Source organism: Budorcas taxicolor, chromosome 3, assembly GCF_023091745.1.
Source record: "Budorcas taxicolor isolate Tak-1 chromosome 3, Takin1.1, whole genome shotgun sequence".
Taxonomy (NCBI): domain Eukaryota; kingdom Metazoa; phylum Chordata; class Mammalia; order Artiodactyla; family Bovidae; genus Budorcas; species Budorcas taxicolor.
The window spans coordinates 47,008,469-47,152,647 of record NC_068912.1 but is presented as its reverse complement, the minus strand read 5'-3'; the positions used below and the strand labels follow the sequence as shown (position 1 = coordinate 47,152,647).

At 36.5% G+C, this 144,179-nt stretch overlaps 1 protein-coding gene and 1 non-coding gene across 2 annotated transcripts; one reads left to right on the top strand and one right to left on the bottom strand.

The window, feature by feature from the left end:
- Window positions 1–27,633: 27,633 nt before the first annotated feature.
- PTBP2 (polypyrimidine tract binding protein 2) lies at window positions 27,634–112,243 on the top strand. Its single transcript, XM_052636691.1, has 14 exons — window positions 27,634–27,692; window positions 29,368–29,398; window positions 52,819–52,894; window positions 70,641–70,813; window positions 71,764–71,907; window positions 77,582–77,746; window positions 77,837–77,947; window positions 86,133–86,328; window positions 103,097–103,251; window positions 104,707–104,740; window positions 105,159–105,251; window positions 110,034–110,250; window positions 110,359–110,436; window positions 110,599–112,243. The coding sequence occupies exons 1-14, from the start codon at window positions 27,685–27,687 to the stop codon at window positions 110,729–110,731; spliced, it is 1,614 nt and encodes a 537-aa protein (XP_052492651.1). The 5' UTR covers window positions 27,634–27,684; the 3' UTR covers window positions 110,732–112,243.
- Window positions 76,400–76,502, bottom strand: LOC128045856 (U6 spliceosomal RNA). Its single transcript, XR_008199190.1, has one exon. It is a non-coding gene; the product is annotated as a U6 spliceosomal RNA (small nuclear RNA).
- Window positions 112,244–144,179: the final 31,936 nt, after the last annotated feature.

Below are 144,179 nucleotides of genomic sequence, written 5' to 3'. Positions count from 1 at the left end.
CTTGCCACAATGTTGGGTTTTATGGTGATGGGATTAGTTTCCGGGTGGTCTTTGGCCAATCATTCTAATTCAGTCTTTCCTGGTAGCACATGCATCTCTCAGCCAAGATAGATGCTAGCGAGAGGGATTCTGGGAAGTGGATGGACATGCGGTGTCTTCTTTAGACCTTTCCCGAACTCTTCCGGTTGGTGGTGGCTTATTGGTTCCGTATTCCTTATCAGGATCTCCTGTCATAAAACAATTCATGCAAATGGTTGCTATGGTGCCTGGCCAGGGAGGGCGGTTTCAATCAGTGTGCTTCCCCTAACACTTCTGCTAAAACCCATCATCCCTATAATTTCAAGGTATATTTCTATTAATTGACATCTTTCTTGCATGAGTCTCTTTTTCTGCTGGCATACATGTCATGTAAACTTGTATTGAGTTATGGACATAGCAAAGTTTACTTTGTTCTGTGTTATGTTTCACTGTCTTTTAAAAAGAGTTGAATTATTTTGGTAGACATTTAAGTTAGTTTTGGGCTTCCCTGACAACTCAGATGGTGATAAAGAATCTGACCGCAATGCAGGAGACCCTGGCTTGAGCCCTGGATCAGGAAAATCCCCTGGAGAAAGAAATGACAACCCACTTCAGTATTCTTGCCTGGAGAACTCCATGGACAGAGGAGTCCAGTGGGGTACAATCCATGAGATTGCAATGAGTTGGACAAGACTGAGTGACTAATACTAACTAATACTGACTTTCAGATCAATTTAGCTAATTTCAGATCAATTTAACTCATTTTTTGGCCAGGCGGGGGGCGGGGGTGGGTAGGTGCTTGGTCAAGGAATACCTTCTAAGGGTTGTTTAGCTCCACTATTAAAGCATGACATTTCTGGGGTCTCCATTGAACACACGGGACTTTCAGTGAAGACTCTCTTCCATGGTTTGTATGTGTGCTTAGTCGCTCAATTGTGTCTGATTCTGTGTGACTCCATGGACTGTAGCTCTCTGTCCATGGGATTCTCCAGGCAAAAATACTGGAGTGGCATGCCGTTTCCTTCTCCAGGGAATCTTCCCGACCCAGGGATCGAACCCGGTTCTCTTGCATTGCAGGCAGATTCTTTACCATCTGAGCCACCAAGGCTGTACCCAGACAAAGATACTGGAGCTCAAATATCTCCTGGCCCTGTGAGAGCAATGATCATTACTCAGCTTACAGATCATCAGTCATTCTTTGACCAGCTTTACCAAGGTTTATTCTATGCATGTGTAGCTCAGTATTCGCCAGTAGACTCTAGGGTAACTCTTACAGATTTCTGGAGCAATTCCTCTGCTTTCCTTCTGTTTCAGTTTCTCATCAGTTCAAACTTCAAGTGATTTAGCCTCTTCTAAATCTGATATCTGTCACCTCAACTTAGTGAGACTGTCATATTGTGCTTTGTTTAATTCTCTTCTCACCGTATTTCAGAAAGTGCCTTCAGGGACAAGTTGGAGAGATCATAGGGCTCACTTCATTTTTTACCTTTTCTCAGTCTTGCACTATTTGTTGTCCAGTGTATGAAAACATTTGTTTACATTTTTCAAGTTTTATAGTGTTTCTTATCATTTTAATGGTAGGAGGGTATGTCAGGTCCCAATTACTTTTTATGGCCAAGGATACTAATGAGCCTAGCCCAGATTCTTATCTGTGATTGACTTGTCTTGGCTATTTACAAGCAAAGTTTCCATTTTTCCCTGCTGTATTAGCCAAGAACTCTGATCTCACTATATAGAAATATGTTCAGGTTGATTACTCCTGAAAGCTGGAGATAGAACATAGCAATCTTAGAAGAAAAAGTATATAGAGTGGCCTACTCCCTGTGGACATAATTTCTGCTTTAGGGCAAGGACCTTTTCCACATTGCAGCTGGGCTAGATGCCCAGATTGGTGAACTTTATTGCTACCAGGGATTCACTCAGGTCTTGGCTACTTATTTCTTAACCCAGGTGGTATTAATTCCATTAATATTCTTTGTTTATGAGCACTTGTGTCTGATATGGATAAAATATTTCACAGTAAAAATTCAGAGTTTCACATTGCAATACAATAAAGGATTTGGTAGATCAAGGTTGAAAAAGAATGTAGTTTCTACCCTCAAGGACCTATAAGGTATGTGGAGCTCAGACTTAGAGAAGGAATTAGAAAATAACAGATAAAAATAAGTGATGGAGAGCCACGGGATATTACTACAGCAAAAAAAGAAAAAGTTTTAGTGTGACATATTAAATGACTCCAGTAAAGTAAGCAGAAATTAATTAGGCAAAGGAAATGTGTTATTCAGTGTAGCGTACTGCAGGAAAGATGGCAAGGTCATAAACAGGTGCAAACAAGGACATTGAGACAAGAATGACATGCTAGGTGCAGGAACTATTGGTGTCCTATTTGTCTGGGGCATAAAGTGGGAGACTGGGAGTGTCCAAAAGTGAGATTCAACACCATGAAGAGTTTGCATACCATGTAAATAAGCTTGGACTTTATTTACAGTGAAAGGGAGTCATTAAAAATTTTTGAGAAGGATGATTCTATATTCAGATTTGGTTTTACAGAGATCCTGTGGAGTGTAGAGTTAATATGAATAAGAATAGTGGTTAGAAGAGTCAAAAGTTATTATAGTAATTGAGTTAAGAGAAGATGCTTGTCCCTGAACAAAATTAAGTGATAGTGGGAGTCATTGAAAGATTAAAGACCTGGATGATATAATATCCAAGAACTACAAGAGGTACCCTTCATCCTCAAAATTAGAGAAAAAGACTAAGTGTGAATGGTTTATCTAAATTATCTCGTAGGTGAGAGATGTCCAGTTAAGAAAATTATATATCATCCTCAGTTTTCTCAGTGGAAGTGGCCTGAAACTGAATGGAGGGTTTGATAAGATTTGTGCCAATTTGGATTCGTAGTTGAGGGAGAGGAGGCTGAGTACAACTCAAGGGATTAATAGGAGAAGCTGAGGATCCAACTGAGTTTTGAAAATGTGATTTTATGGAGACAACATCTGTAAGATTGGGAGATGTTTCACAAGTGGCACTTAACTGTTCAGGTGGAGGAAAGAGAAGGTGATAAATTAGAGCCTTGATGGGAATGCTACTAGGAGGAGTTGGGAGTATAGTACTTGGGAGTTTTGTTTTTGTTTTTCGAGCAGTAGTTAAAAGCTTTCTCTAAATAATCAAATCCAAATTTTAAATCTTTTTAAAATTTCTAAATTTTAAATTCTTTTAAAATTTCTCTCTCATACTCCTATAATGAAGGGGAGAGAAATGTAGTCATCAGAATTCCTCTAGGGAAGAACAGTATTACAAGGAAGAATTATTTCTTGATGTTTTGAATGAGACTCTCTAAGACAAGTTGAAGCAATAGATGATAGTCACTAAAACTATACCCATGAGAGAGGAAGGACATTTTGTTTTGCTTCAAAGGAGAGGAGAGTACAAAATCAGGAAGAGAGAAAAAGAAAGTTGTTGTAGAAGTCTAACCTTAGCACAATATAACTTCATTTTCACCTCCAAATATACAGGATCAATCTCCTGGACACTTGGTGGAAGCTGATTTATTGTGTAAACTAAACAAGGGATTGCATTTCACATACATGTTAGTGTAAGGTGTTAGGATGTAGAAAATATAGACACAGGAGCTAGAGGCAAAGTAGATCATGAGAATCTAAGCTCCCAGGAGTGGACATTGGTGATTCACACCAATTTTATCTTTCGTGGCAGGAAAGCCTCCACAATAGCTTCTCAGGGGCAGAATTCAAACCAGTCCCTCCATATCTCCTGTCTGCCTGGCATATGCCTTACACATGGGGAGCATTCAATTGATAAACGCCATTCTGAGTCATCTGTCTCAAGGATTCATGCTACCTTTTATAAGAGGAACAGGAAAGAAAAGAGTGACTGCATCTGTAACCTTTCACTGCCTTCAAATAAACAACTCAAAGCACAGTTCAGCATTGTCGTTTTCATATAACAAGGGCACAACATTTTCAAACACTGGAGTACTAGGAAAGCACAGGTAAATTTTCTAAGAGAGACTGGACTAACAGAAACACACTTGCTTGCATTCAGTATCCACTGTAAATTTATGTGGCTGGGCTGCAGGTAAAGCCACCCTTACAGCAACCTGTACCCAAAGCCATAGGTATCTATTTCTAAAGGTTAAATGCTAGCTCTCTAATCTCCTCTGTCTGGTTCAGGACATTATCTGCCAAAAACTTATCATGTTGGCCACTAAAGTGCCTAATACCAGTTTAACCGATAATCAAACTAAATTCATGCTTAGGATTCTAGCAAGATAGGAGCGCCACATTTTTTTTCAATGAAGGCTTCCAATAGTCACTAGAGGAAAATGTGGGCAAGGTTTAGGAAATTTTCCCCGCCCTAAAGTTTGGATTAAATTGTGAGCTGCAGAGATTTAGGGGGAGGGGGAGTTTTCTTAGGCCTCTTTAGAGTCCCTGGATGGGTCTGATAATCAAATTGACAAAGATTAACATGAGAAAAGCATACAAATTTTATTGAACTTTTACATGTACGGGGAGTCTTCACAAGAGAAAAAAGACCTGAAGAAGTGACTAGAACAGGGAGCTGTTATTTTATTCCTCTTAGAAAAAGAAGTAGTGAGTTTGTGAAGAACTGACCAAAGCAGTGTGGGGTATGGGTGGTGAAGAAATAACTAGGAAGGTAAGGGTGAGTTTAACAAGGTTCGTTTGTGCAGATTTCCCCGCCTCTGGTAATAAGAATGTTGTCTTTCGTTCTGGTACAGGGGGTGAATCTTTCACATATTTTTCTTCTTCTTCAGATAAGAAGGGTGTGTGTGTGTGTGGGTTGTGGGGGGGGGACGGTGATGGGAGGTCAGAGTGACCTTCCTGCTTCTGCCCTTTTCGAAAAATAAGATATTAACTGTACTAAGGTTACCTATTTTAGTGAGTCCAGACCCCATATGATGGAAACTTTAATTTTGAACCTAATTATGTCTTCAAAAAACCACTCTGGCTTATAAAATATCTGGTGGATATTTTCAGTTGGTGGCTCGGAGGGTAAAGAATCCACCTGCAATACAGGAGACCCAGTTTCAATCCCTAAGTCAGGAAGATCCCCTGTAGAAGGGAGTGGATACCCACTCCAGTATTCTTGCCTGGAGAATTCTATGGACAGAGAAGCCTGGCAGGCTACAGTCCTTGGGGTTGCAAGAGTCAGTCACGACTCAGTGACAAACACTTTCACATTTCAACAGACATAATGGTGATCGGTCCTAACCAAAAAAATACCAAACAAGATGAGATAGTCACTGAAGAAAGGGGAAATAAATGTCCAAGTTCACTTGACAAAGAAGAAAGGCAGCAACTATTTCACTATTTCCTCTTATTCATTTGCTGTCAAGTCTGAAGAAACTCAAACTCTTCCAGTTAATAATATGCTGACTAATAAAAATCCTTAGGGGACTGATTGAACAAATAGATAAGAATTATTCATAAATTAACCATAGTTATCATATCAATTGTATGTAAATTAATTACTTCTGAAGTACTTGAGGGTGTTGAAGGTGCTTAGAAATAGTTTATAGTTAATGTATTTTAAATATTCTGTTTACACTTAGACAATTAAGTCGTGTTGTTTGTAAGTAAGGAATTCTTTTGGGAAAGATGAACTTTATATAAGTCTGACTCAATCTCTGAAGTTCTAAAAGCCACAAACATCTGAATATTGTGGAGTTTTTCTTTTAAAGGTTTTATTGTAGCTTCTATATCTTCTTTTTTTTTCTTTATTTTTAAGAGATTTTGGGAAGGAGATCCAGAAGATATCCCTACACTTGACAAGTATTAAAAAAGGTCCAAAGATATATTTTATAAATTATTAAAACCTTGGCTTAAAATATACCCTAATTGGTCACTTTGCATTCCAAAGCACATATAACATCAGAGTAGCCAGTCTGCCATCTTCTATTTAACTATATTCATGTGTCCAATGGAATGAAGGGAGGGAATAATCTCTTCCTCTGCCTATTTTAGGTTCTCCAATTTGGGCCTGTAAATTAGACTGACAAAAGACAGATTAACAAGAGAAAAGCAAACAGAAGTTTATTAACATGTATATCCCATGTGTGAAAGGAGAGACTCAGGGATTAGTAACTCAAAGGGATGCCTAGACCTTCTGTTTATACAGTATTTAAACAAAGGAATAAAAAATTTTTAAAGAAGTAACAAGACAAAGGAAGAGGAGCCTCTAGGTCTCAAATTGTTAGAAGATAAATATCTGTATATCCAACGGCTAGTAAAGGCTAGTTAGTAAACTTTGTTATGCTGATTCCTCTGGTGCTGTCTCCAAGCTGATAAGGGTCTACATTTCTAAATTTGTCTCCAATGGGGGACATCTTTGTAAATGTTTGTCCTCCTTTTAAACAAATTAGGAAGAGAACAGAGGACTTTCTTTCATCTGCTTCTTCTCAACCGCCTTCAGCTCAAAATCATTCTTATGCCAAAGTGGCATATTTGGGGTGGTAAATTCTTCTACTCTCAGGTACAAGATTCATTTGATGCTGTTAAAACTCAGCAAACCCCTGTATTGGTAGACAATATGAAAAAGAGATAGCTTTTGATGAGACATAAATAAACTACGCTGCATGTTACTAACAAAAGAAAATATTTGTCCATTGCATTCAGTTCAGTTTAGTTCAGCTGCTCAGTCGTGTCCAACTCTTCGCGACCCCATGAATCGCAGCACGCCAGGGCTGCATGTCCATCACCAACTCCCAGAGTTCACTCAAATTCATGTCCATCGAGTCGGTGATGCCTTCCAGCCCTCTCATTCTCTGTCATCCCCGTCTCTTCGTGCCCCCAATCCCTCCCAGCAACAGGGTATTTACCAAGGAGTCAGCTCTTCACATGAGGTGGCCAAAGTAATGGAGTTTCAGCTTTAGCATCAGGCCTTCCAATGAACACCCAGGACTGATCTCCTTTAGAATGGACTGGTTGGACCTCTTTGCAGTCCAAGGGACTCTCAAGAGTCTTCTCCAACACATCAAAAGCATCAGTTCTTCAGCGCTCAGCTTTCTTCACAGTCCAACTCTCACATCCATATATGACCACTGGAAAAACCATAGCCTTCACGAGATGGACCTTTGTTGGCAAAGTAATGTCTATGTTTTTTAATATGCTGTCTAGGTTGGTCATAACTTTCCTTCCAAGGAGTAAGTGTCTTTTAATTTCATGGCTGCAATCACCATCTGCAGTGATTTTGGAGCCCCCCCAAAAATAAAATCTGACACTGTTTCCACTGTTTTCCCATCTATTTCCCATGAAGTGATGGGACCAGATGCCATGATCTTCATTTTCTGAATGTTGAGCTCTAAGCCAACTTTTTCACTCTCCTCTTTCACTTTCATCAAGAGGCCTTTCAGTTCCTCTTCACTTTCTGCCCTAAGGGTGGTGTCATCTGCATATCTGAGGTTATTGATATTTCTCCCGGCAATCTTGATTCCAGCTTGTGCTTCCTCCAGCCCAGCATTTCTCATGATGTACTCTGCATATAACTTAAATAAGCAGGGTGACAATATACAGCCTTGACGTACTCCTTTTCCTATTTGGAACCAGTCTGTTTTTCCATGTCCAGTTCTAACTGTTGCTTCCTGATCTGCATTTAGGTTACTCAAGAGGCAGGTCAGGTGGTCTGGTATTCCCATCTTTATCAGAATTTTCCACAGTTTATTGTGATCCACACAGTCAAAGGCTATGGCATAGTTAATTAAGCAGAAATAAATGTTTTCCTGGAACTCTCTTGCTTTTTCAATGGTCCAGCGGATGTTGGCAATTTGATCTCTCATTCCTCTGCCTTTTCTAAAACCAGCTTGACATCATTCATGTATTGCTGAAGCCTGGCTTGGAGAATTTTGAGCATTAATTTACTAGCGTGTGAGATGAGTGCAATTGTGCGGTAGATTAAGCATTCTTTGGCATTGCCTTTCTTAGGGATTGGAATGAAAACTGACATTTTCCAATCCTGTGGCTACTGCTGAGTTTTCTAAATTTGCTGGCAATATTGAGTGCAGCACTTCAACAGCATCATCTTTCAGGATTTGAAACAGCTCAACTGGAATTCCATCACCTCCACTAGCTTTGTTCACAGTGATGCTTTCTAAGGCCCACTTGACTTCACATTCCAAGATGTCTGGCTCTAGGTGAGTGATCACACCATCGTGATTATCTGGGTCATGAAGCTCTTTTTTGTACAGTTCTTCTGTGTATTCTTGCCACCTCTTCTTAATATCTTCTGCTTCTGTTAGGTCCATCCCATTTCTGTCCTTTATTGTGCCCATCTTTGCATGAAGTGATCACTTGGATCTCTAATTTTCTTGAAGAGATCTCTAGTATTTCCCATTCTGTTGTTTTCCTCTATTTCTTTGCATTGATCGCCGAAGAAGGCTTTCTTATCTCTCCTTTCTATTCTTTGGAACTCTGCATTCAAATGGGAATATCTTTCCTTTTCTCCTTTGCTTTTCACTTCTCTTCTTTTGACAGCTATTTGTAAGGCCTCCTCAGATAGCCATTTTGTTTTTTGCATTTCTTTTCCATGGGGATGATCTTGATCCCTGCCTCCTGTACAATGTCATGAACCTCCATCCATATTTCATCACGTACTCTGTCAGATCTAGTCCCTTAAATCTTTCTCACTTCCACTGTATAATCTTAAGGGATTTGATTTAGGTCATACCTGAATGGTCTAGTAGTTTTCCCTACTGTCTTCAATTTAAGTCTGAATTTGGCAATACGGAGTTCATGATCTGAGCCACAGGCAGCTCCCGGTCTTGTTTTTGCTGACTGTATATAGCTTCTCCATCTTTGGCTGCAAAGAATATAATCAATCTGATTTCAGTGTTGACCATCTGGTGATGTCCATGTGTAGCGTCTTCTCTTGTGTTGTTGGAAGAGGGTGTTTGCTATGACCAGTGTGTTCTCTCAGCAAAACTCTATTAGACTTTGCCCTGCTGCATTCCATACTCCAAGGCCAAATTTGCCTGTTACTCCAGGTGTTTCTTGACTTCCTACTTTTACATTCCAGTCCCCTATAATGAATAGGACATCTTTTTGGGGTGTTAGTTCTAAAAGGTCTTGTACGTCTTCATAGAACCATTCAACTTCAGCTTCTTCAGCATTACTGGTTGGGGCATAGACTTGGATTACTGTGATGTTGAATGGTTTGCCTTGGAAATGAACAGAGATCATTCTGTCATTTTTGAGATTGCATCCAAGTACTGCATTTCAGACTCTTTTGTTGACCATGATGGCTACTCCATTTCTTCTAAGGGATTCCTGCCCACAGTAGTAGATATAAGGGTCATCTGATTTAAGTTCACCCATTCCAGTCCATTTTAGTTCACTGATTCCTAGAAGGTCGACATTCACTCTTGCCATCTCTTGTTTGACCACTTCCAATTTGCCTTGATTCATGGACATAACATTCCAGGTTCCTATGCAATATTGCTCTTGACAGCATCAGACGTTGCTTCTATCACCAGTCACATCCACAGCTGGGTATTGGTTTTGCTTTGTCTCCATTCCTTCATTCTTTCTGGAGTTATTTCTCCACTGATCTCCAGGAGCATTTTGGGCACCTACCGATCTGGGGAGTTCCTCTTTCAGTATCCTATCATTTTGCCTTTTCCTACTGTTCATGGGGTTCTCAAGGCAAGAATACTGAAGTGGGTTGCCATTCTGTTCTCCAGTGGACCACATTCTGTCAGACCCGCCCATCCTGGGTGGCTCCACAGGACATGGCTTAGTTTCATTGAGTTAGACAAGGCTGTGGTCCATGTGATCAGATTGGCTAATTTTCTGTGATTATGGTTTCAGTGTGTCTGCCGTCTGATGCCCTCTCGTAACACCTGCCGTCTTACTTGGGTTTCTCTTACCTTGGACATGAGGTATCTCTTCATGGCTGCTCCAGCAAAGCACAGCCACTGCTCCTTACCTTGGACGAGGGGTATCTCCCCATGGCTACCCCTCCTGACCTTAATCAAGGTAAAATCAAAATAATATCATCAGATTACTAGCATTAACATTGTTACTGATATCAGGTTCAGCTTTCACTGCTCAAAAGCCAATAATTTGAGACAGGTGTCAGTAGAAAGGAAATGTGCTCTATTCAGAAAGGCAGGCAATCTGGGAAGATGGTGGATATGTGCCCAGAGACCAACTCCAAAGATTCTGTTGTGTCATGACAGTTTTTAAAGTTTTAAAAGGGGGAAGAATCTCAGTAAGTCATGAGGTCAGGAGGATGGGTTCTAGTCACTTTCCATTGAGAGTGCCTACTGGCTGACTCTCTCTTCAGATGTATTTTCAGAGTGATCTGCCTGGAGGAATCCTCTGGGAACTGTTAGGAGTAGAGAGCAAATTATTCTTTACTTAAGTCTTCATTCTTCTTTATAGATAGGAAAAAAATCAACAAGTTAGACAAGGCTGCTGTGCATTCAGGAGGGCATAAGTCAGGTGTTAGTTTTGACAGCTTAGTGATCTCTTTCCTATAATTAGATTCTTTTAAGGTTAGAGGAGAATAGAAATTGGCAAACAGGAAAGGGGCAAAAAAGCTGCTTTCAATATCAGTGGGGAAATATCCAATTCTCCTTTTATAGAAGCTTCAAATCAAAGACAATCTCCAGGCTATACTAAGTGTCATGAAAAAGTTAGTGACATAAATATCTTGGTGCTTTATGTATTTCAGTATTATAGGGAAACTATGAACTCTCTTCTGGCCTTTCCCCCTCTTCTGAGATATCAAGAGTCTCCAATGGGTAACAGTTTTACGAAACAGTCTTGTAACTCCAAAAATTTTAAAGTGGAAATATCTACTCTGAGTTCCTACCAAACCTACCAAAACCTCATATATTCTGCTGCTTAAAATCTTCCAACAGCTTCTTGTTGCATTGCCTTTAGGATAATGTTCAAAATCCTTTATTTTTGTTGTTCAGTTGCTAAGTTATGCCTGGCTCTTTGTGACTCCATGAACTGCAGCACACCAGGATTCCCTGTTCTTCACTATTTTCCAGAGTTAGCTCAAACTTATGTCCATTGAGTCAATGATGCCATCCAACCGTATCATCCCGTCGCCCCGCTTCTCCTCCAGCCCTCAATCGTTCCCAGCATCAGGGTGTTTCCCAAAGAGTCAGCAATTTGCATCAGGTGACCAAAATTTTGAAGGTTCAGCTTCAGCATCAGTCCTTCCAGTGAAAATTCCGGGTAGATTTCCCTTAGGATTGACTGGTTTGATCTCCTTGCTGTACAAGGGACTCTCAAGAGTCAAACTCCATAGGTAGGCATATACAGACATTTCATTACCAGGTTCTCTCTTCACACTCCATTCCTTACAACAAAATCTTCAACACCATTATTACCTCTCTGTACAGGTTCCATGGGAAAGGAAATGGCAACCCACTCCAGTATTCTTGCCAGGAGAATCCCATGGACAGAGGAGCCTGGTGGGCTATAGTCCATGTGATCTCAAGAGTCAGACATGACTTAGTGACTAAACCACCACCACCACAGGTTCTAAGCACTTCATTCTTTCTCCTGATGCCCTTTTTTGCACATGCTGTTTCCTCTTATCTGAAATGCTCTTGCCTGTCTCATTTATTGGCAACCTGAGGCCTGAAGCTTCAATCACCCAGAGAGCTCTCTCCAGCTCACATATTCCCCAATACAGTGGGCCCTCCTTTATGCTTCTGGTTTTACTAGAGCTGTACTGAATTTTTTTTTTTGAACTGAATTTCAATAATTGATTTTCCTAGCTCCTCCGTAACAGTTCAGTTCAGTTCAGTCACTCAGTCATGTCCGACTCTTTGTGATCCCATGGACTGCAGCATGCCAAGCCTCCCTTTCCAACACCAACTCCAGGAGTTTACTCAAACTCATGTCCATTGAGTTGGTGATCCACCCACCATCTCATCCTCTGTTGTACCCTTCTTCTCCAGCCTTCAATTGTTTCTAGCATCAGGGTCTTTTCCAAAGAGGCAGCTCTTTGCATCAGGGGCCCAAAGTACTGGAGTTTCAGCTTCAGCATCAGTCCTTCCAATGAATACTCAGGACTGATTTCCTTTAGGATGGACTGGTTGGATCTCCTTGCATCCAAGTGATTCTCAAGAGTCTTCTTCAACATCACAGTTTAAAATCATTAATTCTTCAGCACTCACCTTTCTTTATAGTCCAACTCTCACATCCATACATGACTACTGGAAAACCATAGCTTTTACTAGAAAGACCTTTGTTGGCAAAGTAATGTCTCTCTCTGCTTTTCAATATGCTGTCTAGGTTGGTCATAATGTTTCTTCAAAGGAGCAAGTGTCTTTTAATTTCATGGTTGCAGTAACTATCTGCAGTGATTTTGGAGTCCCCCCAAAATAAAGTCTGACACTGTTTCCATTGTTTCCCCATCTATTTAACATGAAGTGGTGGGACCAGATGCCATAATTCTCATTCTCTAAATGTTGAGTTTTAAGCCAACTTTTTCACTCTCCTCTTTCATTTTCATAAAGAGGCTCTCTAGTTGTTCTTCACTTTCTGCCCTAACGGTGGTGTCATCTGTGTATCTGAGGTTATTGATATTTCTCCTGACAAACTTAATTCCACCTTGTGCTTCATCCAGCCCAATGAAATACATTTCGCCTGATGTACTCTGCATATAAGTTAAATAAGCAGGGTGACAATATACAGCTTTGATGTACTCCTTTCCCAATTTGGAACCAATCTGTTGTTCCTTGTCTGGTTCTAACTGTTGCTTCCTGACCTGCATACAGATTTCTCAGGAGGCAGATCAGGTAGTCTGGTATTATCATCTCTTTAAGAATTTCCCAGTTTGTTGTGATCCACCACACTCATAGGCTTTGGCATAGTCAATAAAGCAGATGTAGATGTTTTTCTGGAACTTTCTTGCTTTTTTGATGATCCAGTGGATATTGGCAATTGAATCTCTGGTTCCTCTGCCTTTTCTGAATCCAGCTTGAACATCTGGAAATTCTTGGTTCATATACTATTGAAGCCTGACTTGGAGAATTTTGAGCATTACTTTGCTAGCATGTGAGATGAGTGCAATTGTGTGGTAGTTTGAGCATTCTTTGGCATTGCCTTTCTTGGGATTGGAATGAAAACTGACATTTTCCAGTCCTGTGGCCACTGCTGAGCTTTCCAAATTTGCTGGCATATTGAGTGCAGCACTTTCACAGCATCATCTTTTAGGATTTGAAATAACTCAACTGGAATTCTATCACCTCCATTAGCTTTGTTCATAGTGTTGCTTCCTAAGGTCCACTTGACTTTGCATTCCAGGATGTATGGCTCTAGATGAGTGATCACACCATCATGATTATCTGAGTCATGAAGATCTTTTTTGTATAGTTCTTCTGTATATGCTTGCTACCTCTTCTAAATATCTTCTGCTTCTGTTAGGTCCATACCATTTCTGTCCTTTATTGTGCCCATTTTCCCATGAAATGTTCCCTTGGTATCTCTAATTTTCTTGAAGAGATCTCTAGTCTTTCCCATTCTATTGTTTTCCTCTATTTCTTTGCATTAATCACTGAGGAAGGCTGTCTTATCTCTCCTTGCTGTTCTTTGGAACTCTGCATTCAAATGAGTATAACTTTCCTTTTCTCGTTTGTTTCATTTCTCTTTTCACAGCTATTTGTAAGGCTTCCTCAGACAAACATTTTGCCTTTTTTGCATTTCTTTTTCTTGGGGATGATCTTGATCCCTGCCTCCTGTACAATGTCACAAACTCTGTCCATAGTTCCTCAGGCTCTCTATCGGATCTAATCACTTCAATCTATTTGTCACTTCCACTCTATAATCATAAGGGATTTCATTTTCCCTACTTTCTTCAATTTAAGTCTGAATTTGGTAATAAAGTGTTCATGATCTGAGCCACAGTCATCTCTCGGTCTTGTTTTTGCTGACTGTGTAGAACTTCTCCATCTTTGGCTACGAAGAATATAATCAATCTGATTTCAGTGTTGACTATCTTGTGATGTCCATGTGTAGAGTCTTCTCTTGTGTTGTTGGACGAGGGTGTTTGCTATGACCAGTATGTTCTCTTGGTAAACTCTATTAGCCCTTTCCCTACTTCATTCTGTACTCCAAGGCCAAATTTGCCTGTTACTCCAGGTGTTTCTTGACTTCCTACTTTTGCATTCTAGTCCCCTATAATGCAAAGGACATCTTTTTTTGGTGTTAGTTCTAGAAGGTCTTGTAGGTCTTCATAGAATCATTCAACTTCAGCTTCTTCAGCATTGCTGGTCAAGGCATAGTCTTGGATTATCATGATATTGAATGGTTTGCCTTGGAAACGAACAGAGATCATTCTGTCGTTGTTGAGAATGTATTGAAGTACTGCATTTTGGACCCTTTTGTTGATTATGATGGCTACTCCATTTCTTCTAAGGGATTCCTGCCCACAGTAGTAGATATAATGGTCATCTGAGTTAAATTCACCCATCGCTATCCATTTTAGTCCACTGATTCCTAAAATTTTGATGTTCACTCTTGCCATCTCCTGTTTGACCACTTCCAATTTGCCTTGATTCATGAACATACCATTCCAAGTTCCTATGCAATACTGCTTTTTAATAGCATTGCACTTTACTTCTATTACCCATCACTTCCACAGCTGGTTGTTGTTTTTTCTTCTGACTCCATCCCTTCATTCTTTCTGGAGTTATTTCTCAACTGATCTCCAGTAGCATATTGGGCATCTACTGAGCTGGGGAGTTCACCTTTCAGTGTCCTATCTCTTTGTCTGTTTATAGGGTTCTCAAGGCAAGATTACTGAAGTGGTTTGCCATTCCCTTCTCCAGTGGACCATGTTTGTGCCTCTTGGAGGGCACAGACAGAAACTTTCGTTCACCAGGACCGAGGAGAAAGGGGCAGCGTCCCCACAAGAGACTGACCCAGACTTGTCCATGAGTGTCCAGGAGTCTCCAGTGGAGGGGTGTTTGGACGGTGGCCTGCTGCAGGGTTGGAGGCACTGAGTGTGGCAGTGCATGGGACCTTTTGAAGGAGGTCATCATTATCTTTATCACCTCCACCATAGTTTGGCCCCAGGTAAATAACAGGGAGGGCACACAGCCCTACCCATCAACAGAAAATTGGATTAAAGTTTTACTGAGCAAAGCCCTGCCCATCAGAACAAAACCCAGTTTCCCCCTCAGTCAGTCTGTCTGTCAAGAAGCTTCCATAAGCCTTTTATCCTTTTCTGTCAGAGGCCAGATAGACTGAAAACCACAATCACAGAAAACTAACTAATCTTGTCACATGGACCACAGCCTTGTCTAACTCAATGAACCTATGAGCCATGCTGTGTAGGGCCACCCAAGACGGATGGGTTATGGTGGAGAGTTCTGACAAAACATGGTCCACTGGAGAAGGGAATGGCTCCTCCTTCTACCAGAAGTCAAATTACATGAGGCTGAGGACTGTTGGACTGTTTTGTTTCTTTGCTTGTTTTCATCCTTGTGGCTGCAGTACCTCACACAGAGATTTAAAATACGGTACATTTCCAATAAATTATATGTTAAATAACTTAATTTTAAAAAATTTTGAACAGCCACAGTCAATATATTTCCATACTCACACAGAGAGTGTTAAAAGTGCAGTCTCATACTGTTTTATCTTCTTTTAAGTTTCTGCTTAAATATTGCTTTATCAGAATTGGCTTTGCTAATCTCCCTATTAAAACACATCACTCAATTCTCATTTATTGCCTTTTTTTCTACCCTGCCTTGCTATTTTTCTATCTAGCAGTTATCATCTCCTGACATATATATGGATATATGTGTGTGTATACATACATGAATATATATATACACACACATATAGTGTGATTATATTCCTAGTCCCTAAAATAGAGTCTGAACATAGAAAGTGTAAATTCTTTCATTTAACAAATATTTATTGTTAATAAGATTAATATTTTATAGATCCATGCTCATAGATATAGGCTATAGATAAAGGCTTGGGGTACATTGATGAGCAAAGAGCTTTCCCTTGTGAGTGTCCATGGTGAGAGACTGTTGAAGGAAAGAAAGAAAACAAAAATTAAATTTAATACAAAAGGAAATTGCTTACTATATTGAAAGATGTTATGAAGAAGTGAGAGTAGGGTGAAGAGGATCAGATTTGCTACAGGGACAATTTACACTATTAAATAGGATGGTCAAATAAATATCTATGAATAAATAAACATTTATTGATTATATAAATATGTATTGTGCAAATACATACTTGTCTAATGAATGAATGAATATCTCTTATTGCAAGTGGTCAACTATTTTATACATATTTAAACTTGCATTAGTTAAATAACTTTGGCTCACCAACAACATGAATGGTAACTTATAAAACAGAAACTTATTTTTGTTTGAACTGGATATTTTGCCTCACATAAAAAGGAATCGAAAAATTTATGTTTTCAAGTAAAATAACCTGATCATAGACTCTTTGAGTTGGAAGGAAACCTCTAATCATGCCATTTCACAAAATTTCTTTTAGCAAAAAATCATTTAGTGCCACCCAGTTTAGGCAAGTGACACAAGAGCCAACTCTCCTGAACTACTTATCCTTTGCTCTTTCCATTTCTAATTCAGATAGTCTTTTCTGAATCAAATTACTAGCCTTATATAAATGCAACACACTTTATATCAATAGGTAAAGTCATTTGTTTTTCTATATTTCAGTCTTCCAAACGATGAAGCAGGATAAGGAGGAAAAGATATGCCATCTACTGTCCAGGCAGATCACTAGAAATAATTTCTAAGTAAACTTTCTTCTAACTTTCCACTTTAGCTCATTTGTCTTATATATCTAATCACTTATTCATATATTCAAACATTTTTATTGAGTGTCAATTCTGGTCCAGGCACTGTGCTAAGCACGTACAATAGAGAGATGATTACCACTTGATTTAGCGAAGTCTATTCATTAATTCATTTCATAATGATTTATTGACTGTTTGCTTTGTGCCAGGCATTGTTCTAAGTGTTTGAAGAGTAGAAAAGGACAAAAAATGCAAATTTATTACTCTCCTGTAGTTTGCATTTTGGGCGATGAGACAAATAATAATCAATTAAACATTTAGACATACAGTATACTCTTAGGCTATTAATTCTTAAGGAGAAAAAAAGAAGTAAGGCAGAGAATAATGGAAGAGAGTTGTTATTTTAAGCAGAACTGTTTGGGAAGGCCTCTCTGAGGTGGGGTCACTTCTGAACAAGACTAGAAGGAAGGCAGAAAAACATGCAAAGGGAGAAAAGCATTCAAGACAGAAGAGCCCAGCCTGAGGCTGACGTGCTTGGAAGTAGATTCTGGATTCAGTAAGGTGGCCTGTATCAGTGGTATGCTGGAACTGGCTTGTACACAGGCTTGAGAACCAACTAGGCTCACATCTTCCCAAATTCATGTTTGTGGCTTGAAATCAACCATGGAGGAAGTATTTGAAAGTGAAAGTGAAAGAAAGTGAAGTTGCTCCGTCGTGTCCGACTCTTTGCGACCCCATGGGCTATAACCCACCAGGCTCCTCTGTCCATGGGATTTTCCCGGCATGAACACTGGAGTGGGTTGGCATTTCCCTCTCCAGGAGATCTTCTCGACGCAGGGATTGAACCTGGGTCTCCTGTATTGTAGGCAGATGCTTTACCATCTGAACCACATGCAAATCAGCACACATAACCAATCAGAGCTTTTCTCCCAGTTGTGAAACATTTTCCCGTGTTCTGCCTATGTTCCCATGCACTGAGGGAGAGGACAGTAGTGGTGGTGAGATTATTTCAGGGGGCATATCTGACTTCCATGAGACCGGTTCACATGGTCGAGATCTGGCCAAAAGCTTATGCTTGTTTTCGTACGTATCCCTACAATTTCCCCACACTACATTTACTTTTTTCAATTGGCAGAGTATGCATCCCAATTAATGTGCAGACAGAATATTACCTTTACCCTTTATATATAAATGGTAGATTTTATTTATTAATCCAGAACCTAAAAATGCAGATAAACAGGGGTTAAAAGTGAAATAAAATATTTATTAAATGCAAGTAATACAAAGAAGTAAGTCAACTAGCTTACTAGAGTGAGAGTGAAAATGAGAAAGAGAGAGACTCAAGAACAGGAAAACCATTGGGCCTTAGGAAGGACTGAAATAGGAACTGAAAAGCCTGATAGTCAAGCAGCATAAACACTCATTCAGTTTTATTTCTTTGCATCAGCTACATTCTTTTAATCCTTCTACAGACCAGTTATCTTTACTCATTAGCTCATATGGTAGAATTCATATGCTAGAATATGATTGTTCATTACCTCTGGATTCAGATGTTACCTTTCTAATCACATAAGAAGGCCAGTTGAAAGATTTTTCTCCTATCTCTAAATTTCTAGGTGGAAGAATCTGACTGATTCAGTTTCCTAAGCTGCCCATCCCTAGTCTAATTACCTATGTCCAAAGGAGCTGGGCTCTCACAATACAAATCTGACTGCTGGAAGCCCATCCAAGTAAAAAGAGTCAAGGAATGAAGAAGGAGGTAGACGTTTTATGGGTAAAGCAAATATCCTAAAAGTGCTCACATCAAAATACTTCAGATCTGATTCTAGAGTAGCAATGACTCCTCTAAAAATCAGAGTTCAATCTACTGCCAAATGCAGTGACCTTTGCTATCCTCTCTCTGACCCATGGATGTATTCAGTATCTGCTTGGATAGCAGAAAGCTGGCTAAAGCCTGAGGCAGCTCATTCCAGAGTGAGGCAGTTTCATTGTTAGAAGGTCCATTTGTACACAGAGCTGAGATCTCTATAACTTCAATCCATTCTGCTTTGTGGAACAATATATGCCTAAATTCTTCCTGGCAGCCCTTTATTTATTAGAAGATAACTAACACGTTCTTCACTGATGTTCCCCAGGGTAAAAACATCTCCAACTCCTTCATTCTTTTTCTCTGGTATGAATCTCTTATCCTTCAGTACTTTAATAATTAGTTTGCTTTCAGTTGCCTAAAAAGGATATTTTTGTTTCAAGTGTATAAAGCCCTGAAGGAATCACCTTGGCTCACATCATTGGCAAGTCCACAGTCAGTTTTCTGCAAGTGGGTGATCCAGCAGCTAGGTTGCTCATTCATCCTTTAACAAAGGATTGCGGAGCACCTACTATGTGCCAGGCATTTGTAATAGGCACTCGAGGTATGTCAGGCCACAAATAAACCACCATTTTAGAGCTTATATTCTAGTGGAGAAAGACTGATGGTAAACAATAAATATAAAAATATAAACAATTGAACAGTAAGTTAGAATGTGGTAGGTGCTTTTAGTAAAATGAAAAAGTAGAACAAGGAAAAGGGGGCTGAGATTGTTGAGAGTGAAGTACAAAGGCTATCTTAGGGTAATTTTCTTTGAGATTTGAGTGAAGACTTGAAGACTTTATTGCAGGTGTACATAGGAGGTGGTCAGGGGATATTTGAAGGAAGAGCAGAGAAACAGATTTAGAGAAGATACTAAGGTGAGACAGTACCTGGAATATTCTAACAGCAAAGGCCAGTACATCAGTAAGGAATGAGTATAAAAAAGGAGAGTCACTACAGATGCGGAGAAGGCAACGGCACCCCACTCCAGTACTCTTGCCTGGGAAATCCCATGGATGGAGGAGCCTTGTAGGCTGCAGTTCATGGGGTCACTAAGAGTCGGACACGACTGAGCGACGTCACTTTCACTTTTCACTTTCTTGCATTGGAGAAGGAAACGGCAACCCACTCCAGTATTCCTGCCTGGAGAATCCCAGGGATAGAGCCTGGTGGGCTGCCATCTATGGGGTCACACAGAGTTGGACACAACTGAAGTGACTTAGCAGTAGCAGCACTACAGATGAGGACAGAGAGAGGACAGGGGACCAGATCATGTCAGATTTATAAACCTTTGTAAGGACTTTGCCTTTTACTCAAAGTGAAATCAAGCTGCATTTCCAGCTTCTGGGCAGAGTAGTGACAAGATTTTGCTTACAAAAGAAACTCCCTGGCTCCTATTAAAAATAGATTTTTGGAAGGCAAGAGTTCCTTTCTGTCTTTCTGTAAGATTTATGTTTAGGCAGTCTTCAGTTGTGATTCTAGTGTGGTTACCAGCACTGGTCAGAACTACATGCTTCCATGTTTGTGTCTATGGGATTTCATGCTGACTGACCCATCCTTGACCCAACCTCTGTTTTCAATGGAATGCCATGCTCTGATTAGCCTTAGGTCTGGATGACCTGAAATTATCACTCTGGAAGGAGAGGGATGATTACTTTGATTGGCTTACCCCTCACCAAATTGCATGGCTATCCATAAAGAGAATGGGGCTGCCAACAATATTGTTCTCTACAATTATCCTGGTACAACTTTTTTTTTTTTTAAACACATTCCAACTAAACAAAGTCCATGGGAAAAATTTGAGTTGAATATAATGGAACTATTACCTTCTTAATTGAATACTTTTATTTTATTAAGAATCCTAATTGCTTTGGGTCAATGCTTCATATTGTCTGTATAGAATGTATCATCAAGCCACATACCCCTGAATATGCAGAACCTTTTACAGTTGATTGTTTAAAACCTAAATAGGAGAATTTACATTTATATTCCTATTGAATTCCTTCCAATATCATTTTGAATACTGATTTTATCTTCCTAATATAAAGTACCTGTCACTTGCAAATTTGGAAAAAATACGTCACCATAAATATTAAATACATTAAATAAGGACAAAATCATATTCGTTTCTTCTTCCTTAAAAACATACGCTATTTTCTCTAATAGAAAATGGGTGTAGAGGGTAAGAGATCAGACTTGAAGTAACAATGCTCCAACAGAAATATCCGTTGCAAGATAATTAAGAGATTTAACCAAATCTGAACAATTTTCAGCTCTCATTTCTCAGCTTTTCATTGCCAGTGTTAAGGAGCAAATGTATTCAAATTACTTTGAACACTCTAGATTATTAAAATAGATTTTGAAAAGGCCGAAGGTTTCATTTGTTATTTGGTCCCTTTCTGTGTGAAGTTAACAAAGAAAGTTGGTTTGGAAGAGTTACTCATTCCAGGAATGAGCTTCAAAGCTGTAGTTTTATTTGCAGACCACTTGTCAGTCATCATTTGTGTGGTTATTTGCATAAAGATAAGTAAATTATAATGTGGATTTTATAATACATTTATACTATTTCATAGTTTATGATATTATAAAGCAAAATGATATTGTTTCTTTTGTATTTAGCATATTTTTCATCTTTTACTTTTCTGTGCATTTTTCTTTATTTTTCACATTCGCTCCCCTAGTTTAGTTCTTTATGCATGATCATTCTAAAAACTGCTGATCCGCTTAAACTATTGTGTTCTCTTCCAAGAATAATCTTTATTATACGCACAATATAGGAAGGACAGCCAGCTATGCTGAGCTTTTTTCAGTGAACATGTAGATAAGCAGTCATTTTTGCAGAATACAAAAGAGGCAATGTTTGTGCTAAGACAGTCCTTTCCTAGCTGCCATCTAATCCTTTCTTTTTTTAATGTAAAATTTATTTTTACCGAAGTAACACATGCACAAAACTTAAAAAGTAAATAGTTTTAGAAGATTTATCATGAAATAAACAAAATCCAAACTATACTCTTTTGTCTCACCCTTTTCTTATCCCCAAGTATTATACCCCAGAAACAACTGCATTCAACTCTTCTTCCTGATTTTCCTGGTATTTATCTCCATGCTTCTGAACAGTATGTTCATCTGCCATTTTCTCATCTATCAATGCTAGACATTATCTATTGGCTTCCTACTTTGGAATATGAGAATTTGCATTCCCATCACATATATATATGCATACATCTATGCTTCTCTTCCATCCTCCCATGAAATTGCTTCACACTCTTAATTTTATTAATATTCAATGCTTACATTTTTATGGAGATGTAACTATTTTTACAACTGATCCACAGTGTACCTGATCATATCTCCTTACAACTTTTTGTTTATCTTGAAGCTAACTTTTAAAAAATTTCCATGTATCTTTTATTAATTTTTCCCTTAAGCTTGCCAACAGTGCTATAAAACTCTGCTCAATATATTCAGACATTTTCAGTCTGTAAGTTCCATGTTTTTCCTTGGAGAAATGTTTCCTGGAGCTCTCTGGTCTCTGGAACCCTATGACTGCTATATGGCTGTATAGCTGTTCTCCTAGGCCCTCTTTCATTGATACCTAATTTTCTTCTCTTACTCGTTGGCTCTCTGGTTTCCTGGGTACCAAGTCTTCTTTACTGATACATTGCTTCATTGGGAAATATATCTTCCAGAAGACTGACAAATAAAAAATGCATAGGGAATAGGCTTTTTGACATTCAGTATATCCAGAGGTGGGTTTCCCTGGTGGCTCAGCTGGTAAAGAATCCACCTGCAATTTTGGAGACCTGGGTTTGATCCCTGGGTTGGGAAGATGCCCTGGAGAAGGGAAAGGCTGCAGGTCAAGAAGAAAGGGTTAGAACCGGACATGGAACACCAGACTTGTTCCAAATTGGGAAAGGAGTACGTCAAGGCTGTATATTGTCATCCTGCTTTTTAACTTACATGCAGAGTACATCATGAGAAATGCCAGGCTGGATGAAGCATAAGCTGGAATCAAAATTGCCAGAAGAAATATCAATAACCTCAGATATGCAGATGACACCACCCTTATGGCAGAAAATGAAGAAGAACTAAAAAGCCTCTTGATGAAAGTGAAAGAGGAGAGTGAAAAGCTGACTTAAAACTCAACATTCAAAAAATGAAGATCATGGCATCCAGTCTCATCATTTCATGGCAAACAGTAGGGGAAACAATGGAAACCGTGTCAGACTTTATTTTCTTGAGCTCCAAAATCACTGCAGATGGTGACTGCAACCATGAAATTAAAAGAAGCTTGCTCCTTGAAAGAGAAGCTATGACCAACCTAGACAACATATTAAAAAGCACAGACATTACTTTGCCAACAGAGGTCCATCTAGTCAAAGCTATGGTTTTTCCAGTAGTCATGTATGGATGTGAGAGTTGGACTATAAAGAAAGCTGAGCACTGAAGAATGGATGCTTTTGAACTGTGGTGTTGGAGAAGACTCTTGAGAGTCCCTGGACTGAAAGGAGATCCAACCAGTCAATCCTAAAGGAAATCAGTCCTGAGTATTCATTGGAAGAACTGATGCTGAAGCTGAAACTCCAATACTTTGGCCACCTGATGCAAAGAAATGACTCATTGGAAAGACCCTGATGCTGGGAAAGATTGAAGACAGGAAGAAAAGGGGACAACAGAGGATGAGATGGTTGGATGGCATCATTGAATTGATGGACATGAGTTTGAGCAAGCTCTGGGAGTTGGTGATGAACAGGGAAGCCTGGCATGCTGTAGTTTATGGGTTGCAGAGTCGGACTGAGCGACTGAACTGAACTGAACTGATATCTAGAGGTATCTTTATTCTACTTTCACAATTGATACTTTGGAAAGGAATCCTTTCAGTACTGAGCTTTGTGTGATATTTGCCTGAGGTGGAGGAGGGAGGTGGGCATTGAACAGGTGAAATTAGTACATTAATACTTTTTTACTTTGGATGTTTCTTATTATAAGTGAGGCTGAGGATTTATAATTTTTGCTTTTACTTTCCTATGATGTTTGTTAATATTTCATTCACATGCTTTCCCATTTTTAAAATTTGGTTGTTGGACTTTGATTTTTTTATTTTTAGGAACTCCTTGTATATTAGAGATAGCAGCCCTTTTTAATGATAAGAATTGGTAATATTTTCCTGCAAGGACTCAAGCACCTGTGGGGTAATTTGGTAGCATCCTTTAAAATAAAAAGTGAATTTTATCCAGAAATTTATAGTATCTGTCCAGAAGATATATTCATACATGTGAAAAAGGACCTAGAAATAGGAATATTCATCACAAAATTGTTTGTAAATAGCAAGATTGGAGGCAACATAAGTATTATCTATGAGTTCTAGTTAAAGAAATCATGATTCTTATTTGATGGAATATTATGCAGCTATATATAAAGAATGGGGGCTTCCCTAGTGGCTCAGTGGTAAAGAAAAACTGCCTGCCAAGGCAGGAGACATGTGTTTGATCCCTGGGTTGCAAAGTTCCCCTGGAGAAGGAAATGGCAACTTACCTCAGTACTCTTGCCTGGGAAATCCCATGGCCAGAAGAACCTGGTGGGCTATAGTCTATAGGGTTGCAAAGAGTCAGACATGACTGAGTGACTGAGCCTGCACATTGACATATATAAAGAATAACATAGTTCTTAATGTGGTTACTGATAAGTACAGATCTCTAAGATATATTTTTAAGTTAAAAAATAAGTTACAGGACAATGTGTACTGTGGTTACTACTTTGTAATAAAACCTATGTAACTCTGTATGTAATCAATTTATACATTAAATATATATATATGGAAGAATATACCAGTAAACTGGTAGGATGGGTTTCCTCAGTAGCTAGAGTTAAAGATATGTGCTTTTTCCAGTTGACAGATTTATTGACGTACAATTTACATATTATGAAAATCATCAGTATTAAGTGTGTAATTCAATGAATTTTTTAATATTTAGTATATTGTATAACTATCACCACAATTTACTTTTAGAATATTTCCATTAGCCTAAAAATACATACTCCCCTGGAATTATCTAATTGATCCTATGATCATTTCCTCTTTTCATAGGAAGAAAAGTAGCATAAAAAAGTTAAAAGAAGTCTTTAGTAATATAGGCAGGAAAGATGTAAAGCTAGGAATAAAATCAGAATATTATGAAAAGAGCCTATCTTCTATTTTTATTGCATCAATATTAGACCTCATTTTGACTTAACATACACTGAAATTTAGATTTAATCATTGTTCACATAAGTGTAAATCTCTGTAAAAGGTCAAAACATTTACCACTCAGAGGAGAAATCATTATACTGAAAATCATTATACTGAAAAAAGATATTGAAATGAAAATAATACTGTACAAGCACTTTAATTTTTATTGCCTTATTTTGTTAGGAAGTCATAAACACTAATATAGTCCTGTCATATATTACAAAGGTTGATCATCTGCTAATGTTGAGATTAATAATCTCCACCATGGTTAACTCATAAAATCACATAAATCTCGATTTGGATGAGGTTTTAGAAATTTATCTATGACATTTCCCCAGATTTATTCCACTAGATATCAGCCAATCTAATTATGTTAGTGATGTGTTTAACCTTTGTGAAAGTCTCTATATAGTTTTATTTATATGAATATTATTGGTGCTAAAAAAATCCAAGGGCCAAAAAATTGCGACCTGTTCCTTCTCAAGTGAATAATAATACTTAGTAACAACAACAACAAAATAGGATGATGATAGCATCCTATTCCTTTATTGAGCATTTACTCTATCCCATCAGTGAGCTAGAGTTCTGCTTTACATACATTAGGACTTTTAAGGTCAGTCATCTGGGATGAAGGCCTTATTTTTAATCCCATTTTTATTTATAGTAGAGGAAATCCCATTAACATCAGTTAATGAAACTTTTTCCTGGAGAGGCTAATGAACATGTCTAGTGTTACACATCTACTAAATGAAAAGAGCTCTGATTTGAATCCAGTATTTAATCAGAATGCTTTTGTGATATAGTTGTTGCATTAGTCTCGCTTCTGGTTCTACGTTGCATCATCCTTTTGTTTTATTTCTTTATTTCACTTTATATATTTTACCTACTACTTTTTGTGTCTTGACTTGTAAAGAAACTTTAATTTTTTCTAGAAAGTGATGGGTCTAAATAAGCAAGCACACCGACTATTGTCTGTCCGTAGCCTTGTATTTTATTGGGAGAAAAAAAAGAAAAACACGTTTGTGAATATTATAGTTTGGTCTTGGTTAACAGGATAAATTTTTTTTTGTTTGTTTTGCCACTTAAGGACAGAAGTTTCCTTTGGTGGAGTAGTTTGTCTTTGCCAGGATAAAACAAGAGCTAATGAATCAACATTGATTGAGTCACTGTTGGGGAATACAGAGAATTATGATAGAGTTCCTGGCCTTTGGGAGCTTACATATTTAATTGCTGAGTGAAAATACACGTTCAAAACCACAAACGTTTGAAAAGTGATTATTAATGGCACTGATAATGGGTGCTTTATGTATCACAAGTTAATGTTAAAGGCAAAGGGAAGACACTGTAGGAAATAATGGTTATTATTATTATTTTTTAAAGAAATTCTAATCCCTGAAGCAAATCAAGAATTCTTAACATGTGAGTGCTCTGAAGAGTTCTGTTTGGACCAGATGTTCTATAAGTTTTGTTCAAGTTAAAAACAATGTAATTTTTATGAATCATAAAGTATATTTAGTACAGTGAAATTCCAAATAGTAAATGGATAAGAGGTTTGCATGAAGGAGATACCAGAAAACCCAGAGTCGTCATTGAGAGTAATTGGAGAGACAGAATATTTTTCATTTCCAGGATTAGAAGTGTGCGTATGTGTGTGCTGTGGTTGTGGGTTATGGATGGAGGATAGAGAAAAGTCGCCCACTGAGCAATTTTTTCAAAAACGGATGCCTTTTCAAACGTTGAGCTTCTGATAAAAACACTGTAAAGGAATTGTTCAATATGCTTTTAAAATTTAAAAGGAGACCGGTGAGAGATATGGAAAAGCGAGTCAATTTGAGTAGCCCATCGTAGTGTTTCCTCCATCTTTAACCAATGGTAAAGATGGAGCTAGTACTTCCATCCCCACTTGCTCTTTCAAGCCTCCAAATGGTAGATCTTACTGTTGGTAGCAGATTTCTTACCAACTTTTTAATATATCTCTCAACCTGTGTTCTTTCCCATCCAGGTATTGTGAATATTTCCTACAGGTGCACACTAATCATCAGCTGAGTGACGTGAGAATCATATCTTCCTCCACTGGGAACTTCAAGTGTCGGGAAGCAAAAGCCTATGTTTCAATCTGATGTCTACTTGCTTCAGAAGCACTGTTTTCACTAAGCAGTGGTCTTGGTTAATGGGATAAAGTTTCTTTTGGTTTTTGGTTTTGAGAGGATGGAGGGGTCTGTTAATAAAAGATGGCATAGTAAAAAAAAAAAAGAAAAGAAAAGAAAGAGCTATGAAATAGTTTTTTATTGGCCCATCTAAGTCGACCGTAGCCAAGTTGGGACATGCTTTGGAGGGAAAAGTGGAGGAGGTCTTTGGGCAGTCCTGCGGTCCAGGAAACACCCTCCCGAGGTCCAGCGCAGTGGGTGTGGAGGGCTGGGTGCTAGTCCACCCACACCGCCCTGAGAGGGCAACAGGGACTTCGAGGAGGAACGTACAATAGAAACCAAGCAAGCCACTCTGCTCAGCGACAGGCCGAGGCCCAGAGCGCAAAGGGCGGAGGGCCCCAGGCGCGCGGCGGCGCGTAGGAGGCCACTGCGGCGGCGCCCCCTCCCCGTCGTCCTCGCGCCCCGCCGCTCGCCGCCCGCAGCCGGGCGCCGGCGCGCTCGGCTCTTTCCGCCGCCGCCGCCGCCACGCGCTGCCCCGTGCGCTCCGGCACCTTCGGCAATTTCCGTCGGGCTCTAGCCGCCATTTTCTCTCCGCTTGTGTGTCTCGCCAGCTGCGTGGCTCGGTTCTTGTGAGCGAAGCTTTGTTCGGTTCGGCAATGGACGGGTAGGTAACGGGGTTGGCGAGGTGGTGTGTGAGAGGGGAGTGGGGCCCGCCTGTGGCCCCGTCCGGGGTCGGGCAGAAACCCTCTGGCGGCCCCTCCCAGGGCTGGGCTGCCGTTACCCAACCCCCGCCCCATCGCACACACCCCTCCCTGGGCTTCCCCCGGCGGCCTCTGGTCGAGAAAACGGGAAGAAAGCGGACTCGTAGGCTTGGCCGGCACTGGGGCGACGACCCCGAGAAGCAGCGGGTCTTGGGGGGGGCGGCGAGGAATGGGGTGGGGGCCCCAGAACGTCTCGCCCGGCCCTTCCCCCCCTCTAGGAGCCATTTCTATCCGTAACCGGGGACCCGGACCCCGGACGAGCGGTTCTGGTGGGAGCGAGTGTAGCGGCCGGAGAGCGAGGCCTACGTTGGGGGGAGGGGGGCGGCTCCCCGCCGAGAGAACTGAGGGCCCTCTCCCCGGACCCCCTCCCTAGAAGTCCCAGGCCTTCTCGGCCCCGCCTGGCCCGCCCTGGCTGGGGGAGATGCCGGTGGCGGGAGCTCCGGGGAAAGCTAAGTGGGAGCCGCGGGGGACGGGGGGCGGGGAGGCGTGCGGCGGCGGGAGGAAGGGGGAGGGCAGATGTCACACTCCTTTGTTTTCACTGGAGTCTGCTAGTGGGGGCGGGAGGCTGAAAAATGCCTTTCTGTGCGGCCTAAGAACGTTGAAGGCTTGGCAGAAGGGCCCAGAAATTAAATCATCTCAAATACGAAGTGTTTGTGGTGGACATCAGTCACATGGGCAAAGGCTAAGAGCTGTGGCAGGAAGAAGAGCAGATAGTCAACACAGGGCCATCTTTTCAGCTACTTTGACCAGTTTCTGGAAAAAACAAAAACAACTCTTAAAAAGCCAGAACCGTCTGCATCTTTGAGGCTGGCGATAGAATGCTAAGTAAGTGAGGTGAGGCAAAGGCTTCGGGAAATTATACGAGACCAGGGTTTCCCTTGTACTTAACGCTCCACACCTGAAAAGACTCTAATAATTTAACTCATTGTTAAAGGAGGCACCCTTCAGGGAGAAATATAGCCGTATTCAGCCCGTTTGGGAGCATAGGAAAACAGTATCTTTTATTGGAATCAGTGACTGTATTTTGAAGGGTCAGAAGTAAAATACGAGGTTTTTTTAAGCATCTGGAGTTTGATGTTTTTTAAAGATACCAAGTGCAGATCTAATAAAAGTTAACAGACTAACGAAATTTGAGTCATCCTAGAGGTTCTCTAAAGATTATTTTCTAGATGAAACAAATCCAGATTTCACCGTTTTCCCCAGATCAACATGGAAATAGATGGCAAAATTTGTACTGAATTTCATGTTTCCTCATCCTATTAAGATTACTAAAGAGTTGAATTAAGTTTTAAGTTACTAACCTAAGTGTAGTGGGACATTATGTAGGCTTTGGGATTTTGTTCTTTTTGCTATTTGAAATTAAAAAAAAACAAAAACACCTGAAACTGTGTTTCCTCACACGTTTGAAAGTCATTTCTAGAAAGCCAAGTTGATAATGTTCCACTGACCATCTTTGTGTGTGTTTTCCATCTGTATTTTGAGTGGAAGATTTATGAATGATGAAATACCCTAAAAAGTTTCAGTCAAACAATGACCATTTGAATAACTAGAGGTTGAATCTTTTTGTTTGTTTTACAGAATTGTCACTGAGGTTGCAGTTGGCGTAAAGGTAGGAAAACAGTGTTTAAAACTGATGAAAACTGGGTTCCTCGGTCTACTGAGTGTATTATCGTCATTAATGGAAACTTTCTGTTGACTTTTGAAAACTATAATATAGCTTACAAAAATTCCAGTGGAAGGTACTTGTTGAATTTTTAGAATTGGTTTATATAAATAGTTTTAACCTAAATAGACAACCATAACTTTTTCTAGAAAAGCAGTCTCTGAGAATAACATTTCAAAGTATGAATGGTGTTCAAAGAATTGAAAAAGCTTTCAGACATGGCTTCTTGTAAATATAAAATGATAACCCAATTTTCTGAGAGGAACTTATCGTTTTAAATGGACAGATAAGTGATTTGACCTAAATGATATAATTATAGTAATGTAAAATTTTTTTCACTCTGCTTTTCTGTTATGAAGTCTGAGAGATTTTCACCAGTAATAAGCTTCATTAGAAATCAGTTTACCCTGATTTTTAAAGAGAATAAAGAAACTTGTTCAGGCAGTTAGCTTCAAATTTGAGTCAGAAGTTATAGAGTTGGTTTGTGTGTCTATTAAAGAAAGTTAGTCCTTACAGTAGAGATTGTTTAGAATCTTTCCTCACTTTGGCCAGAAAAATTATTCATACTTTAAACCTTAGATCTACTGCTTCGGCCTTTCATTTCCTTGAATCTTTGTACATTTTAACATTGGGATGTATTACAAATTTTTGTTTGTAAACCTTTCTGCCCTGTTAGGGCACGATTCTTAAATCTTTAATTTTCCAAACCTGGCAAAATGTCTTTCAAGCCTAGATCTCAAATACTTGTTGGATGCAAGACATTTACCTCCTTCAAGTGTGAGTCGTCATGAGCGGCAGTTTGCTCTTGAAAGTCCAGTTATTTCTGACCATTCTAAATAATTTTTGGCATTCTTAAAATTTCATCAAAAATGATGTGATATTCTTTAGAACACTTGGAGATATTTTGTGTTTTCTTGCTTATTTTCTGTCCTCTCTATCTAGTAAATTAATTAAACGCTCGTCCACTCTGTACTATTTTGCCTTATCTCTTAAGTTCATATTGTGTAGATTGAGGGAGAAGTAATGAGCTTTTTGTGGGGAGGTGTATTTATTTTTATTCAGCAATGCTATTTTCTAAGTTAAGAGGGTCAGATGTAGTTACCATCCAAGCATATCTTCTGGTAGTGAATTTTTTAAAAATGATGCAAGTCTGACTTGTCAATTACTGGATAAGGAGAAAAGGAATTCACAAAACCTAGAACAAGCAGAAAGAAATGAAGATGCTTAGAAGAGGGTGTTCAGATGTGGTTTATTGACAGTTTTATACATTAGTAGTTTAAAGAGGGAATGTTAGAAAATGATGTTAAAGTGGTTGCTAACCTTTTTTTGGTCTGTTGTTTAATGTAAAAGTTTTGATAACTGAAGTTGTAGTTTTATAATCTGCTAGGATAATGGTTAAGAATTTTTCCTTTGGCGTCAGATTTATGTGCCAAGTAATTAAGCTTTCATGAAATTTAAAAAAGTAATACATGTGTGTAGTTAAAAAAAATTCAAGTGAAAAATATTTCTCCCTGATTTCCAGTCCTTTATCTTAGGTGTAGGTAATTATGTTAAAATTTTTTTGGTGCTTTTTTTTTTCCCTGAACTTAATAGTTTCCATATTACCACACATATAAACATCCTTGTCTAGTTACACAAATGGATTCATGCCGTGTGTACTGGCCTATATTGTGCCTTAAAAAAAAAAAAAGCTTTATTGAGCTATAATTTGAGATAAACCACCTATATTTAAGGTATACAGTGTTTTGACATATATTCACCTATGAACCACTACTGTTATCCTGGGGATAATGAACCCCAGGAGTATCATTTTGCCCCTTTGTAATTCCTCCCTTCTGCCTTTCTTTCCCCAACCAACCACTGATCTGCTTTCTGTCACTGTAGATTAGTTTGCAGTTTTTAGAATTTTCAACAAAGAGTCATACAGTATGTATCCTCTTTTTCCCTGGATCATTTCACTCAGCATTATTTTATTGGAATTTCAGCCATGTTGTATATCAATAGTTCATTCCTTTTTATTGCTTAGTAGTACTACATTGTACAGACATACAGCAGTTTGTTTATCCACACAGCTCTTGATGGACATTTGGATTGTTTCCAGTTTCAGTCTATTATAAATAAAGTTTCTGTGAACATTCCTGTGCAGGTCTTTGTAAACAAGTGCTTTCATTTCTCTTGGGGAAATACTTAGAATGGCTAGATGATATAGTTAGGCAAATGTTTAACTTTTTAACAAATTGCAGTTTTCCAAAGTGGTTAAATTTTTACATTGCTACCGGTTTACTGCTGGTGGCGTCTTCCATCTGCATCCTCTCTAGTGCTTGTTACTGTTTTTTAATTATAGACAGTCTCATGGATGTGAACTGGTAATCTCTTTGTGGTTTTAATTTTCATTTTTCTAGTGTCTTTGGTGTTGAACAACTTTTCATGGACTTTTTTGCAAGCTGTATGTCATTGGTTAAGTCTATTTAAATGTCCACTTTTCGAATTGATTTATTAAGTTTTGAGAAGTTACATTCTGGTTACAGGTTCTTTATCAGATATATGGTTTACAGTATTTTCTGCCTTTTTTGTTTTGATTTTCTCAGTGGTGTTTTGAAAAATAGCATTTTTAAATTCTGATGAATTTAAGTTTAACAGGTGTTTGTTAGTGTGGCTCATGCTTTTGGTTATATCTGAGTCATCTTTAGGGTTTCCCTGGTGGCCCAGTGAGTGCTTCCCAGTGGATCAGGGGTAGAGAAACCACCTGCAATGCAGAAGATACAGGTTTGATCCCTGGGTTAGGAAGACTCCCTGGAGAAGGAAATGGCAACCCACTCTAGTATTTTTCCCTGGTAAATACCATGGACAGAGGAGCCTGGTGGGTTGCAGTCCATGGAGTCACAAAAGAGTCTGAAGTGACTTAGCAACTAAGTACAAAAACAGGTCATTTTTGTGAAACCCAGGGTCACAAAGATTTCTCCTTTGTTTTCTGATAGATTTTATAGTTTCTAGTTTTACATTTAAGTTCTTTTTAACTTTTTTTAATATGATGCAATGTATGAATCAAGATTTTTTGGATTTGGATATGGACATTCACTTTTTTTAGCATGATTTGTTGAAATTACTTTTTTTCTATTGAATTGGCTGTGCGTCTTGGTCAAAAACAATTATGTATCTACATATGATTCTTTGTCTGTACTGTATTCTTTTCCATTGACCCATTTTTGTCTATTTAGTAGCCAAAAATGTACTGTCTTAATTACTGTAGTTTTATATCAGATCTTGAAATAAAGTAGAACTTCGTTCGTTTACAAAGTTGTTTTGGCTCTTCGGGGTCCTTTACGTTTTCCTGTGAGTCAGTCTCTACAGAAAGGCCTGCTGGAATTTAATTGATATTAACTTGAATCAATAGAGCAATTTTGGAAAAAATAACATCTTAATGTTGAGTTTTTTCACCCATGAACACAAATTATCTTAACATTTAATTTAGTCTTTTACTTTCTGGAGCAGTTTTTAGTTTTCACTATACAGATTTTTTTTTTTTTTTTTTTTAAACTCAGATTTATCCTTATTTTGCGGCTTTTTTGGTGCTATTCTAAGTAATATTTAAAACAAATGTCCATTTGTTATTAATATATAGAAATAAAGATTATTTTTGCCGATTGCTTTTGTATTTAGCACATTTGCCAGACATTTTTATTACAGTGTACAGCTTTTTGGTAGATGCCATCAGATTTTCTGTGTACACTGTTTGTCATATTTTCTATCTGAATGTCTTTTCTTTTTCTTACCTGTGACATTTAGTTGTTCAGTCACTAAGTATGAAAAGGCATCTAGTGGAATGTTTAAGTAAGGAGAGCAAGCATTCTTACTTTGTTGCTGAAATTAATTACCTTAAACGACATTATTTTTTTCCTAAATGTTTTGGTACAGTTCACCAGTGAAGCTATATGGGTTTGCTGTTTTTGTGGGAAGGTTTTAAACTACACATTGAATTTATTGAATAGATATAGGACTATTCAGATTACCCTTTTGAGTGAACTTTGGCAATTTTGTTTTCATAGAATTAGTCTGTTTCATCACAGTTGCTAAACTTTTGCATCAAAGTTGCTAAACTTACTTGTAGGGTTGTTTGTTGTATTACATTTTTGTATTTTTAATAACTAGTATCTATAGTGATGTCATCTCTCTCATTCCTGATATTGATAATTAGTGTCTTCTCTTTTTTCCCTTATCAGTCTGGCTAGAAATACATTGATTTTATTAATTCAAATAATCAGTTTTTGGCTTCATGTGTTTTCCATTTCTCATTTTATTGATTTCTGCTGTTTTAATGTTCTGCTTTGTATTTAGTTTGCTTTTTTCGTATGTAATATTAAAGTTGATGTAGTTGACATGGTATCTTTTCTAATACAGAGGATTAATGTTATGTATTTTCATACAAATATTGCTTTCATGGCATCCCTCAAGTTTTGACATGTAAGCATCTTTTCATTCAGTTCAGAGTACATCTACCATGTTTATTTCTTTGACCCATGGGTTATTGAGAGGTATGTTATTTAATTTCCAGGTATTTGGAATTTTTCCATATACTTTCTGTTTGTTTCTAATTTAATCATTGTGCCTGGAGAACATATTTTGGAAGACTTGAATCTTTATAATTTTTTATTTTATAGTTTAGATATCACATATCCTGTTAGTTTTAAGTGCTTTATAGAGAGATATATTCTGTTGTTGGGTGATGTGTTCTGTACATGTCAATTAGGTCATGCTTATTGGTAATGTTGTTCAAATGATGTCTTTCTATTGCTGTCACTCACTGAAGAAATGATATTGAAATCTCCTATATTGTGCATTCATTTGTTTTGCCTTGTGTTTCTATCATTTTCACTTTATATTTTTGAAATTACAATTAGTGCATAAATATTTAAGATTACTATGTCCTCTTGATATATTCACCTCTTTAATATTATACAGTGACCATTTTTCGTGGTAATCTTCTTTGCTTTAAGGTATACTTTTTCTAATATTAATACAGTCATCTTGGATTTGAGTAGAGTTCACAAAAGTAAGTATATCTTTTTCCATTGTGTTACTTTCAGACTATTTGTATCCTTCAGTTTAAAGTGTAGTTCTTGTAGGCTACAGGTGGTCAGAGTATTGGAGCTTCAGCATCAGTCCTTCCAGTGAATATTCAGGGTTCATTTTCTTTAGGATTGACTGGTTTGATCTTCTTGCTTTCCAGGGAACTCTGAAGAGTTTTCTCTAGCACCACAGTTCAAAGTATCATTTTTTAAGCGCTCAGCCTTCTTCACAGTCCAACTCTCACATCTGTACATGATTACTAGAAAAACCATAGCTTTGACTATATGAACCTTTGTTGACAAAGTGATGTCTCTGCTTTTTAATGTGCTGTCTAGTTTTGTCATAGCTTTTCTTCCAAGGAGCGAGTGTCTTTTAATTTCATGGCTGCAGTCATTGTCTGCAGTTATTTTGGAGCCCAGGAAGATAAAATCTGTCACTTGTTTCCACTTTTTCCCCTTCTATTTGCCATTAAGTGGTGCGACCAGATGATATGATCTTAGTTTTTTTAAATTTTGAGTTTCAAGCCAACTTTTTCACTTTCCATTTTCACCCTCATCATGAGGTGTTTATAGTTCCTCTTGGCTCTCTGCCATTAAAGTATTAGAATACTTCTCCCCTTTTGCCCTGTGTACTATTGTTATTATAACATTTTATTTTTACATGTTATAAATTCTATAGTGCATTCTTTAAGTAGCCATTTATCTTTTTAAAAGACTTAAACAACAAGAGAAATAACCTTCTACTTTACATAGTTATGCACGTGCATTGAATACTCAGGGAGGATTCTCTGCAGAATTTCCCGAGTTCTCTGTGCAGCTCTCTCTTGAACTCTCCCAAACAAACTTGAGCTGCTTTGATCTTGGATTTTTGACTTTTAACTCTCAGGGAATTTTTGAAGTTCAACCCGGTTTCCTTATTGGAGCTGGGCCTTGACCTGGACTTTCTCAAGCCAGTAAGCTGGGACTATCATGGCCTATCCCGTGGTCCATCATTGTCTAATGTCCAGTGGTCTTGAAAAACAGTGTTGTATATATTATGTGTGACTTTTTTGTTTTCCTAAGTAGGGCAGAGATTGGTGCATTGTTACACCTTCTTGGCCAGAAGTAGAAGTTCACTTAAAAATTTTACTTAACGTGGTCTCTGCAGTTATAGTTTTGTCGTCTTTGTTACATGGGTGCATCACAGTGCAGTTGCTTTACACATCACAGTTTAGTTCCACATCGACTAATATTTTGATTTAATTATTTTTGCAGTTAACAAGTGAGCATATTAAAAGTAAAAATACTGTGTCAAATTAAATTACAGCTGAAGAGTTTATTAAAACCACAATGCCAAGAGGATTCTTACTCATCTCTTTTCCTCAATTGTGTATGAGAGTGCTTGTTTTTCTGCACCCTTACCGATTCTGAGTTTTAAAGAAAATTTAGAATATTAGCTAATTTTAGGGTAAAAAAATCTTTGTAGTTTATATTTTGAAATAGCTGAGATTTTAAAACTTTGGCTTTCTGTTTCTCTGAACTGCTTCTTTGAATATATGATCTATTTTAATGATTATCTTGTTTGTCCAACTCTATATAAAAAGATAATTGATTCATATGCATTATAGGTACTTTTTCCTACAGTTTTGTTCCTTTTTTGATACAGTTTTGGGCATTTAGATATTGTTGCCCACCAGGCTCCCTGGTCCATGGGGTTCTCCAGGCAAGAATACTGGAGTGGGTAGTCATTCCCTTCTCTGGGGGATTCTCACAACCCAGGAATCAAATCCGTGTCTCCTGCATTGCAGGCAGATTCTTTACCATCTGAGCCACCAGGGAAGCCCATTTGAATTATTAAGTAGTATAATTCAGCTTTTTTTTTCTGTTTGATACTTAAACATTTTAAACTTAAGTTTCTTTAGAATTGAGATTACAAACTTTGAATATTAAATGTGATTGTACATAAAAAGTATTTTCCATGAACTAAGTCCTTTATTAATGTTAACCAATTTATACTACATATAGAATATCCAGTTTTTGTAGCTCTGGGGTATGTTGAAATCTTATTTTTCGTTATCCCTATGAATGTTTTCATTGATTTTAGTTCAGTTAGTTCAGTCCCTCAGTTGTGTTCAACTCTTTGCGACCCCCACGGACTGCAGCACACCAGGCCTCCCTGTCCATCACCAACTCTTGGAGTTTACTCAAACTCATGTCTATTGAGTTGGTGATTCCACCTAACCATCTCATCCTCTGCCTAGCCCTTCTCCTCCCACCTTCAGTCTTTCCCAGCATCAAGGTCTTTTCAGATGAGTCAGCTCTTCTCATCAGGTGGCTAAAGTATTGGAGTTTCAGCTGTAGCATCAATCCTTCCAATGAACATCCAGGACTGATCTCCTTTAGGATGGACTGGTTGGATCTCCTTGCAGTCCAAGGGACTCTCAAGAGTCTTCTCCACCACCACAGTTCAAAAGTATCAATTCTTTGGCACTTAGCTTTCTTTATAGACCCCTTTTTATTTGGTTAGGTCAGTGAGACTGCGAAACAGAAAGGAAATTGGTAGATTTTAATACAAAGTTCATTGCATTTCTTTAAAAAAAAATTTAAATTCTTTGTAATTTGTTTCAGAGGTTTATTTCTATACTCTTAACCATTTTGCCTCTGTGAAATTCTTGCAGAATGATGGACCCAAGTAGTTAGCTTTTTTTAGGTTAAATTTCGCTAGAATTTTGAAAGCACCAGTTGTAAACTGCTGAATGCAAAGACAGTTTAAGTTGTAATATGGGTATTTCATTCAGCATCATTGGCTTTCCTAGATAATTGCAATAAAATAGTACTAAACATAACCTTTTTAATAGTAGTTGAATATAACTGATTGATGACCAGTATTTTAACCAAAAACTGTTATTCGGGTTTTTAGGTTTTGAGTTTTCTTAAAATGTTACATAATTCTTGCTAGGGTATTTATATTAGAATTTCAAATTAAAGACATTTATAGTGTGTCTACTAAATGACAGCACTATGTTAAAAACTGGTGATTCAGAGACACTAAGAATAGAATATATGTGTCTTGAGGGCAGAGACCTTACTTGTTTTGTTGATTTTCCATCATTGGTGGTACATATTACATAGTACATGCTCAGTATACTTAGTGACTCTTGAAAGGTCTCTGGCTTCAATATGCTCATGATCTCATGAGCTACTTATCAGTAAAAGGTCAATGCCAATTTTATTGCTTAACCTTCTTCCTTTTCCCTGGAGATCCAAAAGAGCTATATCTTCTAGGACCTCATCTAGTTAAAGACATAAATATACTAATACAAGGTTTACTAAAATGCCCTAAGGCTACAGCAGGGAACATTAATTGGTAGAATCAGAGTAGATTTCATGAAATTAGTGGATTGTGACCAGTGCATGTAAATGTTTGGGAGCAGAACTGAGCAATATATGTTGAGGGAAAGACATGTCTAAAGTTGTGCCAGTAGGCTGGCACAGATTCATAACCACTGAACAATCAGCTGAATCATTTGAATTTTACTGCAGCGTTTGTATGTGGGAGGGAGAGGAAATACAGGATGTCAGATAGGTAGGCAGGAAGATTGTACTTCATGTGGTAAGCAGTATTCCATATACCTGTTCAGTTCAGTTCGTTTGCTCAGTCGTGTCCAGCTCTTTGCGACCCCATGGACTGCAGCACACCAGGTTTCCCTGTCCATCGCCAACTCCGGGAGTCTACTCAAACTCATGTCCATTGAGTCAGTGTTGCCATCCAACCATCTCATCCCCTGTTGTCCCCTTCTTCTATCTTCAATCTTTCCCAGCATCAGGGTCTTTTCAAATGAGTCAGCTCTTCTCATCAGGTAGCCAAAGTATTGGAGTTTCAGCTTCAACATCAGTACTTCCAATGAACACTGTGGACTGATTTCCTTTAGGATGGACTGGTTGGATATCCTTGCAGTCCAAGGGACTCTCAAGAGTCTTCTCCAGCACCACAGTTCAAAAGCATCAATTCTTCAGTGCTCAGCTTTCTTTATAGTCCAACTCTCACATCCGTACATGACTACTGGCAAAACCATGTACCTGTAAGCTTCCATATATGAAAGTAGCTCATTATTCTATTTTTAGAATGTCTCGGCTGAGCTGCAAAGTCCTTAGCTTTGGTATTATATGGAGCAATATGATTTAGAATCATGAGCTTCTGTAGTTAACTGTTCAGATATCTTACTTGGTTGATTTGTGTTGCTAAATTGAAAGCTAAATACCTTTCCTAATTTAGGTTTAGCTATTCATGAAGGGCTAAGGTGGCTAGGTAATTTTTTTACTTGAAAAGTAATAAAATATAACAAAAAAATTATGGAAGAAATGCATTTTTGAGAAATGATTCTTGTTATAGCTATTGTGAATTTTGAACATAGAAAAAAGACATAGTAGTATCATAAACTGTTATTTATTTGTCACTCAGTCCAAACAATCATCAACAAACAACCCATTGCTAAAATTTAGGCTATTCACACTCTACTTTTCTCCTCTTGTTATTTTGAGAAAAATTCCGGGTATTTGTTTTCATTCGTAAATGCTTTGTTGTGTCTCTTTTAAAGATTCTCTCTCTCTCTCTCTACCCCCAACCCCCCCCTTTCTAATTTAAAGAAATACAACCACAGTGCACTCCCTCCCAAAAGAAAAAAAAAAAAAAAAAGCAGCAATTGCTTAATGTTCTCAAGTGCCAAATTTGTGTTAAGATTTCTCTTTGTCTTGTAAAAGTTGTAGTATGTTTACTGGCTTTATTTTTAGTGGTACAGAAGGTTCAGAATCAAATGAGATCAACACATTCAATAAATAAATTTCTTTCAATCTGCAAATTATCCTTTTATCCTTGTGAGGCTTTTATAATTACATTTTATTTTTGAAGAAAACTGGTTGTTGGTCATACAGAGTTATCCATAGTCTGCATCTACTGATTGTATTCTGATGTTACAATTATTATGTTTTCCATATGTGTCAGTTGGTGGATGGATCTAGAGGCCATCAAGTTCTCTTGATTTTTAGTAATATTTTGTAAGTGGTGGAATATTTTTCCATTAATAGATACATGATAGCTGATTTTTTTTTTTTTGCATACGTCTGTATAATACTTTTTTCAAGAACATTCATTTAAATAACTTCGTTAAACCTGTTTATGCTCAGCATAGTCTTCTCGATAAATATCTATTCATCAGTATTAAAGGATATATAAAAGTCCAAATAAAATTTTTATAATAAAGATGCAATATTAAAATATAATATAGGTTGGAATTATTGGTGATGAAAAAGAAATGTTTTGTCAGTGTAGGTCTTGTCAAATTAAAAACACATGATTTAGAATTAACCGACCAGTTAACACTGAACAAGGTAACCTTTGAGTTTCAGTTTTACAACGTTTAAAATGGGTTTAACGGGACCTATTTCAAAAGTTGTCTTGATTGGACAATATGTAAAAGAATTAGCACAGAATGATACATAACTACTCAAATGATGGTGATGCTTTTTATTATAGTTCTTTAATCTGTAAGTGAGCGAGTGAGTGAAGTCGCTCAGTCGTGTCCAACTCTTTGAGACCCCATGGACTGTAGCCTACCAGGCTCCTCCGTCCATGGGATTTTCCAGGCAAGAATACTGGAATGGATTGCCATTTCCTTCTCCAGAAGATCTTCCCGACCCAGGGATTGAACCCATTGTCTCCTGCATTGTAGGCAGACGCTTTACTGTCTGAGCCAGTGGGGAGGTCCTATAAATCTGTAAATCCTAAGAAGGAGCACTTTACTAGAAGTCACCTTCAAAGTTTTCATTTATTTTCTTGGAGTTTTATATGTTGATTTAAGGAGCTTTTCCTTTTATTGATTCTTAGCAGTTTTTATGTATTGTGGGCACTAAAGCTTTGTTGTACAAGGTACAGATAAACTTCCTGTCTGTAGCTATTTTTTAAAAAATTGATGGTTAGATTTGGAAATACCAACATTAAATTTGTTTCAGCTTTAAGAAATTTGTTTTAAATTGGTCTTTTATATAGTCTTCCAGATTTTATTTTAAATGTTAAAAAATATTTATTTTCAGTCTACTTGAAATTTAATTTTGGTGTGTTATAATGGTTATATGATTTTTTTTCCTTTATGGCTAACAAATTTGCTACAAACTTGATTGATTCATGTTTTTCCTACTAATCTGCAGTATTAGTTGTCGTGTTTCCATATGTGTGAGAAACTTCCCTGGGCTATCTCTTCTGTTTCATTGTTTGTGACTATCCTGTTGCTATCAATACATGTCTTAATTTAATGTAACATCATGATAAGTCTTGGAATTTTGGTGAGTAAATTTCACAACTTTTCTTAAAAACTGTCCTTGGCATTTTTTTTTCATTTAATATATATATTTATATATATGTGTGTGTGTATACAAGATAAGATGGCTGGGTTCCATGAAGACTTTTGATTTTTGATTATAGTTGTACTAAATTTATAAATTAATTGGAGAGCATATTTCTTCTCCAAGATATTTTCTTTATTTGTGAAAGACATGCTTAATGCAGAAACTTAATGCTTTAGGCAAAAAGGAAAATAAGTCACTGGCAATTTTACCAAAGCGAATGCATTGTACTTCCCATCATTTGTCCTACATGTTGCAAGGATTTTAAACAGCCTATGTGTAAGGCATGAGGAAAGAGAGAGCCTTTTTTTTGACAAATAGTTTGATTTCTTCCAAAGTTATTTTTCAGATTTATTTCTTTTTAATTGGAGGATAATTGCCTCTCAATATAGTGTTGGCTTCTGCATACAACAACATGAATCAGCCATAGGTATACATATGTCCCCTCACTCTTGATCCATGCTCCCACCTCTCATCAAAGTTTACTGATCTATTCAGTTATTCAGTACTTTGCTATTCTCAGAATTTTATAGCATTTTTTATTTCTCCCCTTTTCTATTTTTGTTAAAAGCACATATTCATATTTTATCCTTTATTTTTCTTGTCAGAGGCCTTATTTTTACTGGTTTTTTCCGAAGTACCAGCTTCTGTAATTTTTTTGTTTCATATTTCACTAATTTCTGTTTTTATCTCCTTCTACCCAGCTAGATTTTATTATTTTTTGTCACTTTACATGCTGAACATGTTTATTTTCTTATTTAAAAATGCATTTAAGATTAAGAAAAATCAGTTGATACGTTTGGCAGTAAGCTTTGATTTGTAGAGTTCTCTTTTTCCTTTTTTTTTTTTGAGATTGTGATATAATTGACATATAACATTGTATTATTTTCAGGTATACAACATGATTTGATGTATGTATAAATTGTGAAACAATTACCAGAATAAGTTTAGTTAACATCCATTGTCACACATAGTTAAATTTTTTTCCTTGTGCTGAGAACTTTTAAGATTTACTTTAGGCAACTTTCAAATATTGTTAACTATATTAGCATGTGTTACATGGTCAGGGCTAATTTATGGGCTTCCTTGGTAGCTCAGCTGGTAAACAATCCGCCTGCAATGAGGGAGACCTGGGTTTGTTCCCTTGCTTGGCAAGATCCCCTGGATGAGGGAATAGCTACCCAATCCAGTATTCTGGCCTGGGAAATTCCATGGACAGAGGGATCTGGCAGGCTACAGTCCATGGGGTCGCAAAGAGTTGGACACTACTGAGTGACTTCCACTTTCACTTTTTTACTTTATGTCAGAATTCCAAGTTTGTACCTTTTGGCCACCATCTTTACTGCCTCCCCCCACCTCCTACTGCCCCAGACTGTGCTTCTGGAATTCAGTGTTTTGGGTTTTTGTTTTTTAAGAGTTTACAGGTAAATGAGATCATACAGTGTTTGTCTCTCTCTCTCTCTCTGACTTATTTCACTTAGCCCTATTACCTCATTTGCATGTTGTTGCAAATGGTGAATTCTTCTGTTTATGGCTGTTATGAATGTGTAGATTAACCACATTTCCTTCATCCATTGATGGAGACCTAAGTTGTTTCCCTGTCTTGACTGTTGTAGATAGTGCTACAGTGAACATGGGGGTGCTAATGTCTAGATAGTGATTTTATTTCCTTTAGATAAATATCCAGAAATGGGATTACTGGATCATGCAGTTATACTTTGTAAAATTTTTTGAGAAACTTGCATAGTGTTTTCCTTAGTGGGTACATCAGTTTACATTCCCATCATCATTGTGCAAGTGTTCCATTTCTCCAAATCCCTGCCAATGCTTGTTACTTCTTTTCGATAGCATCTATCCCCCTAACAGGTGTGAGGTGATACTTTATTGTAATTTTGATTGGCATTTCACTGATTGATGATTGAGTGCCTTTTCGTGTACCTATTGGTCATTTGTATGTCAGTTTATGTCCTCTGCCCATTCTTTAATCATACTGTTTATTTTTTCTGAGTTCTATGAGTTGCTTATATATTTTTGATATTAACATTTCATGTATGATATGCACATTTTTCCTTCCATCCATCTTGTTGATGGTTTTCTTCACCCTACAAAAGCTAAAGTTTGACATAGTCTAATTACTTTTGCTTTTGTTGCCTTTGCTTTTGGTGTCAAATCCAAAAAGTCACTGCTAAGATTGATTTCAAGGAGCTTACTACTTACGTTTTCTTCTGGGAGTTTTATCGTTTCAGCCATTATGTTCAAATTTTTAATACATTTTGAGTTAATTTTTATGTGTGGTGAAAGATGGTGGTCCAGTTTCTTTCTTCTGCGTGAGATTGTCCAGGTTTCTCAGCATCATTTTAGAGAGACTGTTTTTCTCCACTGTGTATGTTGGCTCCTTCTGTTTAAACTGATTGACCATGGATTATTTCTGAACTCGGTACAATTAATCTATAATAGTCTGCTTTTATGCCCATATTATACTGTTTTGAGTTACTCTTTATATTATAGTTTAAGACCAAGAGGTTTGCTGCCTCCCCTTTTGTTCTTTCTCAACATTGCTTTGGTTCCTAAGGATTTTTTGTTGTTTCATACAGACTTTAGGATATTTTCTATTTTATGAAAAATGTCATTGGAGTTTTGATGATTGCATTGAATCTGTAGATTGCTCTGAGTAGTATGGGAATTTTAACAGTAAAGTTCCAATCCATGAGCATCCATGAGCACAAATGGAAATCTTTCCGTTTGCATCTTCTTCAGTTTCTTCCATCAGTGTCTTTTACCTTTTTCACTTTTTTAAGCTTTGTGAAAGCTTCAAAAATGTACAAAAGTGGGGTGAGTGGTATAATAGTACACTTCTTTTGCCTTCCTTTGGAAGAATATTAAAGCAAATCTTAGCGATAATTTTATGTCATTCCTCTTGAACATATTTTTATATTTAATAAAATTTTAAAGAATTTTTTTGTTGTATTGAAAAGCAGAGACATTACTTTGCCAACAAAGGTCCGTCTCAAGGCTGTGGTTTTTCCAGTGGTCATGTATGGATGTGAGAGTTGAACTGTGAAGAAAGCTGAGCACAGAAGAATTGATGCTTTTGAACTGTGGTGTTGGAGAAGAGTCTTGAGAGTCCCTTGGACTGCAAGGAGATCCAACCAGTCCATTCTGAAGGAGATCAGCCCTGGGATTTCTTTGGAAGGAATGATGCTAAAGCTGAAACTCCAGTACTTTGGCCACCTCATGTGAAGAGTTGAGTCATTGGAAAAGACTCTGATGCTGGGAGGGATTGGGGGCAGGAGGAGAAGGGGACGACAGAGGATGAGATGGCTGGATGGCATCACCGACTCGATGGACGTGGGTTTGGGTGAACTCCAGGAGTTGGTGATGGACAGGGAGGCCTGGCATGCTGCGATTCATGGGGTCGCAAATAGTCGGACACTACTGAGCGACTGAACTAAGTGTAATTGACATACTGTATTTAGGAGCACAACATAATGATTCAACATATATACACATTACAGATTGGTCACTGTAAGTCTAGTAACCATTTGTGACCATATAAAATTATTACAATATTATTATTACATTTCCCATGCTGTGCATACATCCCAGTAACTGACTTATAACTGGAAGTTTGTATCACTTAATTACCTTCACTTATTTTGCCCATCCCACCCCACCACTAAAATAATTTTTGTTAACTTCTTTTTGGTTGTGCTGGGTTTTCGTTGCTAACTTAGGCTTTCTCTAGTTGCGGTGCGCAGGCTTCTCATTGTGGTGACTTCTCTTGTTGTGGAGCAGGGACTCTATAAGAGTGTGGGCTGAGTTGTTCTGGTGCATAAACTCAGTTGCTCTTCTGCATGTGGGATCTTCCCGGACCAGGGATCAAATCCATGTGCCCTGCATTAGCAGGTGGAGTCTTATCCACTGTACAACTAGGAAAGTCCCTAAAATAATTTCTTAATGCCATGTAATCTCCAACAGTAGTAATCAGAATTTCCTGATCACTTTAAAGAAATCTTGTATATTTTCTTTTTAAATCAGGGATCAAGGAAAGTCAGCTTACTGATTTGGTATTTTTAGGTCTGTATCCCTGCCAGAGGGCATGACAACCCACTCCAGTATTCTTGCTTGGAGAATCCCCATGGACAGAGGAGCCTGGCGGGCTACAGTCCATAGGGTGGAAAAGAGTCAGACACAACTGAAGCGACATAGCGTGCATATAAGCAAGTCTATTAATAGGACAGTTGTGTTTTTTTTTCTTTTCTCCCTTCCCCTTTCTTGATTTTCTATTAGAGAAACTGGGTCATCTATTCCGTACAATTTTTTGAAAATTATGCTTTTTTGACTTTACCTCTATGTTGTCATTTTTTCTGTTTCTCATATCCTTTATCTCTTGTGTACTTGTAGTTAGGTAATAAGACTTGATCAGATTCAGGTTTAATTTTCAGCAAGAATAGTTTGTAAATGTACTGTGTAGTTTCTAATGTATCACCCTAGAAGGAGCATGTCTAGTTATCTTTTTGTGATGTTGACATTTGCCAGTAGGTTCAGGTGTTCTCTGCTTGATGCATCCAGTATAGAGTGCTCCATCATCTTTCTGTACTAGTAAGTTTTAGTAGCTAATAATTGCATCATTCCACTGGGTATTGCAAAAGTGGTGATACTCTTTTCCTGCATATGTTACTTAGTATTTTTCTATTCAGAAGAACTTTTCCTCTCAAATATTTGGTTATACCAAAACACCTTTATTAAAAGAAAAACAGGAGAGATTTTTGCTAAAAATTTTCCTTATGAGCTGCTAACTCTAGCCTAAACTCCAATGTAACGTGAATTTTTTATTGTTGATCAAAGTGTTATTGTGAAAGCAAAGATTTTTACATTTAGTCTTACTACAGTGATCATTTCTTTAAAAATGTTTAAATTTTCTCATCTTGGGCCATCAGCAGCTCATAATATCACTAATTTTGCTACTTACCTAAAGTATTATTTTTTTCTCCAAAATTTTAGTTAGCTGGAAATCATGGGTCCTTTAGTGGGACCTGGTCCTTAGACAATAATAATATGGATGCAAAGGTGCCAGTGTCTTTTAGGTTTGTTATTGTTTCCAAATTTTTTCACTTGACAAAGCTAATAAAATAAGACATACATATTTGTGTTCATTTCCAATTCGTAAATAATTTTACTATTTTTCCCTTTCCAATTTTTTTGTTGGTATCTCTTCTAGGTTGAAAATGCTTGCTAATGTTAACATAATTGCATATATATTTCTTTAAAAAGCAACATCAGTGTTAACATTGTAGTATATTTTTTGCAATATAATATAATTTTAAGATTTGTTTTGCAGTTATTTTTGTCCTCAGTGTATTTCATGAAAAATGTATAGTATTGGGTTTGCCCACAGGTTTGTTTGTTTTTTTCCATAAGATGACTCTAGTATTGCTTAGTTATCTTTGTATTAACTTCAGTTGAAACAATTTTGTTAGTGTTTTTTTTTTAACTTTGTTCACTTGAAACAATTTTGTTAGATTGTATTGTGACAGCTATCATATCAGCATGCATTTAAAAAAAAAACTTATTAAACTTGGTGAATTTTTGTGCAGCCATTTTACAATTGAGGATGGAGGGGAAAGCATTTTCAGCATATTTATTATTTCGAGAAAGGTAAAGTGCAACTGAAACACAAAAAAGGACTTGTGTAGTATATGGAGAAGGTGCTGTGACTGGTCAAACGCGTCAGAAGTGGTTAATCGAAGTTTTCATGCTGGAGATTTTTTGCTGGATGATTCTTCAAGGTGGGGTGGACCAATTGAAGTCCATAGTGATCAAATTGAGACATTCATTGAGAACAGTTGATGTTACACTATGTGGGAGATAGCTGACATACTCAAAATAGTCACATCAAGCCTTGAAAATCGTTGGCACCAGCTTGGTTATGTTAATTGTTTTGATGTCTGGGTTCCACATAAGTGAAAAAAACCTTCTCGATGCTGTTCTCTACTTGAACATAGCAAAAATGTTCTGTTTTTAAAACAAACTGTGACAAGCAGTGAAAAGTGGATATTGTACAATCAGGTGGAATGGAAGAGATTGTGGGACAAGAGAGTTGAAGTACCACCAGCCAAACACCAGTCTTCATCCAAAGAAAGTGATGTTGTGTATATGGTGGGATTGGAAAGCAGTTCTCTAATAAGAGCTCCCTCTGGGGAACCACATAATTAATTTTAATAAATATTGTTACCAATTAGACCAACTGAAAGCAGCACCCAATAAAAAGTGTATGGATTTATTCAACAGAAAATGCATAATCTTCTATCAGGATAATGCGATACCGCATGTTTATTTGATGACCAGGCCAAAAAAAAAAAAAACACAACTATTAGAACTTATCTGGGAAGTTCTGATTCATCAGCTGTATTCACCAGATATTGCACCTTTGCATTTCCATTTATTTTGGTCTTCACAATATTCACTTAATGGAAAAGATTTCAATTCCCTAGAAGACTGTAAAAAGCACCTGAAATAGTTCTTTACTCAAAAAAAGTTTTTAGATGATAGAATTATGAAGAAAAATGGCAGAAAGTAGTGGAACAAAATAGTGAATGTGTTGTTCAGTAAAGTTCTTGGTAAAAATGAAAAACATGTCTTTTATTTTTATTTAAAAACAAATTTTTTGGTTAGCCCAATTCAATTACAGGATTTTAAAGTTTATTGAGAGAATTTTGTGTGTGGTTCTACCATCACCCTAATAGTTAGATTTGTTTGTTACGTTTTGATTTTCATTTTTAGGGAATAGTTTTTCACTTTGAATAAATTTTCCAGAGTTGCAAAACAAGGTACATTCGTAGATGTCTTCTACTCCTGTTCATTCTACTTTGCTTATTCTATCCCCTTACAAAGGGTTCCTACTTTCATTAATTTTTGGTTTTTTCTTTTATTTAATAGAAGCAAATGTGAGTTTTTTCTTCATGCTCCCTCCTAGCGTCTTAGAGAAAAGATAGCACAGAATACACAGGGTTTAATATCTTGACTTTTTAACGTAATGATAAACATGCCCTGGAAGGTAAATATGCTCTGGAAATCACTCAATGGCTAAATATGGAAAATCTTCTCATTTCTTTATACTGCTGGTTAGAAATGCAGGTTCCTCAGTTCTCCGTAGCCTGCCCAGCATATTGAAATGCTTGGGATTTTGCCAGTCTGAGAAGTGAGATGGCATATAAGTCTAGTATTGATTTTTCTTTTTTTTTTTTACTGTGAGCAAGATTAAGGGTAATTTTCATTTCATGTACTGAAAACTAATCTCTTGCTACTTATTTTATCAGTAACTTGTCTTTTAAAGTTTTTTATTACTCTGTGAAGTTTAGAGTCATTTTTTGGCTCAAATTTTTAGAAACTGTTTCAAAATCTTATCTGAATAAACTACAACAATTAGATTTTGTTCTGTTTTTCTTTTCTCTTATTTTCATTAAAAAATCATGTTTGATCAAATATTACAATCTGTACAATTTCTTATTTTTGAAACTTATTAAGGTATTCATTACATAGTATGTGATCCACTTTTGTGACTTACACTCATAGATAAAAAGATATTTTCTTCTGAAAAATTTTAAAGTCTTATCTATTCTGTTTATTCTGTTTGTCTCTAATTCATCAAAAAAAAGTTACTACACTATATTAGGTGGGGATCCAATTTTATTTCTTTTTGCTCATATAGAGCTAGCTAACTGAAATATGCAGTGTCTTTTTTCTATTTTTCACATTACAGGGGTATGTATATGTTAGTACTGTGCTGCTGCTAAGTCACTTCAGTCGTGTCCGACTCTGTGTGACCCCATAGACGGCAGCCCACCAGGCTCCCCCGTCCCTGGGATTCTCCAGGCAAGAACACTGGAGTGGGTTGCCATTTCCTTCTCCAGTGCATAAACATGAAAAGTGGAAGAGAAGTCGCTCAGTCGTGTCCGACCCTTAGCAACACCATGGACTGCAGCCTGCCAGGCTCCCCCATCCGTGGGATTTTCCAGGCAAGAGTGCTGGAGTGGGGTGCCAACAAAATGCAAATGCAGAATATAGTGGCATAAATAGCCTAGAAGTTTATTTTTCTTAAAAGTCCTGCAACTGTAAGAAAATGGTATCATTATGCTCCATGAGGTTATTCACTGAGCTAAGTTGTTTTCATCTGGTTGCTTCAGTTTTTTCCCTGAGCTTTTATTCTTATGTGCATGGATTAATGAGGTAAAATTAGCTATCTTTTTTTGTTTTGTCTCTTTTGTTGTTTTCAAAAAATCAAAAGCTTGATTTTATTGATCCTTTTTGGTGTGTCATTGTTAAATTTATTTTGTATGTTTATTGATTGTGTGAGTTTGTGCTCTCATGGTGTTTAGCAAGTAGATTCCTCTCTCCATGGAATCTTCCAAGTGAGAAATACTGGAGTGGGTTGCCATTTCCTTCTCCAGGGGATCTTCCCAACCCAGGGATTGAACCTGCATCTCTTACATCTCCTATATTGGCAGGTGGATTCTTTACCACTTGCATCACCTGGGAAGTCCATATTCATGTATAGAAATACTCGGTATAGTCAGGATGTCAGTTCTTCCCAAAATGATCTATAGAGTCAATCCCAGTCAAAATTTCTGCAAGTTATTATATGGGTATCAACAAATTGATTGTGAAGTTTATATGGAGAAGCAAAAACCCCAGAATAGCCAACACAGTATTGAAGGAGAATAACAAAGTTGGAGGACTGATACTACTCAACTTCAAGATTTAATATGAAGCTACAGTGATCAAGAGAGCTTCCCTGGTGGCTCAGATGGTAAAGCGTCTGCCTGCAGTGCGGGAGACCCGGGTTCGATCCCTGGGTTGGGAAGATCTCCTGGAGAAGGAAATGGCAACCCACTCCAGTATTCTTGCCTGGAGAATCCCACGGATGGAGAAGCATGGTAGGCTAGTCCATGGGGTCGCAAAGAGTCGGACACAACTGAGTGACTTCACTTCACTTCACTTCACAGTGATCAAGGCAGCCTTGTTTTCGTGAAAGAATAGACAAGCTGATCAGTGAAACAGAATAGAGAGCCCAGCATAGAGCCCCCTATAAATATAGTCAAACCTATTTTTGACAAAGAGGCAAAGGCAAAACAGTGGAGCAAAGATAGTCTTTCTGACAAGTGCTAGTGAAACAACTGAAATCCATGTGCAAAAGAATGAATTGAGACAGACGTTAAACTTTTCACAAAAATTCACCAAGGTGGATCATAGACCTAAATGTAAAATGCTAAACTATAAAACTCTTAGAAAATAATGTGGGAGAAAAATCTCGATAACTTAGGTACAAAGGTATCTCTTCAGGTACAACACCAAAGACATAACCTAAGAAAGAAATAATTGATTAGCTGGACTTGATTAAAATCAGTAATTTTTTCTCTGTGAAAGATAACTAGAAGAGAAGCCACAGACTTGAAGAAAATACTGGCAAATAATACACGGGGCAAAGGGCTATTATCTAAAATACCCAGAACTTTCAAACTCAGCAGTAAGAAAGCAACCTGATTAGAAAGTGGACCAAACACCTCACCAAAGAAGATATACAGATGGCAGATACACATGTGAAAAGATGCTCCGCATCATATGTCATTAAGTAAATGCAAACGGAAATAACAGTGAGGTACTGCTACACTATCAGAATAGCCAAAATCTGAAACCCTGGCACCCATAAAGGCCGGGGAGGATATGGAGTGTCAGGAAATCTCATAGCTTCCTGTTGGGAATGCAGAATTATATAGCCACTTTGGAAAACAAATAAGCTGTTTTTACAGAGCTGAACATACTTGTACTATATGATCCAGCAACTCCTTGCTTTTTATTCAGAGATGTTGAAAAGTTACATATACGGAGAAACCTGCACATGGATCTTAACAGCAGCTTTATTCATAATTGCCAAAACATGAAGACAATCAAGATGTCCTTCAGTAGGTGAATGGATTAGTAAACTGTGGTACATAACAATGTAGTACTTATCAGCAGTAAAACAAAATGAATTTTCAAGCGATGAAAAGGCATGGGGGGTACCTGGTAGCATAACGCAGATTACTAAATGGAAGAAGCCAATTAACAGTGCTTCATACTGTAAGATTCCACCTGTATTCTGAAAAAGGCAAAACTATGGAGACAACAAAATTAAGGGGTTGGAAGGAGTCTGGATGAATAATAGCCAGAACACAGAGGATGTTGGGAGTAGTGAAAATAATGTTTAAAAAAAAAGTTAAAAGATGGATATATGTCACTACACATTTGTCCAAACACATTGAATGTACAGTATTAAACCTTAATTTATTAAACTGGACTTTGGGTAGATATGATACATTAATAATCTTTGGTAATAAATGTACCAGTCTGGTGGAGGATGCTGATAATGGAGGAGGCTATGCGTGTGTAGTGGCAGGGTGTATATGAGAAATCTGTCCCTTCTTCTCAATTTTATTCTAAATCTAACAGTGTTCTAAAAAAATTAAAAAGAAAACAAACTAGGAAACATTTTTGTTGTTGATAGTTAACCAGTAATGTTTATTAGCAGTTCTTAAACTTTAGCATTCATTAGAAGCACCTGGAGGCCTTGTTAATGAACTCAGGTTGTTGGATCCTGTCTCCATTGTTTTCTTCAGTAGGTCTAGGACAGATCTGAGAACATAGTTCACTAAGGAAATTTCCAGGTTTTTAATGTTGCTCTAGGGACCACAATTTAAAGATCTCTTAAGTATCTAATTCTGTATGTCATGTCCTTATAAAACATTGCCGTGCTGTATCTTCCATACCTTGACTAAAAAATTAAAGATGATGTAAATGTGGCATTAATGTGACTTGATACTGTGTTTTTATTTTTCTTCTTGTATTTCTCTGAGCTTGAAGTTAATAAAAAGTTCGCTTTTAAAACAATGAGGGCAATGACATGAATATTTATCACTTTTATATTTGTTGTGATACAGCTTATTAAAGAATGAGTTTAATACAGATTAGCATGAAGCTTATGGTTAATTAGAATTGTTTTGGACTTTCTGAAATGCTCTGATAAATTATCTCCTTTGTATATTTTTTTTCCATTTTGGTGGTTGCATTCAGCTTTGTACTGTTTGTCTAAATCAGCTAGTATTGATTTAGTTATTTTAAATATTGCTTACCAATGTATGTAAGTATACACATACTTCAAATAGGCAAAACAGTTGATTAGCTATTTTAAAATTAGTGTGCCCATATGTACTTTTGTAAGTATGCAGATTTTAAAAGCAGCTGAAATGACATTGCTTGGTTTGAACAAACTGTGTAGTTCTAAGAACATATGAACATAATGATTCATATGATTTTTCTTAAAAGGATTTGAAGACATGATTGTCTCTTCTTATATTGGCAGAAAGAAATTTCTCATTCCATAGATTTTGCCTTTACTTACAGTGTTCTAGCCATTGAAACATATACCTGTTTAATTTCAATGATTATGAAGATGAGTTGTCCAGATCATTAGTGTGAAGTTCTCATTTTCTAAAGACCTGAGTTATCTGGATGAGTAAAGGATATGAGGTTGAAGGATTCGGAGTGTCTGTGAGAAAGTTCAACTGCTTTGGTATTTGCTTATTAAAAAAATGATGTAGTTTTCCAAAGCTTTTAATTATGAAACCTAGTCATTTTTCCAATTTATTGCCTTTTGGACTCGGGTGAATGGAAGGAAGGACCTACTGTTGGCTTTGTGAGAAAGGAACTTACGAATAGGAGAGTGGAGTTAACTTATTATTTCAGGAATTAAATTTTTTTTATTCCCAGTAGTGTAACACCTGACATTTTTCAGTGACACTATTTGAAAAGTTACAGAGAAGTGACTTTCAGATTAACATTTTTAAATTTAAAGGGTCTTATGCCAATTTGTTCTTGTTTTTATAGAGAGGATCTGACGAACTACTCTCAGGCAGTGTTCTCAGTAGTCCAAACTCTAACATGACCAGCATGGTGGTTACAGGTAAGTGTTACTCTCCTAGGTCTCATTATTTGCCATTTTGCAGGGCAGAATGTTACAAGTTTGGTGTGCTTTACCAGAATAGCCTTTATTTTTAAATGCTTTGTGTTGAAACATTTTAGAGGAAATTTTGCTGTAGTATATATGTATCAAGTGGAAAAAAAACCTGAAGTGGGTGTCTTGTGGTCAAGTAATTAATTCTGATAGATTTTTTTTTTAATGACAAATGTAACTTTTTTTTTCTTTCATTTACAAGTTTCCTCACTCTCACTTCTTTTGTACTTTCGTGTGTTTAACTTTCATGTTTGTATGTCATAAAATATTTTTACGGTAAGTATTTCTTCTCAGTCCCACAAATCCTACAGCCCCAAATACAAGATTCAGTTGCATAGTTGTCTTTTTTATGTGGTTTCAATATGTTTCTTTGCTGTAACAGTATTTTAATTTTTTGAATTGATTTCCTTTATTTACTTGAAAACGTAAGATTTGTTTAATCTTCACTGGGCATTTAAACTTTATATATTTGAAATACCTGGGGTTGTATTGTCTGTCTCTAAATATGTGGACCAATATTTAGACCTTAGATTTTTGGCCAGTGGACCAAATTTGAATCTGATGATGAATGAGTTAGTTTGCTTTATAACTGTAAATTTTATGTTACTTACCTTAACCAAGGTTTCTTTTTACTAAACTCTTTCCTGAATTACTTGTTTGAGGAATCAATTACATTGGGCAATATAAAGATTGTAAAAGAAGGAAAGCATTTTGGTTTTCTTTAGATAACCACGCCCATGTATATGTACGCCTCAGTGCACACATACAGACCCTGCAAGTTAAATAAAAATTATAATGAAGTATTCTCCAAATATAGTTATAATATTGATAAGATAAATTTTTCTTCATATTGTCATTACTGAGTTTTCCATGTCACAATTACAAAGCAAAATTACTAGGCCATGATTTTGAAAGTCAGGGTACCGTGTGCAAATAATTGAACGAACAAGCTCAGATGTCTGTGTCTCTCTGCCAGTTTCATTTTTTTAAAACTACATTTAATGATTGATAATTGAAATGAAATGGCAACCCACTCCAGTACTGTTGCCTGAAGAATCCCATGGACAGGGGAGCTTAGTGGGCTACAGTCCACGGGGTCTCAAAGAGTCGGACATGACTGAGTGACTTCACCTCACCTCAATGGAAATGTTTTAAAAACTGATTTGTAGGGCTGTGACAGACAGTTGGTAGCAGCCTTTCCTTCTTTCCATCTTCCCTCAAAATGAAAAACTATAAAATAGAGTAAAATATGTAGGACAGCTGTTGTCTGGAATTGATGAGTAAATAGTATAAGATGGTGATTCTTGAGATAAAGGAAACATGTGAAATTAAGCTCATAGTTTGGCTTTTCTGCTTTGAGGTACCCTACTGTTGTAGCACATGGAGGTAGAACCCAAGCAGAGCATGAAGGTTTCACTGTGCTGAAGAGAGTAAGATTGGTATTCAGAGCTTCTGAGACATTTGGAATTTACGGAGGAGGATCCTGAAAAAGGAACTTGTCCAAGGGTTTGGGCATACGTCAGAGGGCAGAATTTGGTGTAGGGATTTTTAAATCAGAATTTTGAATAATGACTGGACTGCATATGTGCAGGTTAACACACTCATGGTCTGTCAGGAATGACCTACTGTGGGGCTGAGAGTTAGAATGGTGATTCCATAGATTGTACAGTGCTCTGAGACATTGGAGTTGTGGGAAGTTAGAGTGCGCACGTCTTGTGGATTACCTCAAACATGCTGTTTAGGCTGCAGAATGCTCAGGCTTTCAGAGAAAGGATCACACACTAATACTAATAGTAAGTGACTGTGATAGTCCAGTCTGACAAGACGCGAAGAATTCACCAGTAATTTAATGGCCTGCCTAAATAGTATCCCCTGTGGGAGACAACATGATTCAGTCTTCCGACGATTATCTACAATATCCTACCTACATCAGATGTTACAATCATGTAAAGAAGCATTCAATAAGAATAGACCTCAAAATGACCTAAATATTGGAATTTGAAGACACAGACTAAGTATTTTTAAAGCTGTAAAAGAAAATAATGAAAGAATGAACATGGAAGATGTGTTGAGAAAGCTATAAAGAAAGCATATAGAAATGCTGTAACTGAAAAATACAATATTCACACTGTATTTGGAATGGAAAAATTCACTGATTGAGACCAACAGAAGTTTGGAGACAACTGAAGAAAGGTTAGTGAACTTGAGTACAGATTGATAGAAATTATTCAGTTTCCAGAGAGAATGAAAGTATGTCTTTGGATGATCAGGCAGCCTAACGTATGTGTCCTTGGAGTTTTCAGAGAGGGAGTAAAGAGAATGTCGCGAAATATGTATGTAATTGAAGCAGTAATAACTGAAAATGTCTAAAATCTGAAGAAAAATGCCAGGTAGGATAAGAAAAAAGAAACATTTTGTTGTTTAGTCACTAAGTCATGTCAGCCTCTTTGCGACCCCATGGACTGCATTACTCCAGGCATCCCTGTCCTTCACCATCTCCCAGAGTTTGCTCAAACTCATCTCCATTGAGTTGGTGATGCCGCCCAACCATCTCATCCTCTGTCGCCCCCTTCTTCTGCCCCCAATCTTTCCCAGCATCAGAATCTTTTCCAATCAGTAGATTCTAGACATCAGGTGACCAGCATATTGGAGCTTCAACAAAGATGGATAGTTAAAAGCTAGTAGAAATTCGGAGGACTGACTCCTGTTTTCAAGTTATTGTAAACCCTAAAGTAATCAAAACAATATCATATTAAGGTAAAGGTACATAGATGAGTAGAACAGAATAGAGAGTCCAAGAAGAAAGCCACACAATTATGGACAGCTGGTTTTTGACAGAGGTACAAAGGCAGTTCAGTAGAGGGGAAAAAATAGATTTTTCAGCAGAGAGTTGTATAACAATAGGATATCCATATGCTGCCAACAACAGCAGGAGCAGCAAACTTGTTGGATCTACGTTTTGTTGTTTAGTTGTTAATTTGACTCCAAAAGCATGGTCTGTGAGAGAACAAAATTGATCAGTTTTAAAAACTTAACATTATTCAAAATACAGTTAAGAGAATGAAAAGACAAGCCATAGAGTGGCAGACATCTTTACAAAGCATGCAGTTGATAAAGGATTTTTATCCAGAATAAAAACTAACGTGAGACAACATTGCCTATCTCTACAACAGCTAATATTTAAAAGAGTGACCATAGTAAGTGTTGAAAAGGATGTGAGGGTCCTGTAACACTCATATACTGTTGTTGGGAATGTAAAATTTAGGACTGTTTTGGAAAACAATTTGGCAGTTTCTTAAAACCGTTAAACATTTACTATATGATCCAACTTTGTTTCTTAGGTACTTAACCCAAGAAAAATGATAGCATATACTCATCACTCGTGTAAATGTTTATAGTAGCTTTATTTGTAATATCTAAAGCCTAGAACAATCCAAGGGTCCATCAATGATGAATGGATAAATAAATGACTCTTTTGGCATTGAGTTTCACACATACAGTGAAATGCTGCTCAGTGGTAAAGAACCCGCCTGCCAATACAGGAGGTGTGGGTTCCGTTCCTGGCTTGAGAAGATCCCCTGGAGAATGAAGTGGTGACCTACTCCAGTATTCTTGCTTGGGAAATCCCATGGACAGAGGAGTCTGATGGGCTACAGTCTTTGGTGTTGCAAGAGAGTCAGACCCAACTTAGCAAGTAAACAACAACAAAGCAAAGGGCATGGTGTGTGGGGGGGGAGGGTTTGTAAAGGACATAAGGAATTTCGAGATGATGGATATGTATATTCTTTTATGCTGAAGGTTTCATAGATGTAAACGTATGTCAAAACTAGTCAGACGATTGTAGCTTTATATGAAGCTTATTTTATGTGAATCATACCTCAGAAACACTGTTTAAAATGAAAAACTCATAGAGGAATTAAAATGAAATACTGTCAAATATTGCAAGAGAAGAACAACAGAACACTGGACAGTTAGAAAATTAATGGCTAGATATTAAACCCAGTCATAAATCTCTAAATGTAAATTGGCTAAACTAACATAGTCTCGTAGTAACCATTGGTTATATAAGGCTGTAGAGCATGCAGAATGTGACTGCTCTTAATTGATAAGTGAATGGGTGTGTGCTTCAGACTTAGTACTGAAAAAATAAGGATGTAAAACATCTCAAAAAATTGTAAAAGTACTGAGTATATGTTGATGTGGTGGCTCAGATTGTAAAGAATCTGCCTGCAATGCAAGAGACCCAGGTTCGACCCCTGGGTCGGCAAGATCCCCCGGAGAAGGAAGTGGCAAACCAATCCAGTGTTCTTGCCTGGAGAATTCCATGGACAGAGGAGAGAAGCCTGGTGGGCTGTATAGTCCATGGGGTTGCAAAGAGTCAAACATGACTAAGTGATTAACACTTCACTTTCACAGTAATATTTCAGATATATTGGGTTAAAATATATATTAAAGTTAATTTCACTTTCTTTAACTTCTCAGTATGGTTACTAGAAACGTCAAAGTATGTGACTTGTATATTTCTTTTGGATATTAGTGGTCTAAGAAGTTCAATTAAAAGACAAAGTCATACTGGATTAAAAAGTACTACCTAAGTACACCGTCTACTGCTGGAGTCAGGTTAAAGTACAGAGACACAGGTTGGAAAATACTTCATGCAAATAGTAAACAGAGGAACGTTTGTGTAATTGTATTGACATCAGATGAATTAGAATTCAAGACAAGGAGTATCAGTTGTATTGATGTAAAAAGACGTATTTCTTAGTGTCAAAAGGGTCAATATATTGGAAAACTTTAAGTTCCTTAATCTGTATACTAGTAATAACAGTTTCAAAGTACATTTTAAAAATGACAAAAAGCAGAGAAATCTACAATTTTAAATTTAAAACTGGGCATTTTAATATTGTTCATAGTAATCAATAAGACAAATCAATCTTAAAAAATACCTAGAAGATTTGAACAATGCTGTCGGCTCAGCTTAATTTACATTAATAAAACATGCAGTAGCTGCAGAATAACTTTTTAAGCCAATATAGGATATTCAACATAATTTTAAAATAACTTACAGTAACTTTATAGTAACTTTACAGTAACTTTAACTTAGAGTAAATTTCAAATGATAGAAAGCTGTATCTGATTATCCTGGGATTTAACTAGAAATAAAAAACAGTAAGAAATCTATAAATATTTAGAAATTTCCATAATTCTGTACAGCACATGAATCATAGGATATTTCTGATTGAGTAAAAATGAAAACACAACAACATTGTATTTTCTTGGAATACAGAAGAAAATATAGAAATATTCCCCACACCACCTCCAAGAAGTGCCTGGGGGAAAATAGTTTTGTACCTATATTAGATACTTATCTCTTATCTACCTTTGTTGGCTCTATATTAAAAAAATAATGGTTTAAAATTCCTTTCGAGAAAGAAAAAACATAAATTACTGGTAGCGGTAGTGGAAGTGGAGGTATTACTATAGACCCTATACAGTGATCTGTAGATCCTTGTTACAGGAAAGTAAGACAGTATTACAGGCATCAGTAATCCCAATAAATTCAACAAATGAAATAGAGAATTTCCTTTATAAATCTAGTTTAAAGAACTGATATTTTAGATTACCTCTCTATATATTAATAGATAGTATTATAGGCATCGGTAATGCCAGTAAATTCAACAAATGAACTAGACAGATTCCCTTACAAATCTAGTTTAAAAAACTGATATAATAGATTACCTCTTATATATTATTATAGATATAGGTTATCTTTATATCTATTATCAAAATTGAATTTTTAATTAAAGTGTTAGTCACTCAGTCATCTCTGAGTCTTTGCTTTGTGACCCCGTGGACTATAGCCTGCCAGGCTCCTCTGTCCTTGGATACTCCAGGCAAAAGAGTACTGGAGTGGGTAGCTGTTCCCTTCTCCATGGGATCTTCCCAGCCTAGGGATCAAACCTGGGTTTCCTGCATTGAAGGCAGATTCTTTACTGTCTGAGCCACCAGGGAAGCCCTGAGCTATTCTTCACAAAGATTACTCAGGCATAGGTGATTTCACTGGTCAGTGGTTTTCTCTTGAAGGTGATTTTACTCGGGTATAGGTGGTTTCACTGTTGAATTGTATGAAATGTCAAAGAAAAATAATAGCCATCTTTTAACCTTTTAGACAAAGAGAAGAATGCTCCTTAATTCACTTTATGAAGCTACTGAAATCAAAATCTAACAAAGATAATACAAGAAATACAGATTTCACACTAATACTTTTTATTTACATAATGTGGACATTCTTCACAAGATATTAGCAAAGCACATTCAGCAGTATGTAAAAGATAATTCATGATGACTAATTGAGATTTACCCCTTGATTGTATGGTTTACCAGTGGCAAATGAACTCTACATAGTCACAGTAATAGAATAACAGAGGGAAAAAAATCGTCAGGTTAATAGAAGCAGAAAAAGCATCTGACAAAAAATACAGCATTTGCTCATGATAAAAAGTTCTCAGAAAGCTAACAAGAAAAGGGAACTTCTACAAGATACACAGAGGGATCTACTGAGAACCTACAACAAATTTCATTCATGATAATGGAAGACTGAATATTTTCTTCTTAAAATTAGGAATGAAGTAAGGATGTGTCTTCCCAGACTATTTCTAGCTTTTACTTTCTTTAAGGCAAGTAAAATAAAAAGCATAAAGTTTAGAAGGGAAGCAGTAAAACTGTCTTATTCATAGTCAACATGATTTTTAAAATAGAAAGTTCAAAGGAATCCAGGTGATTTTTTAGAACAGATACAGGATACAATTCAACATACAAAGATAGTTTTTTTGTGATAGTCTTAGCAAATTTTTGGAAAATGAATGTTTTAAAAATCCATTTACAGAAACTTTAGAAAGAAAAAATATCAAAGAAGAAATTTAACAAAAAGTTGCATGTGTTATACTAAAGAGACTGAACTTTTTTAGAAAAGATTTGCACTTTAGAAAGGATGTTTGTTCTGTTTGGGTGTTTTTTTTGTTTTTTGTTTTTTAGGAGGCAGAGGCAAATTGGAGATATCAAGGTCCTTAATTTTAGAGTCTGAGAAGTAGAATATGGAGAAAATGATGTATCAAGAAATTAGAAGAATTTCTGAGTTGGGAAGTAGACTTTGATAGAAGTATTAAGAGTTGTGGCTTGGAATCACTGGGTAATGGATAGTACAGTAGTTCCATTAACAAAAGGAACAAAGTAGAGAACGTGATTTGATTTTGTTGAAAAGAAAGAACAATCTGTTAACTGTCTTTCTTTTTTTAAAGTATATTTAGAATAACAATACTTTATGACTAAAGAATGAATCAAGTCTTTTTGTCATGATGGAATAAAGTTTCTTAAAGCCTGTTTTAACATAAGAAATTTATATGCATTCAGTTTATTTTACCTTTCCTGAACAGAGGAAACATTGAGTTTTAAATTTTTGTGTTTTTCCTAACATAGATGAGGGTAGGGTCTATGTATATGCAGACAGATGCCAATTTGAATCATTAAGACCTTTGAAAACCAGTAGCTGTATTTAGCTAGAAAAATACACAGTTGTCATCCAAATGTCTCAAAAACAGACTTTACAGACAAATATTACTAGGACATTTTTATGATTGTCAGATGCAAAATAGTATTTCATTTTTATGTTTCAGCTTTTTCCATGTCTGTTCTGATTGACTTTACTATATAGAATTCTTGTTTCCAGTAGCATGTCTCAGCAGCCTTTGCCTGTCTAGACTGTGTTCCTCTACAGCTATATTTCTGTCAAAGAAAAAAAGAATTTTAGAAGTGGGGGAAGTTAATGTTATTAGAAACTTAGTCTTGGGCTTACTCAATACTATTTTGTGTTAAACTAGTTCCTTTAGAAGTTAAACATTTCAAAGACACAGCTCTAATGGATTGGAATTGGATTTTATTGGAAGGAATGTGTAATTATTTGAAAGTGGGGAGGAGGCTTGACAGTGGTAAGATAGGGCCTGTCTTGAGTCCATTTTATATAGGTATGGAAATGAGATACCTTTTTAAGTTAGGTATGTTTCTGCCAGTATAGTATCAGGATTTATTATTTCTGAAAGTATGACTTTTTGTTTCATTACATTATGTGAATCATTTTACAGATTCTGTTACATGTTACTCAGAACTGTTGGAGATGTGTCTATTTTAACTTCTATATACAGACGTTTTTGATATGATGTCATTTTATTTTATTGTAATGTTTTGAAAATATTCCAGCACATTGTTTCGGTTTGAATCTCTATGAGGGTCCTAACAACATGTCCTCCTGCATAGAGGTGATGAGAGCCTTCCTCTGATATAGTCTGCATGCTTAGTCGGTCAGTCGTCAGTCATGTCTGACTATTCGTGACCCTATGGAATGTAGCCTGCCAGGCTCCTCTGTCCTTGGGATTCTACAGTCAAGAATACCAGAGTGGGTTGCCATTTGCTCCTCCAGGGTATCCTCCTGACCCAGGGTTGAACCCACATTTCTCCTGTATTGGCTGGTGGATTCTTTACAGCTGAGCCACCTGGGAATCCCCTTTGTTGTCCAGTCACTCAGTCATGTCCAACTGTTTGCAGCATGCCAGGCTTCCCTGTCCTTCACCGACTTGCAGAGTTTGCTCAAACTCATGCCCATTGAGTTGGTGATATCATCCAAGCATCTCATCCTCTGTCATCCCCTTCTTCTTTGCCAGCATTAGGGTCTTTTCTAATAAGTTGGCTCCTCGCATCAGGAATATTCATTGGAAGGACTGATTCTGAAGCCACAGTACTGGAGCTTCAGAATCAGTCCTTCCAATGAATATTCAGGATTGATTTCCTTTAGCATTGACTGGTTTTATCTCCTTGTAGTCCAAGGGACTCCCAGGAGCCTTCTCCAACATCATAATTCAAAAGCATGAATTCTTTGGTGCCCAGCCTTCTTTATGGTCCAACTTACATCCGTACGTGACTCCTGGAAAAAATCACATCCATAGCCTTGACAATAATGACCTTTGTCAGCAAAGTAATGTCTCTCCTTTTTAATACACTAAGCTTGTCATTGCTTTCCTTCCAAGGAACAAGCATCTTTTAATTTCATTGCTCCAGGCACCACCTGCACTGATGTTGGAGCCCAAAAAGATAAAGTCTGTCACTGTTTTCATTGTTTCCCCATTTATTTGCCATGAAGTGATAGGACCGGATGCCATGATCTTTGATTTTGAATGTTGAGTTTTAAACCAGCTTTTTCACTCTTCATCAAGAGGCCCTTTTGTTCTTCCTCATTTTCTGCCATATGGGTGGTGTCATCTGCATATCTGAGGTTATTGATATTTCTCCCTGCAATCTTGATTCCAGCTTGTGCTCCATCCAGCCCAGCATTTCTCATGATGTATTCTGCATATAAGTTAAATAAACAGGGTAACAGTATACAGCATTGACATACTCCTTTGCCCAGTTTTGAACCAGTCCGTTGTTCCATGTCTGGTTCTGTTGCTTCTTGACCTGCATACAGGGTTTGCAGAGGCAGATAAAGTAGTCCGGTATTCCAGTCTCTTTAAAAATTTTCCACAGTTTGTTGTGATCCACACAGCCAAAGCCTTTAGTGTAGTCAATGAAGCAGATGTTTTTCTAGAATTCTCTTGCTTTTTCTGTGATCCAAAGAATGTTGGCAGTTTGATCTCTGGTTCCTCTTGCCTTTTCTAAATTCAACTTGAACATCTGGAAGTTCTGGGTTCACGTACTGTTGAAGCCTAGCTTGGAAAATTTTGAGCATTACTTAGCTTGCATGTGAAATGAGTGCAATTGTGTGGTAGTTTGAAAATTGTTTGGCACTGCCTTTCTTTGGGATTGGAATGAAAACTGATCTTTTCTGGTCCTGTGGCTATTGCTGAGTTTTCCAAATATGTTGGCACACTGAGTGCAGCACTTGCACAGCATCATCTTTTAGGATATGAAATAGCTCAGCTGTTATTCCATCACCTCCACTAGCTTTGTTCGTAGTAATGCTTCCTAAGGCCCACTTGACTTCGCACTCCAGGTTGTCTGGCTCTAGGTGAGTGATCCCACCGTCGTGGTTATCTGGGTCATGAAAATCTTTTTTTGTATAGTTCTGTGTATTCTTGCCATCTCCTCTTAATATCTTCTGCTTCTGTAAGGTCCTTTATTGTGCCCATCTTTCCATGAAATATTCTCTTGGTATCTCTAATTTTCTTGCAGAGATCAGAATTATTTAATAGTCTTTCCCCTTCTGTTGTTTTCCTCTATTTCTTTGCATTGTTCACTTAGAAAGGCTTTCTTATCTCTCCTTGCTGTTCTTTGGTACTTTGCATTTACATAGGTATATCTTCCCTTTTTTCCTTTGCCTTTCACTTCTCTTCTTTTTTCAGCTATTTGTAAGCCCTCTTCAGATAAACATTTTGCCTTTTTGCATTTCTTTTTCTTGGGGAAGCCCCTAGCCACCTATTATTTTCCAAGTCATGCATAAGTTACATTTGGCAGCTAGGCTGTGCAGCTACACAGAAATAGAGTTACAGGCAGGTTTTACAATAAACCTAGTAAGATTTCTTTTGACATCTGTTGGAATTAACTAACAGCTAAAAAGTATTCTCTGTCGGTATATACCTACATTTCTGGTTAACTGTTCTTTGAAATTTATTTTCCCATTTAGGGATGGAAAGATAAGAAAGATAAGTATGATCATTTATTTTCTTTAGCTCAGAGTCTTTGTTTTTTTAAAGCTAGCAGCTTGTGTAACACTATGCTTTGCCTTGAAGTCTAACTAAAACTTTTAGTCATACAACTCAATACCAGAGAAATAAACAACCCAAGGAAAAGTGGGAAAAAGACCTAAACAGACATTTCTCCAGAGAAGACATACAGATGGCTAACAAAGACTTGAAAAGTTGCTCAACATCGCTCATTATTAGAGAAATGCAAATCGAAACTACAGTGAGATATCATCTCACACCAGTCAGAATGGCTATCATCAAAAAATCTACAAAAAATAAATGCTGGAGAGGGTGTGGAGAAAAGGGAACGCTCCTGCACTATTTGTGGTAATGTAAATTGATTCAACCACTATGGAATACGGTATGGAGATTCCTTAAAACACTAGGAATAAAAGCACCATATGACCCACAATCCCACTCCTAGGCATATACCATGAGGAAACAAAAATTGAAAGCGACACATGTATCCCATTGTTGATTGCAGCACTATTTCCAATAGCTAGAACATGGAAGTAACCTAGATGTTCATCGAGAGATGAATGAATAAAGAAGTTGTGGTACATATACACAATGGAATACTACTTGGCCATGACAAGGAACACATTTGAGTCAGTTCTAATGAGGTGGGATGAACCTAGAAACTATTATACAGCACAGAGTAAGTCAGAGAGAGATAAATATCTTATTGTAACGCATATATACAGAATCTAGAAAAGTGATACTGAAGAATTTATGTACAGGGCAACAGTGGAGAAGTAAACATAGAGAATAAACTTACGGACATGGGGAGAGGGGAGCGGAGGGTGAGATGTATGGAAAGAGTTAACATGGAAACTTACACTACCAATTGTAAGATAGATAGCCAATGGGAATTTGCTGTATGGCTTAGGAAACTCAAATGGGCTCTGCACCAACCTAGAGGGGTGGGGTGCAGAGGGATATGAAAGGAAGTTACAGAGGGGGAGGATAGATGTGTATACACCTATGGCTGATTCATGTTGAGATTTGACAGGAAATAGAAAAATTCTGTAAAGCAATTATCCTTCAATAAAAATTAATTTGAAAAATAAAACTATTTGGGAAAATAAATTTCAAACTATTTTTAGGATTAAAACTGCATTGCCTTTCAGTTATCATATTGGATAAATGAAGTTACTAGTGCTTTTTTATAAGTGCTTGTATCTGAAAGACTTGGAAAATGAAAATAAGGAGAGTATACTTAAGTTTTGTTAAGTAATTTTCACTGAACAGATGAAGTATGTTTTGAGATTTTGCACTTCAAGGTGGTATATACAGTTGGAAGTATACAATTAGAATATTGGTCAATGAGTGAGATTAAAATAATGGGCATATAGAAAACCTTTTTCTGGAGTGTTTATATGAGCAAGTAAGGATAGAAAGAACATGGAGACCAGAACAGCTTGGGGCACTCTAACCATTTTGAGACATAAATGAGTTAGCAGAGGGGTCAGTGTGTGTGTGTGTGTGTATGCTTGCTTGTTGTGTGCACTCAGTTGTGTCCAACTTTTGAGACCCCCATGGACTGTAGCCTGCCAGGCTCCTCTATCCACAGAATTTTCCAGGCAAGAATACTGGAATGGATTGCCATTTCCTACTCCAGGGGATCATCCTGACCCTGGTATCAAACCCAGTCTTTTGCACCTCCTATATTGGCAGGCAGATTCTGTACCATTGCACCATCTGGGAAGTAGCAGAGAGGTCCACACAGGTATCAAATGAATCAGGAATTAAGGAAACTGGACATGAGTATCGGGGTGCTGTGAGAAAAGAGATTGGGTAAGATGAGAGGGCCCATGGCTCTTTGACCACATATGGATTTAACAAATAACCCAGAATCTTGGTGAGACCTTTTGTGTTAAAACTACAAGTATAAAAGCCACTAGAAAATAAACCGTGGAAAATTCTGAGAGAGTTGGAAATACCAGACCACTTGACCTGCCTCTTGAGAAATCTGTATGCCGGTCAAGAAGCAACGGTTAGAACTGGACATGGAACAACAGACTGGTTCCAAATAGGAAAAGGAGTACATCAAGGCTGTATATTGTCACTCTGCTTATTTAACTTATATGCAGAGTAACATGAGAAATGCTGGGCTGGATGAAGCACAAGTTGGAATCAAGATTGCTGGGAGAAATATCAATAACCTCAGATATGCAGACACCACCCTTATGGCAGAAAGCAAAGAAGAACTAAAGAGCCTCTTGATGAAAGTGAAAGAGGAGAGTGAAAAAGTTGGCTTAAATCTCAACATTCAGAAAACTAAGATCATGGCATCCAGTCCCATCACTTCATGGGAATGAGATGGAGAAACAGTGGCTGACTTTCTTTTTCTGGGCTCCAAAATCAATGCAGATGGTGACTGCAGCCATGAAATCAAAAGATGCTTACTCCTTGGAAGACAAGTTATGACCAACCTAGACAGCATATTAAGAAGCAGAGACATTACTTTGCCAGCAAAGGTCTGTCTAGTCAAAGATACGTTTTTTTCCATTAGTCATGTGTGGATGTGAGAGTTGGACCATAAAGAAAGCTGAGCACAGAAGAATTGAATCTTTTGAACTGTGGTGTTGGAGAAGACTCTTGAGAATCTCTTGGACTGCAAGGAGATCCAACCAGTCCATCCTGAAGGAAATCAGTCTTGAATATTCATTGGAAAAACTGATGTTAAGACTGAAACTCCAATACTTTGGCCACGTGATGGGAAGAACTGACTCATTGGATAAGACCCTGGTGCTGGGAAAAATTGAAGGCGAGACGAGAAGGGCATGACAGAGGATGAGATGATTGGATGGCATCACTAAGTAATGGACGTGAGTTTGAGTAAACTCCGGGAGTTGGTGATGGACAGGAAGGTTAGCATGCTGCAGTCCATGGTGTCGCAAAGAGTCGGACACAACTGAGTGACTGAACTGAACCGAGAAAACAAAAATCAATCAAAGAGAAAAAAAGATGGGCTGGGACTGATCAAAAGTGAAGATGTTCACTAGAACTGAGGTAGAAAACTTTGTAGTTTATTTTGGAATGTTCAGTTAGAAACACTGTCTATGTCTTGTTTTTAATTTGTGAGTAGAAGAACATCCTCACTAAGCTTTTGCTTTTTAAAATGGCATATATGGGAACTAGTATAATTCAAGACTTCTACAGTTTATATGCAGCTTATCTATACCTGTTTTGCATAAATTCTTAAAATTTGTTTTAATTATTATTGTTTTTACATACCCAAACCAAAAGTTTTGGGATTTATATGGGATTATCAAGGAAAAGGATTGTGGAAAGAAATCCAAATTAAACTGGGGACCACTCAGTTGTGCCTTTTTCTTTTTCCAGGGTTGGAGTACTTCTTTATATGAAAGTTAGCTTAGTTATTTTTAAAGAAATTTTCATTTCTCAGTTTTGCATTCTCATAGTAATTAAGACTTTCATGATACTTTGCACTAAAATATGAATATGTGAAAGTCACCCTTTATGAAGTTATTAGCTAAGAGGAGTTTCAGGTAATGCAGAGAGTCTAAGTGTTGTTAGTTACATGGCATTTGGAAGAAAAGAACAAATATTCTCTAGCCATTATATGTCACATAAAGTTTGTCTTTAGAGTCTTCCAGTGGTTTAGTGGGTTGAAAGCACAGACTTCAGAGTTACACTTTTGAGTTTTAATTCTTTTTCTGCCATTTCCTGTCTGTACCACTTTTGTAACTTCCTGGCCTTGAGCAACTTCAGAAGCTCTTGTTTATAAATGGAATTGATAGGTAATAAAAGCAATCTTAGAATTATGAAGTACCTGGCCTGTACATTGCTTTCAGGGAATGTTAAATATAAATGCAAATTTTTTATAAATCTTAAAAAAAAAAACCCCAAAACCAAGTTGTCCTCTTCTTTGACTGTGAAAGCTGTCCCATCTACTAAACTTTATTTTTCAGTTGTTTTACTTACTCTCTACTGTCCAGAAATCATGCGACACAAAATCAAACAGTAAACTCTTCTATTCTTTTAATAATAGGTTTAGGCAGGCTTTTGCCTTTTAGAAATTATATTCAAAGAATTGTTTGATAAAGGAAGAGTTTTTCTCTCTCTGTGTAGTGATGGGTAGTATTTTTATTCTGATTTTTTTCCTTTGCTTTTTCCTGAAGGAAAAAAAAGGCTAAATTAAGAGAAATAGAAAGTTGCTGTTTGAGTTTCCTGATACTATAACGTATAACTCATGTGACTGTAGGTTGGCCTATGAAGTATTCATTCTTGTTATTCAAATGAATGTACAAGAACACAATCTTTAGAAGAATATGCATTTGTTATGTCAGTTGTATGTTTTATGGTGTATGTATATTTTTTGATTCCCTGATTTAACTTATATTATCAGTTAAACAGACCCTATGATATTGTGAGATGCTACAAAATAAGTTCAGCCTGTTCCTGATAAGTTCAGGTGCTTGTGCAGGAACAAGTCTTCCTTATTTATGAAAGGAGGTGTGGAGAGCTTTTTGTAGTTTTTCCTATTTCTAGAGTGATGAAGAGCTAGCTAGCAAGATTTTTCTGGTAATATATAGTAGTAAGTATCTGGAAAAATATCTATTTCTGCTTTATTGACTATGCCAAAGCCTTTGACTGTGTGGATCACAATAAACTGTGGAAAATTCTGAAAGAGATGGAAATACCAGACCACCTGACCTGCCTCTTGAGAAACCTATATGCAGGTCAGGAAGCAACACTTAGAACTGGACATGGAACAACAGACTGGTTCCCAATAGGAGAAGGAGTCCGTCAAGGCTGTATATTGTCACCCTGCTTATTAAACTTATATGCAGAGTACATCATGAGAAATGGTGGGCTGGAAGAAGCACAAGATGGAATCAGGATTGCCAGGAGAAATATCAATAACCTCAGATATGCAGATGACACCACCCTTATGGCAGAAAGTGAAGAGGAACTAAAAAGCCTCTTGATGAAAGTGAAAGAGGAGAGTGAAAAAGTTGGCTTAAAGCTCAACATTCAGAAAATGAAGATCATGGCATCTGGCCCCATCACTTCATGGGAAGTAGATGGGGAAACAGTAGAAACAGTGTCAGACTTTATTTTGGGAGCTCTAAAATCACTGCAGATGGTGATTGCAGCCATGAAATTAAAAGACGCTTACTCCTTGGAAGGAGGGTTATGACCAACCTAGATAGCAAATTGAAAAGCAGAGACATTACTTTGCCAACAAAGTTCTGTCTAGTCAAGGTTATGGTTTCTCCTGTGGTCATGTATAGATGTGAGAGTTGGACTGTGAAGAAAGCTGAGCACCGAAGAAATGATGCTTTTGAACTGTGGTGTTGGAGAAGACTCTTTGAGAGTCCCTTGGACTGCAAGGAGATGCAACCAGTCCATTCTGAAGGAGATCAGCCCTGGGTGTTCTTTGGAAGGAATGATGCTAAAGCTGAAGCTCCAGTACTTTGGCCACCTCATGCAAAGAGTTGACTCATTGGAAAAGACTCTGATGCTGGGAGGGATTGGGGGCAGGAGGAGAAGGGGACGACCAAGGATGAGATGGCTGGGTGGCATCACTGACTCTATGGATGTGAGTTTGAATGAACTCTGGGAGTTGGTGATGGACAGGGAGGCCTGGCGTGCTGTGATTAATGGGGTCGCAAAGAGTCGGACACGACTGAGCAACTGAACTGAACTGACTGAAGCAGAACTTCCTAGTTTTCAGTTCAAAGTCATCCTACGCAATTTTTAAATGCATTGGCTGTATAAACTTGAATGCAACTCTTAAACTGTGACTTAATTGACACTTCAAGTTGTATGATATATCAGATGAGTTCACATATCTCTGATCATCCAGTAAAATCACTACAATATCACCCTCTTCCAATCCTCTGTTATGTTACTTTTAATCTCATTACTGTGCTTTACTTTCTCGGTAGCACTACCACTCTAGAAGTTATCTACTTCATGTACTAGGTAGGCCATCTGTCTCACTAGAACATCAGGACTCTTACTGCTTGCTGTCATTGATGTACTCCAGAATCTAAAATGTCAGACATTTTATTGATAGTCAGTAACTGTTTAAAGAGTTGTTGTTTGAATAAATTTTAAGGACACTTTTAGAAGATCAAGATGGTCTTAGTTTTATTGTATTGAGTGGGGGTATGTACTGTGAAGTACCAAAATTTGTATACAAAAATGGAGTATTACATGTATATATCTCTCTGTGTAAGAGTTTTTCATTTTAATAGATTCTTAGAACTATCCTTGAGTCAGGTGATGTTCTGTTTATTACATCTTTCATAAGTTTTGTGTTTGTTTTTTTGTTTTTTTGTGTTTTGCTATAGTTTTAGAATAAAGGTAGGCAACTAATTTGTTGTTCAAATATATCACTCTGAAGCTCAGAGTAACAGAAAAGATAATCAAGTCCATGAGTGATAATATAGTAGGTAGATGTGGATAGTGATAAAATATTTAGGTAGAGGAATCTAAACCATACTGTGGGTTGACTGCATAATAATTTTTAAAGCATTGTCTGGCTCCATTTTTTAGTACATTTTCCAATTTGAGCAATTTGGAATTTTCAGGTAAAATATAGTGTCCCTAATTTTTGCTAAGTCAAAATTTTCACTGTTTTTGTATATTCCTTAGTCTGTTAAGATGATTGAATTGTAAAATAATTGTTTTGTATAGCCACTGACCATTTCTTTATGAAATTTCATTTTAATGTTTTTGATTGTCACTTGTTACTCTACATATGCTATCCAGAAATGTCTCTACCCGATAATCTTAATTGATGAGATCATTTGGTAGTAATTGGTGGATGTGAGTTTTTTCCATTACTCTGAAAACCATGTTTTTAAATTTTTAGGAAGTATCACAAGTATGCTCAGCTATGTTTTTAAGTTCTCGATTGATGTTTGTTTTGTGATTTTTTTTTTTAAACGCGCGTAAGATAAAACTGTCTCTTTACTTTCTTTCAGCCAATGGTAATGATAGTAAAAAATTCAAAGGAGAAGATAAAATGGATGGTGCTCCTTCTCGTGTACTTCATATTCGAAAATTGCCTGGTGAAGTGACAGAAACTGAAGTTATTGCTTTAGGCTTACCTTTTGGTAAGGTGACCAACATCCTTATGCTGAAAGGAAAAAATCAGGTATACTTATTTCTGGACTTAGAAAATGTTAAGCTCCAAACTATCCAGCAAGTGTGATTTAGCTGTGGCCTGATGAAATGATAGTTTATATTATTATACATAGTAGGTTACTTTTTTTAAGGAACATGACAGAAGTTTTACTCTGAGTTTTCCTGGTAGCTGTGTATAAGAAATTAATGCTAGGGAATTAAAATGAGTAAGTCACTATAGTTTTCAAATTTTGCTTCGTAAATTCACTTTAGGACTGTAGCTAAACTATTGTTCAAGGAGATTGTGGGAAATACAGATGAAATACTTTTTTTGTTGTGGCTTTGCTCTTTGTAATATCAGAAATCAGTAGGGACATTAGTATCATCTTACCTTTAAGCTTATCTCAGGAAAATATTTATCTGATATCATTAGAAAAAAATAGTTATTAGTCCCAGATATTCTATACTGAATAGATAGATCTGTAGCAGTAGGGTCCAGGTGTATTAAAAATCAAATTTTGTTTTAAAGTTCCTAATACCATTTAGAAGAATTTAGAGAAATTTAATGCTCTCTTAAATATAGTTAATATCGCTAATAAGATGGCATTTAATTTTTTTCTTCTACTAGATTATAAATGCTTTAAAAATGACTTGGAGATCTCATGTTTTCTACATTAGGCATGGTAAAATTCTGGTTCTAGAAAATGTTTGGATTTTATTTTCTCTAGCCTTTTTTGGAGGAGTTAACGTTTGTAATGTATGGAAATCAGAGGTGGAAGGCAGAAATACTGTGTACGCTAAGAGCTTTCTACTGAGGTTAGCTTTAGTTGTATTTCTAAGCTTCAATAAGGATTTCTGATTCTACCGATTAGGGCAATTCTCAATAGTGATTTTTTTAATGAGCCCAATAGATTACACAGATATTGAAGTTTATTTGAATTTAATTCATAGTATTATAATTTTTGCTATTTAAATTTTCAGGCATTTTTGGAACTAGCAACAGAGGAAGCAGCTATTACCATGGTTAATTACTATTCTGCTGTGACACCTCACCTTCGTAACCAACCGATTTATATCCAGTACTCCAATCACAAGGAACTAAAAACAGATAATACATTAAACCAAGTGAGTATGTGTAGGTTTATAAACAAAATGTCCTAGAGCATATTAAGACTCATATTAGGAGAAAAATTTTAACCATTGAGAAGATTTTTGTATGATCTTATTAATTTTTTGTTGTTGCTATATTTTCTTGCAGTATGTCTCTAAGTATTAAACATTATGTTACTTTACAGAACATATGTGCAGTCTTTTATCTTCATATTTTAAATTAGTACTAGATAAATAGTATCTTTTAAGTTTTTTTAAGGTTCTGGTCAAAGTTCTTTTTCTTTGTACAAATTAAAACTTGTATAGAAACTGTCTGAGGTAGGACTTAACTATAAACTGTTTATACAACTTTGATTAGATTTAATGTGTGAAATTCAGTACCTTTGGTTATTTGACTTTTTATAGGTTTGAATTTCTTTAGGATAAATTCCTATTAAAGATGAATTAATGATTTTCCTGGAGGGAAATATAAGAATTGAGAATATATGAATGTGTTGATCTTTTAAATATGCAAGGTAGAAGTTTCTAGTTATATAAAATTAATGTTTCTTTAGAAAAGTATCATAGAAGAGTGGATTTAGATATAAACAGGATTGCAGTAAACAGTGATATAGAAACTTTAGCTCTTTTAATGTAGCTTTTAGCTAATTATATCTGTTTTAGTAAAATAGAAAACTCTGTCTGGCTCTTGCCTTAGCAAGTGGAAAATAATCCTCACAAAATTTAACCTTTGTAAAAAATAACTTAAGATCATTTTGATAATATATGAACAATAAGCTTGTAAAACTTTTTGCCTAAAAGATAAGGCTAAGATTTCAGTGTTTTTTTTTAAGTTTGGTAATTTTCATTACTTTTGAACCAGAAGTTGTACTTCTTACAGTTTATCAAAAGAAAATACCTGTTCTCTATTCTTTTTGCTTAAAGTGGCATTTACTATCCCAGTTGGGTTTAACATACTAATGTTTTCAGTAAAGTAGTGAATACATTCTCATTTTAAAAGATTCAAATGAAAAGAATGGGAAAGGACAAAGATAAGGCATCTGTAGATAGATGTCTGTGGTGGGGCTTGGAGGGGGGCTTGTAATTTCAAATAGATAACCAGTGGAAGCCTGATTGACGAGTGACATTTGAGTAACAAACCTCAGAGATTAAAGAGTAAAACACTTATTACAGTTTCGGTTATTTTTGACATAGGAAATAATCAGTGCAACGGTCCAATGTTCCTTCTGTTGAAAAAAAGGTTACAGCCATATTTTTGACTTACAAAAGTTCTTCTTTGATAGCCTTTTCTGTATTACAACTGGTCATTGTTTATGAATACTAATTAATGGTATTTTTAAACACTCCGCTATCTTTTACTTTCCTTAGTATTAGCTGTATGTTTATCTTGCTCTCTTTCTTCATCCCACCCACTCTCATTGCCTGTTTTATATTTCAGAATGGACAGTTAGGTTTTATTGGACTTTACATGCTTTCCTCTAGAGTAAAGTAATGAGTTGGATACTGAGCTGGGATCCCCCCAAATGCCAAAGAGGTCTTTACTTTGGCCTTTAAAACCCTCTTTAGAGTTTCTGTTCTTTTAAGGGGGTGTTTAGTTGTTGATTTTGTTTTTATTAAGTTGGTTGATGGTGAGGAGGAAGAAGAGTTTAGCTGTTTGTTAGCCAGGCTTTGTGTTAATCCTTTTATTTTCACATTCCATTTCACCTTCTGTGTACCTGCCAGTTTCTAATTTGATTCCTATGGCTGCTACCAGTGCAAACGCTGTTTGATATATTTTCACTGTGTCTTCAGTCCATGCAATTTCTGTGTTCCAGGAATATGGTAAAATTATTCTTGGCCAGTGATGACCTCTCTTCAGTGTCTGCATTTTCCATTTTGTATTTATTTACTGGCATTTTAATAGTGTTTTATAACAAAAGAGAGACAAATGTGTACGTCAACCATGAATTCTTCTACAGCCTTTTATCAAGTCGCAAGTCCTATGAATTCACTCTTCTCGATATCTGCCCAGTTTTCATTTCTTTTTTTCTACTTCAGTTGCTTAGACACAGCCATTTCTTAGCTATATAATAATCTTACCTAGTAACTCTCTTGAAGTGAAGTGAAGTTGCTCAGTCGTGTCCGACTCTTTGGCGACCCCATGGACTTTAACCTACCAGGCTCCTCCGTCCATGGGATTTTCCAAGCAAGATTACTGGAGTGGTTGCCATTTCCTTCTCCAGGGGATCTTCCCAACCCAGGGATCAAACCCAGGTCTCTTGCATTGTAGGCAGACGCTTTACCGTCTGAGCCACTAGGGAAGTTAGTAACTCTCTTACCGATCTTTAATTTTTGTCTTGAATACTTTCTCCCTAGTACAAATGTGTGTCTCTCTTTCTAAAATGCACAGATCTAACTTGCTCCCCTGCAGCAATTTCTTTTCATGCTCAGGATAAAGGCCCTGTCTGAGATGACTACTGTTTCTGTCTGTGGCTGCTCCCCCCTCCATTTTCCTGTGCTTCTATCTCAGTAGTAATGATAGATCCTATAACTTGGCATACCTTCTCGTATTTTGTCTTTGGAGGCCACTGTTTCTGTGATGTAACTTTTGCCTGAAATATTGTGGCCTGCCTATGTTTGTGCCAAGTTTCCATCCCACACTTCATATGACCAGTTGTTAGACATCTTCAAGTTTCCGTAAGCCAGTTTCCTTGAAAGCCATCCTCTGATCTACAAAGTGGATTAGGTTTGGGTTAAGATCCTTTAATGCAATTTAAAATCACTGTGAGATATTGCCATGTGCTACCGTATTGGATACAATGAGGTAATTCCAAGTGTTGAAACAAATGTAGAAAAGCTTGAACTCTTATAAATAAGTGATGGGAATGTAAGTTGGTAGAATAGTTTTTAAAATCTTCATTTATCTGCTAAAGCTGAGCATATTCTTGTTCTTTGACTTAGTAATTTTACTAGTCACATATCTGAGAAAATTTATATATATGTGCATCAAAAGATATGTATGGGAAAGTTCATCACACACTATATGTAATTACCCAAGGCTGGAAATGATCTAAATGTTGAGCAGCAGTAGAATGTGTATGGTATATTTATTTGTTGGAATACTCTCTGGCAAACCATTTATATAACTGGGAGAAAACATGTGTGTGGCTTTTGGAGTGTTGGTAATGTTCTGTTCTTTATCTCAATAGTGCTTTCACAGATACGGTTTATTTGATATTTTATTGAGCTTTGTATACTCGATTTGTGTCCTTTTATGTGTATGATTGTTTCAATACAAAGTTTAATTAAAATCTAGATTGGCAGGTCACTTCTGCTCCATGAATATTTTTAAAACATGTATGAAACATGAATGAAGTTATTTGTTAATGATAATAGAGAACATAATTGTTAAAAAAAGGAAGATGTAGAGAGTGAATATAGTATTGGAAAGAAAAATATGCAGTAGATAAGTGCTTATATGCTTGTATGGAGTATATATGTACACACATGCTTGAATATGTAGGTGCTGTCTCTGGAAGAATACCCAAGATTATTGTGAGGGTTCATAGGGGAAAGCATACAGGATGAGTGAGTTGCAGAGGAAAGTTAACTTTTTATACTGTTTGGATAGCATACCATGATCATGTGATTCCTGTTTAGAAAGGTATTCAATTATTTGATTCGATTATTTGAAATAGCAGCAGCAGAGTTGTTCTAAGTTGTGATATTTCTATGCTTATTATAATAAATGTATGTAGACATGTTCACTCGGAGAAGGCAATGGCACCCCACTCCAGTACTCTTGCCTGGGAAATCCCATGGACGGAGGAGCCTGGTAGGCTACAGCCCATTGGGTCGCGAAGAGTCAGACACGACTGAGTGACTTCACTTTCACTTTTCATTTCATGCACTGGAGAAGGAAATGGCAACCCATTCTAGTATTCTTGCCTGGAGAATCCCAGGGACGGAAGCCTGGTGGGCTGCCATCTATGGGGTCACATAGAGTCGGACACAACTGACGTGACTTAGCAGCAGCAGCAGCAGCAGACATGTTCACTAATGAATAAAGTGATATTGCAATGAGCTACTTAAAATACTTTATTTAAATTTGTATTGGACTAAATATGTTCAAATATTTAACAAACATTGTTCTAGAAATACTTTCATCCCTCTTTTATAATAGCTATAATAGTCGTGTAAATGTGTCCATGGTATTAAATATTTATCATATATTTCAAAATGTTGGATTTTAGTCACTTTAGCTAACATAAATTTATAGGTCATGTTTTATTTAATTACCGTTTAGATGATGAAGTTTGACTAGATGAGTGTGTGATCTCTTTGAGATTATACTATGTGATTTCCTAGCTATAGTATATATTATTTCAATGAAATGAGCATCCCCTCACCTTTGTTGAGATATAATAGACATATACATTGTGTAAGTTTTAAGATACACAACTTATTTATTTGATTTATTTATGTTTTGCAAAATGATTACCAACACCACTTTAGCTAACAGGTCCAGAAAAAAATGTGACACTTCATGAATTTGGGGGTCATATTTGCATAGGACCATGCTAAACTCTGTATTGTTTCAATATTGGTATGTGTGCTGCTAAAGGGAGCAGTGATCCTTCCCTATACATAAATGTTCTTATTTCTTTGTGTTTGTCTTCCTTTTCATTTATCACTGTGCTTTTTTATATATATGCCTGTTCATCTGCCAATACAACTTCTTCAAACTATAACGCAGCATAGAGGTGTTAGTTACCATTATATTTAACAGTTATTTGCCTTTATAAAGGTTTTTTGACCCCCAGATAAGGTAGAAAACAGTTATTTCCTTATCAGTGAATCTGTTAGAGAAATAATAGAAAAGACATAATGGTAATAAAGGCAGTCTTTTTGGAGCATTTAACATAGATTTAGTTGATATATTTCCTAAAAATACTGTATTTTCTCAATTCATGTATATTTTTTTCACTTTTGAAAATCTCACAAGATGTGTCTTATAAGTTGATCTGTCATGGTTCAATTAGCAACATCTTATTAGTTCTACATAAAAGGATAGTGCATTTTACCATTAATGATATATTAGAAATAATAACATGGATGGAAAAGATTATTTATATTTATCTTAAAGTATTCCTGAAAATTTTATGGCTGTCTACTGTGGTATACATCAGTTTCTGTTGTAAAAATTTTGGTTTCAAAAGTTATACTAGTATCAAAAAAAAAATTTGTATCTGAATGTTTCTCTTTTAGGATTTATTAGAAATAAAAGCTTTATAGGAGTTCTTTTGGATAATCTAGTAATTTCCTTTTAAGGTTTGCCGTTTGCCTTTTTTATGGAATGAATAATGTTAAAGTTTCATTGTTCTCTGAAAGTTCCTGTTTAAAACATTTTCTGAATCTGTCAGACTACATCATGCTGCTTTGAGAATAAATTATGTGGCATATCTATCTTGTTCAGCATTGGTCCCAAACCCTCAATAGCTGTTTTGAGGTAAATACTAGTATGATACTTGAATTGTAAACAAACAATATGTGGCTTATGGCAGGTGCTTAAAAGTGTATTCACTGAGTGAGTGTTAAATTTTTTTAAATCTGTATGTGTTCTAGAAAAGAATTTCATACTGTAGCATGTAGCAAAGTATAAGTGAATATACCAGGAATGTTTCTAAAGTGCTTATGTTTTGATTTTTAGCGTGCTCAAGCGGTTCTTCAAGCTGTGACTGCGGTCCAGACAGCAAGTACTCCTCTTAGTGGCACCACAGTTAGTGAGAGTGCAGTGACTCCAGCCCAGAGTCCAGTGCTTAGAATAATTATTGACAATATGTATTACCCTGTAACACTTGATGTTCTTCACCAAGTAAGTTTAATTTAATTTCCATTTTATCTATAAAATGGAGAAATAATAATACAGTAGATATAATTTGTTTTGATTTTAATATTTTAACAGATATTTTCTAAGTTTGGTGCTGTATTGAAGATAATCACATTTACAAAAAATAACCAGTTTCAAGCTCTTCTCCAGTATGGCGATCCAGTAAACGCTCAACAAGCAAAACTAGTAAGTCTAGGTTTTTTTGAGAGCAATAATTTTCAGTGGCAGATATATATACACACACACATGTATGTAATTAATATCATTAATATGATTTATTATTATTTTATATATTATTAATATTATGTCAGTAACTAATACTGACATAACCTAGCAGTACCATATAGCATTTTAGATGACACAGATTAGTGTCATAGAGATAGTATTAGAAAGTTTAGTATTTGTGATAAAAAGAAATGCTTATTTTTAACAGTTGTCATATTTGTAGTTATGTGTAATATAGGCTTATATTCTGCATTTTTGTTTTATTTAGGTCCAAATGCTTTGTGCTCTTGAGGATATAGCAGGATTATGTTATGCATGCATACCTATATAAGATTTTACATTTTCCAGTGAGAGTTACTTATTAGCTGTAAGGTACTTCGGCTGAAATATATCTGTACTCATGTGGCTCAGATGCTGTGATAAGCTCACAGTTATTTCCAGTATTCTTTTTAAGTATTATTTTTAAAGATAGGTTTTTTCAATACGCTCTTGGTCTCCTTTTTATTCCAATACGCTCTTGGTCTAGTTTTTATTCCAATCACTTATGTTTTTGTTCTTACATATGGAGGGTAAGAAACTATTCAAAGCAGTAAAATTTACTCATGTCACAGCTACCTTTGAAAACTGCATACCAGTCTTTGTCTTACTTAAATCTTCCTTTGTCTCTTTAACTTCATGTGCTGTAGTATAATATTGTTATTTTTATTCCACTATTACAAAATTAAATATTTATTAAGTGTGTGTAAAGTGTTAGTCACTTAGTCATGTCTGACTGTTTGCAACTCCGTGGACTATAATAGCCTGCCCCAGGCTTTTCTGTCCATGGAATTCTCCTGGCAAGAATACTGGAGTGGTTAAACCTTTAAATTAGCGGTCTCCGCTTAAAATTGTCTTACTACCTCTTTTTTCTCTTTCACTCTTTTACTTTCAGATTGATTATGGTGCATTACTTCAGTGCTTCCTCCAGATCAAGATAGCTTGTTTGAAACCAGGCCATTTTTAACTACTGTTTCATTTCCGTTCTTAGAATCTCATTTGGGGAGCAGAAGTAGCTTCAGGTAGCAGAAAGACTTTACTAGTAATAATAGCATAATTGAAATGATTTACCAAGTGCTATTATCTCATTCTTTTTCTGACTACTCTGTATTGTAAACTGAACAGGAATTTTTCCTGTTAGCAGATGCTAAGATTCAAAGAGGTAAATGATTTATAATGTACACATCTGTAAAGTAGACATTTTTTCAGTCTACTCTTCTCCAGTATATTTCTACTCAGTGGTTCCCAATTGCATGATCTAATCATATTTCCCTTTTCAGGAATAAATTAGCAATTATAGGGTTATTTTTTCAAAAATTATTATCTTTCCTAACATGCTTCAGCCCTCCAACTTTGGAGATACTTTATATTTAAAGAGATACCAAAATAATTGTGGTTATGAGGTTTGCTTAATAGCCGACAGTCTAGAAGCCATGTTCTTGATGGCAATTTTCACAACTTCAAACAAATTTAAATATAGCACACATTTTTCTTAATGTGAAATATTTTCTGTCATTCCCTTCTGATCCAGAGGAAGACTGTTTAGTAAAGGACCAGTGAAATGGAATTTGTTTCAAAATTGTACCTCATTTGGGCTATGTGATGGGGAAAGTAGTTTATATATATTTTTCAGTATTTAATAGGTTTTCATTTAACCAATCTTCTGCATAGAAAATAAGCATTAAACTACTGGCATTTGTGAATGTTTATATACACTCAGGTCTTCTCTACAAAAATCTACAAAGAGAGAATTACTTTGTTAAGCTTTTATTCTGGTATCTGAGCTCACTATATTTCACTCATTGGTGAAGAAAAAAAGGAATCTATTTTCTAATGTTGCTTGTCCCATTATCTTGTAATCCAGACTCCTTTTAAAACCTATACTTTTGATGACTCCAGTATTTTTTCTTCATACCTTATCTGGACTATTGAGTATAGCCAGAGAATATCACATAATCTAACCAGTTGATACCAGTTTAAACTCATCAGCATTAACTACAAATAGGCCCTCTACTCTGCTTGCAAAGTCTTACCACGTTTCTTTAGTCAGCATGTTCTCCCGTTTTCCACAATTGTCTGTATCAGATAGAAATTTGTCTTTCTGCCAAGTTGCTTTTCACTCTTAACGACCTTGCCTACTGCTTCTCAGAAAAAAAATAGAAACTGTCAGATGGAAACTCTTACCAGCTTTTCTCACAAAATATACTTAATACCCACACATTTCTTTCTTCTAGATATAAGGTATAGATATTTCTAAGACCAATAAACACCAGATACCACCCTCTTCTGCCTCTTAGGAGTCTTTGTACTGTTATCTCCCCTTTCCCTACTTATTGTAATTTGGTTTCAGCACCCATTTGCTCAACAGATTCTCCCCAGTGTCACCAGGGATCACTGGAGTAGCTAAATCTCAACAGAATTGTTCAGTCCTCTCTTACCTAACCTCTAGGTAACCTTTCACACTGAATCTGTCTTTCCCTTTCTTAAAATCCTTTTTTTTCCTGGTCTTTAACACTTCTCACCTAGATATATCCCACCTCTCTGTTCATTATTTGTTATATCCCTCCCCTTCTTCTAGGGGGACCTCACCTGTTACACACAGCTTAGTTACACTTTGTGATTCTGACAGTACTCACATACCTTTATTTCTAGGTCACACATCTTCTAAGAGACCCAGGCTGGGACTGTGGAGCACCTTCAGACTTAGTGTGTTCAATTAAACTCCTGTCAACCCCACCACCACCACCACCAAAAATACTAAAATCTGCATTTCGTATACCATTCTCTAGGTATTGATCAGGTCAAAGTATCATCAATCCAAGAAACAAGACAGAAAACATTGAATCTTCCTTTCTTCCTCCTTTCAGCCTATCACCAAATCTTACTAATTTTAGATCCTAAATTTCTGTTCAGTCTATCCTTTTGTCTCCAACTCTTCTTGTCATCACCGTAGTCTAAGCTAGTGTTTTTCAAAGTGCTAGTCTCCAATGCTATAAGAAGCTTGTGCCAACATGCAGATTAGCTTACTTTTAGCTATAGTGTGTTTAGTGTCAATATTGATCCTAAATTCTGATGCAAACTTCTCTTCGTGCAAGGTGAACTGGGCTGCTAGTCCATAACCACAGTTTGAGTAGCACTGATCTAAACCATCAAGCCATCTCTTAAATCTGTGCCTCATTGGCCTTCTAGTCTAAATCCAACACTGTTTGTTTTAAGAATGATCTCAACTTAAAAGTCATTTTTCTTCCTTTCTCTGTACCCTTCAATGACTGATTTTTGTCCTTGGTATAAAAATGCTCTTTCTTTAACAGAGCCTATAAAAACTCTCAATCTTGCCTCTCCAGTCTCATCTTACATCTCTGTAACCATATTGGGCTTTTTTTTTTTTAATTTTTTTTATTGTGGTAAAAGTCACATAATATAAAAAATACTATTTTAACCATATTTAACTGTACAGTTCAGTGGCACTAAGCACATTCACATTGTTGTTCAACTTTCACCATCATCCATGCCCTGAATTTTCCACCTTCCTAAACTGAAACTCTGTCTCCATTAAACACTAACTCTCCAGTCCCTCTTCCCAACTTCCACTCCCCAGTCCCCTGGCATCTAGTAGGGTACTTTCTGACTATGAATTGGAGTATTCTAGGTATCTCATAAATGGAATCAAACAGTATTTGTCTGCACCTAATGTGTATTGGACTTCTTTAAATTCTTGTGTATGCTGTATATTCTCTGATCTCATAGGCTTACAACTTGCTATATTCTATGTACAGAAATACTTTTCTCTTCATCTCTTTATGACCAACTCCTCATTTCCCTCTTTCAAGTTTCAGTTTAGAAGTCTCTTCTCCAGAGAGGTCTTCTATAACCTTTCAGCTAGATTTGATCCCTTCTTTTCTTAGTTCTCGCCACCACAGATCACATTTATAATTACTTATTAAGTGTCTGAATTCTGGAGAAGGAAATGGCAGCCAACTCCAGTATTCTTGCCTGGGAAATCCCATGGACAGAAGAGCCTGGTGGGCTATAGTCCATGGGGTTGCGAAAGAGTTGGGCATGACTGAGCAATTAAACAAAAAAGTGTCTGTGTTATGTGTTGGACTATAAGCTGTATAAGGGTGGTTGTCATGTCTGCTTTGTTCTCTGCTGTATTCTTAGAACCTAGCACATTATAGGTATGAGGGCATTTTTTTCAACATGACACAACTTACCCGGCAGCTGGTGTGCTGTAGATCTCTTCCTACCTTTCAGCCATCCATGTACATCTCAGTGTATGATAAAATGAGTCAGATCTAAACTGTGTAATTCAGTTGCTACATTTTTATGCTTGTTAAAACAGTAGAAATCATGTAAAATTTACAGGTAAGGAATAATAGTTTGGGAAGAGAATTTCAAGCCTGCTTCTCTACGTCTGTAGTGATAGTTGTTCACATGATTGAGAGAATGAATAAATATCACCTATGCCTTGGGAATTCATTTAGCAGGCATAGTGTTTCTTTAGGTTTGGAGGGGAAGAGAACTTAGAGTGTTTTTTTAAAGTATGGTTCAGAACCTTCTTTTTGTATAGATTGCTTATAAAAAATGGGACTCTTAGGCTCCTCTGAGCTAACAGTTATAATCTTTGGGGTTGGAGCCCACTGCTCTGTTTAGTTTTTCAAGCCCTGGGAGTCACTGCCATGTAAAGGGAGCTTGAGTGACATTGCCAACCAGACTCTTGCCATGTATTAGTTACGATCTTTGGCAATTACTTTCAGTTAATTGGAATTATTTCCCCCTAGCATTTTATTTTGTAAGAGAATAGTAACTCAGGAAAAAAGCATCTTAAAAATGGAGCTTTATTAGTGAGGGTTGGAGGGGAAAAATTTAACCGTCTCCTGAATTTGTTCTGAGGTTCATGTATATTGCAGTCCAGTCTGTTTAAAAATCTCTGAAGTCAGGGGGACACATGTACACCCATGGCTAATTCATGTTTATGTATGGCAAAAAACATTACAATATTGTAAAGTAATGATCCTCCAATTAGGTAATTAAAAAAAAAAAAACCCTCTTAAGTCAACCAAAAAGGTAATGTTACGTATATTGAGGTTGGCATTTAGGGTGGTAGTCACCACCAGTAATCACCAATCGTTGTAAAAATAATAATTATCAAATAAAAAGTAAACTATTTTAAATGATCCTCACATTTATTAATGAAAAGACCGTAATGCCTTTTTCAGAAATCTTTTTCAGTGTATTGGCAAACAAAAATATCATTCCCTTACTGTGGCTTTCTAGTTCAGTTTCTGTATTTTCAAGGTATAGAAAGTGAAGTTGCTCAGTCGTGTCCTACTCTTTATGACCCCGTGGACTATAGCCTACCAGGCTCCTCCCTCTGTGGGATTCTCCAGGCAAGAGTACTGGAGTGGGTTGCCATTTCCTTCTCCAGGGGATCTTCCCGACCCAGGGATCAAACCCGGGTCTACCACATTGCAGGCAGACGCTTTAACCTCTAAGCCACCAGGGAAGCCCTCAAGGTATAGAAGTAGACTCCTTTTCATCTGTATCTTTAAAAATTATTTAATTTATACAACCCTGAAATTGTAACACACTTGGTAGAAAATTGTAACACAGCTTTTAGGGGTATTATCTACTTTTATTAGGAATATGTGCATTTGACACTGCACAGTGACACTGTGTCTTTTGGAAATCCTATCATTAATGATTCCTTCCAGAAGAGTATATTTCATTAAGTTTCATTAGTGGCTTTTCCTATTTTTAATCCATATGCAGTGTTTCATTGTGTTGTTAATTATGCATTCTGTATTTAACATCTTTACTGAGTTTATCATGGTTTTGACATAAATGTTATATTTACTATGAAGATATTTTTTCCTGATTGTTTTCATGTACTCTCCAAACTTTCCCTTTGCATAGATACATTTGGGAGGCTTTTTTGCAAATTAACTTGGGCTTTTGCTGTCAGAAATCTTTGCTTCAGCAAGATCACTACAATCTTGATTGCTGAACACTGACTGACTTGTGTGCTACTGTTATTTCCTGGAAGTTGGCAAATAACAATGAGCTTAAAGTGAGCTTGCATATATAGTTTAATTTGATTTTTCTTCTTACTTCACTTGTTGTCACTTTACCTCAGCCAACTATTGAAAATGCTTGGATTTCTATTATCATGTATCCTTAGCTCTTTTTCCTCTCCCCTGTTGCTAATACACATATTGTTTCCTGATTTCTCTAGCTCTTGTATCTAAGGTACAGTTTTGTGTATGCCTTGTGTGTATTCCTTGTATGTATCTTAGGTATATCTGTGTATAATACCTACATAAAGGGTTGTGTTTTTTTTTTTTTTTTGGTTAAAGGTTTCTAGACGGCTTTCAAGCAGTTAGCATATTCTTTGTAGATATTTGGCAGTCAACCTCTTTGATAGAACTTGGCCCCAAAGAAACTCTGCTTGTTTTAAAATTAGTCACTTTGCATCAGTATCTTACTTCTTGGGTTAATTGAGGTACTATGATCCAAAGGCAGGTCTGTTCTTCCAGTATATCAGATTTTTTATATATTATTGAAATAGTCACCTAAGAGTGAATTTTGACATTCATATATAAGGTAGAGACAGATCTATTACGTGGCTCGCCATTTCCCCTATAGGAATGAGTTAAATGAAGACCTATTTTCAGTGCTTTGTTTGCTTTTACAGCAGAGTACTGAATTAATTACTTATTAAGTATTGAATAAGAATTAATTACTTATGAAGTATTGAATTAATACTTACATTACTCTGCCTGATACTTCCTTGATACTTCCCATTCTCATGTGATGATAGGTGCTTTCCCTAATTCAAATAGAATTCAAATCCTGATGTGTATGTAGTTCCTTTATGTGAATATAGAAATGGGTAAACTTGTGTTGAATTGTGTTTTTAAGTTAGCTTTTAGCTTGGTAAATATATTCACTTAAATCTTAATTTTGTATGTTAAAGGAAAGGGTTTTCCTCTTTTCACAGAGTGGGAATATTTTAAATATAATATTTTAACTATAAACTTTATATACAAAGCAGCTATTGAGGTTTCCTTTTTCCATAGCCGAACACTCTTGACTATTCTTAAGTCTGTTTCAGTTACGTTCTTTCTCCAATAATACAGCCATTACAATAGTCATATTGAAGTAATATAAAAATTCTCTTTCAAACATCAAGTGTGAAAAATGTGTTTGTCTACTATTAATATAGTTCTATATTTATACACCTAGTAGGTCTTGGTCTACATCGTATCAAGCTTGATCTGTTTATGTATTGTTACCCGAAGAATTTTTGCTTTATTTTTGATGTGAATTAGAGCTAAACATGTTCTTCATTTCTGAACTGTTACTTTATACAGAAAATGTTTATTTTTCTAATAAAAAATCAACAATATATTCCCCTGTTCTCTAGTTTGTTCTAGGCTTCTGTCTAGCTGGAGTATAAATGGCAATTATATAGGAAGAGAAAAAAACATAACAGCAGCATATTTTTTTAATATGCTTGATATGCCTTTTTCTATGCTTTATAATTCATGATACACTTGCACGCATGTGGTCTTTTATCTAATCCTTACAATAATCCTGCAAGGAAGCATGGCAGCCATTGTCGTCTGTCTTCCAGATTCTGAGATTAGAAAAGATTAAATAACTTGTTCAAGGTGACCTAATTGAGTGGTCTTTCAATTCTAGAGCATAAGTATTGCCATCCAGCAAAAAATATGTGTGTAATAAAATTAACTTTAAACTATTGTGCAAAGTATTGATATTACAGTGCTACTTTGGCAGGATGAACTATATTTGTGAACTTTGTTTTTTTTAATTAAAATATTTGCAGGTTTTTGAAATTAAAAGTATATTAGCATATATATTTAACTGGTTATATTTTATATTTAAGTAGCACTTTCTATTTAAAGACAGTAGTATTTGTGGGAAACAATATACATACAGCTAGTGTAGCAAAGAAGAGTATCTAATTTGATCCCTTTTCTGGCAACTTTTATTATGTGCAGCTTTTCATTGTTGAGTTTTTTGTCAGTTGTACTTTTTCTAATTTTTATCTCTTAAAATTGCTGATACACTTTATTCACTTTTACAGGCCCTAGATGGTCAGAATATTTATAATGCTTGCTGTACTCTAAGGATTGATTTTTCCAAACTTGTGAATTTGAATGTAAAATACAACAATGATAAAAGTAGGGATTATACTCGACCTGATCTTCCATCTGGGGATGGACAGCCTGCATTGGACCCAGCTATAGCTGCAGCATTTGCCAAGGAGACATCTCTCTTAGGTATGATTTTTATTGTCTGTACCACTTCTGCCAAATGGGCAAGTGCCCCAAACTCCAGTAAGTATAATGAATCTCCCATTTTGAAATTTAAGAAATTATGTTAGGTTTTTTTTTCCCCCCTCAGGTAAGAATGTATATGAATACTGTTGGAAGAAAAACATAAATTCATAAGTATAATTAAAGTTGTGTCAGCATTCCTTTCACCTATCTTATCTTCTCTCCCAAAATAGAAGAGGAAAAGCTCTAATGAAAAAATACTGTTGAGTTCTTAATAAAACATTTACACTTTAAAGTCATGCTATCTAGAGGCCATTGTGCATATTCAGTCTTAATTGTTTCAGATAGGTTGGTAAACCAGTCTGATTGTTTCAGTTTAGCCCTGCACAAAAAAACCCAGAAAGTTAACAGAGGCAGCATATAATGGGAGTAGGTGTATGGATTTTTCAAAGCATATTGTAGTCTTAAAACACAGTTTTAACTAGGAAGAATTTTATATAAAATTTATTTTGGTGTTTATTTCCATTTTGTCTTAGTTATTATATTTCACCTCATTCAGCAATGGGTTTGACCCACCTAATAAAAAACCACAAATATTTGCAACTAATAGTTGACAGAGTCAAGATGAAGAAAAAAGTAACAGAAAATGTTTTGTAAGTAAAATAAGTGATTTATAACTTCAGATGAAATTTTAGTTTATTTTTGATGTATTCAGGAAATTCTTGCTTTCTGAAGTTTGTAAGATTATCATTAAATGAATGTTTCTGGACATATGGAACCTAAGATTGATGAATCGCAAACTTGTTCTGTTTATCTTATTGCTGTTACTCAGTTGCTAAGTATTGTCCAACTCTTTGTGATCCCATGGAGTGTAGCATGCCAGGCTCCTCTGTCCTCCACTGTCTCCCAGAGTTTGATGAATATAAGCTGAGCTTATATTCATTAATTTAAAAAGAAAAAGCATTAAAATAAAATAATTTTTAGAAATACTTATTTAGTGTGGATATATAACATGTGTTATCCATTTATAAATATGTTACATAAGTGATACATCATCTATGAACAGAGAGACACTAATGCACAAGAGAAGCATTTGCTATTTGAAATTAATTCTGATAATTTTAGACAAAACTGACCCCTTATTCTGATTGTCTAATACAACTTGCAGAAGTTATAGCAGTTTATCATCATAATGAATTCTTTAGGTTGATAACATTCTTTCCTGAGAGAATCTCCATCAGTATGTGGGCTTAGTTTAAAGCTTTATTTCCTCAACTTGGCTTGTAAGTAAATAATACTAACTATTTTATGGTGTACCATTTTTTTAAAGTCTAGAATGAAGCAGTAATGAATGATACATGGCCTTTGCTTATAATTGTTACTATGAATTCTTAATTCTTTTACTGATAGAACTTATAGAAAAGACAAAAATCAACATTTATTTAATAGCTTCTAGATCCCAGGGGTTCTGCAAGGTACTTGGCAGATGCATTATTTAATTCTTAAAATAACCAAAGTAGAAGATGATGTGAAGATATTATCGTGTTCCTAAGAAGTTTAAAATTTTATGTTCAACTCATTAAAGAAACAATGGTAAAAGACTGAGAAATTTCAGCTAGTTTCAAACATAGGACTTTCTTAGACACATAATCACTTCCTTGGACCCTAAGAGCTTTGTGTATTTGCCCATTGGAAGGGGTAGTTGATGAATTCATGTATGTTTTTTGGATTCTGGGTAGAGTCATGGATTTGTCTATGGAATTTATCATTTTTCTTGTAATGACCTTCATGGAATTCTTTTTTAAAGTAATAAGAAATAATAAATCTTTCTCATAAAAGATTATACAGTCCTGGCATAACTAACTTTTGTCTTATTCAGTGCTTTTATCATTTCTCAAGTGTTCTACATTTTTGCATTAAAAGAATGTGAGTAAAGTTGCTCAGTTTTTAGTAAATTAATTTGGTGTCTTCTTGCTGCTCTGTCTTGAAGATTTCAATATAATATTCTGGCATACCTTGTTTCAGTGTGCTTCACAGATACTGTGTTCTTTTACAGATTGAAGGTTTGTGGCAGCCCAGCATTGTCAGATGATAGTTAGCATTTTTTTAGCAATAAAGTATTTTGTAATAACGGTATATACTTTTTAAAAACATAATACCTTTTGCACACTTAAACTACCATATAGTGTCAACATAGAAAAATATTTTGGGGTGAAAATACGTGAATTCATCTTCCTTTATTAAATGACTTCATTGTTTACATGTTTTAATGGTTTTCACTGGGATTTTTTAAATTTTAAATATCCTCAAATAGTTTTTGAAAGGTGAGTTATAAATTCTAAAAATCAAATAAAGGAATTTATTTATAATTCATAAGAGATAACTACATATATTTTGATATATTTTTTCTTGTTATGTAAATACATATTTGTAAAAAACTAAAATCACACTATTTGCAGTTTTGTGTTTGTCATTTTGAGGTTTTTTTTTTTTTTTTTTGAAAAACAGTAATTACAATAGCAAGATAGCCTGCTAATGGATATATAATACTTTTGGATTTATGTTGGACATTTAGTTTCCCTTCATACTTTTCATTAATATAAATGGCATTGTGACCACCAATACCTGTATGTAACGTTTTTGTCCTTTATTTACTTAGACTAGATTCTAGAACTAGAATCATTGTGTCAAAGAAATGTTAAAGCCTTGTGATTCTTGTTTCAAATTTCTTTCCAGAATGGTGATAATTAATTTAACATACATGGTATATGAGGCTGGCTATTCTACTTTTTCCTGTTCAGCATTGAGTATTAATACTTTTATTTGCTAGGGTATTAATAAGGATGTCAGATTATTTTAATTTTTACCATTTTATGAACTAGTTTATAATTTCTAAATGTTCATGAGATATTTACAAATCTGAATTGGTTGTGTGGATTCTTTCTTTCGGAATATACAACACATGTTAAATGTATATTAAGGATATTTTGCTCATATTTTATGAGCTAAGCATTCAGCTTTATTCTGTTACTGTAGATTGGCCGGTTATGGAAAAAGATGTTTTAAAATAATTCATCATAATCCAAACATTTCCATTTATAGGACATTAAGGTAACTTTTTTTGTACCCCCGCCCCCTTCACTCACCTTTGGTGGATAGTATAATCTTTATGAAGAATTACTTACTATTTTACTTTGTAAAGTAGTCAGCAGACACTGTAGTGACTAGTGACATGCAATATTGCTTTAGTAAGGTCATACCTTCTGGAATGGTGACTAAATTTTTTTCTCTGTTTATTTGCTTTCATTGGTATCAGTCAGGTGACTTCAGATTACAACAAACTAATATTGATAGGATCCATTTTCAGCTTGAGTCTTTCTTAAGCAGTACTTGTTCAAAGTGAAATAATTTATAGGTATCCCTATATTTAAAAAATTCTGTAAGAACACAGATAGAAAAGAAAGTGAGTGAAGTCACTCAGTCGTATCCAACTCTTTGCGACCCCATGGACTGTAGCCCACCAGGCTCCTCCGTCCATGGGATTTTCCAGGCTAGGGTACTGTAGTGGGTTGCCATTTCCTTCTCCGGGGAATCTTCCCGACCCAGAGATCAAACCTGAGTCTCTCACATTGTAGGCCACCAGGGAAACAGATAAGTAGGTGATAATTCTTTTCTGCTAAATATTTAAGGGGATTCACTTTATTTTGTATCATTTTTGTATCTAAGCAGTTGACTGAGTTTAGTCATTTTGAAATCAATATTATAAATTTTAATTGGTTTATTTTACACAGTAAGTTTTTAAAACTAGCATTTATATGTGGCTTCTCTGCTTCTTTCTTTCAGTTAAGAATCACTGTCGTCACAAACGCAGTTTAAGAATGGAGATGAGTGCTTTGTAATTAGTTAGAAATCTGATGTTTAAATACATAATCACAAACCTGGCAGACTATTAGTTATTCATATTCTACATCAAAGAACCAGGTGACCAAAAATCCTTGAGATTATAAATTGAGATGTTGTTATAATGATCATTTTATCATGTTTAAGAAGTGTAGTTGATTTATTAAGGGGTGGATCACTGTTAGAAAATTGCTGAAAATAATTTTTCATAATCATGCTATCTACATTTTAAAAATTAAGGCAGTTAATACATTGCAAGAATACTTTAGAGCCTTCTGTGAGCAGCCATTCTCATCATATAGTTTTAAAAGAAAAGCAAACTTTGTATAAGATATTTTGATGTTAAAATAATTGATGATTGAGAATAGATGTAACAACCATCTAGGTAAATCTGTAACCCTTATAGATCTGTGCTTCTCAGTTTTCCTTCACATCAAAGTCACCAGGCCCTACCCTAGACTGAAAATCACTACAAGTGGGGTTCCATGCATTTGTAATTGTTTAAGATTCCAAGATGGTTTTTCTATGTAGTGGGAGTTGAGCATTACTGCTATAGAGAAAGTATGTAATATTTTAGATGCTTTATTTTAGCTTTTTAGCACAGTTATTAGTGTTCTTATAAAAACATTCTTCATAGCTATTGACCCACTATTTTAATACTTTTCTTTTATTCATGCCTTGTAACTCTGCTTTGATAGAGTTCCACTGATAGATGTTCAGTTTAACTGTAAATTGAATTTACTTTGCTTTTCTTTTCTACGTGTTTATGATATATAAAATTAACAAGCAAACTTGTTTTTAAAGTATTTTTTTGAAACTTAATATTTTAAAACTTACTTTAAATGACTTGTGAACGCTTTTTTTTGAATGGGTTATTTACATGGTGATTTTTTTAAAAAGCTTTTATTAAAGTTTTTTTTTATCATATACTGATGTAATAAACCCTATATATTCATCATCTCAATTCACTAGTTTCCACACTTGTTATATCTGTTCATTTTTTCTGTTATATTTTAAAGCAAATCCTCAACATTATGTCATCTCAAACATTTCCATAATTTCTCTAAAATAATGACATTTTCTTACCAACCATACCTGATGGAAATCAGTTAAAATCTGATCATAAAACTTACCAAAATTGAGAATGGTCTCTTAATGTTGAATACCCAGTTCATCTTGAATTTCCCCAATTGTCTCCAAAAACGTTTTTTAAGGGTTGATTTGTTCAGAATAGGATCTTTTCAAGAGCCACATATGGCATTTGTTAGCTATGTCTCCTGAGTGTCTGTTATTCTGAAGATTATTAATATAGAGGTTGTTTTTATATAGAGGTTATTAAAGTCCTCTCCTTCCACCCAGCCCTCAGTTTCATTGACTTATTTATTATAGAAACCTAGTTATATCCTTTTAGAAAATACCACAGTCTGGATTGGCCGGGTTATTCCCTCTTATAGTAGCATTAGCTTGTTCTTCAGTCCACTGCATCTTTTGTATAAATAAGAAACTAGCTCCAAAAGCTTGATGAGATTCAGATTCTGTTACTTACATGTTCCTTGTGATCTCAGTTGGAAGCATAAAATATATGGTTGGGTCACTTTTAGTGATTTTAGTGATGCTTTAAGATTGTGGTTTCAGGTGGTGACATTCTGTTCATTCCATTTTATTTTTCTACTAATGGTTTTAGTATCGACTAATGGCTGCTGCCTTTATTTCATTTGGAGGTTGCAAATTTTGGATTTTTCTTCTGATATAAACATTTCTTCTATAATAATTTGTTGAAAGTGTTTATTGTTCCTTTGTCAACTTAGGGCTCTTTACGGTTTGTGCAGGACAGTTAAGTTCTTGAATTTATTTACTAATTTTTAGTGGAAGAAGTTCTGTCCAGCTTTTGTTTTTAGTTTATTATGTATGAGTGGGTACAGACTAGATTCTTCCCTACTTCTGCTTTAAACTTGAAACTCTTGATTACTTCCAGATTTTGATAGCCCTAGAGTGGTTTGAGATGGTGACCTTACCCTAGAAGTGAGTGTTTTTTAATTTATTTATATGATTATTATTCAGTCTTAATGGCCCCAAAATGGAAGAGGACTAAAGAGTTAAAGGACTAAAGAGAGCTAATCAAATTTAGGTATATTTATCTCAAACAAGAATTCATCCCATGAAATAACCAGGAAGCATAAAAACTTTTTTCATAAAACCTAATGGACTAAAATCACTTCTCTCTTAAAACTAACTGTGGTGGTGGCGGGTGGGGGGGAACCCTCCACCAGTGTGTTACTAATTCAGTCAAAAAGTTAGCATCTTTTTCCTTGTATCCATATGTATGTTTGCTCTGTGTCTTTTCATTCCTTTTGTGATATGATTCCGTAGACATGCAGTAAAAAACATCTTCTGTGAAAACATTACTGTCTCATGTATCCCATTACAATAGAGTGATGGGGGCAGGGAACTACAAAATTGGAGATTAGTATTGAGCTAATAGAGCAGTAATTGAATATTGTCTTAACAAATATATTTAAGTGCTGCCTGTGATTTTCCTTTTGTGTATGTGTTTTACAAAATGAAATATATTTAGTGTTGTTTGTAGATACTTTGTAATAAATTTAAGTTGTTTATGGTTTCAGTATCCTCCAAAGGTGAATGTTATTTGGAAATTCTTGTTTGTTTCAGTGTTTTTACCAAACCATTCAATAGCACCAGAGCTTAGAAAGAATAAAATTGCCACTTGGTATATTGTAAGGCCACTTACAGTTCATCTTTGTGATATAGGTAAATAAATACTTTTGAGAAGGAAATGGCAGTCCACTCCAGTATTCTTGCCTGGAGAATTCCATGGACAGAGGAGCCTGGCGGGCTGTAGTCCACAGGGTCTCAAACAGTCTGACACGACTGAAGGACTCACACTTTCTAGAAAGAAATGCTGGTGAAAAAGGAGTCTTAAAAATACACATATACCAGTTTCTACGGAGTGATGTTTTTTGGATGATTGGTATTGATAGAAGGGGTTAGCTTTTTTCCTACCACTGTTTTCTCTCTCTATAAAAGTTTGGCTCCACTATCAAAGTGCCTTAGGGAGATCCTTTTTGGGATAGTTCCTACCACAGGAATATCTTTTCAGAAAAGTAGTTTAAAAGTAATTATTTAAATTCCACCTTTGTTGCTTACAGTTCTTCATTTCATATGTTTTGAGGCAAAAGCATTTAAAATACTGTGCTTTAGAATGGAATTGTCCCAATCTCAGGAACCAAAAGGTTGATGCATATGGATATTGATAATAGCCTATCATTTATTGAGTATACGCCAGTGCATCATTCTTAACCCTCTTGTGAGTTAATCCTCACCATTCCTAAATGAATTTATCCTTATTGCCCGCATTTTATAGATTTAGAGACTGGAGCACAAATTGATTAGCAGTTTGCTCCAATTCCCATCATTAGTGAGGGCCTGAGCCAGCCAGGCAGTGTGGCTCCAACAATCTGTCCTTCCAATAAACATTAAAATGAAATGCGCTACAGATTAGCTAAGACTTTTAGCCTGCCTTTTTTCCCGCTATGGAGTTGATGTAGACTAATGTCATGCATATAGTAAATTGGTAAGCCTGTAGTTTTAATTTCCTTCTTTTTATATATAGTGAGATATTTTCTGTTGCCATGACAGATTTTTTGTTGCCAAGTCCATCCAGTGTTTAACCTGGTTATTTCATGATTACAAAACCAAATATGAGTATTACTTATATACCTACTCTATAATTGGATCCAGAATAGGAGCTGTGTGCCTGTGTATTTATATATATGTGATCATTCATATACATATGATATATGTAAACCAATATATATATGGTCATTCATATACATGTGTATATTATATGATAGTAAACTGAATTTATATTTTTATTTTTTCACAAAATATACATTAAAATTTACATACCAAAATCTTAAACTTAGCAAAATCCTAATCTATAATATTCCATTATAAGACTAATTATAGCAAAGACAGTTATGGCCAGAAAATCACACCAAATAATTGATTTACTGCAGTCACATTTGAAAGCTCCAAGAGACCAAAATAATTACTCACAAATGTGAAAACATCCTAGAAATATTTCCTGGAAGTACTGAACCACACCCATTTTAAAGTATATCACTGAGTCTCAAACTAACAAAAGTTTTTAGAAACTACATAATTTAAAAGCCAGTATTTTATAATTTTCAACATAAATCAGAATTTTTTCATCCAAAGTTCATGAAAATACCTATCCAATAACTTTGATTTTCTCATTTTATTTCTGTTTTAACATCTAAGAGTTTAGAAACCGTAGTTGAGCTTGCCTGCTTTTTCATGTGTGCATTTTTAGAAAACGTTGAGTTCTTTGGATTATTAAACTATCCTCTATTTTTCTATGGCTGAATTTAAAAAAAAATTTTTTTTCAGTTTTTAAAATATCTCTTCTAAAAAGGAAGTTGCAAGAGCTGAAGTTGAATTGTTCATTTTTAAATTTGGATAAAATTTTCACTTGTGAATCACAAATTAACTTGAAGCAGTGCCCTTTAAAGAGTTTAATTCTTTTAGTATATTTTAAATAATACTTGAGTTAACGTTTTAAATCTTGAAGTTTTTTTTTTTTTTGTCTTCTGAGCAAATGAAATGGTAATAGCATACTTTGAAGATACAATGGGCTGTAAACATTAGGAGAAAAACATTAATGCATCAGTTGGCATTTACTTATGCACCAGCACTCTCAAATGGAATAAACTCCTAACTGTAGGACTAAAATGTTAATTCATAGGCTGCTTTTTAACTATCTTGGATACAAATTTTCATTCCCAAGATCCTAATGGGTGATAATATAGTCTTTGCTTAACTGATTTTGTTATGGTCATTGATTATGTTGTTCTCAGCTGTAGCTTTAAGGAATTTCTTTTATTAATCCCGTGTTTACCTTCTCCTTTTCCATGATAGCCTGTCACATATTTGAAAACATTTTTCCTATTTATTCTGGCTTCATATTTTTAAAGCTAAACAGCCTGAGTTCAGTGGTAATCAATTTCAAAGGCCTTTGGATGTAGAAGATAATTCTAAATTAAATCAGATGGTAAATTTAATCTTAAAAAATTTTTGCTTTTAAGAGTTGACAATTATGTATATGTGGTATGACTAAAAGAAAAGCCTTCTGAAGTATATTACTGCTATCTCTGCAATTAGTAGAAGAAAAAGTATGTATTTGTGACCAGGTATGAAATGCGCCTCTTATCTGAAGGAGGTAAATATTATGCAGAAGGTTTTGAGTCTCTAAAGATGCACCAAGAAAACAATAGATACATATAGGAAATTTCATTTAGATTTTTTGTGTGAGTTCTTCCTAGCTTCATATTTCTCTTTTCATTTGTCAATATTTCTTTTTCCTGTTAATTTTAAAATGGTATTTTATCTCCTAGTCTTCCTTTCCTTTTTTGCCCCCTTGTGAATTTTTCTTACCCTTCTTAATTGCACTGAGCTTTTCACATTCCTAGAAGGATTCTGCCTCAACTCAGTAGCATCCTGCTTAATTCATTTGTTGCATTTTTGATGGTTTTAGCACTGTGCTGGGTACTATAGGGTCTCAGAAAAATTGCACAATTTCTGTGCTTATAATCTGGCAGCAAGTATCTGACTATATATCTATTATGAGGCAAACTGAAATATGTAATAGTTATAATAGTATTAGAGTATAATCGAACGGGCACTTTATCATCCAAAGGAGAGAGTTGAAGCGCATTGTAGGCCAAAAGCCATTTGATTGGGATAAAAAGACAGGATTTATTTATTTTTACTTTTTTTTTTTTTTTCAGCTATGCCAAGTCTTCATTGCTGTGTGAGGGCTTTCTCCAGTTGCAGTGAGTGAGGGCTACTCTTCATCGTAGTGTGCGACTTCTCCTTAGGTGGCTTCTCTTGTTGTGGCGCATGGGCTCTAGAGTTCGGGCTCAGTAGTTGGGGTTCCCAGACTTAGTTGCTCTGCAACATGTGGGATCTTCCCAGACCAGAGATTGAACCCATGTCCCCTGTATTGGCAGGCAGATTCTTAACCACTGGACCACCAGGGAAGTCCAGAAGAAAGGATTTTGAAAACACTACATGAGCAGATGTGATGAAGAATATATCTTGCATATTTAGGAAGTGACAAGTATTCAGTTGTGAATGAGGCATAGGGGCATAGGAAAACATGAAAGGCAGTGAGGAGAAAAAGCATGAAGTTTGGGACAGGATCTATCCTAAGGAGTATACTGGAGACTATTAGTCTAAGTAAGATAAAATTGTGAATCTATACTAGGGATAGAAATGAGAGTGGAAAGAAAGAAACATGAGGAAAATTAAACATAAAAGTAGTAAGACTTAGAATTTATGATATGATGACTCACTAGGAGTTAAACTTGACAAGTACCTAGACAGTGGGAAATTCATTCCTAGGACTTAGGCAAGAGTTCTTTGCTGTTGAGAATTTGAAAGGCCAGTGGACTGATACTTGAAACTTTGGTTTAAAGAGATTGGATCAGACAGAGGGCTTGAGGATGGGGAGAAATTGGATAAAGGTGGACCAAACAATACAAACGTCTGGTTATAGGATAAGTATTAGGGTTATAAAGTATTACATGATAAATATAATTTACACTGCTATATGTTATATATGAAAGTTAGAGTAAATCCTAAGAGTTCTCATTACAGGAGAAAGATTTTTTTCCTGTTCTTGTTTTTATCTGTGAGATGATGATGTTCACTATACTTAACTGTGGTGATCATCTCATGGTGTATGAGTCAAATCATTATGCTGTCTATACACCTTAAATTTATACAGTGCTATGTGTCCATTATCTCTCAATAAAACTGAAAAAAAAACACCAAACAACAACTTTAGTTTAAGATTCCCAAGTGTAAAAGAGCAGGAGGGCTAAAGTCTTAAAACTTTTAAGCAGTGTACATTTATGTTGTGGGAAAAGTAAAGAAGCAAGAGATCAAGGGATAAAATAAGATTAAAATTAGAAGTGCTTTTTCAGTTTAGTAGTGACCATAAAGTTTATTCTTATTCATAAGAATGGATATAAATCAAATTATAATGAATTAGGAATATAAATATGATAAAATATTTACTCTTTGAAGTAACACATTCTTGGAAGGAAGGAGAAATGGGATGGTAGTTGAAAAGCAAGGAAGTATGCATAATCATTTCGAGGGTAGGCTCAAAATCCAGACATCCTCGATTCAAAATCTGGCTCAGCTTTGCTGTCTTAGATTTTGCATTAGTCATGGATATGATAGTAATATCATATTCTAAGGCTAGTGTTGTGAGGATTAAATGTGTTAATGCATACAGAGAACTTTTCACAATACTTGACATATAATGAGTGCTAATTTCATATTAGCTAGTATTTGTTTTGAAGGCTAGCTTAAATCCTAGAATTGATTGTAGTAGATTGGATTGAGAATAGTGGAAGTGTTGGGGCAAAATCTATAGAAAATTTTTAGGACCATTGTGAGAACTGAAAGGAACTTCTGTCAAGCTCACATAGAAATTTAGGAGCAGAGTTGGAGCCAGAACTGAAGTTGTCAGTTTTTTACAGTCTGTGTTCTTTCTTCTCACCATTTGTATCTTTATAAAGAAAAGGGAACAGATGAAAGAAGGGAGAAGTTGTGAATTGGTTGAACATTTTGAGGGAATTCTCATCTCAGTCTTCCAAGATATTTGCTGAACATAAGAATGAGGGTCAGGTACAGGAGTCTAGTGGATTTTTAGGGAATTCTTGAAAACAAGCTAGTAAATCAGCTAATGTTGAATAACAAAATGTGGACTCAGTTGCTTTTTGAGTGTGTGTGTGTGTTTTCACTTTAATATTTTACAAACCCAGCTGAAGGCATGTCCACAATATAAGATTTAATTTATCCAAGCCTGGCATAGTAGAGCATTAACAGATTAGTAGCAAGTAAGCCAAAATGCTCCAGCTACATAGTAAAGTCTAATCAAGGGAGAATAGAAAGGGAAGTGGATTTATCATATAGTCTAAAAATGGCTTAAGTGGTTGGTATAGAAGTAGAATCAAGAAGATGGAAGAATGAAGTCAGGAAAGAGGATTTAAATGTTAGCAATGAATGGCGAAAGAAGAAAGTCAAAGATGTAGCAGAAGAAGCTGATAAAATAGATTGATATTGTAAAATCACGGTAGAAGGAATCATGGGACCAGCATGTCAGACAGATTGCAGGATGACAAGAGCTGAGCGAGAAGGAAATAAGGTGTGAAAGTCTTTATATCATGAGAAACAATATCCCAGTGACTGTTTTGATAAGAGATGTTTACATGATATTAACATCAAAGGCATTCTAATTGGTGGTAGTAGAACAGCAGTTGGAAAGTAACATTGGATGGTGGGATAGTAGGATGAATAATACATCCCTTATTTCCCTTGGAGAAGAGTTTAGGGAGATAAAAATGAGGGTTATAAGAGAAGTTTCATTAGGATCAAGCAAACTTTTAGTTAAACGTTTTCTCTGAGGAACATATTGAATAAAAGTGAAATTGTTAATGACAAAAGAAAAATGGGTTCTAGAGGGCAAAATAGAAATTGAAGGGAAAGTTGGTGGGAGAGGAGGAATGGGTTGTTTCAGGAAAGAATAGCAGTTGTCATTCTTGTCAAAGGTAAAATTTTTATTTTCAAATCAGGAAATATATTGTAAAAACTGCCCTCCCCACCCAGGACCCTATACTACATGAATTAGGATAAACCTCAAAGGTCCGACTACCACCCAATCCTCTGTTGAGTCATATGTGAGAATAACAGTCAACAGATAGATATGTTGAACAGGGCAAAGAAGTATAAGATCAAAAGATGATGGTATAATTGACATTGGATGGAAGTTTTAGAATAGGAAATGAAAGGATAAAACAAATTATGTATCTTTAAAAAGCATAGACAAAACTGCCATAGTCAAGAGGAGCCTTAAGGAGACATGACTAAATTTAATCATAGCATCCTGAAATAAAAGATATGAATGCATTCTGTGCTCAGTCATGTCCGACTCTTTACAACCCCATGGAGTGTAGCCCACCAAGCTCCTTTGTCCATGGAATTTTCCAGGCAAGCATACTGGAGTGGGTTTGCCATTTCTTTCTTCAGGGGATCTTCCCAACCCAGAGATCAAACCCGTGTCTCCTGCTTTGGCAGGCAGATTCTTTACCACTGCGCCACCTGGGAAGCCAGGAAAAGAGGACATTAGATACAAATTAAGGAAGTCTGAATACTTTATGAACTTTAATAACAACATATTAATACTGGCTGATGAATTGTAGCAAGTATATCATACTACTACAAGATGTTAATAATGAGGGGAAAGGGGTGCCCAGGTTATAGGAACTTTCGAGAATGTTTAATTTTTCTACAGATCTAACTGTTCTAAAATAAGCTTATTAAAAATTACAGATAAAATTGGCAAGTGGTTTAAGAGAAGTTATCAAAAACAGTTTAATTCTTTCTTCTGTTGTGATGGACAAGGAATGTCTGTGTGCCTCAGCAGAATGTGACCTGAGGGAATAGAGGGATAGATGTATAACTTAAAATCACTTCATCCCCATGGACTTTGAGTCTCTATCAGATAGATATACGGCAGTGTGGCCATCAGTTTCAGTGGAGGCATGGCTGGTAACATGTCAGAACTATTACAGGAAATTTATAAAATGGCTGAATCACTCAAAATGCTGGGTGGCCCAGCTAATGAAAATCATTTCACATAGAAAGGATCCCTGTGACACCTTCCTTTTCTTTAGCATCTGGCAGTATATGAAGCTCTTTGATGTTACTTGATTCTTACAACAGTAGCAGTCCTAGAAGTAAAACAGGTGTTTTTATCCCCCATCATCAGTATGCATAGATAGTGTTTTTTACAGCGTATTTGCTACCTTAAAGATGTTCATCGTTAAAATTATTTTTACAGCTAAAAGTAATCCATTAGAGGCAATGTGTATAACATGCTCTATGTGTTTTTTTACAAAAGGAAGATAGTAAGTATATTGTTTTCTCTCACGGCTAGAAGTTAACATTACTATGAAAAATACAGAATTTGTTTCCAGAGTTTATTATTACAGTATAAATAGTGCATCATGAAATACTTTGTAGGTTTTTGTTTTTATGTAGCAGATGTTGAGATTTACCTGGTTGACAGAATTTTTAGAGAAGAATATACTGAAAGAAATTGTGGGATCTATCTTCAGAGGCTTTTAAAGGTCCAGTAAAAACTGCAAGACTATTCTAGTGACTTAGAACTGCAAAAGATGACTGAAATAGTTTTTCTAAGTTACCAGCCTGGGAGAAGGAATAGTGAAGGAGAAGTACACGCTAGTGGCACTAAGCACAGTGACTTGCCTCATCTCTGAAAGTATTTTGCACCATGCTCTGGACTGCCTAAAATGAAGGCACATCATTTGGCAAGATGATAGATCATCTGGCTTAGTAGCATGGTAAGAATAAATGGAGAAATATGGAGACTGTGAAGTAGCATTTGGGCAGTAGCAACAACATTGGGGACGTCACAGCTTACATTCCACTTTTTGCTAAGCTTTCCATTGCTACTTTACTAGAAGGAAGTAAATTGTATCTGCTTTGAGTCACAAAATTTCATGAGAAAATTAATAGTCTCGTTTTTACTAAAGTGTAACATTTATTAAAATCTGGCATTCTGGCTTTTTTTAAAATCAGGTTTTTCACACTTGAAAAGGGGCTTTAGCCTAGACTTTAATTCTTAATTACTATTTTAAATTAATTTTACTTATTCTTTTAATTCTCTGATTATTTTTTCACGATAAGGCTTGATGATTTAAGTAATATTCTACTACCAAGGTATCTCCATTACAAATCCTAGACTTAAAGTTTCTTTGAACAAAATTTCCATTGTCTTTGAATATTTTGGTGAAGTTTTATGATTGTTTAATTGTGTGTTGGCATGGTAGAGATATATTTTAGAAGAAACTGTTTTCTATAGAAATGAAGTGTTTGTTTACCTAGACTGTTGTGTGTAGACTGATATATCGAATATTGATGTTTTATACGTGTTTCATTAATTAATAGTTTTTCTTGAATTAACAAAGAAAACTTACTTAGAACTATAAATTTGGGAACCTACATATCTCAGAGTATGCAGGAACTAAAATGACTGAGTACATAGGAATTTGGAATGTATCGTTACATTGGCAGCATTTTAAGATATCCATTGAATGTTAAATGGAAACAACCTATGAAGTATAATGGGGTCTATGGTATTTGACATGGAGGTTGGTAATACCATAGAATAAGTGGTAGATACTACGAGGTGCTAAAGGTTACTTAGTATGTATAGTAATTATGAGACATGAGGAGTTTCTGTGTTAAAATTAGATCCTTATTTCTGCATTTACTTTAAAAATAAAATTGATGAGTAAATGAAACGAGATTGGCCTTGAGTTAGTAATTGTTAAACAGTTATGATGGATACATGGGGCTCATTATTCTAGTCTCTGTACTTGTGTATATGTTGGAAATTTTCCAAAACAAAGAGCGAAAAGTCTAAAAAATAAAAGTGAAGAAATAATAAAAAGGGGGGACTCCCAAAATATTGTATTGGGGGAGAAAAACTGTAAACTCACCCAGAGCTTGAATGTATATGAGAAACACCATTCCACTGATGAAAGGTACTCAGTAAAGATCAAAGCAAATCAGAGAGAAAATTTTTCCAAGTCGAAAACTAAAGAGGCTAAGAATTGTCAATCCTGAAGAAGCTTCAGCCTGCCAATAAAAGGTCTTAGTAGTTTCTGTAAAGTAAACACATAAACAAACTTGGCTAAAAGAGTAAGATCTGACACCAGAGTTAACAGTACATCCTTATGACATGTACAAGAAAGCTGAAAAGAAGAAATAAAACATGAACTTATGGGACAACAGTACTAAGGGCCAGTTCTACCCAGGTATGTCATGAATTAATTTTATATAGGTTGAATGTTTATCTCCTTTATCATGGGAAGAAAAAAAAACATGTAATTTGTTTCTTTAGTGAACTAATATTTATTAAGAAATAAGCTAGTGTGTAAGAATATAAGGAATGAAAGGAATCAAAGTTTATTAACTGTTGAAAAGTAGATTAAAGATGCTGAGACAAAGGGAATTCTTTGGCATAAATGAAGAATCCTGAAGATGACAGAGCAATAAAGACTGGAAAGTAGAACGCTAGAAATAAGAAGGAAATGTTCACAGTGGTAGGTAAAGCATAGGAAAATGCTGGTGCACTATATTGACTTCTTCTTATTCTTTCTGTGGGGCAAGTGTTGTGTTTAAAAAACTTATACCTACCTGAGTATGGAATTAAGGAAGACAAATTTTGCTAAGATTTTCTTTAGGTCAGTTGAATACATTATATAATGTATGTTCAGGGTGATTTGTTTCTAAGAATGAAGGATTTGCTGTATATGTTTTGTGAGCTATAATTGTCTGATTTCAAGTAAGTTTATGAAGAAGATAGCACTTGTTATTTTTTTTAGAGTTGACTCCTCACTGTGTGAACCATGGAAGTGAATTTTACAAGTCTCTGACTTGGAAGTATATTCTTTTTGCTTTGTTTGCTTTTCCATAGGAAATGGAATGTTATATATTTAATTTGTGACATAATACAGGTATGTATCTTGGTTCTAATACTTAATGATTTCATTGAAACCAGTGAATTTTCTCTGCTACTTACAACAACCAATTTTTCTAAATGTTATAAAAAGTAACTTTCAGGAACCATTTGGAACGGTCAGCCCCAAGCCATCAGCCATCGTGCTTAAATTGGTTTTTGTAAACGACTTGTGTGTGTTTCGTAAAATATGCTTTATTTTAAAATTAGGGCTTCCTGTTGCAGCTGTTCCAGGAGCTCTGAGTCCTTTGGCTATTCCAAACGCTGCTGCAGCAGCTGCTGCAGCTGCTGCTGGCCGAGTGGGTATGCCTGGAGTCTCAGCTGGTGGCAATACAGTCCTGTTGGTTAGCAATTTAAATGAAGAGGTTAGTAAAATAATTTTCTAATGTCTATTTTTTAACTCCATTTCATTTGTGAAAGTTTTTCATGTTTATTTCATTTTGCACTTGCCTTTCTTTTTATGTACATTCATTAGTCAAAGTATTTTCTGTGTGTTTCTACTTCCAAATAAAATCTATGTACTTGTTTAGGTAATACTTTATTTCTGTAGCTAGTCATATCTCTTTTAATATATATATATATTTTAAACTAACTACCTATTTTTCCTAAGAAAAATATGGTGAAGTACTGTAGTTTGGCTTTTTATCTTTTTGTTGTTCTCAAAGGCAAATATCTAATTTGCAGATGTAACTGTAAAACAATTTTGCTCTTTGCCTGTTCTAATTATTTGCTTGTTCATTTCATGCTTATATGTCATTGCATTTTTTTAAATCTTATTTTATGTGAACTACTCTAATACATTTTTCTTTGAAGGTTCTTCCAAAGATCTTGACGAGGCACTCTTCCAGTCTTTCTTAGTAATTTTTTCTTTGCAGTTATTAGTCATTGTCTTCTAAAAATATTTTTCAACTTTACCTCTCCCCAAACCCCTCCCACCCTGTTAAATAAAATGTATTGCTGAGTTATTTTCTTTAGTTGTACATCTTATGTCTGGTATATTTTATTTTGATTGCTATGGAAGCTGGTATGAAATGTGGGAAGCTCAATGTATTAGTTTATGATGTTTAATTTGAATATTTCATTTTTAATTGGCCTCTGTTAATATGAACGTTAAGCTATTTTATCATTTAATACTCTAGTCATTCACAGTTGTGCATGCTAAAATGTTTGAATCAGAGTGCCTTTGTTTTTCTTTTTAAGAATTTTGCCTGCATTTCATAACCAGCCATGCTTATGCAGTTAAAAGTTCAAAGTTTAAAATTCCTATGCATGCTTTCCTTCCCTATGTTGAGATGAAATGCTGTAATTTACTCTTTGATATAGATGTACTTTACCCATATTTGTCTTGGATGACTACATTTTACTCAGTTTTTCTTGTACAGTACATAAACCAACCATTTTCTGACCAAATCCTGCATTTCCTATGTACTGACCTATATTTTATTTTTTTTTTGTTCCCCAATTCCTTATTTTTTTCTTCTGCATTGCTGTTTCCCTTCCCCATTTCATCCTTTTCCCTGTGTGTTCACCTTCCCTTTCCTTGTCTTTTCCCAAATGCCCATTCCCTTCCCTGTCTTATCCTTTATTTTCCTTGTCCTTGTCTTCATTCCCTGTCTCCATTCCCTATGTTCATGCTTCTGTGCTTGAACAAATGTTCCTCGGACCAACTTGCCCCAATTAACCGCCTTGAACCATGATCCATGACCACCTCACCATTCTGCGGGAACCACCCTTCGTTATGGATGATCTGTTCATCTCCGCTCTTCCTCGACTCTTCTCTCTTCTTGTCTTACGCTGCTTGCTCTTCTCTCCTTCTAAAGATGGTTACGCCCCAAAGTCTGTTTACCCTCTTCGGTATGTTATTGTTAGCACTATACTTTTATTATTGATTTGATTTTTGTTTCACCTTAATTCTTATTTGTAGCTAGCACTTTGGCTTAAAGTTGAATAGTAAATCTTTTGCTATTTTTCTTTGCTATTTAAAACTTTCCATAGACACAAAATTTGTTTTAATGCATGCTGATTTATTTTGCATGGTCTTTAATTTAATATCATTCACATAGCTTTGAGGGTTTATCAGAAATTATTCTTTTCAAAATTCACTGTTCAAAATCTTGATCTTCTTTATTCATTTGTGAGAATGATGAGTTTGAATGAGTGATCATGTTGATGTCTGAATGTTTCATTAATATGTCAGAAAGATAATCTTTAGCTGACTTGCATGTAAAAATTAATTCCATTTTTGGATTACCTCTCTGTGGCTCCAAAAAAGGTGTTTATGGAGATGTGCAGCGTGTGAAGATTTTGTACAATAAGAAAGACAGTGCTCTAATACAGATGGCTGATGGAAACCAGTCACAGCTGGGTAAGATTAAACTATGTGTCATCTATACGGCTTCAGTCTGATTTCAAATGTATAACGTAAACCTGTGAATAAAAACAAACTCCTTTATATCAGGAAGAAACCATTTATTAATAGCCAGGGTTCACAGTGTCATGTTAATTTTCATATTTTAACATGAATAGTTGTATATGATGAACATATTTGTATTTTTGCTATTCTCTTACCATTTCTTGCTTGGAGTTTAATGGAAAAAGGTTTTGGTTTCAAGATTGAAATAACAGTTTCACCTAAGAATTATGATATACGTATTAAAAGATTCTTAGCATTTTTCATTTCTGGTTACTCCCTATAATTGAAGTTAACTGTTAATATAGTCCATGGAATCCTGATTAACACCATGTTAATTTAATTCTTCTAAGGTCATTTGAAAGTATTTGACAGAACTTAGTAAAGAGTGACATGAAGTGTAATTTAGAGATTCCAGGTTACTATAAAATGAAAAACTTAAACCAGATGCCCCACTTTAATCCTTTTGGAACCTTAAAATGTACTTCAACAAGTTGCACTTATATTATTAGATAAATAATTGATCACTTAATTAGCATCTCATTCAGTTTCATGCACAAAGTCAAATCAGATAAATCCAGAAGGTAGTTGCATATTCACAGTGTGATTGACTGTAAATGTCAGTATGATGTTAGCTTATAATTCTGTTCATTAAGATTCGGGGATGATGGTACTTCAGGCCGTGTGTACTCACATTATTAATTTTGAAATTTGCCATTTTTGGTGTAGAAACTAGTGTATTTTTGCTATTATATCCAGTGAGATTCACAGACTAACAGCATGATAAACCAGACCTTTTAGCCTTTGGCATCAGATAGAAGTTTGAAATTCAGTTTCTTACCAGCTATTAGGGTAGCCCAGGCAATGTATTGCTGGCAACCCACACCAGTACTCTTGCCTGGGAAATCCCATGGACGGAGGAACCTGGTAGGCTATAGTCCTTGGTGTCGCTAAGAGTCAGACATGACTGAGCGACTTCATTTTCACTTTTCACTTTAATGCATTAGAGAAGGAAATGGCAACCCACTCCAGTATTCTTGCCTGGAGAATCCCAGGGACGGAGGAGCTTGGTGGGCTGCCATCTATGGTGTCGCACAGTCGGACATGACTGAAGTGACTTAGCAGCAGCAGGCAATGTATAAAATTTTATATATCTGGCTTTCCATTTTAAAAAATGGAGATGTCTGTCTGTAGTGGAAATTATATAAAAGTGCTGATTGTGTCATTGTGTGTGTGTGTTAGTTATTCAGTCCTGTATGACTCTCTGCGACTCCATGGACTATAGCCTGCCAGGCTCCTCTGTCCATGAAATGTTCCAGGCAAGAATACTAGAGTGGGTTGCCATTCCCTTCTCCAGTGATATTTCTGACCCGGGGATCAAGAGCAGGTCTCCTCCTGCATTGCAGGCAGATTTTTTACCATCTGAGCCACCAGGGAAGCGCCTTGATCATGTCATAGATGCTCATTATTCCTTTCTTTTTTATCTGCTTACGTACACTTCTGTATTCTGGTTAGGGATAGTCATTGCCATTATTGTTACGTGCTTTATAAGAAGCCTTTTATAGTGTTTCATAGTTGACAAAGCATTCTCAAATGTTTGATTTCTTTTTTCTCATTGTGTGAGATGTGGGTGGTGGTGGTGGTGGTTCATTCGCTAAGTGGTGTTCGATTCTCTGCACACCAGGCTCCTCTGTCTTCCACTGTCTACCAGAGTTTGGTCAAATTCATGTCCTTTAAATCAGTAGTGCTATCTAACGATCTCATCATCTGCCACCCCCTTCTCCTTTTGCTTTCAGTCTTTCCACATTACCCTTATAAATAAGGGATACACAGTCATTATGGTTGAAAGTACCTGTTCAGTCAAATTCTTCTGGATACTTTTTGGTTTCTTATATAAGGACTGTTTAAATAAGTGATGCTTTAATATTTACTATACTTGTATTAGTCTGCTTGGGCTGCCATAACAAAATACAACAAACTGAGTGACTAAAACAACAGAAATTTATTCTTAAGTTCTGGAGACTAGTAGTTAGGTGAGAACAGATGTGGTTTCTGGAGAGGACTTTCTTCCTGGCTTGCAGACCAGCTACCTTCTCCATATGTCCTCACATGGCCTTTCCTGGGAACCTTCCTCAGCCTCTAAGGTGCTGATATCTTTTCCTGTACAAGGACATCAGTCTTACTGGATTAGGGCCTGACCCTTATGACCTCTTTTAACCTAAATTCCCTCAGTAAAGGCCCTGCCTCCAAATAGTCACATTGAGGGGTTAAAGCTTCAGTATATGAAGTTTGGGATAATGCAATTCACTGCCTAACAGTATTTATTTTAAAATCTTTTATCCCTAATTTTTATAAATTATAAAAGACAAAATTTTTATCTTTTCACTAAAGCTTTGCTTACTAATAGCATGATGTAGTTTTGGGACTATATGTAGTGGCAAATTTCTCATTGCTGCTAGGTTAGATTTTGCTTTCTTGAAGTATATGTCCATAAAAATATGGACTCACACAATTAATGCCTTTAAAACACACACAAATCCTATGCAAAACTAGTATGTGCTATTGAAAAAAAAATCAGTGAAACTTTTTTAAATATAACATACTTTGTTTATGGACTCTTTTCTTTTTGGTTTTCATGGGACTCTACTTGGGAAATACTCAGTTGTTTTATAATAAAAGCAAATATTTTTATGTTCAGAAAGTAGTATGGGAGGGAGAAATGGCAAGGTATAGTCAGTAGTATTCAAGTGTGAATGGAATTATTGCAAATCTTAGAGGCCATGTTAAATCATTTTAGACCAGAATTTTAAAATTTTTGCAGACATTAAAGGTGTTTCCATTTCTATGATAGCCTATTTAATTAATATACTAGAATTTTTATAAATTAGGTAGTCTAGGAGTAATAGAATTTGTAAATTATGTTTGAAATAGTGTACTGATCTTCAGTGATTAAATGAATTCTCAGAAAGTATCAAAGAGTAGTTCTTTGTTAAAATAATTATCTTATTTCTCCAATTCATATTTTCAAGAACTACTTACAAAAGAGCCTCAACTGTTTTTAGTTCATGTGTAGCTGCCATCTCTAAAGTATACTTAGTTTTTCATAATAGATCTTTACCTACTCTAGCAAAATGTGCTCTAGAGGGAGTATTTATAACATGCAGCAGTGTTAAATATATTTGTCATGTTGTACATTACATCCTTAGTACCTCTTTATCTTGTAACTGGAAGAGTAAATTTGTCTTTACAAATTAGGGATGCTATAAATGAAAAAGATTTTTCAGAATGGTACCTTATACTTTTATAGCATTTTCCTTTTCAGACCTGTTTTATATTTAACTGGTTTATTCTATACAAGTAAGTATGACAAGATGCATGGATTTAACAAGTTCTGGGTATCTCCTGTGTCAGACTGTGTACTGTAGTGTACTAATCAAATTAAAAACATTTGAGAGTAGGGATTTTGTTCTCAGTTCCCTGCTCTTCCATATTGTCTTTACCTCTCTGTTGTTAATACGCTAATACTTTGATTTGAGTAGTCAAATAGACGTTCAGTTTAGCTAAACTATATGACTTATGACATGGTTTTCTTCAGTTGTGACTACTTGAATAAAACATAAAACATATAACTGTTCTCTAATCTCAGACCAGTTCATTTAGTTAAAAGTAACCCAACTGCTGCCTCAAGAAGTAGGCATGTGGTGTTCTGTGTTTAGGCACTGTGCTGTGTGCTGGGGTAGAGACACTTGTTCCCGCTTTCATGTATCTTACAGTCTGAAGGAGGATAATAATTAAAATGTGATGAGTTTATAAAAAGAAATAGAACTGTATGGGAACTATCTAGTAAGGTTCTGAACCTTTTCTGAAGAGTGAAGAAAGGGTCCTAGGAAGTAACACTGACAAATAGCTTAGGAAAGTTAGTGTAGGAGATAGGAAATTGTTATAAATAGAAAAGCATGCACCAGGCTAAAGGCAAAATACTAGTATTTGTTTAAAAAAAAATGTTTTGTACACCTGAAAACTTAAGTATAAGGAAGATAGTACTAAGATACTGTAAGTTCCATGAGGGTCAGGATGGTTTTTATCTTATCCTTTGATTCTCAACACTAACAAAGTTACTAGTATTATAAATCATCAATAAAATATTTATTCAGGGAGGCTTAATAAAGATGTTAGGGTCAGACTGAGAAATGTAGAAGACATGTTGAAGAATAAGTTGAGGCTTCATCCCTAAGGATTTTAAGCAGGTAGTGACATAGATTTGTATAAAATGGAGGAACATAGAGAAAAATCCAACAAGATAGATCGGAAGACTGATTTGAGTTATAAAGATGAAAAGTAATGGCAGTGAAAAGTGTAGAAATAGATGAATTTGAGGGATAAGTAGGAGAAAGGGTTTCATAGGGCTTGGCAATTAGGATATGGAGCAGAAGGGAGAAAAAGTTAAAGTTTCTTGGGCATTATGAGCAGGACTGTCAAGAAAGATACTCATTCTGGATTTTCATTCCATGAAAGAAGCTGGCTTCTTTGCCTCAGTGCCTTGTTGAGTGCAAATGAATTTGTTTTGTCACCAGTGGCTATTGTAAATTCATGATTTATTTTAAAACCATAGCAAAAAAATAAAAATAAAATAAAACCATAGCAAAATTAGGTATTTCAACTATTCTAAGAACTATTGTAATATTTTTGCTTTGAATATTGATATTGTTTATTAATAGGCATTCTTCCTCTTTATAGCCATGAATCATCTTAATGGACAGAAGATGTATGGAAAAATTATTCGTGTTACTCTGTCTAAACATCAAACTGTACAACTACCTCGAGAGGGACTTGATGATCAAGGGCTAACAAAAGATTTTGGTAATTCCCCATTGCATCGTTTTAAGAAACCTGGATCCAAAAATTTTCAGAATATTTTCCCTCCTTCTGCAACCCTTCACCTATCCAATATCCCGTAAGTATTAAAGACGGAGTAGTTTATTAAGGATATACATTTTAGGAATAAAATGTAAAATTTTTTTAATAATGTTTTTACTCTTTTTTTTCCATCTAATTTTCCCAGTCCTTCAGTAGCAGAAGAAGATCTCCGAACACTGTTTGCTAACACTGGGGGCACTGTGAAAGCATTTAAGTTTTTTCAGTAAGCAAGCTTTCTTGTCTTTAAATTAGTGACTTGATAGAAGTAAAAGTTTTCTTCAAGTAGTTGTTTTCATTTCTAGATATCTTTTGATCCTGAAATGAGCAAAAGTATTTAAGCCGTTCTGATTTTTATGAAGTATCTAATTTCATAATTTTGTTTCAGAAGAGATCACAAAATGGCTCTTCTTCAGATGGCAACAGTGGAAGAAGCTATTCAGGCCTTGATTGATCTTCATAATTATAACCTTGGTGAAAACCATCATCTGAGAGTGTCTTTCTCCAAGTCAACAATTTAAAAAAGGGGGGAGATGAAGATGGAGGGTGAATCACATTGTTTGGTGTCATCACCTATTGACTGTTCAGAAAAGTGGGGACCAGAGTTTGATTTTGTTGTTTTTTTTTTTTTTCCATGCTGTTATCATTCCTTGGTTATAAAATGAAATGGCGTATGTAAAGGCAGAGTTATTAACTGCTCTCTTTCATCTGTTCTGTAGGGAAGCCATTTTTGTCTGTTTGAAATTTTAGTTTAATTTTACTTTCCTTTTTCAACTTAGTTGACATACGTGCCTTAAAAAGGAAACTAGTGTTGCTGTTGTGCATTTACTAGAGAAAAGGAATTGGTTGTCTAGGGCACATTGTTAAATGGGAATTAACAATATGTTTAGGCAGGGGTGTGTAAAAAGGTTAAGTTTTTTTTTCCCTCCTGCTTGGAACTTATTTTGAATTATCGGCTTGTCATATTTCTTTATTTAATCAAATAAGATACATGATATTGAAAGAATAAAGCAGCATTTTTTATTTTTCAGTTTTTACTACCTTAGGCTTTATTGCTTTAAAAAAACATTGGCCTTTTGTATCTCACAATTCTGGTCTAGATTCTGTTATGAATGTAGGCATTAGTTAAAATTAACAAGATGCAGAGTATTACTTTCTTAAGACAACAAAGTGATTTCTGTAAGTTTGAGCCCTATGTGGAAAAGCATTGTGGAATCTTAACCTTTTTGTACACACTCTTGTGGGATGTATCATATAAATGTCAGCACTAAGTAATGTCTTGTTTGTGGCTGAATATTTTTCGTAGATGTTTTGAAGTTGACATGACTTATGTGCATTTAAATATATATTGCCATCCTTAGTTTGTAATTAAGATTTGGAATATGGTTGTGGATTTCTGAGCATGTGCAGACCGGTCTAGCTAGTTCAGGAACTGGTGCATGTATTTTTCAAAGATAAAAGAAAGTGTACTGCGAAAATATGCAGGAAGATTAATTTTGTGGCAGTTTTCTAAAACTGACAACCAGGTGGGACCAAAGTTTATGTGCCTTTAGTCTTAATTTACCTTGCATTGTAATATTCAGTTTTAATAAATCTTCAAAATATTTTGTATTTAGGAATAGATCTGACTTTAATAAAAACATGGCTCAGAATCTACAGGTCAAATTAATTTGAACAGTTCTTGTCAATCTGAATTGTTGATTCTGTTTAAATGACCAATACTTTTTTGAAATTGATGTACTTAGTTTCAAGATTCATAGATTCTGTTATCTATGTAGACAGAATGGTCATGTATATTTTCTATTAGTTGAGTTTTTACATCTTTAGAAATGTAAAATTCAGTATAGTTTGAAAGCGGCACAATTAAAAATTAATTTTCTAACAAAGTTGGGAGGTTTGATGGTTGTTTAATTTCCTTTTGTGTGTACTCTGCTTACCTCTGTAGCATGCTCAATAAACACTTCTGTAGCTCTGTATTCACCTTTTCTGTCTTTCTCTGCTGCCTTTTCTCTCTCTTCTTTGTTTTCACTCCACTGTGCTTCTGAATTCATGTTTATTCTCTGCCAGGGTGGGAAAGGAATAATAATAATACAATTCTATGACTTTATACCATAAATAAATCTAGATGCTGTGAAAATATACCAGCTGTTTTTTTTTTTTTTTTTTTAAATTTGAAAGATGGTAACTGCTTTTCAGGAGGACACATATTAAACATTTCCCACCCTGTTACAATCTACTGCTTTAAAGACATAACTTTTATTGTATCTTGTTAATTCTTTCTATCTCTTTTGTTGTTGTTGTTTTTTTTCCAGTAGACTTCTGCACTAATAGATCTTTTGGATTTGCCATGCTCTCTTGCTGCAGTTTCATCTTTCATCTTTTGTGTCTGCTAAAGATTTCCTACTTTGTGAGTTTTAACAAAGGATACTTGATGTTACTGGGAAGAAACAGAATCACACCATCTGCTTTTGCTTTGGGTGGGAGGGAAGATGCACATTAGGGTATTTAAAAACTTAAGGGTAATTACAGTTTTCACTTTTTAAATGGTTTCAGTTAGGGTACTGTTTGTATTAAAATATTTTTTGTCGGGGGTTCACTTTTGTCAGCAGTTAGGCATATTGGTGTCAGATAACTTTGCAGTTACTCAAGTTCCTTAAGTTTGTTCTAACTGACAAGTATGCAGAACTCACACATTAGGGAAATTAAAAACAAATGAAGGAGTATGCAATACCTTTCAGTGTGCTATATTAATGCAATAATTAGTCATCTCCAAAAAAAGAGTCTAGTAAATAAAAATAATTGTGTACGTTTGAATTAACATGAGGGTGATTTGAAAGCTAAGTAATCTCAATTTTTTTTTCAAGTGTCATTGTAGTACAGAAGAACTCTAGCAACAGCAGATGTGCCTAATATCTTAAAAAAAAAAACAAAACCTGTACCATGAATGACTAGTAATTGAGCAGTTTCTTCAAGTGAAGTTTTTCTCAGGATGATTGGGCAGTAGTTGAAATATCTGAAGTGAAGTGAAAGTCGATCTGTTGTGCCCAACTTTGTGACCCCCTGGACTGTACCTCTCCAGGCTCCTCTGTCCATGGAATTTTCCAGGCAAAAAATAGTGGAGTAGGCTGCCATTGCCTTCTCTAGGGAATCTTCCCAACCCAGGGATCGAACCCCCGTCTCCTGCATTGCAGACAGATTCTTTACCATCTGAGCCACCAGGGAATCAAGTAGGTGCTATCCCTTTTCAGATAGTCCCTTACGGCAGGGATTGGCTTGTAAGAAGAAGACAGAGGTCCTGAAATGTGTGTAGGAACTGAGGTTGCTTCGTTACTAAGCTGGGAAGAGTTCCCAGTGTTTTTGATGGGGGAGTGACCAGAAACCCAAGTTTTTCCTGCCTAGGAGTAACAGATTCTGTTTTCTACAGTGCACTCCAGTGCAACCTTCCTTCCAAACTTCAAGCCCTTGAAATGGGAGTTTTGACATTCTAGAATATTTTCATACATTAACTCAGTCCTTAGCATATAGTAAATTGTTTTTAAGTGTTAATGTGAAAATAGCTTTGTCCTTGTCATTATTACCACCTAGATGCCTCTGTCTTATCTCTTAGATATCTCTAAGATAAGAGGAGTAAACTTAAGACACAGCTGCTTGTTCCTAGAGGCCTTACCTTGAATACTAAGAGATAACTTGATTTTTTTTCTACAACAGAGAAAAACTGATTTCTTCTTACATCAAGATTTTTAAAAATACCTACTTAAGGAATGGATTCACATATACTAATGTTAGAAATCTAATTTAGTATTTGAAAGGAGCTAAGAACACCCTAGCTTAACAAGGGATAATAAGGAATCATCATATTTAGTTAACATTAGAGATATATTAATATTTTAGAGGTATTTTAACTTCAAAATACAATTTTAATATTAACCTTGTTAATTATGTGGTGGTTAATTGGTTTGTTAGTTCTATTTTGGATCACCATACAGTTTGAAGGGAAAGGACAAGTTACTTTACTAAGCCCCAGTATCCGTTATGTATTTATACAAAATGTAGGCAATAAATTCTGCTCTTCTACCTCACAAGGTTACTGTGAAGCTCAAATAGTACGAATGAAGAAATGCCATGCAATTGATAAATTGCTGTGTAGGAGGAATAGTTGCAATGCCAGTTTCATGTCTGCCAGATCTTAGTTATCAGCAATAAATAACACCCAAATGTCTTTCTTTTTGCCACAGAGGAATATTTTCTTTTCATGTTTTTAAAAAGTGTTGCATCTGGTAAAGCAAAAAGATGTAGAAAGCAAGTCTATAATGCATCCCAAAGCCGAATGAAAGGAGACTGGATTTAGCCTTATATTTTCTGTTTGAATTATTTGATAGCCCAGTAATAAAACAGATACATAATTATGAACTTAATTAAAAATTAGATTTTCTGTGTACATACCTTTAAAGGTTGCTGTGCAACTTGGAGATAATTCTAACACTTAAAAGTCCTGGAATGCTATGAAGAGATTGTCTCATGAATAGCTTGGGATGTCAAGATTTCCTCACTGCCTTAATATTTTTAAATAGCATAAATCTGAAAATGTTTTTCAGACAGAAGGATATGGAACTGTTTAGGGAAATTGAACATACATGGGTTTCTATTTTGGCTAAAATCTGTTTCAAGACACATTCAGGAGAAAAATCTCAGTTTTAAGCCACAGGATTAGAGTATGTGTACCAGTTATCAAAACCTTTAATTTTGGAGTTACTCTTTATTTTCCTAAATACACTTGTTCCCTTTATCTTTTTGTTTTGTTTTATATTTTACAAATAAAGTATAAATGTTAAAGACAAAAAGAGATTGCCCCACATTAAAGACAAAATGAAGTATTCAAATATGCAGAAAGATATGAAGAGCATATAATAAATACCTGTGCATTTATTCTTGCTGCCAAATACTTTCCATACTTTCTGTAATTTTAATATATGACTTAAAACAGATTGAACTGACATTTTTGTACTCTCCCTAATCTGAACCCCCGTATACCCCCTTCTACAGGTAATCATTACCTTGAATTTAGTATGTTTTAAACTCAACATGGTTGAGTTGGTTGATTTACACCGGGAATTTGTTCTGTAGTCTATGGCTTTAAAAAAATACTGCAAAATTTATGTTTAAATGGTACAATATTTTGTTCAACACACTTTATAATTTTTTTAAGATTAGGATGTCTGAACATTACTGGCTCCTTACCAAATCTCATGACATTTAACCAGTTTTAAGGTTTTTAAATCAATTCCTTTTCAGTAAATATTGTTTAAGTTTTTTGAGTCTCAATTTTCTTCTAAGGCTAAGTTGTGAAAAGTAAACAAATTTTTATGTGTGAGATCCTCAAATACAGACATACCCTTTCTAGCTTTAGATTATAGCCACCCTTGGTGCAAATTAATGCCTCCCTCTCATTTCAATGGACAGAGAGAGTATTCCCTTTAATTGGTGTTAGTGCTTAGAAAATAGTAACAAACCTCCATCATTCAGCTTCAGTTACCAACTTAATCTTTCTTGTTCTTCTGTCCACTCACCACCCATATTCGCACAAATCCCAGACATATTACATCATCAGACTTTCTGGGATATTTTCCATGTCATGTTTTACTCCTGCTCATAGTTTTTTATCAGGGCTAGTCAAGCTTGTCAGCATTACAATTTCTTCAGCTATTAGAACTTTGCTACTCAAAATGTTGTCCCTGTACCGAGGGCAATTAGTATCATCTGGAGCTTATTAGAAACTCAGACTCTAGCCTTGTCTGTCACTTACTGAATCTTCATTTTTGCAAGAGTGGCAGGTGTGACCCATCTGGACATTAAGTTCTATGCTAGTCAAGGCTATGGTTTTTCCAGCAGTCATGTATGGATGTGAGAGTTGGACTGTGAAGAAAGCTGAGTGCAGAAGAACTGATGCTTTTGAACTGTGGTGTTGGAGAAGAGTCTTGAAAGTCCCTTGGACTGCAAGGAGATCCAACCAGTCCATTCTAAAGGAGATCAACCCTGGGTGTTCTTTGGAAGGAATGATGAAAGCTGAAACTCCAGTACTTTGGCCACCCCATGCAAGGAGTTGACTCATTGGAAAAGACTCTGATGCTGGGAGGGATTTGGGGGCAGGAGGAAAAGGGGACGACAGAGGATGAGATGGCTGGATGGCATCACCGACTCGATTTACAGAGGATGAGATGGTTGGATGGCATCGCCAACTCAATGGACATGGGTTTGCATAGACTCCAGCAGTTGGTGATGGACAGGGAGGCCTGGCATGCTGCAATTCATGGGATCGCAAAGAGACACGACTGGACTGAACTGAACTGAGTAGAACATTCTTTTCAGTTCAGTGAAAACCAGCTTTTTTCCTTCTTGTGAAAAAATTACCAAGAAAATGTAACAAGTTATTTGAAAGATCTGTACTATTAGTAACACTAAGGAATAACTGTAGAGCTGAAAAGGACTCTAGGTATATGGTTTTAACCTGTAGTTGAGGTAGGTCAAATGACTAGTTTAGCAACATGTTTGTATTGACTTATCTGTAATTATAATACAGGTCCCTGGGTTTCCAATTCAGTCCTATAATGTGTTATATTAATTAAAGCAAATAGAGACCTGCTGTTCATAAATTAAAACTACTGGAATTAAGTGTGCAAGTTAATAGGTAGATAGCTAATAATAGTAATGATTTTTTTATTTAGTAATAAATACCAAGTTCATGGAAGATCTTCCACATGAATTGATTTTGTTGAATGAATTGAAACTAACACTCTTAATCCCTATCTGTATTACATCATGCTTGCATATGTGTGTGCTCACTCAGTCAGACTGTGTGTGACCCCGTGGACTACAGCCTGCCAGGCTTCTCTATCCATGGGATTTCCCAGGCAAAAGTACTGGAGCTGGTTGCCATTTCTCCAGGGGATCTTCATGACCCAGGGATCCAAGCTGAGTCAGTATCTCCTGCATGGGCCAGCGGATTCTTTACCACTGATCTATGTGGAAAGCCCCTATTACTTCATTCAGTTCAGTTCAGTCACTCAGCTTTGTCCAACTCTTTGTGACCCCATGAACTGCAGCACGCCAGGCCTCCCTGTCCATCACCAACTGCTGGAGTCTACGCAAACCTATGTCCATTTAGTCGGTGATGCCATCCAACCATCTCATCCTCTGGTGTCCCCTTCTCCTGACTTTACTCTTTCTCAGCATCAGGGTCTTTTCAGATGAGTCAGCTCTTTGCAGCAGGTGGCCAAGGTATTGGAGTTTCAGCTTCAACATCAGTCCTTCCAATGAACACCCAGGAGTGATCTCCTTTAGGATGGACTGGTTGGATCTTCTTGGAGTCCAAGGGACTCTCAGGAGTCTTCTCCAACACCACAGTTCAAAAGCATCGATTCTTAGGTGCTCAGCTTTCTTTATAGTCCAACTCTCACATCTATACATAACCACTGGAAAAACCATAGCCTTGACTAGATGGACCCTTGTTGACAGTAATATATCTGCTTTTTAATATGCTGTCTCGGTTAGTCATAACTTTCCTTTGAAGGAGTAAGCGTCTTAAATTTCATGGCTGCAGTCTCCATCTACAATGATTTTGGAGCCCAGAAAAATAAAGTCAGCCACTGTTTCCCCACCTATTTGCCATGAACTGATGGGACTGGTGGCCAAAGTGATGGGACTGGATGCTGTGATCTTAATTTTCTGAATGTTGAGCTTTAAGCCAACTTTTTCACTCTCCTCTTTCATCAAGAGGCTCTTTAGTTCTTCACTTTCTGCCATAAGGGTGGTGTCGTCTGCATGTCTGAGGTCATTGATAATTCTCCCAGCTATCTTGATTCCAGCCATTACATCATACGGTATAATAAAACGACCCTTAAGTCATTTTGGTAAATGGACAGCTTGCCTATTCATTGGTTTCCCTGGATTCATTGAGTGCTGCTTCAGTTCCTTTCCCCACTCCAATGAATAGCACAGTTCTATAGTTTAAATACCTAAGCTTTATTGAGTGATGTTGCTGATACTCTTGAGTTAGAGCTGTGATATATAGATTAAGCTGGCCCATACTATGCCTTCAGGGGCCGTTACCCGCACCCTTAACATAGTTTCCTGTTCTTGTGACTAAGTTTTCTCTGTTGTCTTGCTGAGTGTTTCCTCTTAACCACTCATTGCCCTCTAAACCTTGCTATGGATTTCAGTTCAGTTCAGTCGCTCAGTCGTGTCCTACTCTTTGCAACCCCATGAATTGCAGCACGCCAGGCCTCCCTGTCCATCACCATCTCCCAGGGTTCACCCAGACCCACATCCATCAAGTCCGTGATGCCATCCAGCCACTCATCCTGTCGTCCCCTTCTCCTGCCCTCAATCCCTCCCAGCATCAGAGTTTTTTCCGATGAGTCAACTCTTTGCATGAGGTGGCCAAAGTACTGGAGCTTCAGCTTTAGCATCATTCCTTCCAAAGAAATCCCAGGGTTGATCTTCAGAATGGACTGGTTGGATCTCCTTGCAGTCCAAGGGACTCTCAAGAGTCTTCTCCAACACCACAGTTCAAACGCATCAATTCTTCGGCGCTCAGCCTTCTTCACGTCCAACTCTCACATCCATACATGACCACAGGAAAAACCATAGTCTTGACTAGACGGACATTAGTCGGCAAAGTAATGTCTCTGCTTTTGAATATACTATCTAGGTTGGTCACAACTTTTCTTCCAAGGAGTAAGCATCTTTTAATTTCATGGCTGCAGTCACCATCTGCAGTGATTTTGGAGCCCCCCAAAATAAAGTCTGCCACTGTTTCCACTGTTTCCCCATCTATTTCCCATGAAGTGATGGGACCAGATGCCATGATCTTCGTTTTCTGAATGTTGAGCTTTCAGCCAAGTTTTTCACTCTCCTCTTTCACTTTCATCAAGAGGCTTTTTCGTTCCTGTTCACTTTCTGCCATAAGGGTGGTGTCATCTGCATATCTGAGGTTATTGGTATTTCTCCTGGCAATCTTGATTCCAGCATGTGTTTCTTCCAGTCCAGTGTTTCTCATGAGGTACTCTGCATATAAGTTAAATAAACAGGCTGACATACAGCCTTGACGCACTCCTTTTCCTATTTGGAACCAGTCTGTTGTTCCATGTCCAGTTCTAACTGTTGCTTCCTGGCCTGCATACAGATTTGTTAAGAGGCAGGTCAGGTGGTCTGGTATTCCCATCTCTCAGAATTTTCCACAGTTTGTTGTGATCCACAGTCAAAGGCTTTGGCATAGTCAATAAAGCAGAAATAGATGTTTTTCTGGAACTCTTGCTTTTTTCCATGATACAGTGGATGTTGGCAATTTGATCTCTGGTTCCTCTGCCTTTTCTAAAACCAGTTTCAGTTCAGCTCAGTCGCTCAGTCGTGTCCTACTCTTTGCGACCCCATGAATCGCAGCACACCAGGCCTCCCTGTCCATCACCATCTCCCGGAGTTCACCCAGACCCACATCCATCAAGTCCGTGATGCCATCCAGCCATCTCATCCTCTGTCGTCCCCTTCTCCTGCCCCCAATCCCTCCCAGCATCAGAGTCTTTTCCAATGAGTCAACTCTTTGCATGAGGTGGCCAAAGTACTGGAGCTTCAGCTTTAGCATCATTTCTCCCAAAGAAATCCCAGGGCTGATCTCCTTCAGAATGGACTGGTTGGCTCTCCTTGCAGTCCAAGGGACTCTCAAGAGTCTTCTCCAACACCACAGTTCAAACGCATCAATTCTTCGGTGCTCAGCCTTCTTCACAGTCCAACTCACATCCATACATGACCACAGGAAAAACCATAGCCTTGACTAGACGGACCTTAGTCGGCAAAGTAACGTCTCTGCTTTTGAATATACTATCTAGGTTGGTCACAACTTTTCTTCCAAGGAGTAAGCGTCTTTTAATTTCATGGCTGCAGTCACCATCTGCAGTGATTTTCGACCTCCAAAAAATAAAGTCTGACACTGTTTCCACTGGTCCCATCTATTTCCCATGAAGTGATGGGACCAGATGCCATGATCTTCGTTTTCTGAATGTTGAGCTTTCAGCCAAGTTTTTCACTCTCCTCTTTCACTTTCATCAAGAGGCTTTTTAGCTCTTCACTTTCTGCCATAAGGGTGGTGTCGTCTGCAATCTGAGGTTATTGATATTTCTCCTTGTAATCTTGATTCCAGCTTGTGTTTCTTCCAGTCCAGCGTTTCTCATGATGTACTCTGCATATAAGTTAAATAAGCAGGGTGACAATATACAGCCTTGACGTACTCCTTTTCCTATTTGGAAACAGTCTGTTATTCAGTGTCCAGTTCTAACTGTTGCTTCCTGACCTGCATATAGATTTCTCAAGAGGCAGGTTAAGTGGTCCGGTATTCCCAACACCAGCTTGAACATCAGGAAGTTCATGGTTCATGTATTGTTGAAGCCTGGCTTGGAGAATTTTGAGCATTACTTTACTAGCATGTGAGATGAGTGCAATTTTGAGGTAGTTTGAGCATTCTTTGGCATTGCCTTTCTTTGGGATTGGAATGAAAACTGACCTTTTCCAGTCCTGTGGCCACTGCTGAGTTTTCCAAATTCGCTGGCATGAGTGCAGCACTTTCACAGCATCATCTTTCCTGATTTGAAATAGCTCAACTAGAATTCCATCACCTCCACTAGCTTTGTTCGTAGTGATGCCTTCGAAGGCTTACTGGACTTCACATTCCAGGATGTGTGGCTCTAGATGAGTGATCACACTATCGTGATTATCCGGGTCGTGAAGATCTTTTTTGTACAGTTCTGTGTATTCTTGCCTCCTCTTCTTAATAACTTCTGCTTCTGTTAGGTCCAGACCATTTCTGTCCTTTATCGAGCCCATCTGTGCATGAAATGTTCCCTTGGTATCTCTAATTTTCTTGAAGAGATCTCTAGTATTTCCCATTCTGTTGTTTTCCTGTATTTCTTTGCATTGATCGCTGAAGAAGGCTTTCTTATCTCTTCTTGCTATTCTTTGGAACTCTGCATTCAGATGCTTATATCTTTCCTTTTCGCTTCTCTTCTTTTCACAGCCATTTTGCTTTCTTGCATTTCTTTTCCACGGGGATGGTCTTGATCCCCGTCTCCTGTATAGTGTCACGAACCTCATTCCATAGTTCATCAGGCACTCTATTTATTAGATCTAGGCCCTTAAATCTATTTCTCACTTACACTGTAAAATCATAAGGGATTTGATTTCGGTCATACCTGAATGGTCTAGCGGTTTTCCCTACTTTCTTCAATTTAAGTCTGAATTTGGCGATATAGAGTTCATGATCTGAGCCACAGTCAGCTCCTGGTCTTGCTGACTTTATAGAGCTTCTCCATCTTTGGCTGCAAAGAATATAATCAGTCTGATTTTGGTGTTGACCATCTGGTGATGTCCATGTGTAGAGTCTTCTCTTGTGTTGTTGGAAGAGGGTGTTTGCTATGACCAGTGCATTTTCTGGCAAAATTCTATTAGTCTTTGCCCTGCTTCATTCCTCATTCCAAGGCCAAATTTGCCTGTTACTCCAGGTGTTTCTTGACTTCCTACTTTTGCATTCCAGTCCCCTATAATGAAAAGAACATCTTTTGGGGTTGTTAGTTCTACAAGGTCTTGTAGGTCTTCATAAAACTGTTCAACTTCAGCTTCTTCAACATTACTGGTTGTGGCATAGGCTTGGATTACGGTGATATTGAATGGTTTGCCTTGGAGATGAACAGAGATCATTCTGTCATTTTTGAGATTGCATCCAAGTACTGCATTTTGGACTCTTGTTGACCATGGTGGCTACTCCATTTTTTCTGAGGGATTCCTGCCCACAGAGTAAATATAATGGTCATCTGAGTTAAATTCACCCATTCCAGTCCATTTTAGTTCACTGATTCCTAGAATGTCGACGTTCACTCTTGCCATCTCTTGTTTGACCTCTTCCAATTTGCCTTGATTCATGGATCTGACATTCCAGATTCCTATGCAATATTGCTCTTTACAGCATCGGACCTTACTTCTATCACCAGTCACATCCACAACTGGGGATTGTTTTTGCTTTGTCTCCATCCCTTCATTCTTTCTGGAGTTATTTCTCCACTGATCTCCAGTAGTGTGTTGGGCACCTACTGACCTGGGAGTTCTTCTTTCAGTGTCCTATCATTTTGCCTTTTCATACTGTTCATGGGGTTCTCAAGGCAAGAATACTGAAGTGGTTTGCCATTCCCTTCTCCAGTGGACCACATTCTGTCAGACTTCTCCACCATGACCCGCCCATCTTGGGTTGCCCTGTGTGCATGGCTTGGTTTCATTGAGTTAGACAAGGCTGTGGTCCTAGTGTGATTAGATTGACTAGTTTTCTGTGAGTATGGTTTCAGCGTGTCTGCCCTCTGATGCAACACCTCTTGCAACACCTCTTGCAACACCTACCATCTTACTTGGGTTTCTCTTACCTGAGGCGTGGGGTATCTCTTCACGCCTCTCCTTACCTTGGACAAAGGGTGTCCTCACCGCCGCCCTTCCTGACCTTCAACTTGGGAAAGCTCCTCTAGGCCCTCCTGCACCAGCGCAGCCACTGCTCCTTGGACGTGGGTTGCTCTTCCCGGCCACCGCCCCGGCTATGGCTTTAGCTATCACTTATATTTATGTTTCTCTTCACCTTTCATCTGTCTCTTCCTTGCAGCTAATTTCTTGCTCCTGTGACTTACATTTTTATAACCATAACCCATTAGATAAAGTCTTTTCAACTGGTTAATGAACTGATAAATGACAGTGCATTATATGTAGTATTCAGTTCTGTTTTTGTCTAGTTCAGCTTACAATCCTTCCTTTTTTAAAATTTTGTTTTTTAACTTGTGGTATTATAACAATTCCAGGTGATAGAAACCACCAAAGTATCCAGAAATCTGAAGTATTAATGTATTCATCACTAGTGTGTTCAGTGCTAGTGGAGGAGAATTTGTCAAAGAATTGGGGTTAAAGAGCTCCCTATAAGGACACTTGTGAAGTTCTAAAAGGTGGTTCCAATTCACTCAATCACGATTCATAGAATTAAAAGTGCGTATGTTCAAAGGAATAATTACTGTTGTTTCTTAAAGATGTAAATGGCCCCTTGAAGAGCATAGTTACATTGCAGTAGTTGTCTCTTGCCTAAGTTTGGCATTTTATAATTATAAATGCGTTAAATTATAACTTTTTTCTTCTGGAAAAAGCATAGGCATTGACATTAGACTAAACAACTCAAAGACCTTTTTCTGTGACCCAGTAATTATGAGACCTTTCAAAGTCTTGATTTTCTCATCTGTAAAATAGCGATAATATCTGCCTCATATAGAAAGATCCTCTGAAAAAGGAAATGGCAACCCACTCCAGTATTCTTATCTGGGAAATCCCATGGGCAGTGGAGCCTGGCAGACTACAGTCCATGGAGTTTCAAACTACAGTCCATGGAGTTTCAAAGGAATCATGCTTAAGAAGATAATGCCCAATAGTTTATTTTATAGTTTTTGTTAATCATATTCTCTTGAGCATTAGTTTTGAATTTTGGCATGGTATTTCTCTTTCTTGAAATAATAGCAGCATTAATTTCAACCAGTCATGAATACTAAAAATATTACACTCTATGTAACAGTGGTATATTTATTGCTAAATCAATATATAGATTAACAGCACCAGCAATAAAACATGGCAAATGTTAAAAATATTTTCAAAATAATTCATACAGGCACTTTTTTAAAATATCAACTACTGTAGAAACACAGCTTTGGAAATACCTAGTAATATTTTTAAAAATCACCTTTTGAATCTATTTTAGGGTGAGATGGTTGTAATATTTTTCTGAACAAATGGAGGTTTCTTTTAACCTCAAAGTCCATGGCTGTTTCCTCTGTCCACCACAATGATATAAATTATTTATTGTTAGTTTTTTCCTTTTCTATTTGTTTTGTTAGATAGTAATTGAGTTTAATTATTTGTCCACATTTATAAAATATAGGAGAGCACCTGAAGAAGTAGTATTCAGTTTTAAAACATTGTCAGTATAAAACATCCAGTATTATGGATGAACAACTAACTTCTAAACCTGAATTAATAACCAGAAACATAAACCATACTGACCTGTTAACATCTGCTTGGACAAATACTATTAATACTACATGGTAAGTAGATGCTGTGAATAAGCATGAAACACAGTTCCTTCTTATCAAGGGGCTTTCAGTGTGGTTTGAAATAATAGCAGTTGTGTAAGTTTTATGGAGAAATTACTGGGTGCTGTTGGCTTCCCAGGTGGCTCTGTGGTAAAGAATCTGACAGCCACTGCAGGAGACCTGGGTTCGATCCCTGGGTAGGGAAGATCCCCCGAGAGATGGCAGTCTACTCCAGTATTCTTGCTTGGACATCCTGGGCAGAGGAGCCTGGTGGGCTACAGTTTATGGGATTGCAAAGTAGTTGGACACAACTTAACAGTTAAACCACAATGGGGTGCTATTAGAATACATTCAACTTTTATCTGTTAGGATTCCTGGAGGTACATTTGAAACTTGAACAACGTGGTGGTCAGGTGCTTATAAAGTTTTCTAGTCCTTCCTCTGTACCCTTGGTTCCACATGTGGGGATTCAACTGAGGATCCTGTAGTACCACAATATGTATTTATTGGAAAAAGCCCATGTTTAAGTGGACCCATGTAGGCCAAAGCTGTGTTGTCCAAGGGTAAACTAGTTATAGTTGAAAGCTGAGTTAGAGGGAAGGGTGAGGAAGGAAAGTGTTGAAGACTGAATAGTTTGTTTAAAAAAAAAATAGTACCGAGTCAAGGTTATGGCACCCTGGAGCAACTAGAAGTTCAACATTCCTAGGTCATATAGCGATGACACAAGAGAAATGTATTTTGGTATGAAAAGTTCAAATTATGGGCCAGGCTAAAGCATTTGGACTCAAGATCAGTGTTTTCAAACAATTATGAGTAAAATGGGTTTAAGAGAAGGGTCTGAGTTGGGGTGACAAAACTGATCAATTTATCCTGGTTATTAAAATATCTCTTTTAAATGTAAAGCTCTTTGTTCCTAATTGTAAAAAATCAAACACATATTAAATTTATTTAAACCTGTCGTTACAAGAAACTCAAAACTTGATTTTAAATTCTTTTAACATATAAAATTAAGATGTCTAAAAATACCATGTTGGGTGTCATTAAAAGGAAGACCCTTACTCTAAGGCTGGATTATCCTCTGATGATTTAAATGCCATGGCCATCTTATTCTAATTATATGAAAAGGATTAGAGAAATTCATGAAACAAACATGATACATGATTTTGGATTGTCTTTTTATATGGTAATTTAAGAATATTTTCCCACTAAAACATAGACATATGAGAAGAATGGGAAACAAAGCAATTACAAAAAAAAAAAAAAAAAGAAATTTCAGACCCATTTTAGTCACTGTATTTTAGGACCATTTTAGACTGCCTCAGATTTCCCTAGGAATATTGGTTCACCCTCCTAAGCTGTTCATGGTGCTCTTTTGGCTGAGAATTCTACAATAGAATCACTATTCTTACATAACACAGAAATTTTAAATCTGAAATAATTAGTTTTGTTGAGTCAAAGGATCAATGTAAAAGAGCAAAGACCCTCTCCATAAAAATGTTTTAACCTTTAAAAATAGCCTCAAGTCCCACCATAAGTTTAAATATTACCTGCCAAATAAGAAATAACCATATTTTTAGTTTGATTCATGTGCAGAATTACACATGCAATGTATTCTTGAGTTTACAACCACACTCAAAACCAGCTTGACTGAAAATTGAACATAGTTTTCTTCACCATCTGAGATTCTAAATTTGCTCTTTACCTCAGCTTATCATTCTGTACACAAAAGCCAGATATATTTGAGTTTAATGAGAATTACTGACACTTGAAGTCAAATAAGATGTCTTTGAGAATACTGAGTTTTTACAATAAATAGAATTGCCAACAATATTTATGGGCATTTGCTTTCTGTCTGATCACTAAATCACTAGAACTCTAGAAGTTCTTTACCAACATATTGTCTCCCTCTATATTTTCTTTCTGTGTCTCTCATCTTTGTTTTTAGGTCAAATCCCACTTTAAAGGCTGTCAATTTTGTTGACAAGTTTTAATTAGTTTAATAGTGTTTGGCCTAAGGAGATCAAAGGACTTATTCGTCTATATTTAATATATTTACTTCATAAACTCCATGCCATCTTGGTCTAACTCATGGTGTAATAAATGCAAAATAATTGGCAAAATTAAGCCTAATTTTGTTTCCATTTGCCATCTATTTTTACTGAATTCTTAATCTGAACATGTGTACACAAGTACTAGTATACCAGTAAAAAAAAGTTTTTTTCTATTAGGGAAGGAGAGCTTAAGTATGTGGTTCCTTGTAGATTTGTTGAAGCAAGAGATAAGAGACAATTCAGATGATTTGAACAAGACACAGAAAGCAGCAGTCATACAATATTGTAACAGGATTTTTGAAAGAACACGAGGTTAGGTGCGTCTTTTTCTTCTTTGTATTTATACTCAACACTTGTTAAATATAGAGGTCTGGAGTCATGGTGTACTCTTTTCTTTCCCTGTCCAAGCGGGGGGAAAGTATTATGTGTTCTCTAAGAACGTAAATTTATAGTTTTATTTGCTATGATAAATGTTGAGGTCCTTTAATGGACCAGAACCTGGTGGTCCAGAGTCAATGATAAGAAAGTAAAGGAGAGAGAAGAGGCTGATATTCCTTGGTTTATGCAGAAAACCAATAAAGTCCCTGACACGGGACTTGCTCTGTTCACGAAGGCCTCAGGTGCCCTCTCGATGGGGTGAAGGCACAGAGCACCTTCTCGAGAGGGTCTTAGAAGCCCGGGCAGGAAAGTGAACCCAGAGGGCCTCTGAGCTCCAAAGAAATAACCTGAGAGAGAGAGAGAGAGAGAGAGAGAGAGAGAGAGAGAGAGAGAGAGAGAGAGAGAGAGAAGACGTGGGGACCAAACCTCTGATGGAACAAAGGTGTTTTAATCAACATGGTGTGGGCATATATACTGTCTTACAAGAGATATTCTCAGCAAAAATAAAGATTAGAATTCCAGACTTATAAAACATAAGCAATCCATGTTAGAGAGAGTTGTAAACAATCACTTTTATGGTATGGTTCACAAGAAGGAAGAGGGTACTTATGGTATTGAAAAACTAACAAAGGAAATGCCTGGATTCCTCAGCCCTGGGAGAGGCTTGCCTCTCCTCTTAAATCCTGAATATTCAGGAATTAATAAGGAACAGAGGATTGCTGACAAATCCAAAACAGCACACAGGAAGCCTCCTGTTAAATGCTTCCTGGCAGATAAAGACATGATCAAAATCAATCATGGACCTAATCTAGCTTTGTTAGATTTGTAGTGCTTGAAGGAGACACATTCCTTTAATTTGTCTATACAACCAGTACTAAAAGCAAACTATCCATGCCCTTCAGTCAAAGGAAGATGGGAAAAAGATCTTTTTTTTTTTTATTCTTGGTCCTGGTTGCTTCTCTATATACCTTTTATCCCTGACAATTTTACATATGTAACATTTCTTCTGTCCTTTCAATGTAAATCTTGTACATTTTTATCATAAGATCTTTTTAGTGCATTTTTGCACAGGAGAGCCAGAACTTTCTGCTGTATTCCATCTTTCTCCTAAGGGAAGGATGATCATGAAAACATCTTGTCTCCTTTTTCATATAGTGGGGGTGGGGTGGGGGGGTGTGGGTTTAATAAAGCTTTAGGAAATAACACATGTTGGAGCAGTGACAGGAAACACAAATCTGATGTCCTGTGGGTCTGGAGTTACAGTTGTCTGTATTATGTATTATAATAGCTAGAAGTTGAAGAGCATTTGCTAGTAACACAATGCTGAATCTTGTATACAGTTACATATTTAATTCCTGTGGCAACAGAGTGCGTGCAGACTCAGTCACTTTAGTTGTGTCCAACTCTTTGTGACCTTATGGACCACAGCCTGCCAGGCTCCTCTGTCCATGGAATTCTCCAGGCAAGAATACTGGAGTAGGTTGCCATGCTTTCCTCCAGGGGATCTTCCTGACCCAGGGATCAAACCTTGTCTTTTATGTCTCCTGAATCTGTAGGTGGGTTGTTCATCACTAGCACTACCCAGGAAGACTAGCAACAGTGTGAGGCACACGTTATTTCCATACTAGAGAATGAGGCTCAGGAGGTGTTACTACCAAAGTTGCATGGTACACAGCAAAGCCTGAGCCCATGTTTTAAAAACTAATCCTACTATCATTTCAGCCCACAGACCTTTAGAGATAACATTTTATCAGATACCTCCATAAATATGCAGAGTTTTCTTTTGACTGGAATGTTCTTTATCCTGTCTTCCTGCCTACCTCAGACTCTGGCCTTTAGAACCAAGTGATGAGACAAACAAAACTTGCCTCACTTTCTGTTGGAGGTGTGTTATCAGACACCAGATGAGGGTATTCTTTGCTACTGAGTCTTTTAAGTTGGGCGTTTCTGTTTTTATTGACATTAATGCACTGAGACCTCAATCTACTCTGAGTTTCTCAGTACATTGGCCTCCATTTCCACCAGGGACCTACTCTTGCCCTGGCTTCAATATCCACAGATCAGACCTCCCAGGGCATCAGCCTATAATTGGTAACTGGCTCCATTCAACTTGGCAGCACTCCCCTGGACTTTCATTCGCTCAGTCATGTCCAACCCTTTGCAACCCCATGAACCACAGCATGACAGGCCTCCCTGACCATCACCAACTCCCAGAGTCCACCCAAACGCATGTCCATTGAGTTGGTGATGCCATCCAACCATCTCATCCTCTGTCATCCCCTTCTCCTCCTGCCCTCAATCTTCCCCAGCATCAGGGTCTTTTCAAATGAGTCAGCTGTCCGTATCAGGTGGCCAAAGTATTGGAGTTTCAGCTTCAGCATCAGTCTTTCCAAGAATATTCAGGACTGAGTTCCTTTAGGATGGACTGGTTGGATCTCCTTGCAGTCCAAGGGACTCTCAGCTTAGAACTGGTATGTGCAAGCTGTACATGAAGTAATTTATATAAATTCCAAAGTCGTAGAGCCTCTAATTTAAGAGGTCTCTCTAGAATCTGGACTCAACCTGATGCACCTATACTTTTTTGTAACATCGAGTCAGCCAACTCCACTTCTTGATTGCTGCCCAAAATGCAATTTCCTCAAATCATTTATCATTTATCATATATTCATCCTCATACTTTTCTGTGCTTTCTCTTTTCTGAGCCAACTTCCAACTGCTAATCTTACTCCTTGCCCTTTTTACCAGGACTGTGGAACACTCATTCCATGGTAAACACAGTCCTTAATGCATTCATATAATACCTTTCCCACTACCTTAACTGAAACCTAATGGTTCTCATTTTATGTATATCCCACTGGGATAGAGCATAGGGCATGCTGTTTTTTTTCCCCTCTCAGCTACAGCTTCTCTCCACCTCCTTTTAAAAAACATTCCTACTCCAGTGAAACGGTTGCATCTGATCCCACCTTCCTTTGCCCATTTTCATCTCTACAACATACCAACCTCCTATTCACTCCTTCACATTGATTGAAGACTTGGACCTGGCTTTTTGTCTTACCACCCAAGCGGTAACAAATGCCTTGACTAATTGCCTACCCATGTTTATGACTTGAGGAATACATTCTCCTTACAGTTTCATGTTATCCTAAACTCCCATATCTTCACAATACTTCAGTCATCCATACCCATGGCAACATATGCGCTTTCTTTTACCTCTGAAAATTTGAACTTCAACAAACATCATGGGGATTTTTTGTCTTTTTTTTTTTCTTCTGGTCTATCCCGAGTGCTTAAGACAGTATTTGGCACATAGCAAGTGCTTAATGAAGAGAAGTTCCAAAAGAAGAGAAGCTAAAGGCAAAGGAGAAAAGGAAAGATATATCCATCTGAATGCAGAGCTCCAAAGAATAACAAGGAGAGATAAGAAAGGCTTCATTAGTGATCAATACAAAGAAATAGAGGAAAACAATAGAATAGGAAAGACTAGAGATCTCTTCAAGAAAATTAGAGATACCAAGGGAATATTTCATGCAAAGATGGGCACAATAAAGGACACAAATGGTATGGATCTAACGCAAGCAGAAGATATTAAGAAGAGGTGGCAAGAATACACAGAAGAACCATACAAAAAAGATCTTCAAGACCCAGATAACCATGATGGTGTGATCACTCACCTAGAGCCAGACATCCTGGAATGTGAAGTCAAGTGGGCCTTATGAAGCCTCACCACAAATAAAGCTAGTGGAGGTGATGGAATTCCTGTTGAGCTATTACAAATCCTAAAAGATGATGCTGTTGAAGTGCTGCGCTCAATAGCCAGCAAATATGGGACACTCGGCAGTGGCCACAGGACTGGAAAAGGTCAGTTTTCATTCCAGTCCCAAAGAGAGGCAATGCCAAAGAATGTTCAAACTACTGTACAATTGCACTCATTTCACATGCAAGCAAAGTAATGTTCAAAATTCTCCAGGCTAGGCTTCAACAGTACCTGAACCATGACTTCCAGATGTTCAAGCTGGATTTAGAAAAGGCAGAGGAACCAGAGATCAAATTGCTGACATCCGCTGGATCATACAAAAAGCAAGAGAATTCCAGAAAAACATCTACTTCTGCTTTATTGACTACGCTAAAGCCTTTGACTGTGTGGATCACAGCAAACTGTGGAAAATTCTTAGACATGGGAATACCAGACCATCTTACCTCCTCCTGAGACATCTGTATGTAGGTCAAGAAGCAACAGTTAGAACTGGACATGGAACAACAAACTGGTTCCAAATTGGGAAAGGAGTATGTCAAGGCTGTATCTTGTCAGCCTGCTCATTTAATTTATATGTAGAGTACATCATGCAAAATGCTGGGCTGGATGAAGCACAAGCTTGGAATCAAGAATGCAGGGAGAAATATCAATAACCTCAAATATGCAGATGACACCACCCTTATGGCAGAAAGCAAAGAACAAAGAGCCTCTTGGTGAAAGTGAAAGAAGAGAGTGAAAAAGCTGGCTTAAAACTCAACATTCAAAAATCTAAGACCATGGCTTCCGGTCCCATCACTTCCTGGCAGGTAGATGTGAAAACAGTGACAGACTTTATTTTCTTGGGTTCCAGAATCACTGCAGATGGTGATTGCAGCTATGAAATTAAAAGATGCTTGCTCCTTGGAATAAAAGCTATGACCAACCTAGACAGCATATGAAAAAGCAGAGACATTACTTTGCTGACAAAGGTCCAACTAGTCAAAGCTATGGTTTTTCCAACTGTTGTGTATGGATGTGAGAGTTGGACCATAAAAAAAAAGCTGAACACTGAACAATTGATGCTTTTGAACTGTGTGTTGGAGAAGACTCTTGAGAGTGCCTTTGACTGCAAGGAGATCAAACCAGTCAATCCTAAAGGAAATCAGTCCTGCATATTCATTAGAATGGCTGATGGTGAAGCTGAAGCTCCATTAATTTGGCCACCTGATGCAAAGAACTGATTCATTGGGAAAAAAACCCCTGATGCTGGGAAAGATTGAAGGCAGGAGGAGAAGGGAACAACAGAGGATGAGATGGTAGGATGACATCACCAATTCAATGGACATGAGTTTGAGCAAGCTCTGAGAGTTGGTGATGGACAGGCAGGAAAGCCTGGTGTGCTGCAGTCCATGGGTTTGCAAAGAGTCAGATACAACTGAGTGAGTGAACAGAATTGAAGTGCTTAATGAAGATGTAGTCATTCTACGAATTACTACTTTCAATTTTTCAATCACAGTTTATGTGGTTTTCTGAAAACAGAGCCTATGTTCCTTGATTCTTGTCAGTTCTTCTACATAGTCTGGGACTAAGAATTGTCTTCTGTACCACTCTCACTCAAATTCACCTCCCTTTTACCTGTCTACTTATGCCATATCTGACCAGCAAATTCCAACTCAGATCAGTATTTTTTTTTTGCTATAATTAGTAAGCACAGTTGAACAAAATCTTAATACATCCTCACAGATAGCTCAGCTCATCCAAGTATTTTGCAACATCTTAAAATTATTTTTTTAATCCCTTTTTGTATTTCCCTTAGCCTATATATACATATTTCCAACTTTACCACTAGTAAATAGTACTTACGGATCAATGTACATAGCATTGCTTTTTGTGCATGTTTGTCCTTCTTCCTATAATGTTCTTACTTCTCTTTCCTGGCCTGCTGGTTTTTACTTATTCTTGAGACTGAATTGTGTTACTGGAATCCTTCCCTGATTTCTCGGCCTAGACTTGGTAAATTGTCTCCTAACAAACTGTTTATCTGAGTCACTGCATTTGCCAAATCTGTTCAATTCAAACAAAAATTGCAAATAGGACCAACAATCTAGCAAAGAAAACATAGGCCAACCATATTGCCATGGTTCTAATTGAGATGTATCTATAACTGTGCTGTGAGAGCATGTGGGAAGGATAAACCAATGCTACAAAGGAAGTGACATTTGACTAGAGTACTAAAAGTAAGTAAGCATTTGCCAGAAGGAGTAATGGGATAAGGAAGGCATCTTAATGCAATAAAAGATATGTGTGCAGAGGCTCAGAGTAATGGGAAAGACTTTCCATTATTTTCCACTCATATGAATAGTTCAATATTAATGGAATATAGTATGGGAGTAGGGAGATAAGACTAGAAAAGGTAAGTCTTGTCTGTCATGCTTAGGAGTTTAGTCTTCTTTACAGATAGAAATTGTGAGTATTTAAATAAAGGCTCTATATAATCAGATTTATATTAGATAACTAGTAGGAAAGATGAGGATGGATTGCATGAAGAGACCCTGGAATAGCTCTTGGAAATGGTGCAAGCCAAGAATAATGATATGAACTCAGGCAATAGAAAGGAAGAGAATTTAATAACTTTTTCAGAGACAGACTGGGGAATTAATTCAATGAGAGGATGTGAAGGAAAAGGAAGAATTAATGACCAGAAGGTTACACTATTATTTCAATTGTTTAATTGGTGTAAAATTGCCTTACAATGTTGTATTGGTTTCTGCCATACAACAATGTGAATCCGTCATAATTATGTGTATGTATACATATGTATATATATACACATACATACATATATACATACACACACACACACACACACACACACACACACACACACACACATATATATCCTCCCTCGTGAGCTTCCCTCCCCTCCCTGCTGTTTTTCACTTATTCCCACCCCACCCCTCTAGGTCATCATAGAGCACCAGGCTGGGCTCCTTGTGTTATATAGCAACTTTCCACGAACTATTTTGCACAGGATTGAGTATTTATGTTAATGTTACTTCCTCAGTTCATCCCATCCTCACTTTCCCTCACTGTGTCCACAAGTCCATTCATTCTCTACTAGGTGCATCAGCACTATTTTTCTGGATTCCATATATATGCATTAATATATAATACTTGTCTTTCTCTTTCTGATTTATTTTACTCTGTATCTAGGCCCATCCACCTCATTACAACTCATTCATTCCTTTTATGGCTATGCAATATTCTACTGTATATATGCACCACATCGTCTTTATCCAAAGTTCATCCGTTGAAGGACATCTAGGTTGCTTCCATGTCCTGGCTATTGTAAATATTGCTGCAATAAACACTGGGGTATGTGTCTTTTAAAATTGTGGTTTTCTCAGTATATATACCCAATAGTGGGATTACTGGGTCATATGGTAGCTTTATTCCTAGTTTTTAAAGGAATCTCCATACTGTTTTCCATAATGGCTCTATCAGTTTGCATTCTCACCAACAGTTCAGGAGGGTTCCCTTTTCTCCACATCCTCTCCAGCATTTATTGTTTGTAGATTTTTTGATGATGGCCATTCTGACTGATGTGAAGTAATACCTCATTGTAGTTTTGATTTGCATTTCTCTGATAATTAGTGATGTTGAGCATCTTTTCATGTGTTTATTGGCCATCTGTTTGTCTTTGGAGAAATGTCTCTTTAGGTCTTCTTTCCATTTTTTGATTGGGCTGTTTGTTTTTCTGATATTGACTTCTGTGAAATTCTTAAGGTAGGAAAAAAAAAAAAGTAGCTCTTGCAATTTAGTTTCATAGCATCAGTAAAGGACAGAAATTGAAGAGGAACTAAAAAGCCTCTTGATGAAAGTGAAAGAGGCGTGAAAAAGTTGGCTTAAAGCTCAACATTCAGAAAATGAAGATCATGTCAGCTGGTCCCATCACTTCATGGGAAATAGATGGGGAAACAGTGGAAACAGTGTCAGACTTTATTTTTTGGAGGTCGAAAATCACTGCAGATGGTGACTGCAGCCATGAAATTAAAAGACGCTTACTCCTTGGAAGAAAAATTATGACCAACCTAGATAGCATATTCAAAAGCAGAGACATTACTTTGCTGACTAAGGTCCGTCTAGTCAAGACTATGGTTTTTCCAGTAGTCATGTATGGATGTGAGAGTTGGACTGTGAAGATGGCTGAGCACCAAAGAATTGATGCTTTTGAACTGTGGTGTTGGAGAAGACTTTTGAGAGTCCCTTGGACTGCAAGGAGAGCCAACCAGTCCATTCTGAAGGAGATCAACCCTGGGATTTCTTTGGAAGGAATGATGCTAAAGCTGAAGCTCCAGTACTTTGGCCACCTCATGCGAAGAGTTGACTCATTGGAAAAGACTCTGATGCTGGGAGGGATTGGGGGCAGGAGAAGGGGACGACAGAGGATGAGATGGCTGAATGGCATCACTGACTCGATGGACATGAGTCTGAGTGAACTCCGGGAGTTGGTGATGGACAGGGAGGCCTGGTGTGCCGCGATTCATTGGGTCGCAAAGAGTCGGACACGACTGAGCGACTGAACTGAACTGAACTGAAAGGACTGTCAGAGCACTTGATCAGGTTGTAAGAGAGATGGAAGTGGAGATAATATCCAGGGAGTATTTTGGCCATAACATATAGATCATAGTTTAAGCAGTAGGAGTGGGTAGAGATGCCTGTGATGCAGGAGACTAAGTTCTACCCATCGGTTGGGAAGATCCCCTGGAAAAGGAAATGGCAACCCATTCCAGTATTCTTGGCTGGGAAATCCCATGGACAGAGCAGCTTGGCAGGCTACTCAACTTAGTGACTAAACCACCACCAAAGATGATTTTTATCTATTTCATATTCTATCAATCCACCTTGCCCAAATAAATTGTGTGCTCTTTGAGGGCTAGTATTGATTCAAATTTCAGATACTTCTAAGAACCCAGCACAAGAAAATGATACTTTCCAAGAGGAATGAGTATTTGCTAAAGAACATTTTTCCCCCCTCTTTGCTTTTTTCTCTCTAAAGCACTTAGCTTTGCTTATGCTGTCTGTTCAATTCAGCACAGAGAGTAATTTGGAAAGTAATTTATGGCAAAGAATATAAAATTATGAAATACCATTATAGGGAAAATTTTCAATGTTCTTGTTCAGTGGTGGAGCTTACCATATATCTCCAGACACACTTTCACTTTAGAGACTTTTCAAAAATATATAAAAGTTATTATTTTTGGAAATGCTAATGATGTATTGTTACTTCTATTGTTCTCCTTTGAAGTTTAAATATATGATAATCACAAAGGATATAACATACAAATAGGCCTATGCACTGTATCAGTCAGTCAGTCAGTTCAGTAACTCAGTCATGTCCCACTCTTTGTGACTCCACGGACTGCAGCACTCAAGGCTTCCCTGACCATCACTAACTCCTGGAGCTTGTTCAAACTCATGTCCATAGAGTTGGTGATGCCATCCAACCATCTCATACTCTGTCGTCCCCTTCTCCTCCTGCCTTCAATCTTTCCCAGCATAGGGTCTTTTCCAATGAGTCAGTTCTTCACAGCAGGCACCCAAAGTATTGGAGCTTCAGCTTCAGCATCAGCCCTTCCAATGAATATTCAGGACTGATTTCCTTTAGGATTGACTAGTTTGATCTCCTTGCAGACCAAGGGACTCTCAAGAGTCTTTTCCAACACCACAGTTTTTAAAGCATCAACTCTTCAGTGTTCAGCTTTCTTTCCCTGGTGGTTCAGATGATAAAGCATCTGTCTACAATGCGGGAAACCCGGGTTTGATCCCTGGGTCAGGAAGATCCCCTGGAGAAGGGAAATGGAAATCCACTCCAGTACTATTGCCTGGAAAATCCCATGGACAGAAGAGCTTGGTAGGGTACAGTCCATGGGGTCCCAAAGAGTCAGACATGACTGAGCGACTTCACTTCACTTCAGCTTTCTTTATGGTCCAACTCTCACATCCATACACGACAACTGGAAAAACCATAGCTTTGACTAGTTGGACCTTTGTCAGCAAAGTAATGTCTCTGCTTTTTCATATGCTGTCTAGGTTGGTCATAGCTTTTATTCCAAGGAGCAAGCATCTTTTAATTTCATAGCTGCAATCACCATCTGCAGTGATTCTGGAACCCAAGAAAATAAAGTCTGTCACTGTTTTCACATCTACCTGCCAGGAAGTGATGGGACCGGAAGCCATGGTCTTAGATTTTTGAATGTTGAGTTTTAAGCCAGCTTTTTCACTCTCTTCTTTCACTTTCACCAAGAGGCTCTTTGTTCTTTGCTTTCTGCCATAAGGGTGGTGTCATCTGCATATTTGAGGTTATTGATATTTCTCCCTGCATTCTTGATTCCAAGCTTGTGCTTCATCCAGCCCAGCATTTTGCATGATGTACTCTACATATAAATTAAATGAGCAAGCTGACAAGATACAGCCTTGACATACTCCTTTCCCAATTTGGAACCAGTTTGTTGTTCCATGTCCAGTTCTAACTGTTGCTTCTTGACCTACATACAGATGTCTCAGGAGGAGGTAAGATGGTCTGGTATTCCCATGTCTAAGAATTTTCCACAGTTTGCTGTGATCCACACAGTCAAAGGCTTTAGCGTAGTCAATAAAGCAGAAGTAGATGTTTTTCTGGAATTCTCTTGCTTTTTGTATGATCCAGCGGATGTCAGCAATTTGATCTCTGGTTCCTCTGCCTTTTCTAAATCCAGCTTGAACATCTGGAAGTCATGGTTCAGGTACTGTTGAAGCCTAGCCTGGAGAATTTTGAACATTACTTTGCTTGCATGTGAAATGAGTGCAATTGTACAGTAGTTTGAACATTCTTTGGCATTGCCTCTCTTTGGGACTGGAATGAAAACTGACCTTTTCCAGTCCTGTGGCCACTGCCGAGTGTCCCATATTTGCTGGCTATTGAGCGCAGCACTTCAACAACATCATCTTTTAGGATTTGTAATAGCTCAACAGGAATTCCATCACCTCCACTAGCTTTATTTGTGGTGAGGCTTCATAAGGCCCACTTGACTTCACATTCCAGGATGTCTGGCTCTAGGTGAGTGATCACACCATCATGGTTATCTGGGTCTTGAAGATCTTTTTTGTATGGTTCTTCTGTGTATTCTTGCCACCTCTTCTTAATATCTTCTGCTTGCGTTAGATCCATACCATTTGTGTCCTTTATTGTGCCCATCTTTGCATGAAATGTTCCCTTGGTATCTCTAATATTCTTGAAAAGATCTCTAGTCTTTCCCATTCTACTGTTTTCCTCTAATAAATGCAAAGAAATAGAGGAAAACAATAGAATGGGAAAGACTAGAGATCTCTTCAAGAAAATCAGAGATACCAAGGGAACATTTCATGGAAAGATGAGTACAATAAAGGGCAGAAAGCCTTCTTCAGTGATCAATGTACTGTATGGTTTTTCACCAAACATATGAAAAAGGGCTTAGAAAATCAGTGACTATTCTGTAATAATACAAATTAGTTATAAACATACTATCATAGAGTTACACAATTCTCCATTTACACATGCACTGTATGTAAATAGGCTGAATCTATATTTGTTGATGTTTGTTAAAATTTTATTCCATTAAAAAATTTTTGTCTATCTGGTTTAATGTTTGGTTTTTTTTCCCCTGCCCTCTGCTCCTTTATTCCATCCCCTCTTCCCCCACCTCTCTTGTTGCAATAGATTCTCAGAGTTAAATAAGCAATTTTCTAAGATGTCCTTGTCAGGTGACATTATGGAAATTATTTGAATATCATTGCTAAGCCAGGTGAGCCATTTAAAAATGTAAATAATTTGCAATACCATGAATCTAGCTGATGAAGAGCAACCTCAATGCTGATTGATTTATTAGAATCTTTTCCTGATTAGTAATTGCTTCAAAATCTCTTTTCTATGGTTCAGTTTATCATTTTTGTGCCAGATCTTAATATAAATCTGTACAGCTATCAAGTCTGTAATAAGCACTTCACATCATTAGTTATTCTGTACTTTTCAAGCAAGTAATAGGGGGCCAATAACTGTATACTTCTTACAGCTATTGATACAGTATAAGTTGATATTATAAAATATTTGAAAACTTTACATTGGTCCTACTCAGTGCTATATTTTAAAATATACACTATGGCACCAAAACAAGACTGTCAGGTTTTTATCCATTCTTTAAAAAAGTATTTTAAAGGAAAAGATATAGTCATGACCTTGAGGCATTTCAAACTTGAGCTTTGTTTGAAATTCACAATCATGATTATAATTTCAAGAAGCACTGTCTTAAAGTTGTCTTATTGCTGTAATGAAGCTGCTAGAAATTTCATTTATTCTCAAGTTAAATCTCAGGAAGCCTATTTTATCATAGGAAATAAGCCAGTGCAAAAATACTGCCTTGACTCTGGGGTTCAAATTTATTCATGTAACTCTTGAGGAATGCCTATCAGTCAATCACAGAAATTTTATTGCATATTATATTTATTTTTTAATATAAATTTCAATTTAGCATTCTCTGAGGATAAGTACTCTGTGTATTTCTACTTTCATCACATGCGTATCTTCATTTATTTAACTATGGATACATAAGGAAGCTTACCATACCCTACATATAACAGATTTTAGATGGGTAGTGATAGGAAAAGAATTTTAATGCAATACATATTAACTAAAAAATATGATTATGGCTGATTTTTTTAGCCATCTATTTAACAGAGTTACTATGTGCTATATGAGAATATTTTCCACTTTGAAGTTAACTTGACTGTGAAGTTATTTTGGCTGCTGTGATTTTCATAAAAACAATGATTTACTGATGCAAGTCTGATAATTGATATATCCATGAAAAAGTTAGGACAAATCATTTACTAAAAAAAAAGAACAAATATGTAACTTCTAAAACTGTTCACAGGTAGCTCAAATTCTTATACGCTGTTTTGTTTAAAAAAATATCCTTTTGTGGAAACAAAGACTCCTCATTTCTTTCCATTTCTCAAACTGTAACTACGTTTGTTTGTTTGTTTTTTAAAGAAAAAGCATAATTATACAGTTTGTGCACTGGTATCTATTATGTTTGGGCTTCCCTGGTGGCTCAGATGGTAAAGAATCCGCCTGCAGTTCAGGAGACCTGGGTTCAATCCCTGGGTTGGGAAGATCCCCTGGAGAAGGGCATAGCAACCCACTCCAGTACTCTTGCCTAGAGAATCCTCGTGGACAGAGAAGTTGAGAGCTACAATCCATGGGGTCACAAAGAGTCAGACACGACTGAGCACCTAAGCACAGCACATCTATTATGTTTAAAATATTTTATTCTTTTAAAAAATTTATTCATTTTTTAATTGAAGGGTAATTGCTTTACAAAATTTTGTTTTTCTGTTAAACTTCAACATGAATCAGCCATAGGTATACATATATCCCCTCCCTCTTAAAATACCTTATTCTTAAATGGAGGTATCTAACATATTCAAAAGTCCAGAAGATATAACTAATATATTGCAAATAAAATAAGATTTCTTTTTGCATATTCATCTAAATATTAAGTTGTATTTGTATTTGTACTGATAGACATGTCTAAGTTTTTTTGTTAAATTCTAAACCTTTCCTTATTTAGTACAGGTTAGTTCTATTCCATTTATATTTGATCTAGCAAGAATTTGTGAGTCCTGAAAAGTCTACTTGTTTAGCGTAATAAAATATTAGAGTTTAAAGTGAACCATTTCATTCCTAAATTCAGTGTGGAAGAAAGTACAAACTGGCAGGATCCTACCTAGAATAAAAAGCTAGGGCATTTTTTTCCCCAGAGATAATTGTATTAAACAAAGCCTTTCTTCAACTGATAAGATATAGTTCAAAAATGATCAACTGAGCTTATAAGGAAATAAATACTTCATAAATAAAAATAAGAATTTATTTATTTGTTTCTACTGGTCTATTTCTACAACCTGAAGGCTTTGTAATCCCCAGTTCGCTATTGATTAGCCAAAGAGTTCATTCAGGTTTTCCCATAACATCTTACAGAAAAACCCAAGTGAGATTTTTTTGAGGGCCAACTCAATACATTTATTTAGTTTAATGGTATTTTTTAACTAGAAAATGTTTATCATGAAAAATTCTTAGATTTCAAACTGAAGCTTAATATATAAGAGAATGGAGAAGGCAATGGCACCCCACTCCAGTACTCTTGCCTGGAAAATCCCATGAATGGAGGAGCCTGGTGGGCTGCAGTCCATGGGGTTGCAAAGAGTCTGACACAACTGAGCGACTTCACTTTCACTTTTCACTTTGATGCATTGGAGAAGGAAATGACAACCCACTCCAGTGTTCTTGCCTGAAGAATCCCAGGGACGGGGGAGCCTGGTGGGCTGCCATCTGGGGGTCACAGAGTCGAACACGACTGAAGTGACTTAGCAGCAGCATTCAAGGATAATTCTTCTCAATTCTCCTCTTACTGCCCTTTTAGAAATTCCTCTATGGAGTACCCCCTTTTCCTCTATCTCTGATTGTCCCTTTAGATTTCAAACTCTTCCAAAAAAATAGATGAGAGAACACTTCCAAACTCATTTTACAAGGCCAACATTACCCTAATATCAACACCAGACAAGGACACTACAAGAAAAGAAAGTTACAGGCCAATATCCACGATGAACACAGATGTAGAAATCCTTAACAAAATACTAACAAACCAAATTCAATGATACATTAAAGGATCATACACCATGATCAAATGGAGTTTATTCCAGGGATGAAAGCATGGTTCAAAATCTATAAATCAATGTGAGAAATCACATTAATATAATGAAGAGTAAAAATCATGGATCATCTCAATAGATGCAGAAAAAGCACATGACAATATTCAATACCTAATAATGATAAAAACTCTCAACAAATAGGGTATAGAAGAAACAAAACAACATAAAAAAACTACATATAATAAGCCTACAGCTAACATTATATTCAATAGTAAAAAGCTGAAAGTTTTCCTGCAAGATCAGGAACAAGATAAAGATGCCCACTCACTACTTTCATTCAATATTGTACTGGAAATCCTTGCCAGTTAGGCAAGAAAAAGAAATGAAAGACATACAATTTAGAATTAAAACTATTTGTAGATAACTAGACTATTCAGGCATGACCTAAATAAAATCCCTTATGATTATACAGTGGAAATGAGAAATAGATTTAAGGGACTAGATCTGATAGACAGAGTGCCTGATAAACTATGGATGGAGGTTCGTGACATTGTACAGGAGACAGGGATTAAGACCATCCCCAAGAAAAAGAAACACAAAAAAGCAAAATGGCTGAGGAGGCCTTACAGATAGCTGTGAAAAGAAGAGAAGCAAAAAGCAACACAGAAGAGGAAGGATATACTCATTTGAATGCAGAGTTCCAAAGAATAGCAAGGAGAGATAAGAAAGCCTTCCTCAGGGATCAATGCAAAGAAATAGAGGAAAACAACAGAATTGGAAAGGCTAGAGATCTCTTCAAGAAAATTAGAGATACCAAGGGAATTTCATGCAAAGATGGGCTCAATAATGGACAGAAATGCTATGGATCTAACAGAGCAGAAGATATTAAGAAGAGGTGGCAAAAATACACAGAAGAACTGTACAAAAAAGATCTTCACGACCCAGATAACCATGATGGTGTGATCACTCACCTAGAGGCAGACATCCTGGAATGTGAAGTCAAGTGGGCCTTAGGAAGCATCACTACAAAGAAAGCTAATGGAGGTGATGGAATTCCTGTTGAGCTATTTCAAATTCTGAAAGATGATGCTGTGAAAGTGCTGCACTCAATATGCCAGCAAATTTGGAAAAGTCAGCAGTGGCCACAGAACTGGAAAATGTCAGTTTTCATTCCAATCCCAAAGGCAATACCAAAGAATGCTCAAACTACCACACAATTGCACTCATCTCACATGCTAGTAAAGTAATGCTCAAAATGCTCCAAGCCAGGCTTCAGCAATACATGCACCGTGAACTTCCTGATGTTCAAGCTGGTTTTATAAAAGGCAGAGGAATCAGAGATCAAATTGCCAACATCTGCTGGATCATTGAAAAAGCAAGAGGGTTCCTGAAAAAACATCTATTTCTGCTTTATTGACTATAAAGCAACAGTTCAAACTGGACATGGAACAACAGACTGGTTTCAAATAGGAAAAGGAGTACGTCAAGGTTGTATATTATCACCCTGCTTATTTAACTTATATGCAGAGTACATCATGAGAAATGCTGGGCTAGAAGAAGCACAAGCTAGAATCAAGATTGTCAGGAGAAATATCAATAACTTCAGATATGCAGATGACATCACCCTTATGGCAGAAAGTGAAGAACTAAAAAGCCTCTTGAGGAAAATGAAAGAGGAGAGTGAAAAAGTTGGCTTAAAGCTCAACATTCAGAAAACTAAGATCATGGCATCCAGTCCAGCCACTTCATGGCAAATAGATGGGGAAACAGTGGAAACAGTGGCTGACTTTATTTTGGGGGGCTCCAAAATCACTGCAGATGGTGACTGCAGCCACGAAATTAAAAGACGCTTACTCCTTGGAAGGAGAGTTATGACCAACCTAGACAGCATACTAAAAAGCAGAGACATTACTTTGCCTACAAAGGCCCGTCTAGTCAAGGCTATGGTTTTTCCAGTAGTCATTATGGATGTGAGCATTGGACTACAAAGATAGTGTTATCTATCTGGTGTTGGAGAAGACTCTTGAGAGTCCCTTGGACTGCAAGGAGATCCAACCAGTCCATCCTATAGGAGATCAGCCCTGGGTGTTCATTGGAAGGACTGATGTTAAAGCTGAAACTCCAATACTTTGGCCACCTCGTGGGAAGAGCCAACTCATTGAAAAAGACCCTGATGCTGGGAAAGATTGAGGGCAGGAGGAGAAGGGGACAACACAGGATGAGATGGTTGGATGGCATCACCCACTCAATGGACATGAGTTTGGGTAAACTCTGGAAGTTTGTGATGGACAGCGTGGCCTGGCATGCTGTGATTCATGGGGTTGCAAAGAGTTGGACATGGCTGAGTGGCTGAACTGAACATGATATTATATCTATAAAACTCTGGAGCCTCTATCAAAACAGTGAGAATAAAGAAATTCAGTAAAGGATACAAAATCATTGTAAAAATTCACTTGCATTCCTGTATTCTAACAAGGAAAAATGGAAATAGAAATTAAGAAAAACAATCTAATTTACAATTGTGTTAAAAAGAATAAAGTACCTACGAGTAAATTTAGCCAAGGAGGCAAAAGATCTATTCTCTGAAAATGGTAAGACAAGGATAAATGAAATTGAAGAAGGCACAAATAAACGAAAATATCTTCTCTGATATTGGGTTAGAAGGATATTATTAAAATATCCACACTACCCAAAGCAATTTATAGATTCAATTGCAATTCCTATCAAAATTCAAATGGCATTATTTTTTAGATAAATAGGAAAAACAGTATTAAAACATGTGATACTGCTAGGGACCCGAAATAGCCAAAGCAGTTTTGAGAAAGAATAATAAAACTGAAAGCATCACATTTCTTTGGAAGGAATGGTGCTAAAGCTGAAACTCCAGTACTTTGGCCACCTCATGCAAAGAGTTGACTCATTGGAAAAGACC

What these genes read in the sequence shown, in the direction of transcription:
- PTBP2 (XM_052636691.1), top strand. An exon ending in GACCAGCATGGTGGTTACAG is followed by an intron (nt 52,895 to 70,640) that starts GTAAGTGTTACT and finishes ACTTTCTTTCAG; the next exon opens with CCAATGGTAATGATAGTAAA. An exon ending in AAGTCTGTTTACCCTCTTCG is followed by an intron (nt 104,741 to 105,158) that starts GTATGTTATTGT and finishes GCTCCAAAAAAG; the next exon opens with GTGTTTATGGAGATGTGCAG.